Genomic DNA, 124092 nt, shown 5'->3' on the forward strand with positions numbered 1-124092 from the left:
GAGTTTCAGCTGATGGATGAGGGTGTGTGATGTGGGTGTTGGGGAAGGAACCAGGGTCCTATGAGAGATTACCAAACTCTCTCACCTGCTGAGCCATCTCTCAGGTTGTTTGGGGGAGAGCCAGTTATAGGGTAACATGGAATAAGCAGCTACTTAAAAATGGTTATTAGGTATTATTTTCCAAAGCCTCTCTTGTTACAAATAGTGTCTTGAACCCACGGCCATCTTCCTGTGTATGCATTCCGTCCCTTCACTCATCAAATTCTTAAAAGAGACTGAGAAAAAACAGGATGTGCTAAAGGGGAAGAGAACGCTACTTCCTGATATTTGCTCTTAAGGGATTCTTCTGAAGGCTAGAGTAATAGACCAGGGAGGCCAGCAAGACAAAGTGTTTATTTGCCTCTAAGACAGCAGTCTTGTTCATCTCTACTTTCTCCCAAGACCAGGCTCCCCTCAAAATGTTTATATTATATATTTATTTATTATATATTGTAATATATAATATTTATATATTATAAAGGGAAATTAAAATATTTGTTACATTATTAATCAGAATAATTTATTCCTGTTCCAAACCTTTTCATTCCAGTGAAGTCTCAAAGAACTTACTTTCATAAACGTCCAAGTTCATATAGTATTTTCCTAAGACAGGTCCATCAGATTTGATATTCTCTTAGTCGTTTTTAAATTTTTATTTGATTTTATTGAGACAGGGCCTCCCTATATAGCCCTGGGTGGCCTGAATTCACTCTGTAGTCCAGGTTGGCCTTGACCTCACAAAGTTCTGCTTGCCTCTGCCTCCTGAGTGCTAGGATTAGAGGCATTGCAATATGTTGGCCTTAAGATTTAGTTTTAATTTTTAACTATGTGTATGTGTGTCTATATGTGGGTCTGCACATAACAGATCAGGTGCCCTTGGAGTCCAGGAAAAGGGCATCCAATTTTCTGGCGCTGGAGTCATTCACGGGTGGCTTTGCTCCACCTGACTCCTCTTGTACGAGGATCTCACTTAACCATGCTCACCCGTTGAAAAAGCCTTTGACAGCTTCTCATTTCCTTCCATTTGGCTGCACAGTATGGAGACGAGGCACATATACCATGAGGTCAGATCACCTGGGCTGAGATCCAAAATTTGAATTCTGTTTGTGTGGCTTTGGCAGGTTGCTTAACTTCTTGCCTTGGTATTTCATGTATGCAGTAGGAATGATAATGGTGCTAACTACCTGTTTCCTGGGATTGATGCAAAGCTTCTCAGGGCTGAAACCTGCAACGCATTTAGAACAACTCTCAGCACAAAACAAGTGGTAGACAATCAACACCTATTGCTAAATATGTCTGGCTTTTGGCCTTATCAGTCCATGATAGGGTTTATTTCCTGATCTGTTTGTAGTCAGACATAGTCAATGGGCCAAGCAGAAATATGTCGCTTTATGTCTGAAGCCTTAATTTGCTGTTTTGACTGGAACACACTATCCACAAAGGACAGACAGTCAAGACAGACTGAAGCACCGACTGTAGAGAACATGCCCTTGCTCCTGGTCCCTGCAAGGGCAGCCCTAGAAGTTCCAGGTTAGGCTTTGTAACCAAAGCCTGAATTTAGCAAGAGCTCGCCACTAATCAGAAAAAGATCAGAAGTAATGAGTAACAACAACAACAACAACAACAACAAAAGGTCTTGCTTTAAGTTATTAAGTTGTTTTCTCACCAAATTGTAACTTAGCTGATCCTACATAAAAAGGATTCATCAAAGCCAGATATGGTGGCACATAGGTGACCCCAGCACTTGGTAGATGGAGGCAGGTAGCACAGGAGTTTAAGGCTAGCCTCAGCTACATAGTGGACATTAGGCTATCCTAGGTTACAGGAGATCCTGTTTTAAAGCAAGCAAGCAAACAAACAAAAGAGCAATAAAGAAAAAATTCATAATACTCGAGGCATATGTACTTATCTGTTCCCTTTCTTGTTTATTTTTGTAGCAGAGTACCTTGCACCACCTGGCTCAGAAATGAATTTTTTCCTGAGCTGCCATGCTAGAGTGAGCTCTGCAGCAAAATGCCCAGACCGTGACTCTAGTAGTGCTGTGGGGAACATGTTTGGACTGCTGCCACGTGGAGCTTTTCATCCCAGCATCTTCTAGCTAGGAGATAAAATCTCTTGAGTCATACATTGAACTAAAATAGTTTCCAACCCACTGGTTAGTCAGGGTACCAATTTAGGGTAATACCAATTAAATGGCTTTGTCATTAAGCGAGCTGGACTAATTTTCTATTTTCCTGTCATCTCTTCGTTAGCTGTCACAGTAAATGAACTGTGGGTCTCCAGTGAATCTCAGAAATTCACTGTGGATCTCAGAGCCTATTGGGCTAACTCCAGCTAACTCTCGCTTTTTTTTTTTAAGATGTGACAATGTGCTGTGACTTCACTGTCAGCCTTGAGAACTTGGCTGTACCGAAGCAACCAGCTGTGAGCCAGCCTTGCTTGCCTGTCCCTTCTCTCCTGCTGGAATTCCCACATGCCCACTTCCACAGCCTGACTCTCAAAAGTGCCTCTGCTTGCCACTGCTGAAAGTGCCCACGAGGACAGAGTCGGTGCTTTACTTGGTGGCGCTAGGTCCTGATGTCCACACTACTTGGGATTCCAGAAGATCAGCAATCACCCTTTCCTTCCAGACAGAGAATGGCTTCTCCTCATCTGTTTACACATTGTACTCTGGACCCCAAACCATCCCTGTTTGTGGGCAGTCTCATGAAGTCTTCCCTGTGAGCCTGTTGGCTGGCCTTTGATCCTTTCCCCGTCGATGTGGAAACCCAGTTCCAATACCAGGATTTCATGCTATGCAAGTCTGCCATTTTCCTTAGGACAACGTGTGGCCCCAGCTCTATCAAGCCTCTTTGTCTTCCTTTCTCTGCCCTATAACTATTCAGTGATATGGATCCTGGGAGAGGAGGCTGGACCAGCTGTGTATTGACTATAGCTCAGCAACTCACTGCTACCACCATGGCAGGGTGATTGTGCTAGCATGATCTCCAGCCACATGCAAGAACAGACAGCATCCGTCCGAGAGCTGTATCAATAGCTCCTGCATTTTCAGGGTCTTGTAAGGGATTGGGTAAACACACCTGACCAAGGCTTCCTGGGAGAGACACTGAAGTGTAATGAAAGGAAATCACCTCACACCACAGCATATAAACTGTAAAAAGCAAAACATCGGAGGGTTGGGGAGGAGACCAGAAGTTTCCAGAAAGGAAAAACCAGTCACATGTAGAAGGAATGGGAAGGAGAATGACACAGAGTTCTCAAAAACAGCAGGGGAAGCCAGGAGACCATGAAATGGTGCCTTCAAGATTCTGAGAGAAAGAGTTGCCAACCTAGAATTCCAAGCTAGCCACCCTGCTGTTCTAGAAGCACTGTGGAACAACAAGGGAGTTTCTTTCCTTCTTTCCTTTTCTTTTCTTTTTTTTCCTTTCCCTTCCCTTCCCTTCCCTTCCCTTCCCTTCCCCTCCCCTCCCCTCCCTTCCCTTCCCTTCCCTTCTTTTCTTTTTTCTTTTCTTTTCTTTTCTTTTCTTTTCTTTTCTTTCCTTTCCTTTCCTTTTTTCCTTTCCTTTCCTTCCCTTCCCTTCCCTTCTTTTCTTTTCTTTTCTTTTCTTTTCTTTTCTTTCCTTTTCTTTTCTTTTCTTTTCTTTTCTCTCTGTTCTTGCTTTCAAAATTGTAGCTCCCCCTGTTGCTATGTTCTAATGCCCCCCACACTCTATCTGCCCTTCATCCCTCCCTGGGCCCCAGAGTCACTCCAGTGGAGAGCATCAGACAGATCCCTGGAAGGCAAGGTTCTGGTTGTGCTCAGCCATTAGTCAACAATGGGCACAGGCAGGAAAACAAAGCAATGCTGAGTTACTTGGTTTCTCTGCTTGTTTTTCCTGCTGCCAGAGGCATTTCCTTCCTGTGCTGACAACAGCATTCCTTCAAGGACCTTTTCACACCACTACAGGAGATCTTCCAGAACCCTCCCTGTTGCCCCAGAGTTTGAGGGTCACAGCTTTCTGCTGATGCTGGCCTCAAGATAACAGCACAGCAGGGCTCTTCTTAGAACTCTCTTCAGCTGCCTCTTTCACATTGGCCATGGGCTTGATTGGCTCCTGCCCAAACCACCTCCTGGGCCTACACTATCCAAAAAAAAAAAAAAAAAAAAAAACCAAACAAACAAACAAAAAAAAAAACAGTCAATGCAGAGAGATACACCAACTATGGAAAACGGAGATAACGTCTCTTCCCAGTTACATAATGGTCGAGCCCAAGGTGAAGGTCATGAAGAATGGACCAGAGATAAACAAAGATGGGGGGCAAATCAGGGTAATTTAACATGCTGTTCAGTCAAACCCCTCAATTACAAAAGCAAGCTCCTTAAGAGTTGAAAATAGTTACTTCAAAGGAGGGGGGTGGAGTGGAGGGGGTCAAGTACATAGAGGTGGGGGTGGGTGGACAGTGCTGGCTGGCTGACGTTATAAACCCTGTACATTGAGTCTTGAGGTTTAAGGTTTTTTCTTTAAAAAATTTATGTGTGGGAGTGCTTTGCCTGCCTGTATGTGTGTGTGTCATTTGTATACCTGATGCCCTTAGAAGCCAGAAAAGAACATTGGGTCCCTTGGAACTGGAGTTATAGGTGGTTGTGAGCCACCATGTGTGTGCTGGGAATTGTAGCACAGTCCTCGCCAGTGCTCTTAAGTGCTCAGGCATCTCTCCAGTCCCCTTGAATTGTTTTTAAAATGATTTTTAAATGAGGTCAAAGGACAATTTGAGAGTCAGCTCTTTCCTTCCCCCATTAGGTTGGGTCCCAGGGATTGAACTCAAGTGGCCAGGCTTAGAAGGCAGGCGCTTCTACTCACTGAGGCTTCTCACCGGTCCTCTTGAGTGATTTATTTCATTTTGGGCTTGGGTTTTATTTGTTGTTTGCTTTGAAACACAGGGTCGCAAGTAGCCCAGGCTGGCCTTGAATTTACTAGCTTCCCAAGTATGACCTCCAACTCCTGCTCCTTGTCTCCCGAATACTAGGACTACAAATGTGAGCCACCAAAGCTGGCTTATTACGCAGTGCTGGACACCAAACCCAGTGCGTTGTCCATACCAGGAAAAACTATACCAGTTGAGCTACATTCCCAGCTCCAAGTTCAGAAACCTGTTAAATGGAAGTGATAATCAATCCAACTGGGCTTAAACAAATAATAGTTTATTCTCACTGAACAGGAAATTCAGAAGCAGGGCAGTGGTTCACACTGACACAGCTCCCTGACAAGGCCATCAGCATCAGGGTGGTGTCATCCTACTCTGCCTTGCTCAAGTTCAGAGATCCTTAGCCACCAGATGAGCAGCATCAGCATCACCTGGGAACGTGTCAGCAGTGGGAGTTCTCTCTCCAGATCCAGAGAGAGACAGAGACAGAGACCATAAACAAACGAAAGCTCAACTGGGCCAGCCCCATGGCTCAACAGGTAGGGCACTTGCTGCCAAATGTGATGAGCCAAGTTTGATCCTCAGGAACCACGTGGTGGAAGGGGAGGATTGACTCCTGAAAGTTGTCGTCTGACCTCCACGTGCACATTGTGGCACCCATGTGTCCCCTACGCACACTGCAAACATACACACAGATAGATAGATAGATAGATAGATAGATAGATAGATAGATAGATAGAGAGATAGAGAGATAGAGAGATAGAGAGATCGATAGATGGGTAATGTTTAAGAAAAGGGAAGTTTCTTCACCTGACTCTGTTCACCAGTGACGATGATTGGCTGTTACACACCCAACCTCGAGCCCTTTCTTTAGCTGCCATATTCCTGAAATACTCAGCTGAGTGGGGCCCAATAGACCTGCAAAGAATGTCTTTAGGCCAGAAGTCAAGTTGGCAACTTCCCTTGACTCCCTGGTTGGGCAACTTGCCCAAACAAATTTCACAACTGGTTTCAGAACAGGAAGTGGCCCAGATTTGCAAATCACCATGCACACCTACTGCACAGTCCTGTTGTGGCTTTGTTTCTTCCTAGGAAACAGATGTGTCATCCATTGGCAGCAGCACTGTTCTTTGGTTCTTGAAGTTTGAGAGAATGCAGCTTCCCAGGCCTCTTCTGACCTGGCTGTAGGCTCACGCTGTTCTGGAGTAGGGCCCGCAGGTTAACACACTGACCTCTGTTAAAGGAGGTTAGCCTTATTCATCTCCAAAAAGCTACGGTGTGTCCAATTGATTTCTGTGATTCAAGTGTTGACTCATAGGCTGGCGATCCTGGTAACCCCTCCTGAAGGCCTTCACTAGAAAACATGTGGCTTCCTGTTTGTTTGTTTGTTTTTGACAAAGTGTCTAACCCAGGACGGTCTCAAATACTCATATAGCAGGGGGTGACCTTGAACTTCAGATCCTCCAGTCTCTACCATCTCCTGAGTGCTGAGATTACAGGTGTGTAGCACCAACCACATCTTGGTCAAGTAATGTACTTGAAAGTTCACATTCGGAGCAGTGATAGCTCAGCAGGTAAAGGTGCTGGACACCAGGCCTGACAAACTAAATTCAGTCCCTTAGAACTCACATGATGGAGTTCCTATGACCTTCACACACACACACACACACACACACACACACACACACACACTATATTAAGGATGTAAAATATCTTGCATCTGCTTTATGATACACAGTAGTAATTCTGCTTTACCAAAGCTGAGCATGGTAGTGCAAGCTTGTAGTCCCAGGTATGTTGGAGGCTGAGGCAGGAAGATTGCCTGAGCCCAGGAGCTGGAGACCAGCCTGGGCAACATAGCAAGACCACAGCTCAAAAAGCAAACCAACAAGCCTAGGAGCTGATGGCTGGGACTGAATTTAAATGAAGGCCTGGCCATCAGGAGAATGCCTTAGAGAGAAAGCTGAGGCGACAGGCCAGGGATCTGTTGTTAGTACGATCAAAAGGTCAGAACATTCTCTGAGAGAAAACGCTTTTGAAATTGATCATGTGGCACACCTATCCCTTCAATTCCCTCAATGGAAGCCAAAAATAAAAATGGGTTGTCCACTCTTGAGCCCTGTGTTGGCTTGAGCCTATTTTCAGTCTGTAACAGGTACCCAAATGTTTTTACTCTCACAATTATTTAATTGTATTTTACATGCATTGGTGTGAGAGTGTCAGATCCCCTGAAACTGGAGTTATGGATGTGAGCTGACATGTGGGTGCCGGGCATTGAACCCAGACCCAGTGCTCTTAACCATTGAACCATTTCTCCAGCCCTAAAAACAAAATTTTAAAAGATCTTCCTGTAGAAGAGTGTCAGAGAGATGTAAGGTGAAGAAGGGCACCTTGAATGAAGGAATGTAGGAATCTTCTAGAAACTTAGAAAGGGTGAGAAATGGATTTATCCCTAACATCTTGAGAAAGAATCATAAGCTGCAGACAGATAAAATGGACACCGAGAGTCTAAGGAGCAGGTTGCACTGCTGTGGCTCGGTTAATACACTGCTATCCTAGCATGCACGAAGCCCTGGGTTTGTGTGGTGATTCCATAGGAACAGGAGGAAGCAGGAGGACCAGCTGACCAAACGTCCCACAGAGTGACCAACCTGAGATTCTATTCCAGGGGGAGGGGAAACATGCAATAATATAAGCTAAAGAGGATGATATAGTAGGGATGGAGAGGAGAGGGTGGCTCAGAAGATATGTGTATGTATTTGCCTGAACCAATAGGGCAAAGGGTGGAGCCACCAGCTGTGTAGGTCACACAGGAGGAAGAGTGGGTTTGTGGGCAAGAAGATAATTTCATTCTGCACATGGGGAGTTGGTGATGTGTGTGGAACATTCCAAAGACAGTTGCATAAGTAGGTCTGGGGCTCTGCGGAAAACAACCAGTAATTAAAGTCAATGGGGTGGATAAGATGGCCCAGGGAGAGGGGCTGAGGGTATAGCTCAGTGGGTAGGGTACTTATCTAGCATGCTCAGAGCCCTGGGTAATCCCTGGGTTCTGTAGCCAGCACTTTATAAAACAGGCTTGTGGTGCATGTCTGTAATCCCAAAACCCAGGAGGCAAAAGCAGGAGGATCAGAAGTTCAAGGTCACCCTCAACTACATAGTCAGTTTGAGACCAGCCTAGGATACATGAGACCTGTCACAAACAAAACAAACAAGCAAACAGCCAATATATAAGGCCACTGGGGTAAAAGTACCTGCTATGCAAGTCTGGTGACCTGAGTTTCTACATAAAAGTGGAAGGAAAGAACTGACTCTATATTCTCTCTCTCTCTCTCTCTCTCTCTCTCTCTCTCTCTCTCTCTCTCTCTCATACACACACACACACACACACACACACACACACACACACACACACACACACACACAAAATGATTTAAAAAAAATGACCAAAACAAAACAACCAATACATACATGGTTCTGGAAGAACATGGCAAGTGAGAAGAGGAAGGCAGGGCAGGCCTTTGAGCAAGAGCCAAGCCAGCGTGCGCAAAGGAGAAACTCCAAGGAGAAACAACTAGAGAGACAGGAAACCAGAGAACAGAGGGAGGACAACCGCCCTGCAGGTGGTCGGCACTGGCTCAGGACCAGGGAAGAATTCCGTGGAGCCTGTAGTCGGACAGACAGGACCAGAGCCAGGTGTGACTGTTCAGAGAAGTCTGGAGAAACCGGATGAAGTGGTGCATACCTTTAATCTCCGCACTAGGAAGGCAGAGGCAGATGGAGGCTAGCCTGGTCTACAGAGTGACGTCCAAGACAGTCTGAGCTACATAGTGAGACCTTGAAAAAGGAGAGGTGGGAGCTGGTAGTTGGTGTTTGGGGTGTTCCCTGAGCACAAGAGCATAGCCACACTCTGGGGGAGCAAACCACACTCTTGGGGGGCAGATCTGCTGAGGACTAGGCCTAGCTGAGCACGGAGCTGCTCCCAGGGCGGTTCCGGCTCCTTTGTTTGTTTGTTTGTTTGTTTTGTTTTTAAAGGTTTGCTTTATGTATATGAGTAGACTGTAGCTGTCTTCAGACACACCAGAAGAGGGCATCAGATCCTATTACAGATGGTTATGAGCCACCATGTGGTTGCTGGGAATTGAACTCAGGACCTCTGGAAGAGCAATCAGTGCTCTTAACCACTGGGCTATCTCTCCAGCCCTCGGGATCCTTTTATGAGCTATTTTTTTCTTTCTTAGAGTTTGGTGTGGCTTTCATGCCTGTAATCTCAGCACTCAGGAGGCTGAAGTAGGAGGACTGTTAATTCTAGGCCAGCCTAGGCAACAAAGTAAGCCCCTATTTCAAAAAAAATAAATAAAAGCAAATGGCTGGAGAGATGGCTCAGTAGTTAAGAGCACTTGCTGGTTTTGCAAAGGACCAGAATTTGAGACCCAGCGTGTGCGTAGGTGGGCACCTTACAACCTCCTATAACTACAGGCTGCTGCCCTTTTCTAGCCTCTGAGGGCACCTGCACTTATATATACATCACACACACACACACACACACACACACACACACACACACACACACACACACGTTTTATGCCTTTAAGATAAACAAACACTCCCAAAGAGACTCACCCCCTGTTCCACTGCATCCCCTGCCTTTGCATGGGACTAACCAGCTGAGACTCCTCTCCATCAGGGAAGCAGGATTGGCTGTCACTTACTGTCGTCTGAATAGTCTGAATACATGTTTTTCTTCCTACCTTTGCTTACAAAGTGCCTTCTGCCTAAAGTAAACACCTAAAGCTTTCTGGGCACCATGTTAAACATGCCTTGGCTGTAAAGAGGGCCTGGCATACGCATGCTCTCCACGTTACAAATGAGGACAATGAAGATCAAAGAGATGAAGTGACTTACTCGCCCTGGTCACTCAGCCAATACATAGGCAAATGAAACTCTAAGTGTATTTGAATCCAAATTCTAAATGTTTTAAATTATCTTTAATCTTGTGTATATAAAATTTTATGCATTTATGAGGAAGGGGTGTGTTGTGCAGATGTGTGACTGTGGAGGCCAAAAGTGGCTTCAGATCTCCCGGAGCTGCAGTTACAGGAAGTTGTCAGCTGCCCAGTGTGGGTGCTAGAAACCAAACTTGGGTCTTCAGTAAAAGCAGCAAGCTCTTAGCTGGGTAGTAGTGACAATCCCAGCACTTGGGAGGCAGAGGCAGACAGATTTATAAGTTCAAGGCCAGAATGTCTACCAGAGTGAGTTCCAGAACAGTCATTGCTACACAAATCCTGGAGGGCTGCCTAGTTCTGATTCTTGAAAGCCATGATCTGTCCCCCAACTGAGTTATTTTGTTGTTGAGGTTTTTTTTCTTTGTTTGTTTGTTTTGTCTGGTTTTGCTTGTTTCTTTTTTTGTTTGTTTGTTTGTTTGTTTGAGACAGGGTTTCTCTGTGTAGACCAGGTAGGCTGAGAACTCAGAGAGATCTGCTTGCGGCTACCTTCTAAGGGCTGAGATTAGACTAAAGATATCCATCGCTGTCATCACTGCCCAGCCCGAGTTCTTTTTCAAAGACAGGCTATTTGTGTGCCAGTTCACACACTCGTGGGAATTGCTTCTTTCTTTCCACCATGTGGATGGAACACAGGTCCCAGAACATCAGGCACTTTGCGTCTTATCCGCTGAGCCATCTCACTAGCTGTGCCCAAACTGTGTTCTCACGTGTTTGTCTTCTTCCCATAGAGCTCCAGAGAAATGGGCTATTTTATTAGTCACCAGCATGAGGTGCTGTGAATAATGACCACGAGGTGGCGCCACCGCACCAGCCAGCCTGATTTCGGTTTTTGGAGGTGTCCGGGCTGTCTTACCGCCAATTAGAGCTTAGGGAACTGAAACATTCCTAGAGTTTCCCGGGCCTCACATCAAACTTATGATTTCAAGGAGTCTTCTCTGAAAGTTCAGAACCAGCTAAATGAAAACTTGTAACAATCTTCTGCCCTCTGTCATTTCTTTCTGTACATACCCATATCCCCATGCTGTGGTCTCAGTGGAGAAGGGAGCAAGTCTGGTCACTGGGAACCATGTTGAACAGGAAACAATGGTAATCACGCAGATGTGTGGTCTTGGGAAAGTCCCTTCCGCCAAGCCTGTCTTATTTGGCATTAAACAAACAGATGTAAGTCAGGGCTGACATTACTGAGACAATACTCAGTGGTTAGAGCGCTTGCTGCTCTTGCAGGGGACCCTGATTCAGTTTCAAGCAATCACACCATGGCTCACAACCATCCATAACTTCAGTTCCAGGGGATTGAACATCCCTTCCGACCTCCGTGTGCACCAAGAGCTGCATACGGTGCATATACATACGTTTAAGCAAAACACTCATACATACAAAATAAAACAAAAATAAGTCTCACCAGGTGATAACTGCAGCACTTGGGAGACAGAGGCCAGCAGATCTCTGTGAGTTCTAGGCCAACTTGGTCTATAGAGTGATTTCCAGGATAGCCAAGGCTACACAGAGAAACCCTGTCTTAAAAAACAACGATGTGAGCCAGGCGTGGGTTCCAGGACAGCCAGGGCGATACAGAGAAACCCTGTCTCGAAAACAAACAAACAAACAAACAAACAAACAAAACCAGCGATGTGGCTGGAGAGATGGCTCAGTGGTTAAGAGCACTCACTGGCTGCTCTTCCATAGGACCTGAGTTCAATTCCTAACAACTTCATGGCTCATGAACCATCTCTAATAAGATCTGGTGCCCTCTTCTGGCATGCAGGCATACATGCAAGTAGAACACTGTATACATAATAAAAATAAATAAATATTAAAAATAACAAAAACAACAATAATAAATTAAATGAACAAATAAACCAAAAAAGAAAAAAGAAAAAAAAAACAGACATGATCAGAGGACATACCCTCACTGAGTTAAGGTGAGGACTGAGTATTTGGGAAGTGTGGCATTGAGAGAGAATATTCATTATGGCTAAGGCAGGGACTCTGTGCCTGATAATTCCCCCAGGCAGACTGAAGAGTGGGACAAGAGATGTTAAGTCTCAGATCTGTGTGTTCTTTACAATATAAATTCAGTCCTAAAGAGGGGCTGGACATCCAGCACAGATGCCAACTGCTTAGTCAACATGAGGGAAGCCCAGGGTCTGATCTCCCCAGCACCTCTTAAACCATGTAATCCCTGCATTTGGGAAGTAGAGACCAGAGGGTACGGAATTCATGGTCATCCTTAGCTACATAGAAATAGAGAGGAAGGAAGGAAGGAAGGAAGGAAGGAAGGGAGGGAGGGAGGGAGGGAGGGAGGGAGGGAGGAAGGAAGGAAGGAAGGAAGGAAGGAAGGAAGGAAGGAAGGAAGGCAGGCCTGTGCAACACACATGCATACACATGTACACATAAAGGAAATAATCATAGCAGAAAATGTTTAGAAGAAACAGAATAGAATTCCAGATGAAATGTGTTAGGTTTCACTGGGAAGTCATGGGGGGGGGTTAATGTGAATCCACAGCACTAATAACCTAAGCATCGCCACTGGAGTACAAGCAAGCATTTCCAGAAGGAAGGATGGGGAGGGGTGGGGGGGGGGGAGAGGACTTTACGTGAATAAAGGGCTACTGAGAGCGAGGCTACAAAGACGGTCTCCAGCAAAGTGTCTCTAGGGTGTCGATATCTAGGTCTTCACAGTCCCCTTTATGTTCCAATTTCTGTCTTGTTGGATCTGCAACCACCCATGACCTCAGGGAAGGACATCTCCTTTGCCCAATGCAACTCGCACCTGTTATACAAGGGGAGGCTTGGTAACAGCTAGTATATTGCTGAATTAGCAGGTTTCCATTTTAGTCTTGGTTGGGTGAGCTGCATAATGCCAACCACTCACTAATAACAATTATAAACTCTGGTTAAAATGTACAGTTGGCAACAGTGCCTAATGAAGTGGGGCTAGAGAGATGCAGTTAAGGACACTTCTTGTTCTTGCAGAAGACCAGGGTTCAGATCAATGGCTAATAACCATTGGTAACTCCAGTTTTAGGGGATCCTGTGTCATTTTCTGGCCCCTGCAGTCCTACATGCATATGGTACACATACATACACACCCAGGCACACACACAAGATTGATTGATGGATGGATGGATTGATACGCAAATGAAATGAATTAAGGCTCAGGAAGGTGGCCCAAAGTAGCTATCAACTAGAAAGTGACTCATCATTTAAAATAAGAGATCTGGGGCTGATGACATGGCTCAGCAGGTAAAGGCATCTGCCATCAGCCTGCCAACCCGAGTTCAAACTCAGGAACACATATGATGGAAGGGAGAGCAAGAGAGCATCAATCAAATCAACTCCCACAAGTTGTCCTCTGACCTCCGTATGCTTGCTGTAGAGTGAAGCTCCGTCCCCCAATAAATAAAATGGAAAGATGAAAAAAAAAGTTTCTGTGAGCTCGTGAGGTGGCTCAGAGGTTAGGAGCACTGGCTGCTCTTCCAGAGGTCCTGAGTCCAATTCCCAGCAACTACATGGTAACTTATGAGCATCTATAAAGGGATCTGTTGCCCTCTTCTGGCATACAGGTGTAATGAAGACAGAGCACGCCTACATTTAAAAAAATACTTAAATTTCAAAAAATGTTTTAGTAAGGGCTCTCAGGAGGAACAGAACCAAGGGGGATGAACACACACACACACACACACACACACAGAGTTTTAGTTAGGGTTTTATTGTTGTGAAGAGACTCCATGGCAACTGTTATAAAAGAAACCATTTAATTTGGGCTGGCTTACAGTTTCAGAGGGTCATCCATTATTACTGTGGTGGGAAGCATGGCAGTGTCCGGGCAGACGTGGTGGTGGAGAAGGAGCTGACAGTTCTATGTCTTGATCAACAGGCATCTGAAGGGGACTGTGCTCCACAATGGGCATAGGAGACCTCAAAGCCTGATCCCAAAGTGACACACTTCTTCCAAATCTACATCTCCCAATAGTGTCACTCCCCATGGGCCAAGCGATCAGACTCATGACTGTACAGGAGCCATTCTTATTCAAACCACCACACACACACACATCGATATGTATAAGTATATAAATATATCAATATCACATATATATACATATACATATTCAGAATTTATTAAGTGAGCTTTAAGACAGAAACAACAGCCAAATTGTACCCGAGAACTCAGAAGTTACTTGGCCCTTGATTCTGGGAGCCCCAACAGTCAGAGGAGTTCTAGAACAGCTGTCTTTCATTGGTGTGTGACAACCATTAGCTTCTCAGACCATGAGGCAGGGTGCCTCAGTAGTTTCAGTATGGCACCAGGAACCTGAAGGTTCCTAAAGATAGGCTAGTCTACCGTAAAAGCTTGGAAGAATTGGTTCTACTGTTAGCAAAGGAATCAGCAGAAGTAGCAGCAGCAAGGGGGCAAAGCCACTCAGCAACAAGAGGGAGGCCAAGCAAGAAGAGAGCAGAGGAAAAGTTTTAAAATCTGGGCAGCTACCAAAAGATGCCACCCCTAAATGGCCTTCTCACATCAATCATGGACATCAGGACAACTCTTTAGGTGAGGCTCCCTATTGAGGTGAGTCTAATTTGTGACAAGTTGACATTAAAATCAACCATAAGAACAAGGGGTCCATCGGGGAGTTGTGCTGCATACGTGTAATGCCAGCCCTTGGGAGATGGAGGCAGATGGATCAGGGATTCAAGACCATCATATGTGTCTTAGTTACGTTTCTATGACTGTAACAAAACACGTGGCCAGGGCAACTTAGAGAAGAAAGCGTTCAACTGGGCTTACGGTTTCAGAGGGTTAGAGTCCATGATGGCAGACTGGAGGCATAGCTGCAGGAACAGCTGAGAGCTCACATCTCTAACCGACAGCAGGAGGCCGAGAGAGCACCCTGGGAATGGAGTGAGTCTCTTGAACCCTCAGAGTCTTCCCCCAAGTGATACATCTCCTCCAACAAGGCCAAATCCTTCTCAGACAGTTGTACCACTGGGGACCAGGTATTCAAACAGATGAACCTAAAGGGGTTATTCTCATTCAAACCACCACGCGAGGCAAATAGTGAGTTTGAAGCCATGCTTGGTTACTTGAGATCCTGTCTCAAAGCAAAACACCTTTAACTCCAGCCCCAGGGGATCCAGTGCCCTCTTCTGGCCTCACTAAGTAACTGTACTGGTTAGTTCTTCCACTGCCCACCCTCCTCCCCAACTTGACACAGGCTGAAGGAAATTCAGTTGAGAAAATACCTGTAGGCAAGCCTGTGGGGCATTGCCTTGATTAGTCTCTCTCTCTCTCTCTCTCTCTCTCTCTCTCTCTCTCTGTGTGTGTGTGTGTGTGTGTGTGTGTGTGTGTGTATTTCAGCTCCTGCCTGCAGCCCCTGTCCAGGCTTCCCTTGATGATGAACTGCAAGCTAGAAGCTGAAATAAACCTTTTCCTCCCTAAGTTGCTGTTGGTCAGTGTTTTATCACAGTAACACCAGCTAACCAAATACAATCATCTTGCTAACCTAGCGTTCAATTTCTAGTGGAACTGTATTTCCACTGTTGTGCCCTGAGTTCACGGGAAACCCAGACGAGCCCAAGAATTGCAAAGTCCATTGCAACTCGCAAAAGCTTCTTTTATTTTCTAGTTCGAACTCGGTTTGCCCACCTAGCACTCACTGCGTGAATGCTGGCAAGCGACCCTGAGTCCAGAAAACATTGGGTTTATATACAGTATAGGAATAGTGTGAATATTCACAGAAAAGGGGAGTAGAGGGTGGAACAGTACTGAAGTAGGAGGGGGTTAATGGGTGTCTGTTCAAGGACTAATTTCATGGCCAGTCGTCACTGTCTGTGACCTGACCTCTGTTTACCTTTTTCCCATGGTCTTCCTTGAGCATGTTATTTCTCTAAGGTCTCAAGGACAGGCACCTGGAGTTTCGCTGCTTATCAGCAGGGGTGTTGAGTGCCATTCTAATGCTGGGGAAGGGCAAGGGAGGATGGGGGTGGGGGCACAGAGGCAAACTGTCTGTACAACACTGAAGTCTCTCTAGGATCAGTAATTCCGGGTTACAACACAATTAAGATGTTTCTGATGAATTAAAGCTGCTCTTGCCACCAGAGGAATTAAGTGCTAGAGACAACAGGGCAAGCAAGCGCTCAGGCCTGGATGAGCAACTGCACCACAATTCTGGATGTATAGAAAGACAAGTCCCAGAGACAGGAAATAGGTTGAGAAGTGAGACAGATGTTATTCTTTACCTTTTGAGTTCTTTGAAAGTCACTGGGCTCTAGAGTGACATGGCTATAATGGTGACAAAGAACAGAGACTTCACTCCCCAGTGATGCCAATCAGCTCAAGAGCAAATAGTCTACAATTCCAGAGCTCAAAGATGGGGCTGTGGCTCAGATTGTAGGTTCTTGCTTAGCATGCACAAAGCCCTGGGTTCAATCCCCAGCACTGCATATACCAAGCATGGTGGTGCACACCTACAGTCTCAACACCAAGGATGGCAAGACAGAAGGATCAGAAGTTTCAGGTCATCTTTGGGTATATTGCAAAGTCTGAGGCCAGCATGGGACACGCGTGACCGTCTTTAAAAAACAAACAAACAAACAAACAAACAAACAAACAAACAAACTCCAGACTCCAGTTTAGAAGCCACAGGGCTGCAGACAGGCACAAAATGCTTGCATCTTACCTCTAGCTGCACTGACATGTGAATGGAAGCCAGAGCTCTGGGGCTGAGGGATGGCTCTGATGTGAAAAGTTGCCTTTGCAGAGGCACCCGATCAGGCAGCTCCAGCTCTGGGACATCCAATGCCCTCTTCTAGCCTACACACGTGTCCCTCTCCCCCATGGACCATTACAAAAAGAACAAATCATTTATTTTAAAAGACTAGACTTGCTGTATTATTGAATCCCAACTCTAAGAATAAAAAAATATTAGCCGGGCATGGTGGCACACTCCTTTAATCCTAGCACTTGGGAGGCAGAGGCAGGCAGATTTCTGAATTCGAGGCCAGCCTGGTCTACAGAGTGAGTTCCAGGACAGCCAGGACTACACAGAGAAACCCTGTCTCGAAAAACCAAATAAATAAATAAATAAATAAATAAAATAAAATAAAATTAAGGTTCCTCTGGAAATAAAGCATCTCATTTATATTTCTCAGGGGGAAATCAATGGGCTCTTTAAAGTAAAATATGAACAGCTTGTAACAAATTTACAATGAACCCAGGAATAAGATATGCTTAAAACAAAACAAAACAAAACAAAACAAAACAAAAAAAACAGTGTGATGAATGCAGAGTGTGGCTGCCAGACCTATAGGTCCAGCACGCTGGAGGTAGAAATGGGAGGCTCAGAGGTTGGAGATCATCCAAGTTGAAGGCTAGCCTGGGCTACATGAGTTCCTGTGGAAAAGAATAGGAAACAAAAAGAAAAGAAAAGCAAGGAGATTAGCTCACACCTTTAATCGCAGCACTCGGAAGGCAGAGGCAGGCAGATTTCTGAGTTCAAGGACAGCCTGGTCTACAAAGTGAGTTCCAGGACAGCCAGGGCTACACAGAGAAACCCTGTCTTGAAAAACCAAACCAAACCAAACAACAGCAACAAAAAAAAAAAAACCCTGTGGCTCGGAGCATAAGAGTTGTGTGCTAAGTAGTTTTATGCCAACTTGAGACTAGATAAAGTTATCTGAAAGGAGGGAACCTCAGTTGAGAAAAAGCCTCTCTAAGATCTGGCTATTTTCTTAATTAGTGATGGTTGGGGGAGGGCCCAGCCCACTGGTCTGGTGGTCCTGAGTTCTTTAAGAAAGCAGGCTGAGCAAGCCATGAGGAGCAAGCCAGTAAGCAGCATCCTCCACCACCTCTGCATCAGCTCCTGCCTCCAGGTTCCTGCCCTGCTTGAGTTTCTGTCCTGACTGCCTTCAATAAGTGGATTATGATGTAGAAGTGTAAGTTGAATAAACCCCTTTGTCCCCAAGATGCGTTTTGGTCTTGGTGTTTCAGCACAGCAATGGAAACCCTGACTAAGACAAACTGCAAACCAAATTCCATCTCTGTTCAAATAGGAAGCAACCCTGTAAGTACAACTTCAACTTGAAGTAATGAAAAGAAACCCTGCATTAAATCTGACAAAATGCAAAGGGGGCACCTGCCTTTCTTCTCTTTTCTCTCTGGACCTCATGGAAGACATTTCCATATCCTGTGGATTTGCTGTATCAAACCTGTCGCATCAGTCCTTTCTGGACTAGCCCCTGACTGACCCTGTGGCCTCTCATTGTCAGGCTTATATTTGAAGGGAAATTCCTGTGGTGGGCAGAGCATAAGAAGGAGTTCAAGGTCTGGGAATTTTCATCCTGGAGATGATATCAACTATCTTCCTCCTCCTCTTTTTCTTCTTCCTCCATTTTGAGATAAGGTCTCCTATGTAGCCCTGGCTGGCCTGAAACTCACTATATTCAGCCTAGGCTGGCCTGCAACTCACAGGGGTTCCTTGCTTCTGCCTGGAGAGTGCTGGGATTCAAAGTGTCAGCAACTATGCTTCAACTTTTTGCAGGGGGCGGGGGGGGGGGGTTAGGAGGGCAGTTAGGATCTCATGATTCCTAGATTGACCTTTAACATTGCTGCATATTCAAGACTGGCCTTGAACTATTGAGTCTTTTTTTTTTTAAGATAAACTACTTTATTGAAACTTTAACAGTTTTTAAAAATATTTTTAAAGATTCATGTATTTATTATATGTAAGTACACTGTAGCTGTCTTCAGACACTCCAGAAGAGGGAGCCAGATCTCGTTACGGATGGTTGTTTTTGTTTGTTTGGTTTTTGGTTTTTTGAGACAGGGTTTCTCTGTGTAGCCCTGGCTGTCCTGGAACTCACTTTGTAGACCAGGCTGGCCTTGAACTCAGAAATCCACTTGCCTCTGCTTCCCAAGTGCTGGGATTAAAGGCGTGCGCCACCACCGCCCGTTACGGATGGTTGTGAGCCACCATGTGGTTGCTGGGATTTGAACTCCGAACCTTTGGAAGAGCAGTCGGGTGCTCTTACCCACTGAGCCATCTCACCAGCCCAATTCTTTTTTATGTATATAACATTTTATTTATTTTGTGTGACATAATTTAAAATTATTATTTTATTTTATGTGTATGTACCATGCCTGCATGTATGTCTGTGTTTCACCTGGGTACCTGGTGCCCTAATAGATTAGAAGAGGGCATCCAACCCTGGAACTGGAGTTATGTGGGGAGCGGGTGTGGCGGCAGTCCCAAAGGCGCCAGGGACTGCAGCTAAGTCATATGACTTGCACCTGACTTCCTCATATAAGACACAAACATCTTGAGTGCTGCGAAGGTGTACCAGGATACAGGTGAATCCAATTTGGTGGAGATTTGCCCCTGCTGCCCTGATTAGCTGAAGCTGCGTGCCTGGTGAGGGGGCATGGCCTGCGGTGCGTGGATGAGAGAGAGTATAAAAAGGAGTGAGAGGCCCAGGGTTCGGGGGAGATATAAAAACAAGGGAGATATATAAACAAGGGAGATATAAAAACAAGGGAGATATAAAAACAAGGGAGATATAAACAAGGGAGATGTAAAAACAAGGGAGATATATAAACAAGGGAGATATAAAGAAAGAAGAAACAGGACTGAATAAACGTGTGCAGAAGGATCCTGCTGTGGCGTCGTTCTTGCTGGCGAGTTGGGGGCGCGCTCAACAGAGTTAGAAATGGTTATAGGCTGATATGTGGGTACTTGGTCCTCTGCAAGTGCAGCTGGTGCTCTTAACCACTGAGCCATCTCCCCGGCTTCATAACATACTTAAGAAAAGGAAATGTGGAGGGTGATTTTTACACGTGTTTATGTGTTTTGTGTATGTGCATGTGCTTATATGTTCACTGCATGTTTGCTGTTGCCCATGGAAGCCAGAAGAGAGCATTGGATTCTATGGAACAGGAGGTACAGGTAGTTGGGAGCCATCTGATGTGGGATGCAAATCCCCAAATTCTACAAAAGTAAGGAGTGCTTTTATCTGTGGAGCCATCTGTCCAGGCCTCCTCCTTGGCCAGGTCACTTGATTTGCTTGTGGTCAAGTTTCCATACTGGAGGCCAGTTGGATACCAAGAGCAAATGATACTGAGGGTCACAGCGCACTGCTGTCACATTAAGCAGCTGCCACCATCAGCTCCTTCAATCTTCAAGCAAATTCTTTAAGATAGGGACCATGTTGTTCCCAGTTACAGAGGAGGAAACTAAGACTTCATTTATGTCATGGAGGTGTCTGTGGTCATAACTGTGGTTAGTGGCTGCATGAGATCCACTGCCCTTAGCCAGTGAGTGGAAGAGAAGGAGAGGAGAAAGGGGCTCTGGACCGAGGTGACCAGACAGGTGGGTTTGGGGTGTTACTGAATAAAGTGGTGGCTGTTTCCATGAACTTGGGAGGTCAGTTGAAAGGGGGTGAGGGAGAAGTCTCTCCCAGTCCAGGAGACAGCAGCATGCAGGTGCCGCTGAGGAGAAAGACAATCGTGTCACTTGGCTGACAGTGGACCTCACACATGCAGGTGGTTCCACACGGTTAGATAGCCCAGGTCCATTTTAGTTTGTGTGACTATGCATTGTGGTGTTTGATAGTCTAAGGGACACTTTTCATAGAACATGTACTCCTCCTTAATATGTAATTGTAGGGATCTGGAGAGATGGCTCCCTGCTGAAGAGCTCGTGCTCTTCTTGCAAAAACCCAGGTTGTTGCCAGCACCCACGTAGGAGCTTACACCTTTCTACAACTCCAGTTCCAAGGATGTCTGGTCCCCCATGGGACAGGGTCATACCTGAGGGCAAAACACTCATTCGCATAGATAAAAACTTGTCTTCAAAGGATATAACTGTACAAGGTCACATGGGGTGGATGCCTGGTGGATGCTTGGGAGAGAAGACGTGAAGGACTGGCATTGCCAAGGGCAGATCCAAATGCTAACAGGATGCCTCAAGGATGGAAGATGTTCGGATCGCACTGGTCGATGGAAGCAGGGAGGCGAGAGGAAAGGGAAATTTAGAGGCCACAGACAACTCTAATGGAATTGATGGTGGAGGGGGAGAGAAGAGGCAGATGGGGAATTCCCGAGGTGGCAGATTCAAGAAAGATGTTGGTGTGTTTTAATATGGCAGGGACCTGATTGTTTGTGGAGAGGACTGAGCCAATTTAGAAAAGATGGAGTTGGTGGAGTCCTGGCCAGGTCTCCAGAACCTGAGATGGTTGAGGCTCTGGAGGATAAAGGACCCAGACAAGCTTGCCCGGGGAAAGGATGGGGCTGAGGGCCAGGAGGAAGGCTTTGATCTTGGAGGCAAGGAGGAAAGGGACTTCGAATGGACTTCTGCTCTTCACACAGAAAGTAGTCCCGTACCCCGAGATGCCCCCGGGACTTCCCAGCTGGGGCGTCTGGTCAAACTCAGAATGCAGACCCAGGGTGGGCACAGAAGATCCGCCCCTGACCGGGCGGAGCTGGACAGTTCCTCCCCACAGTGCTCTCAGGTGACAGGCCTGCAGGTCCCCGCCCCGGCCCGTCTAGCTGCGTTTTCGGGAGATCCAGTCCGAGGCTCCGAAAGCAGCCCCCGCCATCGGTGCTTGGACCCCCGCTCCAGAACCCGCTGTTCGCCATGACCGCCGTGCCCGCGCCCCGCAGCCTGTTCGTTCTCCTCCAGGTGCTGTGGCTCGCCCTGGCTCAGATCGTAAGTCCTGTCACTTCTCTGTCTCCGCCGTCCCTGGTGCAGAGCCTGGGTTTAGGATCCTGGAGTCTTTAGGACCTGTTCTAGTCTGTCCCTAGCCTGAGGGGCAGCTGAGGACAGAGCCGCTGGGGTGATGCATACCCGGCAAACCGCTCGCGGTGAAGGGAGATTGACTAGTCCGGGAACCAGAGGGACCTTGCCTCGGGATGCTTGGCCTTGCCTGGGACAGGCAGCGTCGAGCAGGAGATGGCGCGGGGGCCTGGCAGTGGAGAGAGCCCAGGTGGTGCGGAGACAATGGTGGCTATTCAGTCGACAGCGGAGCCTCCGCCCCCGGAGTCTCCTAAGGGACCCAGGCTCCAGCCAGACTTCCCTGTCGCCCCAATATGTCCGTTTCCTGACTGTGGGCTTCTGCCTCACTTCGCAGGGACAGCTGGGCCCTAGGAAAGAGATGCCCGGTTTAGGACCAAATGGGGATGCTGGGCCCGCTCACCAAGCAGTGCTAGTGTAGGGGTACAGTTCGCCTGTGAGGCGCCAGCCTGGCACATCTTAACCTGGGGAGGGCACCTGGCGCCAGCATCTGGCACGCGTGGACTTCCTGAGTCGGGGCTGGTTCGCTACCTTAGGGAGGATTGGGTGGGAAGAGTCCCAGCTTTCCTTCTTCTCTGAGGTCTCTTTACCTGCACCAGGGACGAGGGAGAGGTGCCAGTTCACCGCTATACCTGTTGTTGGTTAGAAAACAGCAATAGTTCGAACGGCCATCGTTGGCTAGGTGCCATCTTGCACATCATCTGTGATTTGAGCAAATGATGTCTTCATCTATTTCCTATCGTGACAGTGCAAAGACCGTGTGACCCAGGGGAAGAAGCCAGCCAACCTAGGGTGTAATCACGGTTTCAGCATTCACTTGCAGTGATCACGAGCCTTGAGTCTTTTTGTGTTTCCTCACCCTCTGCTTGTCACCCCTAATAGTACCCCCCCCCGAGTTCTGAGTAGTTCATAAAGTAACAGAGCATAATGGCACACAGTGCCTGACACACAGTAGCTGCTCAACAAACTCCCCATGAAGCACCATCTCCTTGGGGAGATGCTGCCCTAGTCACCTTTGCTCTCGGGGTCTCCAGCAGCCCCTGGGAGCCCAGTTCTGCGTACTGTCTGAGGGCTGCACTCTTGTGTATTTTCAGAGAGGTCCACCAGGGGAGCCGGGTCCTCCAGGGCCACCAGGGCCACCAGGAGTGCCTGGTTCAGATGGCATCGACGTGAGTATCTAACTTCAGACTTGAGAGGAAGCAGGGCTATCCACAAAGGAGAACTTTATGAGCGCAGGGGTGGGGATGCCTGGAAGTTTAGCGCCCCCTGTTGCCAGCAGGCGGTGCCTGCAGAGACCACAAGGAGTCTGTTTGTTCAGAGAAAACCCCAAACCAGCCTTGAAATGTGGGAGTCTGTCAAAACCACCCAGCAACAAGGGCCTGCTGTTCTGCTGTTGGCCTCGGCTCACAGCGTGTCCTTATCCCCCTCCCTCTCTTCCTCCTCTTCGTGCTGTCCCCTGACACACTACATGCCTCTTTAAGGTAGCTGGAGAACCTCGTGTAGACTGGCTGAGCAGCTTGGGACCACACTCCTGTCTCTCCCTTTTGCTTTTAGCTCCCCTGTTTAGAATCAGCTGGGCTTGTCTTCTGCTCTCCCAGTGTGCTGAGGGTTAACCACCTCATTCTGGAAGCTCCCCCAGGAGGTCGGCTGGATGTTTACGGTTTGGACAGACTTCTATTCAGTCTGGTGCCCCCACCCCCAAACGCAGGGCGCTGGGCCCCAGCCAGGCTCTTGCTGCAGGCTGCGGAATGCCTGGGGGCCTCTCTGGGGCTAAATCTGACTCCACGGCCCTGCCCGGCTCCTACCAAGGGTCCTTTGTCACACGGAAAAGAGACCTTTCTTAAGAACATTTTGAATCTACCCCCAAGTTGGCCCCCTTGATCCTTGCTCTGTCCTGAGTCTCTGGTTTTCCTGACTGAAAGCCACAGTCCCCTTTCAGATTTCTCTAAAAAGCTTTATTATTTATTTATTTATTTATTTATTTATTTTATTTTTGTCATTTGCTTTATTTCTCCCGGTTAACCAGAAACCCAGGGACTTCACAGCATACCTAGAATCTACTTGATTAAATGCCCCTCTCAGCTGGCTGGATTAGTGTTGATGCACTTTTATTTTGTTTTGTTTTAATTTAGTTTAATTTAATGTAGATAAGGTCTCTTTATGTAACCCTGGCTGTCCTGAAATTTGCTGTTAGACTAGGCTGGCCTTGAACTTACAGACTTATATATACCTCTAGAAGCCTCCTGAGTTCTGGAACTGAAGGCCTGCGTACAGCTGAATTTTGTTTTGAGCAAAGGGAGCTGTTTTTTAAAAAGTGCAAGTTTCAGCACAAAAGAGAGAGGAGAAAGCTCTTTGGGGCCACCCAGCCAGGCTTGTCCACACAATGTCTTAGGGAAGCATGTCTCACGGCTTGTGTCTTGCAGGGTGACAAGGGGCCTCCAGGTAAAGTTGGTCCTCCGGTGAGTACTTTTTTTTTTCTTTGACCTTTGATGGTTCCGCTACTTTCTCTCCTCTGACTAACATCTGTTCTGCTTCTAATTTCAAGGGATCCAAAGGAGAGCCTGGCAAACCTGGCCCAGATGGTCCAGATGGGAAACCTGGCATTGATGTGAGTACCCCAGGCTGGGAAGAGTCTGATTCTGCCTTTGTTCACACATGTTCTGGTCAGAAGGGTAGCAAGATGTCGGCTCTATAGCCAGTCAGGCCTCTTCATTTGATACAACCGTGACCTCACTCTTGTCTCATATCTACCCTGTTGGAAGCCTTGGATCTCCGGCAGCTAGGAGCCAGAGTGAGGCTTTGCTTTCTGCGAGGACCAGGATTGTCTGCAGGTGTGGGTGGAGACTTAGACTCACATTTCTGGCCTCTAGGAATTATACTGCCTTTCTGTGGCCTGTCCGCATCCCTCCCACCCCCCAGCTGTCACCCCAAACCCATTGCTTTGCTTTTCCATCTGCAGCTCTGGCACAGCTGGGGGGGGGGCACCATTACAGGGTCCCCAGGGACCTCAAAGCCACACATTCCTGAGGACAGTTTTAGGGAGGTGGGACTGGTTAATTAATGGGAGTACTCCTCACCCACACCCCACTGAGATTGTAAAGCTCACTGCCTCTTTCCCAGTGGCCCAGAGAGGTGGGTGTGTTCATTTATTTGCAAATGAGAAAATGATGAAGGCTTTCTGGAGTTACGAAGAGCAGACACGAGAGCACCTCACCAGTCCAGACTCTTGTCTGAGTACCTAGACTCCAACTATGAGGAGTGAGGCTGAGCCTGCAGGTGTTTGAGTCTTCATTTCTAGTCTCTCAAAGGAGGGCAATTGCCTTGAGACTGGAGCTCTGTGGCAGTGGGGCAGCATCACAATTAGGCACATCTGTAATTTCAGTACTCGAGGGTGGGGGTGGTGGGGTGGGTGGTGGGTGGGAAGGAGTCAGAAGTTCAAGGTCACCCTAGGGTACTCAGTGAACTGGGAGCTACTATCTCAACAACACAACAAAAGGATAATTGCAAGGCATGGTGGCACATGCTTTTAATCCCAGGACGGATCTCTTTGAGTTTGAGGCCAGCCTGGTCCATATAACAAGATCCAAGGCTAGCCTAGGCTGGACATAATGAGACTCTGTCTTAAAATAAATAAATAAATAAAAAGAATAATTGTTTTGCCTGCCTCCCTGGATTCCTAAGTAAACCAGAGAAAGAGAACGAGGAAGGTATGGTCCCCAGGCCTTCATCCGGTGTGGAAGCCTAAGGACTCCCCTAGACTCGCCTTGCCCTGTGCATTAAGGGCAGGCTGCACCTCAATGATCCTACCATCTCTCTCTTCCCCAGGGTTTAATGGGAGCCAAGGGAGAGCCTGGTCCCGTGGGGACCCCTGGAGTCAAGGTGCGTGCTCACTGACGACACACTAAGGCCAGAGCTTGGAGGAGCTACAGGAGAGGGAAGTATGGATTCTAGAAGGCTCTAGCCGCTGACTTCTCTCTCATTACTCCTGCAGGGCCAGCCTGGGCTCCCAGGGCCCCCTGGCCTGCCGGTGAGTGCCATGCACAAGGGGGTGGAGAGGCCCTCTAGGGGTTGGGAGGACTTGCAGAGGGGAGCCATTAATCTGATTTCCTCTTCCTCCGTCACAGGGCCCTGGTTTTGCTGGACCTCCCGTAAGTTCTGAGGGGCAGGGTACTCAGAGACTGGGGAAAGAGGGCAGTCCTCATCATGAGAAATGACCAGCATGTTGTGTTGGTGTCAAGAGTGGGCCAGTGTGAGTCTGGGATAGCCTGGTCCTTACAGCCTCATAAGCTCTGTCTGCTGGGAGTTGTTTAAGTAGTCACAGTGAAGAAACTTTTGTCCCTACCTTTCCATCTAAGGTGGCTGACCTTGTGAGGCATCTGGGACAGCCATCTCTTTGCCCCACAGGGACCCCCTGGACCTGTTGGCCTCCCTGGTGAGATTGGAACCCCAGGCCCCAAGGTGAGCCTCTGTCACCCTTTAACTCTGCCCCTTGCCGTGCACACCTAAGCTGGCAGTCTGGGTCAGGCTTTCTGGGAGTTTCCGGCCCACGAAGAACTCTTCCAGGCTTGGGGCAGAACCTCTCCTGCTGAACCCGGGATTGTGGCAAGTCTTCTTGGGAGGCTCAGGGCTGGTGCTGCCCGCTAGTTTCCTGGATCTCCTTACTGTGGCAGCTTTCTGGGGGTGCCCTAAAGAGTGGTGTGGATGGGACAGTGCTAGGAAGTGGGACGGGGGGGGGGGAGAGAAAGGACAAACGAGGTCCCAGCAGGATGAAATTTGGGCTCTTCTTGCCTCCAGGGGGATCCAGGACCAGAGGGACCATCAGGGCCCCCAGGGCCCCCTGGGAAACCAGTAAGTGTCTTCAACTCTCTTGAATTGGCTACATGTTCCTGAGGAAGTGGCTTGCCGTGGGGATGGATCAGGTCAGGTCTCATCCTTATCACATCTCCTCTCAGGGCCGACCAGGAACCATCCAGGGCTTGGAAGGGAGTGCGGATTTCTTGGTGAGAAATGGGGTCTGGAGAAATTGACAGGGGTTTTCCGTGAGAGACGGGAGGGGGTTTGGGGAAGCATTGCTCAGCTGGCCTTGACCAGCAAGAAACCTCAAGGCCTTATAGGATTTTCTTTCCAGTGTCCAACCAACTGTCCAGCTGGTGTGAAGGGTCCTCAGGGTTTGCAAGGAGTGAAGGTAAAAGGGTGGCTTTTCCCGGGAGGGAGGGTAGAGCAGGCACTTGGAGGGAGCCTGGGGCTGACGAATCCACTCTTCCTTTTAGGGTCATCCAGGCAAACGGGGGATTCTGGGTGATCCTGGTCGCCAGGGGAAGCCAGTGAGTATGAGAACTAAGGGCCAGGGATGAGGACAAGGATTAAAGGGAGACAATCCTACAGAGATCTGCCTCCTTCTTCATCCCTTCCTCTGTCCTATGGGTTCAAGGGGGCAGATCCCTGTGCTGAGGGGCAGGAGGCCACTGGGTCTCTTATTGAGTCCCTTTTTCATGTGGTGTGGGACTTCGTGGTTTCTAGTTGACCATTTCTGGTTGTCTGTGTTGGAAAGGTTGTTGATATCTGTTTGTCTTGTGTTCGCCTGTTAGTCTGACTGCTCTTCCTTGCTCTTAGGGTCCCAAGGGAGATGTGGGTGCCTCTGGAGAGCAAGGCATCCCTGGACCACCGGTAAGAAGCACCCCACTCTCATGCCCCCTATCATCTTGGGAGCCCTTTAATGCAACCATTCACCTGCTTTGGCCTCTAACTTCTAAAGATATCAGTGTCTGGCTGGGGTACTTGGATCCGTTGAAAGACAGGCTGGCTGTAGGAATAAGGAGGACAGGACCAAGGTTGCCCACCAGAAGGCCAGGCTAAGGTCCAGGCTTGCCACTGTTTCTTTAAATGCTCTGTTTCTTCTCTACATCTGAGCAGCTTTGTACTGTGCAGGAGATAGGGACACTCTGCCCATTTTAAAGGAGCATCGTGAGAGGTGGGATCAGAAAAGGCATAAGTGAGTTGGGCCTCGCAGCTGTCTCCACCGTCATTTGTTTGTTTGTTTGTTTGTTTTTGATAGGGCCCCCAAGGCATCAGGGGCTACCCGGGCATGGCAGGACCCAAGGGAGAGATGGTGAGTCTGTGGGGGCTGTGAAGGAGTTGCTGTGGCTTCTGGGATCTGAAGTCCATCTAGGACTGATCTGCAATCTTTCCTCTTCCCCAGGGTCCTCGTGGCTATAAAGGCATGGTGGGCTCCATCGGGGCTGCTGGGCCACCGGTAAGCCTGCTTCTGTCTCTAGGCCCTACAGTGGAGGTCTATGGCTTCAAACTGGGTGCTGGTCTTCATGGGCTCATGTGACTTAGGTTCTTGTCTTCACACCAGGGTGAAGAAGGCCCAAGAGGGCCACCAGGCCGAGCCGGTGAGAAGGGGGATGTGGTAAGTTCTCAGGCACCCCTTATCTGAACAGACCCCCTGAAGAGTACTGGAAAGGGATTGTCTCCATCCAAGGCTGGTGTGTGTGTGTGTGTGTGTGTGTGTGTGTGTGTGTACACATTGGCATTTATATATGTGCTTGTCAGTCTGGATGGGGGTGACTTCTGGGTATGGGGGTGTTCTCATGGTCTGTGGTGAAAACCCAGTCATTTTGCTTATGTTCAGACTTCACAAGAAGTCTTAGGATCCAATCTTGTAGCCACTGGGGTCAGACAATGAAAGTCTAGCAAACTAACTATGGAACTAATGGAATTTGGTCTGGATCCAAAGACATCTCTAACAGTTGCTTAACTCTCTCTCTCTCTCTCTCTCCCCTTCCTCCCCTCCTTTCTCTCTCTATCTCTTTCTTTCTCTCTCTTCTTTCTTTCTTTCTTTCTTTCTTTCTTTCTTTCTTTCTTTCTTTCTTTCTTTCTTTCTTTCTCTCTTTCTTTCTCTCTCTCTCTCCCCCTTTCTCCCCTCCTTTCTTCCTTTCTCTCCTTCCTTCCTTCCTTCCTTCCTTCCTTCCTTCCTTCCTTCCTTCCTTCTCTCTCTCTCTCTCTCTTTCTTTTTTTTCCCATAGCCCCTTTTTCTGAGCAGGGTCTTTGTTTATTTGTTTTGAGACAGGGTCTCTTTATGTAGTTCCAGTTGTCCTGAAACTCCCTCTGTAGACCAGGCTGTCCTTTAACTCAGAGAGATCTCTTTTCCTCTGCCTCTCACGTGCTGGAATTGAAGGCATGCGCCACCACTCCTGTCTTTCTGAGGAGTTTTAAAATCACCGAAAACGGAGCAAAGGGTTCTTGGCTTGGGATTCGGGAATAGATGCATGGGGACCAGAAGACATTTTCTTCAGTGTTGCAGGCACAGCAAGTTGCCCTATTCCAGTAAATAACCCCACCTCTGCGCATACAAAGCAACCCTAACTAAAATGAGTTTTATTAAACTCGGATCATCCCCATACACATAAAGGGGTGGTGGTATTAACCTGAGTTCAGTTCCTGGAATCCACCTAACTAAAGGTGGAAAGAAGGAGAGAACCAATTCCACAAAGCTGTCTTCTGATTTCCACGCAAGCACTTGCATGTTCCACAACACACACACACACCTACACACACACATACACCACCACCACCACCATCATCATCATTGTCACCACCACTACTACCATCATCATAACAACAACAACAACAACAACAACACATACCCAAACAAACAAAAAGACCCGGGATTAAGAGGGGAACTCATTGGGAAGATGAGGTTCAGTAGGAGTGGGAGAGGGATGAGAGTGAGTGACAGGAATTACAAATGACCCAAAATATGTTATATACATGAATGAAATTGCCAGAAAAAATCTTAATTAAAAATATATGAGCAGAGCATGGTAGTGCACATTTTAAATCCCAGAACTTGGAAAGCAGAGACAGGTGGATCTTTGTGAGTTCAAGGCCAACCTGGTCAACATAAAGAGTTCCAGGCCACTTCAGGCTACACATTAAGGCCATGTGGGATAGGGATGGAGAGATGGCTCAGCAGTTAAGAACACTTGTTGCTATTCCAGAGGACTCTCAGCACACACAAAGCAGCACACAACTCCAGTGCTAGGAGATCCAGTCTTCCTCTGGCCTCCTCGGGCATTTTGCTTACATGTGGTACAAAGTTACCTTTGTATTTAGAGAGATGGAGGTCATTTGTGTCCTTAGAAATTGTGATTTCTGTGGAAAGTCTGAGAAGAGTGGGTTTAACAGAACAGCATCCACATTCCTGTGGCACTGCAATGTTAATTGGTATGTCCCAGTTGAAGGACAATTTGACAATGTATATAAGATTCCAATGTGCATTGTTATCATATTTGTCAAATGTAATAAAATTCTATTTTAATTTTATTTTTAAAAACTATTGTACTTAGCCAGATGGTGATGGCAATCCTCACTTTTAATCCTAGGACGTAGAAATAAGTAGGCAGATCTCTGTGAGTTTGAGGCCAGCCTAGTCTACACAGTTAGTTCCAGGACAGCAAGGGCAACTCAGAGAAACCCTGTCTTGAAAACCGCAAACCAAACCAAACCAAACCAAAAATGTATACACCTGTAGTCTTGTCTGTCGTGCAACTTGATATGTAAACCTGGCAGGCCTCAAACCCACAGAGTCACTTGCCTCTGCCTCCTCCTGAGTGCTGGTATTAAAGGCATGTGCCACTACATGTAGCCCAGCATATTTAATTAAAATTTAAAATTTGTTATTATTACTGTGTGTGCTTAGTACGTACATGCCTCAGCATGCATACAGGAGCCAGAGGACAACATAGCAGGAATCAGTGCTCTCCTTCCACCTGTGGATTCTGGAAAACAAACTCAGGTTATCAGGCTTAAATGGCAAATATTTTTCCCCACTGAGCTATCTCACCAGCTCTTCTTACATTTGGGCAAAATGACATATGTAAAGGTAATTTTTGTGTCACTGGTTATAGCATTGATAGACTATATAAGTCACTATGTATCATAAGATATTTCCTAATATGGTAAACCATTGAAGGGCTCTTCAATGTCATGGGTAACCTCTAAGGTTGTTAAGTAGTGGGGTGGGGGGATAATTGATGTAGAGCAGATATTCATGCTATGTTAACAGAATGAAAAAAAAAAAGACTGCTGATTTACCTGTGTTAGAAAACCCCCCAAGCTGAAAGTTCAGTTAACTGTATTTCAGTGCAAGTTTAAAAACAGAAGAGTAGAGAGACTGCTACAGAGAATCCCATATGGCTGTCTCACAGGTTCCAGGTTAGACATTTGTCACGACTGACTCCTTTACTGGCCTGTCCCACAAACACACCTCTTTCTCCATCCCATAGTCCCACAGTTCTTCACTTCTACTGCTTGATTTCTTCTTTCCTTTCTTCCTTTCTCTCTCTCTCTCTTTCTTGCTTTCATTCTCTTTTCTTTGTTTTGGTTTTTGGATGCATGCAGGGTTTCTCTGTGTAGCTCGGCAGTCCTGGAACTCTTTCTGTAGATCAGGCTGGCCTGAAATGTAGAGATCCACCGGCCCCTGCTTCCCCGCTCTGACATTTTCAGAGATACTTGGCTCATCTCATTTGCCTCCACACACTTCCTCATAGATCATTATTATCGGAACTGGAGAAAGCGGGCTGGAGAGATGGCTCAAAGGGTAAAGGCACCCACCACCAGGATTGAGAGTCCGCATGGTGGAAAGAAAGAACTGATTCCAGTCAGCCTCTGAGTCTGGCCCATGCCACCAGGACTCTGGGACCATTGCCTCAGCTGTGCCTTCCTCTCTCCACAGCCAGTTAAGCTCAGCAATTCTAAAGGTGACCTCCTCTCTCTCTACTTTGCAGGGGAGCCAAGGTGCCAGAGGACCCCAGGGGATAACAGGCCCAAAGGGAACAACCGTAAGTGTTCAGAGTCCAGGCCTTGGCCCTGGTCACTTTATCTGCATCCCTACATGGAGAGGAAGCTGGGAATCTGCGGTGGGTTGCTGGCTCTGTAACCTGACAGTTTTACAGTCTGAGAGTATCTTCACCTGCAAGCAGTGTGGAATCATGTGGAGGGACAATGGGAAGCTTGAACAATCTTAGCGGTCATCCACACACCAAGGAAGGGTGTGGCTTGTCCTTCTTAACCCTGTCCCCTGTGGGCTGGTGCTTCCCGAGATGATCGGAGCCTCTCTGCTTGTACACTGTGGCTGCCACAGAGGCTCACGTCACAGGTCTTCCCATCGTAAGACTCCCTTGAACTTTACTCCTGAGCAGGGTCCACCAGGCATTGATGGCAAGGATGGGACCCCAGGCATTCCTGGCATGAAGGTAAGAGTAGGGAGCACTCACGGGGGTGGGGGTGGTCAGGCCTGTTCCTCCTCAGGCCTTTGAGCCCTGTCACACCAATCCTAGAGGCTTTAGAACCAGTGGCTCTCAGTCTGTTTCCAGCAGCTCTTCTTGCTCCTGGATCAGTTTCTCTGCTGTACTTAGGTGGGAGCCATGAGACCTCAGGCTGGGGTTCTAATCTGTGTTTCTGGTTGTTTGTCTCTCTAGGGCAGTGCAGGACAAGTGGGACGGCCAGGAAGCCCAGGCCACCAGGGCTTAGCGGTAAGTGTCAGTGGAAGCCACCGAGGCTGCCCACGGGCAAGTTGATCCACCAGCGCTTCAGTGAGCCAGCCACTTGTTGTCTCCCTCTCTGTGGGGGTGTGAGGGGCTGATGAGGTAAAAATTACACCCGAGCTCTGGCCCTGTCACTGCATCATATTGCCATCATCTGTGCAGCGCCTGGCTTGGGTAGGCAGCCTCAACACTGGACAGTTATTTTAGTCTTCTCTTTCGTTGTTACACATCCTCTACATTGGCTAGGTGGAATGTAACCATTTCTGTGTTAATCCCTTCAGGCTCCCCAGTGCCTCTATGAAATTCACTCAGTTTAGCCATCCAGTAGTTATTGATTACTTGAGGTTCATAATAACGAGAAAACAGTTTAAAAGGGGGAGCTGTAATCTTTGACCTCACTAGCTCATCTTGGCATTCAGTGTCCACCACAATTTGAGCTCAGCCTGTCACCCCTACCCCACATTTCTGGAGCGAGGCCTGTGAATGCCCACCCTTCTCCTCCCTGAGGGCATGGACCGGCCACAGCTTGCTTCTCTGTGCATGTGGAGACTTGTGTTTACTGTGTGTCACTCTTTCCCCATGAACATGGACATTGATAGACAGGTCATTGTCCCAAGCCCACTCTTCCAACAGCAAACTTGGAAAGTCAGCCAAGTTCGTGATACCATGGCTGGACCTTTGGCTGTTTAGTTCCCATGATGGGGAGAAAATCTGGACTGGGCACGGAGGCAACATGGCAAGTACATCCATCTCCTTGTGCCAGGGCAGAAATCAATACCAACTTTTCTTTTAGGGTGTGCCGGGTCAGCCTGGAACAAAAGGAGGTCCTGGAGACAAGGTGAGGAGACTCCCCTTCGCCAGGAGAATCTGTTCTGTCTCAATAAGGGGAGACCAGGGAGTGAGAAATGAGACATGGCTTAAAGATTGTGAGGCCCAGTGCTTTCTTGACACAAGCCTCTTAGGCCAAACTACCTTCTGCTACCACACTGCCCATGATCCTGGCTTAGTAGAAACAGGAGGTGGTCTGGAATCCAGAGAAGAAACAAACCTAGGAAAAGCAAAGGAACCCAGAGGATTTGATTAAAAACATCCCCTCCGCCACCCCCACCCCCAACCTGGCACTCTTCCCTGCTTATTTGGTTGTAGACTTTGTTGAGGTTCCTAGGTCTACATGAGGCTAAGGATGACCAGCAGCTACCAGATTGACAAGAGAACTGTGTTTTCCTGCAGGGTGAACCAGGCCAGCAGGGCTTGCCGGGAGTCTCTGGTCCCCCTGGGAAAGAAGTGAGTAGCCCCCTCTACTTTCCCAGGAGGGCTTTGGTCCGTCTAGGTCTGAGTCTATGACATTAGTGTGGGGCTGAGGGATGAAGCCCAAACCTGGGAAGTGTCTTGAGTCTGTCTCACTCTCTCTAGCAAGCTCTTTCTGTTTTCTAGGCCAGCCTCCTTAATTGAAGCCAATTAGCTGGTCCAAGGGTGGGGAAGACTGAGCCAGGGGTAGGAAGAAGGGTCCCACCAGGCCTGCTGCTTACCCTCCTCTCTCCTCCCAGGGGGAGCCAGGGCCTCGAGGAGAAATTGGTCCACAGGGCATCATGGGACAGAAGGTAAATGGTCTCTCCCTAGGGACCCTTGTCAGCAGCTGGGTCCTCTCTGACAAGCCCTCAAATGAATGTCTGTAACAAAGAGTAATAAGAAGAACCCCTGCTGGTGACAGCCAGAATGGACGGCACTTATCCTGCTAGAGTCCCGCCTCATGTAAAAGGCTGGCCCTGCTGAGAGCCCAGGGGTGACCTCCACTTTCCATTTCAGGGTGACCAGGGCGAGAGGGGGCCAGTGGGACAGCCAGGCCCTCAAGGACGACAGGTGAGCACAGCTGAGGGGAACAGTGGGCTCACAACTGGATTCCTTGTTTGTTTTACTCCATTTTTTTCCCTCCTCAGGGCCCCAAAGGAGAGCAGGGCCCTCCAGGAATTCCAGGACCCCAAGGCTTGCCAGGCATCAAAGGAGATAAGGTGCTGTAGGAGGCTGGAAAACACCCGGGAAAAGGGCCCAAGTCTGGGCTGCTGTAGGCCGTGGGATTGGGTTAGACCAGAAGAAACTGGGAGCTAGAGGAGCTCCCTTCTTGGAAAGGACATTTCACGACACCTCAATCTCCTTTTCCAGGGTTCCCCAGGGAAGACCGGGCCCCGAGGCGGAGTGGTGAGTACCAGCGCCCCTAGTCCTGCTCGCAGGCATTGAGTGCCTGGGGTCTCAGGGTCTGTCCACACTCGCAGACCCCGAGTCCCGCGTTGTTGCTATCACTGCTGGCTCTTGACACAAGGTTCTCTTTCTGCAGGGTGACCCGGGGGTGGCCGGCCTCCCGGGAGAGAAAGGAGAGAAGGTAAGCAGGGTACCTGAGCGGGACAGGAGTGTGGGGTATCTGCGAGGCCTAGGTTCCCCCTCCGCATCCTGACTCCTCCTCCTCTGATTTCAGGGCCAATCAGGCGAGCCAGGGCTTAAGGGACAGGTGAGCTCTTCCCCTCCCTCGCTCCGAAAAGGATGCTTTCCTCTTTCTGGCTCCTCCCTCTCCCCCTCCCCCACCCCTTTCCCTACTCACCCCTTCCTTCAGAAGCCTTCTCAGTCCACACCGTCCCCTGGCAGCAAGGAGTCCGTGGAGAGACCGGCTACCCCGGCCCCAGCGGAGATGCCGGTGCCCCAGGAGTGCAGGGCTACCCCGGGCTTCCCGGGCCCCGAGGACTGGTGGGAGATCGAGGCGTGCCAGGACAACCCGGGAGACAGGGTGTGGTGGTGAGTGGACCCCCAGGGACAGGGATTCTATAGGAAGGGCATCTTCTTGGGGTTACGGAATATTACATAAAGCGGGGAGTTCCCAGAGGTGTCTTGGCTTCTCAGAGATTGGCCTCAGATCGAGAATCTGAGGCATGCCCAAAAATGCTGGATGAAGATGAGAACCAGAGGGTTGCAGGAGTGGTTGGTCTTGGCAGCCAGAGCTTCTTCCTGAATTGTATCCTCTGCTCTCAGGGCCGAGCCGCCAGTGACCAGCACATCGTGGATGTGGTGCTGAAGATGATTCAAGGTGAGGAGAGGGCTGCAGTTCCTCTTCATAGCCCACTTCAGTACCCAGTTATCCTTCAGCAGCCTTTCCATGTGTCTTTGCTTGAGAGTCTGGAGTCCCTGGTGTGCATTCCAGCTCTGCCTCCTCAGACACGGTGGGACCTTGGGTAGACTTTCATAAAACAGGGCCTAGGGACGGGGAAGCTCAATGCGGGGCTTTTCTGTCTACATTCGTATGGCCAGGATGCACTGTCTTCTCCAGTCTCATCTTAGACCCTTCTTCGCCTCTTCCCTTCAGAGCAACTTGCTGAGGTAGCTGTGAGTGCCAAGCGAGAAGCCCTGGGTGCAGCAGGGATGGTGGGCCTTCCAGGACCTCCTGGGCCCCCTGGATATCCAGGCAAACAGGGGCCCAATGGGCATCCCGGCCCCCGAGGCATTCCTGGCATCGTGGGAGCAGTGGGTCAGATTGGCAACACTGGACCCAAGGGTGAGTGCTCCACTGGCACTGGAGCTAAATAAAGCTGGGCAAGGGGGATTGAGTCAAGGTCAGCTTGGTACATAGTAAATGCCAGTTATGTATTGGACAATTTCCTATAATAAACCTTATCGGATACAGAACCTCCCAAATCTTATCTGGATCTCCCTTTATCTAACCAGTCCTCCATGGTCATTCCCAACCTTCTCCAATAGTATACTTCCACAGTTGATGTGTATGGAACAAAATAAATAGCGGGAGAAAGACTTGTCAGTTTGGGAAAAGACACTCCTTTTTTGTCTGCAGGAAAGCGTGGAGAGAAGGGGGATCGAGGAGAAATGGGTCGTGGCCATCCCGGGATGCCTGGGCCCCCAGGGATCCCAGGTAACAAACACCTTGGTCCTGTCCAGCCACCTTTCCATCTCAGCTTGGGGATGGATGATCCATGGGCATCTGGGCTTTCTTTGTGGAAGCCTGGCATTCAGCCAAGCTGGAGGTGTCTCTGGGGAGGGTCTGGTTGGGAGCTGGCAGTTGGGACTCTTGAGTCTGGCAGTGTCTGAGTCTTTCTTCCATGACAGTCGTGTTCTAGTTTTCCTTGCCTACACAATTTTCTGGCAGTCCTTATCCTATTCTTACTCTCTCCTTACAGGTCTTCCTGGCCGGCCTGGCCAGGCAATCAATGGCAAGGATGGGGACCGAGGATCCCCAGGGGCTCCAGGAGAGGCTGGGAGACCTGGCCGGCCAGGCCCAGTGGGGCTACCAGGTTTCTGTGAGCCTGCCGCATGCCTGGGGGCTTCAGCCTATACCTCTGCTCGCCTCACAGAGCCTGGGTCCATCAAGGGGCCATGAGCAACCAGCCAGGACAGAGCCTATTAGTGTCTAGGGTCACTTCTGGGTGGACATGTACTCCAGACCCAGGAGGCTAGATTTCTCAGGATCTTCTGGAAACCCAAGATCCAGGGGTTCTGAAGACAAGTTCAGTGAGGGAGGGGTTGGGGGAGGGAGAGCACGGGAGTAAAGGTGAGGCCAACAGAGCCAAGTATTGGAGAGCCACCCCTCCCAAGGGAAGAGGGTAGCTTCTCTTCCTGGAGTACCAACTACCCCTCACCCATGCCTTTCAGCACTGGGCCATCCCACCCTCGGGGCAGGGGGGACTGAGGCTTCTGGTGGTCCTTACCCTATTCTTATTCTCTGGACTTATTTTTATTGGGTATCTTTTGGGGGAGAATACCTTGAGGTGGCAGTTCTTAGGCCAGCCCTGCTATTGCCTGTCTCCCATCCCAGTATTTAAACATCCATCTTCCCTGTTCCCCAGTCTCTTTTGCCCACACCACTCTGGCCTTTGTGTAAATAAAAGTTCCTCAGTTGGTTACAAAGTGACTTCTTGTGGATGAGGATGGGTCTCCACTGCTTGGGCAAAGTGGCTGAGGGCCAAAGGGGAGGGCAAGTCTGGGTCTTCCATCTGGGTACATCTCAAGTTGTGAGCACTGGGATCCTTAGCCTGCTCGAGAAACTTCTGTAGTAAGAACCTCGGAGTCGAAGCAGGGTTTTGATTCACTGTGTAACTTTGGGCAAACTACTTATGCCATCTGTCCAGTGGTGACAAGGGCTTAGCCATGTCATATGTATAGAAGTATCCATACCCACTGGGTTGCCTGCACTCTTTCCCATTCTCTCCCTCTCTCTACTTCCTTTATCCCTTTCATTCCTTTTCTGACTCATGTAGTCAGGGTCTCATGGTTTTAGACTGGCCCTGAACTTGCTATATAGCTGAGGATGGCCTTGAACTTCTGAATCTCTGCCTTTTGCAGCTATTACAGCTGTGTATCACCACACCCTTTTCGTGCCACTGGAGGCCAAACCCAGTGCTTCATGCATTGCATATTAGGCAAGTTCTTTACCAACTAAGCCACACCCCCAGCTCTACACACTCCAATCCCCGGACTGTCTCAGCAGCCTGTGGGTTATTTCTGCGACAGCAGCGTGCAGTGGAAGATTGGAAGCAGGGGCTGTTGCCTTCCAGGGGCTCCTCGGGGTGGGGGTGGGGCATGAAACCCTAAGGGACTCAGATCTGGTTTGTATAACCTGGCCCACTATTCTATTGGCCAGCCAGGAGCTTTTGAAATTAGATGATAATCCGAGTCAGGGTTAGTACTGCTGTGATGAAACAACCATGACCAAAGCATTCTGGGAAGCAAAGGTTTGTTTGGCTTAAGCTTCCACATTGGAGCTCATCATCAAGATAAATCAGGACAGGAATCAACGGAGTAGGAACCTGGGGACAGGAGCTGATGCAGAGGTCATGGAAGAGTGTTGCTCACCGGCTTGCAAGTTGCCCCATGCTAGCTCAGCCTGTTTCCTTAATGGGCTGGGCCTCCCTATATCAATCATGAATTAAGAAAATGCTTTACAAGGCTTGCTTACTATGGAAACATTTTCTCAATTGAGGCTCCCTCCTCTCTTACGACTCTAGCTTGTGTCAAGTTGATATAAAACTAGCCAGCATAATGGCTAATTTTGTTGTTACTTGGGTATAGATCTGGGCATGTGTTGCCCCCAAATAAAGTGCTCGGCATCCTGCCCCCTCCTGGAGGCACACAGCACTGCAGCCCAAAGCTCAGCATCCTCACCCTCCCTCTTCTCTCAACACACATTTACCATCAGGGATTTAACAAGCCAGGGTCAGCCAGACATATTAGGTATAGTACTTTAGTGCTTTGGCCAATCCTGTTATGACACCCCAGCGTCCACAGAGGGCCCCCAGTGTGTGGCTGTCAAAGAGTCCTTGGAATACAGAGGATTCAGGATTCAGGATTCAGGGCCTAGTGAAGGGATGGAAGAGAGCCTCCCTGGCCCCGAGCATGTGCTCGGGTATCCACAGGGCATGGTGGCAGCAGTGGCTCTCTCTTAGACACTGGACCCCATATTTGGTCTGGTGCCTGGAACCTTGGGCTGAGAGAGCCTGACTCCTACTTGATGTCTCTTCATGTGCTGGCTTAGGAGCCCTTTCCTGGTCCTCTCTATGGCTTAGAGTGACAGGACACACTGGATGGCTTCAACGACAAGAGAAGCTGATGGTTCACCAGTCACACCTTGTCACACCTCATCTCTGAGCAAGGCATTTGAAAGGGGGTTACTCCTAGGGTCCAGTGGTCTCTGCCTTTTCCAGTTTCCTGGTGGGTGGGTTTTACTCTAATCACGTCAATGTTATCTCTGAGTCTCCCATACACTTCTCTGAATGCAATCTGGTCGTCTGGCCCCAGTCCATCCTACCCCAGCTATGGTACTCCCTGGGCTGTCCCAGCATGCTGTGCTACACACATGCTGTGCCTGCTGCTTGTACTCTACCAACTGTGCTCACTCCAGCACCTTGCTTCCTTCCTGACATGTCAGACCCCCCTTTCTGTATCTCCTTTGTGTTTCTGTTTGACCCAATACATCAGAATATCAACTCCACAAAGGAAGGGACTTGGCCTCTCTCCTTCACTGCTGTTTCTCAGCACTGCCTGCTACACAGTAGGTACTCAGTATTTGTTAAACAAGTAAAAAAAAAAATATGTTCAGGACACAAAGAAACAAGACTGCTAATTATCAAACTAGGAAGGAAGAGACTTGATTTCAACCTCCGTATGACTGTGTGTTCTGATGGCTCAAGAGTCCTAGTGGTTCTCTGCACCATGAGCAGGACGCTGCCCCCTCCATGACTGAATCTTGAGCAGCCAAAATGACATGAGAATATTGCAATAGAGCACTTGCCTAGTTTGAGTAAGGCCCTGGATATGGTTCCCAGTAAAATACACCGTAAGAGAGAGGCAGGGGGGATGGAGAGGAGGAGAGAAGGAGGGGGAGGGGAGAGAGAGAGAGAGAGAGAGAGAGAGAGAGAGAGAGAGAGAGAGAGAGAGAGAGAGAGACATTTATAGAAAGGACATTTACAGCTAGGTAGTTCAGCTGCCCAGAGATTCAGCATGGATCCTCCAGGTCATACCTTGCAGTGCCTCTCCAATTATCACTCCAGGGAGCACCAAGATTTCTTGCCACAAGGGTGAGAAGATCCCACCACCCACCTACTTCTAACCCAGAAGTAAGGGCAATCCTGTAAAACTAAGCCACATCATGCCCTAAGCCTTAATGGCCCTACCACACCAAGTGAAAGTCTAAATCTCCCCATCCTCAAGGTATCGAGGGTCAAACCGTGGACCTTGTGCACCCTAGGCAAGTCCCTAGGCAAGTCCTCTAGTTGAGCCACGTCTCAGTCCCCAAGGCCTGAAATCTCATAGTGGCACATAAGGCCCAGTAAAGCCTGTCCTTTCTGCTTCATCTCCCAATCCCTCTAGCACTTACCATTCCCACCCTCTAGCAATCTGGTGCTGCTCACTTGTTTCAAAGCCTTTATTCCTATAGTTCCCTTCCCTAAGATGCCTTCTGATACCTACTGTACTGTCACTGGGATATATATATATATCAGAGGGCATCTTATAAGATATATATATCTTCTAAATTAGGAATAGTGGGAGAGTAACAGTAATTCACACAACAGTTCTGAAAATATATTGTATGTAGGGTTTTCACTGTGGCTCAGTTTATAAGAGTGCTTGTTTAGCATGAGCAAGGCTCTGGTTTCAGTGCCAAGCATCACATAAATGTGGTGGCACATGCTGGCCTGTAATTCCAGCACTCACGAGGTGGAGACAGGAAGATAAAGGTTATCCTCAACTACCCAGTAGGTTTGAGGCCAGCCTGGGATACACAAGATCATATCTTATGAGGAAGTTTCTCTCCAGCAACTTGACAAAGGTTATTAGTATTTCTGCCAACAGCCAGAGAGAAAAACTACTGGGAGTAGGGACTACTGTACCTTACTTACTGTTACTAGAAATTGAGGATCAGAGGTGAGCTCCGACTCCAACAGAGCAGTTATCTGCTCACTGGTATAGGCAATCCTGGTTTTGTGGGCTTCAGAATCCACAGGGGTATCTCCCAGTTGATGTGGATGACAGAGGAGCCAGAGGGCAGCCCGAACAATAAAAAGCAAGCCCCAGACAATTTGAGGTTGCAGCAATGGAGAAAGAATAATTCCAAATGTTGCTTCTGAGGGAACATCAGCAAGAACTGGTGATGCACATGTTGGAGAGGCAGGAGGCAGCCATGAGTGGTGCTGGTGCTGGTGCTGACCCCATCCAAACTCAGGGCCGTTCGTTCACAGGTCCATAGACGGCACTGTTTCTGTAGGTGATCAACACATCTGGGAAATGTATGACGCACAAATCACATCAAACCCAACACCAGGACGTAAATCTGCATTGGCAATTTTTAATGTCTCACTTGTGCAGAACTGAAATATGTTTTTAAAGGCACAGAAGGAAGGAAAGGCAGTTATCTGAGCATGAAGTCACAGGAAAGGGTGCTGGAGAGAAACCGTGGGCTGCTCTGCGTAGCTGTAGGAAATAAACAATGCAGTGCTGAGTGTGAGCTGACGCTACTATGGTCCATGTGAAGGCATCGCAGATGCCTTGTCACTTGTCAGCAGAGTGCAGATGCCATAGTGTAGAGTCGATTACACTGTGGACTGAATGCCCAGGAGGCACTCGCTACCAGTGACTGGGCGTGGCAGGCGCAGCAGGACTCTCACTTAGGACGTGGACAGACATTTGAAGCAGTCAAGCACATACCTTTTCCCACTGGAAATCTTTTATGGCGCTTTCTCTGCAAGTCAACATCTGCCTGCCTACCAAGAATTATAATTTTTAAAAAATGGAATCTGGTCTACTTATGATTTGTGAATAAAAAATTACAAAAATAAAAGTAGAGACTTCTGTCCTTGAAAAAAGATAGAAAACTATATTTTCCTGTAATAAGAGAATCATGAATATTTCACCTTTATGTCTTTTCAAATGTTATCCCCTCTTTTTTTTTATATTCTGCCATAATTAACATTGGGAGATGTATACAATATGGCAATTTCAGCTGAGTTAAAGGATATACTATTATTTACTGGGAAAAAATGAATGAGAAAAGGCTAGTTTACTTATAATAAGATCGATGGAAGGGAGGGTAAATAAAAACCGAGATGGACTTTTACTCTACCACCTTTAAGACCCCAGTTTGACTGGCCTGGAACTTGCTATGTCGACCAGGCTTGGCCTTAGCTCACAGGTCCATCTGCCTCTGCCTCAGTTGCTGAGATTAAATGTAAGTGCTACCAAGCCTGGTTTAAAATTAAGACCTTCTTAAAAGCAAACCCAAAGTCAATGATTTAAAAGGTTTCTAATTTCAAGCACTATTAACAATTCCTAAGCGATATGTGGCAGCTCACAACTGCAATCCCAACATTAGGAAGACTGAGGCAGGAGGCCTGATACAGGTTCTAGGCCACCTTGTGCTAAAGAATGAATTTGGGGCCAGCAAGGACTAGAGTGAGATCTTATGTTAGGGAAAAAAAAGGAAAGGAGAGAGGAAGGAGGGAGGGAATTCCTGATTGGTGTGGCAAGAAAGAGAACAGAATGCTTTGTAACTATGACAGTATAGCATGCCTAACAACTCATTTCAGTAGCATTAGCCTTACTAATTTTTACTTTTCTTCCTTATTTAAAACACTGATTGGCTGGGCTAAATTATAACAACACGTAGGTAAAAACAAATTCCATGTAGGTACAGCGCAGTGGTTTGGGACCACTCTGTTTCTGCTTTGCAAAAAGTGCTTGGAGGTGATGCTTCCACCTTTGAACTTATGACCTAAAACCCTCTATGCAGATTCCACATAGTGCAGAAATAAAACAAGTTGTGCATTTCCTTAAACCATTTTACAAATTGATGATAAATAAGATACTAGATAAAACTATGCTTTAAAAATATTAAGCCTCAAAATTTTATCCAGTGTTTTAAGAAATGGATTATTAAAATCATTTTTGAAATGAGATAGTAAATGTATTTAAATCTGGACTTTTATGTACGTAATCATTTTTCTTAAAAAAATTAAAAACATCAAGAGCCGGAACATGCTGCCAGGACAGAATAACCGGAAGAGCATCCAGTCATGGGGCCTGAGTGGCTCAGTCTTGTTTTGCATTTTTCAGAGCCTGAAGCCTCTCTAGAAGCGGAGGGTGTGAATAGTGCCATGTTGAAAACAACCAGTCAGAAACCGGGAATCCCAGGTTATCTTTGTTCAGCTTGATCAAAGCAGAATATAAGTCTTTAGCCTTCCCAAGTTTCTTGGCAAACGCATCAGCTTGAAATTCAAATCTGCGGCTCAGGACTGTTAGGCAGAAAGACAGAACCTGCAGAAGGAAATCAAAGGTTTTAGTTACCTGGTGCCTTTGTTATCATGTAAGTCTTCATGACCTCTCTATTCTGCCGTACAGGTCAGGAGGGAGGCGCTCAAAGGACTGGACAGTTTTCCAGAGGCCACAAGGCTGGAGGTTAGTGCTGAACAAGGGTGACTCTGAAGCCAGTGCACACCACCATCTCACAGTCAGACCTGTGCTCACGTTCGGTCTCTGATATGCTTTGTCTGTTTTTCTTTTTTTTTTTTTTAGTTTTTTTTTTTTTTTTAAAGATTTATTTATTATTTTATGTAAGTACACTGTAGCTGTCTTCAGACACACCAGAAGAGGGAGTCAGATCTTGTTACGGATGGTTGTGAGCCACCATGTGGTTGCTGGGATTTGAACTCTGGACCTTCGGAAGAGCAGTCGGGTGCTCTTACCCACTGAGCCATCTCACCAGCCCCCTTGTCTGTTTTTCTAAGACTGGGTTTCATACAACCCAGGCCGGCCTCAAACTCCCCATCCTTTGGCCCCCAATCCCAAGTGCTAGCTAGGATCATAGGAATCCACTACCTCATCTGGAGTTCTTTTTCAAATATTTATTTATTTTGTATTTGTATTTTGCCTGGTGTCCAAAGAGGTCAGAAGTGGGCTTTATGATCCCTTTGACTTGGAGTTATATTATAGATGGTTGAGTCATTATGTAGATGCTGGGAACTGAACCCAGGTCCTCTGCAAGGCCAGTGAGTGCTCTTTACCACTGAGCCATCTTTCCAGCCCACAGAATCACTCTTAATATTCTTGATCACCTATCTATCTTTAATAAGTCTTCTCTGAGCTATTCTAAAAACTATGACAAAGCCTCTGATAATAGTTTCAAGTTTGGTTTTGTTACGGCCATGGTCTTCCTACATAGCTGGCCTCACACCCGTGATCCTCCTACTTCAGCCTCCCACATCAGAACTGACTGTTCTCCAAGTGGCTCCTACAACATCTCAGAGTCAGTTCATAATTTCTAAAGACCATTATGAGAGGGAAACTTTTCCCGGGAAAAATATACATTCTGGGGGATTAAGAAGTTTTTGTATCAGCACTAGGGGGGCAGAGGCAAGTGGATTTCTGAGTTTGAGGCAGCCCCGTCTACAGAGCAAGTTCTAGGACAGCCCCAAGACTACATAGAGAAACCTTGTCCTAAAAAACTGAAAGAAAAAAAAAAACCTGTCAAAAATGTTCTTTTTTGCTTTTGCTTTTGGGGACTGGGGAGATGGCTGTGTGGGTAAAGTACTTACTGCGAGAGCCTGAGAACCCAAATTTGAATTGGTGGCTAAATGTGTGTCAGAAGCCCCAGTGCTAAGGAGTGGGGAGATGGGGTAGTTCTCAGGGGCATGCTGGGCAGCCAGGTTCAGTGACATAGGAAGATTCCTGGTGTGAATGTCTGCCCTTGGAGAGCAACAGAGGAAGGCATCCAATGTTAACTTCTGATCTCCACAGGCACACACATGGGTAAGCATTCTTATGCACAGAGCTCACTGTCTGTCTCTCTCTGCCACTAACAAATACTAGTTTCCTAATAAAGTTTGTGAGTCTCTGTTACCATCCAATTCTGCATGAAATTTCTTTCAAATCTTGAATGTACATTTTGATTTGGCTATCTGAGCCACATGAGGTGGACTGTACCTGTCACTCCAGCTACTGGGAGGGTGAGGCAGGAGTCGGAGGCCAGCCTTATTACAAGACAGTGAGACCCTATCTCACGGAAGGAAAGAAGGGAAGGGGAGAAAGGCAACCCCTACCCTAGCCTTCATTCACTGGCTCTAATAACCTTATCTCAATGTTCCCTCAGCACATGTGAGGACCTAGGTTCAGTTTTTAGAACTATAAAAAACAAGCCCCCCAAACAAACATACAATCCCTTATTCTTGTCCTTCACCTCCTGTAAGTACCCAGTCAACCAGCCTTTGATTTTTGCTCTAATACATAAATACACTAAATGACTAACCATCTGTTCTATTGTAAGTTTCCAATCATTTTTAAGAATTTATCCTAATTATGTGTATGCATGCAGCGTGGGCATGGGTTACTTGACTATAGGTGTCTGCAGATGGCAGATCCATTGGATCCAGAGCTGGAGTCACAGGCAGTGCCTGACATGAGTTCTAGGAAGAGCAGCACTGACTCTGAAACACTGAGCTAGCCCTCCAGTTGTTTTGAAAGGGCAATCCCAGGACAGCATCTCTCCTTTTAGGCCCCTTAAACTCTGACACTGCTTACAAGACATCCAGGCTAAAATAAGTAGCACCTCTGAAATAGATCTCCTAGGCAACTCAAAGCTTAAAAATCAGCTGTTAGTACATCTGTGGACTAATCACATTCCAAACCACTCTAATACTACGTTTATCTCAGCATTTGTGAAGTGAATTCAACTACTGAGTGAGGAGACAAAACAAAAAAAAAATCCTCTGAGTGGCCCAAGCAGACAGCAAGCCCTCAGCCCTCCTCCCTGCTTCTGCGGCATTGTCCTCCCAGCCCTCAGCCCTCCTCCCTGCTTCTGCGGCTCTCCTCTACTTCAGCTGGAGCTCCCCTGTACGCTGGGCGGCCAGTTAAAGAAAACTAAACATGGACTAATGGGGAAGCACAGTGATATTATTAGCCCAAAGGGGTAAGAAAATATTAGTTAAATAAATAAAACTATTAAAATGCAGGGTGCTCGAGGATTATTTATGACTATGTATGTGCAGTGACTTTACCGAAGCTGAGATATAACAAAAGCATTCTGTACCATTTTTTTTAATTGTTGCTGCTGCTGATATTTTTCGAGACAGGGTTTCTCTATGTGGCTCTGGCTGTCCTGGAACTCACTCTAAACCAGGCTGGCCTCAAACGCAGAGATCCACTTGCCTCTGCCTCCCAAGCACTGGGATTAAAGGGTACACCATCACCACCTGGCTCTGAACCATGTTTAAGCAGTAAACTACATAATGCATTTTATACATTCCTCAAAAATTAAAAAGTGTATTTTTAGGGGCTGGAGAGCTAGCTCAGCAGTTAACAGTACGTGCTGCTCTGCCAGGGGACGCAGGCTGGATTCCCAGCAGCCATGTCAGGTGGCTCACAGCTGCCTATACCTACAACTTTAGGAGAATTCACTAACTCTGGCCTCTGCTGGCACCTGCATTCACATGCACATACCATACACAAACATCATACACGTAGTTTAAAATAATAAAAATCTTAAAACCAAAAAACCAATAATTTAATGTCTATAATATAGACTAATAAATACTGTTACATTTAGTTCTGCGGTGTTGTGGACAGCCCTGGGGCTAATGATCTTTGCTGTTAACTCTGTCCTCCTGTGAGTGGCCGTGAATAAGGACTGGGTCAACACTCAGGTGATTTCCTGTAACCCTGCTTCCTATAAACCTTAATTTGTAAAATAAAGGAGAGCTGATGATTGGGCTGAAAAAAGGGAAGGTGGAGCAGAAAGTGAAAGAAGGAGAAAATGGAAGAGGGAGAAGACGCAGAGGAGGAGGAAGAAGAAAAGCAGAACAGAAGCACATAGCCTGGAGGAACCGCAAGTTCTAAGGGGTCTCATTGATGTGGAAGATGGTAGTGTATCTGCCCAATCTAGGCCCACAGCATGTAACCATATTAACTGAGTCCTGTTTTCATTGCTCGGGCATATTTGGGAGGAGATTTACTGCAACACTGTGGACATCACTTTACAGCTAGTTCCCTTATAACTTTTACTCTAGAGCAGCGGTTCTCAACCTGTGGATCTTTTGGGGGTCAAATCTTTTTGGGGTCAAACAACCATTTCACAGAAGTCTCATATCAGATATTCTGCATATCATGTATTTATAACTCATAACAGTAGCAAACTTACAGTCACAAAGTAGCAACAAGAACAATTTTATGGTTGGATGTCACAACATAAAGGAACTGTATTAAAGGGTCGCAGCGTTAGGAAGGTTGAGAGCCAAGTCTTTAGAACTTGTCTCAAGGATGAATGGAGGTTCCTCAAGATCACCAATATTATTTCTTGGTTTCATCTGGAAGCCTTAGCAAATGCCAAGAGATTCTGCTCTGAAATACAGTCTCATCAACATGTCTTATCACACGTGCACGATCTGCTCCTGATTAGCTTCTAAGCTCACTAGTGAAATACCCACTTTTGGCTTAGTGGGTCCTGGAAGGAACTTTAGAGTTGCTGTGAACAGTCAGAGGAACACTGTCACACAGCTCTTTCCAGGCTAGCTGTCACCTATTCAGTTATAATTTGTCTTGTCCTCTCACACACAGATTTCTCACACCTACACTGGTGATCACATGGCTGGACTCCAGCTCCTGCAGCTCTGAGGTACACAACAAGGTTTTGGTTGCTAGGCGCCACCTCTCTCATTTATCTCCTGACAGTGTTATGAGCACTCAGTTACTTCAGTTACTTCCTCTCAGGTTTCCCGGCTACTTTTATACTGTCCAATCTGTCAGTGAGGAACTAGAAGATTATAGAACTTTATTTATTTTTTTACACTACCCCAAAGAGTCTAGATTTGAAACAGGCAAAAACTATATTATATGGTAGTTTTAAAAAGCATACATTACCTCATTGTAAGGTGAGAAAATAAACTGAAAGATGATCAAGAGTCCGATCAGAGTGGGTTGGCTGTCATAAAAACCAAAGGCGGCAAAAAGTTCCCTTCGACCAATTAATACAGCAAACAAGAAAAAACACAGGAAAGAATTCATCTAGAAAAGAGGGCACAACACTGTATGTTACCAGGATGCTAAGCAAACCTGTAGTGCATTTTCTTGATTGATGTGGGAGGGCCCAGCTCACTATGGATGTTGCCACCCCTGGGCAGGTGGTCCTAGATTGTACAAGAAAGCAGGCTAAGCAAGCCATGAGGAGCAAGGCAATAAGCAATGTTCCTTTATGCATTAGAGGTTCTCAACTTAATATTGCAACCCTTTAATATATTTACTTCCTCATGTTGTGGTGATCCCCAACAGTAAAATTATTTTGTTGCTATTTCATAACTATAATTTTGCTACTGTTATAAGTTGTAATGTAAATATCTGATGTGCAAGATATCTGATATGGGACCCCCAAAGGTGTCAAGATCCACAGGCTGAGAACCATTGCAGGCAGATATATATATGAGAGAAACACAACTTCCCAAGTTGCTTTGGTCATGGCATTTTATCACTGCAATAGAAACCATAACTAAGGTTAAGTGGGTCTTGCTAGGTAGCCCATGCTGGCTTCACAATCACAATCCTTCTGCCTCTGGTAGGAGGCATTCAAAGCATATACTTTTAATCTTCTTTTTTTTTTTTTTTTTTTGAGACAGGGTTTCTCTGTGTAGCCCCGGTTGTCCTGGAACTCACTCTGTAGACCAGGCTGGCCTTGAACTCAGAAATCCACCTGCCTCTGCCTCCGGAGTGCTGGGATTACAGGCGTGTGCCACCACTGCCTGGCTTCACATTTTTAATCTTAAAATTTTATTTATAACACATATAATAACATGTTATGCTAGCACCAGCTGAAGTGCCGAAATGCCTGCCATGGAAGAAGATTTTAGTGCTGGGGAGAGAGCTCAGCAGGTAAAAGCACTGGCTGCTCTTGCAAAGAATTTGGGTTTGGTTTCCAGCACCAACATCATGTGGCTTAGAACCATCTTTAAGTCCAGCTCCAGGGGATCCTAAGCTTCTGGGCTTCTGTGGGCACCTGCCCTCAAGTACACATATCCATATACAGACATACATATCTACACTTGAAAAATAATCACAACAAAATGCTCTTAAAAATTTTATTTTAAGCCGGGCGTGGTGGCGCACGCCTTTAATTCCAGCACACCGGAGGCAGAGGCAGGCGGATTTCTGAGTTGGAGGCCAGCCTGGTCTACAAAGTGAGCTCCAAGACAGCCAGGACTATACAGAGAAACCCTGTCTTGAAAAAACAAAAAACAAACAAACAAACAAAAAAAAAAAACAACAAAAACAAAAAAAACAAAAAAAATTTATTTTACAAACGAGTCTTTTAAAACCTTTAAAAAGTAGATCAAAATATATAGAAACCATGCAGTGGTGGCACACATCTTTAATCCCAGCACTCAAGAGGCAAAGGCCAATAAGACCTCTGAGTTTGAGGCTAGTCTGGTCTACAAAGTGAGTTAAAATGTCTATTTTTTTACACTTATGATTTGCTTATTTTTGTTGCATGTGTACGTGTCTTTGCAGCAGTGTGTATGTCATGGCAAGCATGTGGAGGTCAGAAGGACAGCCTGCAGGAGTTAGTTCTTGCCTTCTAAAAGGTGGGCCCCAGGAATCAATCTAATATTGTCAGACTTGGTGGCAAGTGCCTTTGTATGCTGAACAATCTCACCAAGTTTAAAAAGCATTTTAATGTACAACTTGCCTAGTTCTTTCTGTTCCTTTGGTTTTCACACTCACATATCTGAGCAGCTATGGGAGTAAGAGCGACGATGGTAACAGCGGTGAACACTAACATGTACTCACCTTGCTCCCGGGACATCCCAAACTCTGGCAGGACTATCCACATCTGTCTTAACCAGCACTATGCTGTATTATTCAATGAAGAAATGGAGGCAGAGAGAAATTAAGGAATTGCCTCAGATCACTCAGGGAGCCACAAAGAGAAGCCAGGTAGCTTAGCCTCAAAGTTGTGATCCTCCTGCCTCAGCTTCCTGAATGGATTACAAGGCTGTAACACGCTCCTGGCCTGAGGTCTGTCTTAACCCATCATTATATAATCGCTTGGGCCTGGCATGCTTTATGTACTTACTTGGCTTTTCTCTTTATGTAGCTCAGTCTGGCCTGGGCATTGCTGTATAGTTCAAAACAGTCTTCAGCTTCTAACATTTTTTTTTTTTTGTGGCTAATATCCATTTTTTTTTTTCCATTTTTTATTAGGTATTTAATTTTTTTTTTCCATTTTTTATTAGGTATTTAAAGCGTCTAACATTTTTTAACTTATCTTGTTTATGCTTATGTGTGTGCACAAGAACTCATGCCACAGTGCAAGAGCAGAGGGTCAGAGGACAGATTAAGGGAGCTGGTTCTTCCTTCCATTATGTGAGTCCTGGGGTCGAACTTAGGCTTGGTAGCAAGTACCTTCAACTCTTAGGCCAGTTTGTCAGCCCCGTCAACCTGAGATCTTTCTGCCTGGGTCTCCTGAGCTCTTAAGATTACAGGTGGAGCAGGGCAGTGGTGACACATTTCTGAGTTTGACGCCAGCCTGGTCTACATAGTGAGTTCCAGGATAGCAGGAGCTATATGGAAAAACCATGTCTTAAAAAAACAAAAACAAAACAAAACAAAACAAAAAAAGATAACAGGTGGAAGGTAAAGGCAGAAGGATCAAGAGTTCAAGGTCATCCTTGGCTACATAGTGAACACCAGGCCAGTTTCAACTACATGAGACGCTGTTTCAAACAAAGCAAAACAAAATAAAACAAAACTGTCATGCCAAACTTACCTGACTAATAATGATATTTTTTACTGTGTGTCCCAACTTCCAGTGTCCCAGTTCATGGCCAAGCACAGCCAGTACCTCCTCATTTTTACAACCTTGTTTCTTATTCTGAATCAAAGAAAAAAGGAAAACTGATTAGAAACCTTTAATTCATTTATATCTTTAGCCTTGACCCATCTAATCAAACAACCAGACTTTAGTATAGAACTTTGCTTAACAGAGCATTCACTCCATGTGAGATATTTTGTTATGTCCCAACAACAGAAATATAAACAAGACAGGCTCCAGCTTCACTAAGTTTAATTCCCTAGACGAACTTAGATTGGGTAAAAGAAAAATTGGAAAAAGCATAAATCTTTATCAATAAGGTAAGGGTTAAACAAGTCATATGAAACGACTTGGCAGCCACATCCTAAACCCATTAGAAACCTCATCCTCCAAGTTTGTCTGGACATAGAAACCGATGGTGGCCATGATGAGGTCAAGTAACAGTTATGTATACATCCATTGGATGCGCTGACAGGAAGCACAGCACGGTATTAGGAGCAGTCGACTGTATCAAAGATAGATAACTGTGACTTGACTATGTATTCATTAGTTAGTTAGTTAATTAATCAAATTATTTATTTATCTCTGGCTGTCCTGGAACTCACTCTGAAGACTAGGTTGGCCTCGAACTCAGAGATCCACTTGCCTCTGCCTTTGAAGTGCTGAGATTAAAGGTGTGCACCACCATCACCTGACAGCTTGACTACTTTATACCTTTCTCAGGACTCAAAAACATACCAGTAATGGCAATTTAAAAATAGAGCCCCAGGAAGCTGGAGAGATGGCTCAGAGGTTAAGAGCACTGACTGCTCTTCCAGAGGTCTTGAGTTCAATTCTCAGCAACCACATGGTGGCTCACAACCATCTGTAATGGGATCAGATGCCCTCTTCTGGTGTGTCTGAAGACAGCTACAGTGTACTCATCATATATATCTTTAAAAAAAAAAAGAGCCTCAGGAGTAGGGACATAGAGAGCCTGATGGTTGAACACTTGCCTAATGTGTACAAGGGTATGGTTCTAATTCCCAGCATAACAACAACAAAAATAGGGCAGGACATCGGAGGGATAAATTTTAGGCGCTCGCCTTTAATCCCAGCACTTGGGAGGTGGAGGCAGGCAGATTTCTGAGTTTGAGGCCAGCCTGGTCTAAAAAGTGAGTTCCAGGACAGCCAGGGCTACACAGAGAAACCCTGTCTTGAAAAAACCAAAAACCAAAACACAACAAAACAAAAAGCTGGGTAGGATAGCTCATGCATATGATACACTCAGGAGCTTGAAGCAGAGGGCCCCAAATTTGAAGCCAAACTAGGCTGTATAGCAAGGCCCACGCCAATATGGGCCACATACATCATTCTACTGCATTGTGTGTGTGTGTGTGTGTGTGTGTGTGTACATATTCACATGCTTGTGGTGCATGTGAATGCAGGTGTGCATCTTAGCCCTGAGACAAGCTCTCACACAGAAGCTCAGTTTTGGCTGTCAGTAGGACCTGCCTGTCTCCATGCCTGGCTGTTTACAAGGGTGCCCGGGATTCAGATTCTGGGCCTCAAGTTTGTAGAACAACTCTTACCCACTGGGACATCTTCCCAGTCATTCAATATTGTCTTCAGCCAACCAATCCACCCACCCACCCACCCACCCACGGGCCGACCCATTTGTTGCTCTTAAAGAGGGCCCAGGTTGATTCCCAGCACACACATGGTGACTCAAAAATCCTACATAACCCCAGTTCCAGGATATCTGATTCCCTCTTCTGTCCTCTCCAGGTACCAGTCATGCACATGGTGCATTCATACATGTAGGCAAAACACACACACACACACACACACACACACACACACACACACACACACACGCATGAATAAGATAAAACAAAACCAACCAACCAACCAATCAAACTAAGAGGGCTTTCTGCTCTTCTAGAGAATTTGGGTTTGGTTCCCGATATCCCTGTCAAGTGGCTCACAATTGCCTCTAAGTCTGGCTGCAGAGGACCCAGACACTTTTCTCTGGACTATGCACTTACCCACACACAACTCTCATACACATAACAATAAATTAGTCCTTTAAAAATTCAAAGGCACTAGGCTGGTCTGGAGAGATGGCTCAGTGTTAAAGGCACTGGATATTCTTTCAATTCCCAGCACTCAGATGGCAGCTCACAACTGTCTGTAACTTCAGTTCCAGGATATCTGACACCCTTACACAGACATACATGCAGGCAAACCATCAATGTCCATAAAATAATAAATAAATAAATAATTTTAAAAAAAAATCAGAGGCACTAACCCCTTTACCATATTATTTAATCCTTGCACAGAAATTGTCTCATCTAGATATTCATAACAGGTACAGGCACCTTGCCAGATCATCCCTTTAAAATGAAAATAAATACTCAAATGACAATTATTATTTTCCAGAGCTTAAAAGAAAAAGCACAAGAGATTTCATGGGCATTTTAATTTCAGCTCAGAACTCTGAACAGCGAGCATCTTGGAATTACCATTTCCCAGACACAAGAGAACTTGCACTATTCTGATTCTGCCCCACTCCCATCCAAGGACATCTGGTACCAACTGGAGGTGTTTTGGTTGTAATATGTGAGTGCATAAAAGAAGTGTCACTGAATGGTCCATCCTTTCGTCTCAGCTCCAAACTTTTTCTCTGTAACTCCTTCCATGGGTATTTTGTTCCCTATTCTAAGAAGGAATGAAGTATCTACGTGTTGGTCTTCCTTCTTCTTGATTTTTTTGTGTTTTGCAAATTGTATCTTGGGTATTCTAAGTTTCTGGGCACTTATCAGTGAGTGCATATCAAGTGAGTTTTTTTGTGACTGGGTTACCTCACTCAGGATGATATCCTCCAGATATATCTATTTGCCTAAGAATTTCATAAATTCAGGGCTGGTGAGATGGCTCAGTGGGTAAGAGCACCCGACTGCTCTTCCGAAGGTTCAGAGTTCAAATCCCAGCAACCACATGGTGGCTCACAACCATCCATAACAAGATCTGACTCCCTCTTCTGGATTGTCTGAAGACAGCTACAGTGTACTTACATATAATAAATAAATGAACCTTTAAAAAAAAAAAGAATTAAAAAAAAAAAAAAGAATTTCATAAATTCATTGTTTTTAATAGCTGAGTAGTACTCCATTGAGTAAATGTACCACATTTTCTGTATCCATTCCTCCACTCGGGGATCCATCCCATAATCAGCCACCAAACGCAGACACTATTGCATATGCCAGCAAGATTTTGCTGACAGGACCCTGATATAGCTGTCTCATATAAGGCTATGCCAATGCCTGGCAAACACAGAAGTGGATGCTCACAGTCATCTATTGGATGGAACACAGGGCCCCCAATGGAGGAGCTGGAGAAAGTACCCAAGGAGCTGAAGGGGTCTGCAACCCTATAGGTGGAACAACAATATGAACTAAACAGTACCCCCAGAGCTCATGTCTCTAGCTGCATATGAAGCAAAAGATGGCCTAGTCGGCCATCATTGGTAAGAGAGGCCCTTGGTCTTGCAAACTTTATATGCCCCAGTACAGGGGAACGCCAGGGCCAAGAAATGGGAGTGGGTGGGTAGGGGAGCAGGGCGAGGGGAGGGTATAGGGGACTTTCAGGATAGCATTCTAATAAAAAATTGAAAAAAAAAAAGAAAATTAAAAAAAAAAGTAGTGTCACTGGTTTCAAGTGGAGATAAGCCATAGAAGCTGCCAAACATCACAACAAGGTACTATCCAGTCCAATAATGCCAAGGTTGAAAAACACTGCCAGCCTTACTTTTGCCTGAAGGAATCAGAAGTTCAGAAAGCTTAAATCACTTGTCCAGAGCTATGTAGCTGCTGAGTGAATAGGGATTTATAATTGTCTCACATGGGAACAGATGAAGGGCATATGCAATCCCACATATAAATAACTAGGGGTTATTTCTGAAGACTATTATTATTATTTCTTGCTATCCCCTCCTCATCCATTTATATTATATTTTAAATTTTATTAGTCAGCATTAGCTGACCTCATCCAGCAATGCTTTTAGATTCTCAGGTCCAATTTAAGAAAAGTTTTCTTGGGGCTGGATGTGGTGGCACAGGCCTTTAATACCAGCACTTAAAGGCAGAGACAGGTGGATCTCTGAATTTGAGGCCAGCCTCATCTATACAGTGAGTTTCTGGGCACCCAGGGCTATGTATAGAGAACCTGTCTTAAAAACAAACAAACAAATGAATAAACAGGAAAGTTTTCTTGGGCTGGTGAGACAACTCAATGGGTTACAAAGGTCTTTGCCCAAAAGCCTGGAGACTTGAGTTTAGTCCCTGGAACTCAAGAAAAGGTGGAAGTAGAGAATCAGTGCCACAAAATTGTTCTCTGATCTCTAGACATGTGCTATGGTATACACATATGCACTCATTCATAAAATAAATCTAAAAAAAAGTTAGACTTCTCTTCTAACCCCAGTGCTTTCCTGAGTGCTGGATTAGAGGTGTGATCCATCATAACTTGTGTCTTGTACATGCTAGGCAAGCACTTTACCAACAGAGCTACATTCCCATTCCCTACTTTTGTATACTTTTGACAGCCCTGGCATGTTCTCCGTAGACCAGGCTAGCCTCGAATCACTTGTTTCTGCCTCCTGGGTACTTCAATTAAATTAAAGGTATGCACCACCTTCCCCTGACTACTTTTATATTTTTAATGCCAAGCAAAAGAGTTCAGTAGAAAGCATATGTTTCTTAAGTGATAAAAGCAAATAAAACCGATTCAATTACATAATGTACCCAAGGATCCTCACTGACTAAATGACAGGACCAGGTCTTGACTCTGTCTACTGCCAAAGTAAAGCCAGGAAAACCTATTAACTGTATGCCTCAGTTACACAAAAGCTAAATGTTTATCCCTTACTTTGTCTGCAGAAATTCTTTGATCATAAACATAAAAGTAATATGGGCCAATGAGATGGGTCATTGGGTAAAGGTCAGGGATAACAGGCCCCCAGACCTGAACACAACTGACTCCATAAAACTTAGTACATAGACAGCACCACTTGCCAAAAAATGAAAACAAAAGGCCTGATCCATCAAAGTCCACAGTTGTGGGAATTCTCTAAATGTACTCACCTTGCTTTTTTGCTTCTGTAATTTCACTTCTCACTAACTGTTCTTGTTAACTGAAGCATGTCAACTCAGGTATGGTTTCTGTGCTTAAAAGTTCACCCTAAGAAAGGCTATATTGGGGCTATGGTGATTACACTGAGTAGTTGCCCGCTGCTACAAAGACTTTTATTGGCTTCAAGCTGTGTCTGAGCAGTCTTCCCTGGTGGATACTCCACAATTGTCACCTGTACTGGCTAGCTGAGTATAATCCCCAGGACTGACAATGTAGAGAAAAATCAACTACAAGTTGTCCTGATTTCCATTTTTACCATGGTGTACACACACACACACACACACACACTCTCTCTCTCTCTCTTTCTCTCTCTCTCGCACAGAAAAAGCTATTACATAATATTTTAAAAACTAAGGTCTTTCGGTTTTAATATGTACATCTTATGAAAGTTTGGTGGCTTAGCATGTGGGAATGGTAGACATTTCTCACAAACAGCAGCACCTTAAGAGTTGTAGTGTTTGTACTTGGTCTCTGTGAGGCCCACACACTGCATGGAAACTTGTATTATTATTATAAGTCAAAGGCTCCGAGGAAGAAAGAACTTACTTTCACTTTAGCTTTTACTTCTTCACTGTCCCCTTCACCTTCATTGCGGGCTTCCATGCCAGACTCCTCCTGGTTGTCTTTGTTTGGTACAGAGTACTCTTCTAGTAGAGTGTCAAACAAAACTATTCTCTTGTTCTTGAAGAAGCCATAAAAGTAAGCATTGCTGTGGGAGGAACGCTTAGATCCTATGGAAGACAGTCCAAAGCAGGGAACAGTTAAAACACCAGGGGTCCTTTGGAACTAGTGGGAAGGGCATTAACACTGAAAGGCTGTATTAATATAATTCAATAGCAGCAGTGGGGTGGCTGTCACCCTGCTCCACTTATGCTCCCTGGTGTGTAGCAATAGTAAAATAAGCCAAAGTACCCAACAGTGTGAAATGATTAAACTGCAGCAAAGCTATGGAATGGAATTTTAAGCAGCCAGAAAAAAAATATTTATATATAGTGGAATTTAGCAAGAGAAAATCTCACCAAAGTATAGTGAAGAATACAAAATGCCACACATATATAAGGTTACCATATTATTAAAAGATGTGCATGTCAACAGAATGGCATAAACCCAAGTCTATGAGAAAAAATACCAAAGTAAGGAAATGTAGTTCATGGGGACCCAGAAGTATGGATTTTGTCTCTGTTCTCAGTTTTCTTTTTAAAAAAGAAGACACCTGTTATCAGAGAATGCTCTGTTAAGACTGGAAGACAACATATCAAAACTTTCAAGAGAAGCTGAGAGTTCCTGAACTGTGGTACATATTACTTTCTACTTTATGTATTTCTACAATTTCCAAATGTTCTTCATTGTGGTATGAGAACGGGTCAATTACCAGCAGCCACATGGTGACTCAACCAACTATAACTTTAGTTCCAATGGATCCAGGGATCCAACAGCCTCTTCTGACCTCTGAGAGAGCATTAAGCACACATGTAGTACACAGACATCCATTTGAACATAACATTCATATACATAAAATGAAAAATAAATCTAAAAAATAAAACAACCCATAAAAATCTTTTAAAAGAAAAGGAACTCACAAGTTGTGACTCTTTCTTTCACCCAACAAGGCCACTTTGGTTCTTCCTAAACTTGGTCTGCTCGGACTTCTCCTGCCTGTACCTGAATTGTGAGCATTTGGACAAAGCTTCAAAATCCCCATCTAAGATCTTTGGAATCTCGCTTTAAACAATTTCCTTCAGGATCGCTTTTAGGTTATATGGATCTGCCTGCTTCTCAATGTAGTCAGTGCTATGAACATGAACAAGCCAAGTTCATACCCATTTGTAAGCTGCTACTCAGAATGTCGATTAAGGGCTTTCATATGTTTTGTTGGCCATCTTGTCCCTTCCCATAGACCTGAGAAATAGTCCTGTGTGTGATGCAAAACCAGTAACTGTATGAGGGGTTTCTAACAATATGCAGCTATAGGAGAAGCCCTGGGATAGACCTCAACTTCTTTGTATTCTATAAGGAATTTAAAATTTTAATTTGTGTGTGTGTGGGGTTGGGGGCAGGGATTGGAGACCAGACGATCCTTGGAGCTGCAGATACAGGTGTTTATGGGACTTCCTACCCATTAGGGAGTTGCTCAGATCCAAACTTACTCCTCATGGTTTCAAGGCAAGTACTCTTAACTGCTGATCCAACTCTCCAGGCTAGATTATTTATTTTTGTGTGTATGCATGTACCTTGGCTAATGTGGAGATCGGAGGACAACCTGCAGGAATTGGTTCTCTCTTCCTACCATGTGAGTTCTAGTGTTCAGCGCAGTCCTCAGACGTGGAGGCGAGTGCGTCTAATTACTGAACCACCCTCCACCCATTATTTGTTGTTTTAGAATTAAAAGTTTTTATGAACGTGTATGAGTGTGTGTATACACACATTTGTGAGTGCCTGTAGAGGCCAAAAGAGGGCAAAGAATCCTCAGGGGGCCAGAGAGGTTGTGAGCCAACCAGTATGGGTGCTGGGAACCAAACTCTGGGCCTCTGGAAGAGCAGCAAATGTCCTTAACTGCCGAGCCTTCTCTTCAAGCCCGAGATTCTCATATCTTTATGCCTCTTCTCCTGTCCACTACTGAATCTCCTTTCAGAGCTCAGGGAATTTCACCCAGTGAAGATCTCATGAGACTACTTCTCATTTGGGAAACATAAGAGCCAGGTATTTGCTTCCTCAGGAACTCCTGGCAACTAGCCCCGTGCACCAGCTTAGTGGGTGAGATGTAGCCCTGAGAATTCTGAATAATCAGAGTCACACAAAGAAGCAAAGCAGTCAAGAATTCATTCTGCAACTGCCAGTGACAGAGATGCTATGGTTTTACTTAACACAAACCAAATACCTCCCCCCAAAACAAACAAAATAAAATACTTATTTTAATTATTTTTAGATTTATTTATATGTATGGGTGTGTACCATGTGTGTGTCTGGTGCCTACAAGGCCAGAAGAGGGTGAGAGATCCCCCAGTACTAGAGTTCTAGTTGTTAGTCACCGCACTGATGCTGGGAATTGAATTTGGGTCCTCTGAAAGATCAACAAATGCTCTTAACCACTAAACCGTCTTTCCAGCCTCCACTACTTTTAAAAAATGTATTTATATGTTTGTATGTGTAGGTACACCTATGTGTGGACATGTATACCTCTACATGTGTGCTGGGGTGACAGGGACTGCCTGCAGTAGGCTGGAATGGAAACATCTCAGAAGCCCATGGCTGCTCCTTATAAAAAGATGGCATCTGGATCCCGAGAAGCAGGAGACACATCCCTGCAGGGGACCCACCATCTAAAATAAGCAATTGCCTGCAGTAGGCCGGGATGGAGACATCTCAGTAGCTTTCGGCAACTCTTTGTGAAAAAAACCAGTTGTTCCCATTTCTCCTAACCTTAGCCCCGACAATGGCTGTATAGATTTCATTTGTACATGACTGCTTTTCAGTTGGTCCTGATGTACATAATTATTCTATTATATCTGACTTTCCTACTTCTTTCTCCTACTGCTTTTGTGAATTCTGTGAAACTAGATGTTCCCTGATGCAATGATTCTTAAACAATTAAAAATCAAGGCATAAGGGCACAGCACAGTACAGTCCTCATGGCCCAGGTACATGCTGTGCACTCTCAGCTTGGAAACAATGCAATAATTGCACAATGGTAGTTTCAGATTAATGTTTGACTTGCTAAAAGGGTTTGAAGAAATTATTAAAAAATGAAATAGAGCCAACACTGGGACCCTGAGAAAGGAAAAAACTATTTTTTTGTTTGTTTTTGTTTTTTTGAGACAGGGTTTCTCTGTGTAGTCCTGGCTGTCCTGGAACTCACTCTGTAGACCAGGCTGGCCTCAAACTCAGAAATCCGCCTACCTCTGCCCCCCAAGTGCTGGGATTAAAGTCATGCACCACCACTGCCCGGCTAGGAAAAAACTATTAAAGTTATAAGTTTTGTACAACATTTGAGAGTGGCTCCTAGATAAAGTATAGAATGCATAAAATTATACATTAGTAAAGCTAAGTCAAAACACTGGGACTCAGGAGAGTCATTGTGTGCAATGAACAGAAGCAGAAAGCTAATGAGCAAAACTACTGAGTTAAGGGTTAACTTAATTATTTCTGGCCACTGCCTGGCAGCTTTGCCCATGTCATTTATCATTAGAACTTCACAGGAAAATGCAAGTAGCTGACCTCAGCGCTCTGAATTCGGAAGTATAGTAAGTCAAAAGTTAAAGTTTAAATAATGGTAAGTTCGGGCCTGGGAATAGGGAAAGTTTGAAGCTTTGGAGAACAATTGTAATTCTTGATTCTTTGTGGGATGAGGTTATTCTTTTGAATTTAATTTGGCAATAATTATATAATCTTTTTTTTTCTACCTGCTACTCCAAGAGTATCAATAAAAGACTGGGGCAAGGAAAAGGTGAGAGAGCATGTGAAGAGCACTGAAGAGTGTGTGAAGAACATGTGAAGAGCATGTGAAGAGCAAGTGGAGAGTGAGTGAGGTGAGAGTGAGGTGTGCATGAGGTGAATGTGAAAAGTGAGTGAAGGGAATGTGGAGAGTGTATGGAGATTGTGTGTGTGTGTGAAAGGAGAGTGCATGTGGTGTGTGTGTGTGTGTATGTATGTGAGATGTGTGTGAAGAGTGTGTGTGTGTGTGTGTGTGTGTGTGAGTGAAAGGGTGTGTAGGAGTGTGGGAGTTCAAGAAAAGAAAAACATACAGGACAAAAGCAGAGTGCGCAAGAGAATGCAGAGTGTGTGCAGCCTCAAGTTCTGAGAGAGAGAAGAGAGAGTAACTTTAAGCCTTGAAAAATTGCCTGTCAGTTTGTACCCAAAAAGTAGTCTGTGTCTGTTTATTATGTACCTTCCAGATATCCCTGCTTCCAGTTGAGAACTCTGACCCCGTGTTGAGGCTGGAAACACGTGAAGGCCACGGAACAATCTCAGGTGTTATCCTCAAAATGCCATCTACTTCCTTTGAGATTAGGCCTCTTATTGGCCTAGGCTACACTGGCTGGCCAGTGTGCTCCAAGGATCCTCTGGCCTCTACCTCCCCAGCACTGGGAATACCACTGAGTGCCACTACACAAGGCATTTTTATATGGATTCTGGAGATTAAACTCAGGTCCTCATGGAAGACAAGGTGCTTGTCAATGAGATTAAGTGATATAAGCCTTGAATAGAGGATTCTGCAGTGGTAACAATGTAACCTCCCCATCCATACTGGCTCCACTCTATGAGTCTGAGCCCATAACCACCCATCTAAAAGTCCATTTCTTAAGGTTGGCAAAGAGCTTTCTGGAGATGTTGTAGTTATCAATAAGAAATTCCTGCCGGGCAGTGGTGGTGCACGCCTTTAATCCCAGCACTTAGAAGGCAGAGGCAGGAGGATTTCTGAGTTCATTTCTGGGTTTGAGGCCAGCCTGGTCTACAGAGTGAGTTCCAGGACAGCCAGGGCTACACAAAGAAACCCTGTCTCGAAAAAAACCAACCCCCCCCCCCCCCAAAAACAAACCAAAAAAAAATTCCTCTGCTTAAATCGCTAGCTCTTGTAGAGCTATGACTAAGATGGTGTTTAAAGCTATTTCAATACTAGCACAGACATGAGAACTCTTAGTTCCTTATGAATCTACTCTTCTTCAAACTCTATTCCCTCTCAACAAGCTGCCATTTATGACTGTCCACATCAAATCCAGGCTGTTAGTTATCCTAATGTCTCTCCTCATTTCCCTGTATGTAAATCAGCAAATGGCAGCAACGTTCTTTGTTTTTCTTCATCAACTTTGAGCAAGTCTAAAACATAACAAAAGAAAACAACAACCACAACCACAACCCGACCTCATTTAGTCTAGACTGCCCAAATAGCCTTCTCACTGCTCTTAGTGCTTCTTTTCTGTTCTTGCCTTGCCCTATAATGCATCCCTATGCAGAAGCCCAGGACAGTCTCCTGGCTGTGTGTGGTGGCTCACACCTATAATCCCAACACGAGGGAATAAGGTCAAGAGTTCACGGTCAACCTCAATTGTAGAGTAATTCTGAGGTCAGGTTTGGCTACTCTTTACCCTGACTTACAGAGGCCTGTCAGACTGACGTACTTTTGCAGCTGCTCATTCTAGTGACAGCCATCTCTGTTCTTTCACTTTGCAATTGCTTCTCATTGGTAACAGTTTAGTTTGTAGTAGGCACCAGCAAACTATGGCTTCAAATCAAATGCAAGGTGCTGCTTGTTTGCATGTAGTCTTATTGGAACACAGCCAGGTTCCATGCTTATGCCCTGTCTGTGGCTGCTTCTGCCATATAGAACTGAATCTCTGAAGAATACTGTAGGCCACATAGCTCTCAACAGTGAATAGCTTGCTTTTTTACAGAGAACTACCATTCAGAGGACACACGGTTGAAAGGTAGAGGGAAGAAGTGATTCGTTTAAGATCCCATAGCTAGTAAGCTGCTGAGACAGAATCTTTTATATTTATTTTAAACTGAAATCCTGACACACACCCAACTGTTATCCTCTTAATTTGGCAGCCTCCGTGAAACTTAATCAGTCTTATGAAACTAACAGGTGGCTTAACTCCCCAAGGCAAACAGAAAAACAGTTTAATAATGTGAGGTGTCTGATGGTGCCACAGATTAGAGTCCCCCTGGGACACTGATGCTCTGCTAGGGGAAACAAAGCCAAGAACACTGGTTTTGTTTTGCAGCCTTTAAACTAGTGCTATATAGCTAATCATTCATTCAAGAGTCCAATTCAATTACCCAAAGGAGCCAGGCAGACAATAGGGTGAGTTTTGGTCTACTATACAGTACAGGATGAGATAGTAAAAAGGCTTTGAACAAAGATTAAGAACAATACTATATGGTTAATCAAACAGAGTTGCAGACAAAAACTGGATTTGGCATCAGGCTACCAGTTTCTATATGAAGAAATGCCATAAGTTCCTATAAATCTTTTTTTTCCCTGTATTTTTATTTCATTTCTAAAATTTTACATTACAGGCAATTGTGAGCCACTATGTAGATGTTATAAATCTAACTTGGCTCCTCTGGAAGAACACCCATGAGTCTTAACTGTTGAGTCATCTCTCCTGTGCAGATTCTATAAATCTTAAAAAGCCAACTGTAAAATCTGACCCTATTTTTTAAGTAACAAACATAAATAATAAAGACTGACTGACTTAAGAACAGAGTACTCAGACCACTCTCCTCACCTCCAGGTAGCCTTACCTTCAACAACATACACCTTAGTCAAAGGGAAGTCAATACTCTTTGCCATCACTTCAATTTCCTGCTTAAGCTTTCCCTCCGGTAGAGGTGTGAATTTGTCAAACAGAGGGGCAATATAGTCAGCATAAATGGTGACAAGAACCTGAAAAATAAGTAACAGGAAAGACTGTTCATTAATAACAACTTAATTATATAATATAATTATGTTCATCCAACAAACACCCAGGACATTATCTGTTTAGTAAATTAAATCAAAATAGCACTGTAATAACACTGTACACAAGTCAACTGGATTTTAGAAGATAATGCTACTAACAGTGACTAAGAACTCTGGGCCTAATCAGCAGCCTTTCTTGGGGATTTCTGGCACTGTAAGCCAATTATAACACACCCTTGTTCATGCTGGTGGAAATGGCACTTCTAGAGTATTTTCTCCGTCTCTGCCATATTACAGGTATTTAAAGACAAGTAGCTCATCTTCTGATCTCGATCCCACCAGTGAGAGATAAAGCAACAAACGCCACACAGTTCAGGTGGAAATAACCCTCATCACCAGTGGAGCTGAAGAATGGACAGATGGTATTTTCTAGGGTCTGTGAACGTTCCCCTTGCCTGTATGATTGTCTGTGATGAAGCAGATTAGAATATGAGAAACAGAGAAGGAAAAGGATGTAAGGAAGGAAAATGCAGGAGAGAGGAGAGAGGAGAGAGGAGAGATGGAGGACGGGAGGGAAGGGGAAGGGGAAGGGGAAAAGAAGCATGGTGGGGAATGCCTGTATCAGCACTCAGCAGGCTGAGGCAAGAGGATTGCCATGAATCTGAGGCCAGTCTAGGCTACATAGTAGCGTTGGGGCTAGCCTGAACTGAAGAGCAGGGTGCTTCTTTTTTTGAAAACAAACAATTAAAGGAGGAAAGGGATACAGAAAAGGGGAATAGGAAGGGAGGGTGGGAGAAAGCTGGGTAAGGAAAGCATATGCTTTTAAAAGACAGGGTCTCTAACCCTGACTGCCCTCCATTTCAGCTGAGGATGGTTTTGAACTTCTGATCCTCCTGTCTTCACACCTGTGTTATGAAGTACTGGGGACTGTAGCTAGGACCCTGTGCATGCTAGACAAGCACTCTACTAACTGAGCTACATCCTTACCCCTATGATTTAATTTCTTGTCTCTTGTAAATCCACTAATTCAAAACATTAAGGCCTTTTAGGCATTGGGAGGTGGAGAGGATACATCAATAAAAAAAGTCATCCATTCTGGCTAAACTTACAAGTGCTGTCTCAGTTGCCAGGCAGCCAGATCACAAGCTTCTGGCAAACATTAAGAGTTAGGATAAAGAGAAGAAAATCCGAGGTGGTCAGTCAGTTCTCCTTTATATCCCAAAGCAGGAACGGAGAGGAAAATGTATATGGGCAGCTGGTTACATGGAAACCTTCTCTAGGAACCACTTATACGGCGGTGAAACCTAAATCCCAGTAATGCCAAGGAACTTTTGCAAAAGAAAATGAAATAATTCAAGAATAAGAGGCCATGAGTTTGAGAGGGAGTGGGAGAACATGGGAAGAATTGGAGCAAAGAATGTACATGTAGCATTAATACATGAAAGTCTCAAATAAATGAATAAAATGAACAAGGAAGGAAGGATCTACTTACCAGAGAAACAACTAATGTGAACAGCCAGGCATATATAAAAAAGTAGTCACCTCCAATTTTAATAATGTAAAGCAGAAGGGCAGACACAGGCAATAAAATACATTGAGTCACAATAAATTTTTTGATTGCATCTTTCATAAAAAACTCCAAAGTCTGAAAAAGAAAATATTACTACTATTAACTGAGCAACACGTTTATTTTAAAAGCAGCTTTAAGTGTTTTTAAAACACTTAAAGAACATAAGGTAGGCAGCCTAGGACAATAAGCAAAAAGTCTTGCATTTCATAGTTCAGAACAGAATTACTATTAGCTGGCAAGCAGTAAGGGTTTCTAGCAGGACCTTAGCTAAGGTCTTTACCATATCCATGGCTTTTTTTTTTCCTCAGTGGATTCATGCTGTAAGATAGCAGACTATCTAAATTCCTGCCAGCATGGGACTGAAGCACAGAAAACCTTCATACTAGACACCCTGGTGTTCCCTGTCATACCTGGTGATTGAAGCCATGCTTTTCTTCTATTACAAAAGTATTGTACAGACTCCAGGGCAAGCCAGTCAGTGCACTGAAGAGTGTGGCCAACAGCAGGAACACCAATGACTGAATGATCTAAGCACAAACAAGAAAGGAAGGAAACCATCAAGTGAGCTGAAGCACAAACCAGCAAGTACACACTGAATGCCTGTTCTGCCCCAAGCAATGCACTCAATCCTGTGGGAAACAGGCTGAGGCAGCCTGCCCTTGGAAAATGTTTACTTAGAAGACGAGGCATGACTTGAAAGCTACCTGAAGTCATAGGGACAAATGGTTGGTAGGATTCGGACAACAGAGAAAGCAACACATGTTAGATGGATTCAAGGAAGACTTATTCTTGGGCTTCTTGTGTATTGTTGAGGCAGGGTCTCTATGAAGACCAGAGCTACATGGTGAGACCTTGCCTCTGCCTCCTCAGTGTTGGGAATAAAGGGATGTGCTGAATTCAAGAAACATTTAATGAGCTTCGCAACTCATTAAATGCAACTTTGAGGCCACTGAAATGGGGGAAGAGAAATGACATTTAAACATTTTTGTTTGTTTACTTTTTCAAGGTAGGGTTTCTATGTGAAGTCTTGGCTATCCTGGAAATCATTTTGTAGAACAGGCTGGCCTTGAACTCTTTTTTTTCCCCCCAGGGGAGAGTGTGAACACAGTTCACCACTACCACAAATTATGCAATCGAGTGTCCCGAGTTTGAGGAAATCGCAGGGCTCAGCACATCCTGAGTGCAATGGGTAAGCCTTGGCTTGGGAAAACCACCTTCATGATGATGGTATCTCCCCTGCCAGGTATGTAGCAGTGTTTTGAGCCGGTCTCACTATGTAGCCCTGGCTGCCTTGGAACTTGCTGTATAGACCAAATTCACAAACTGTTGTGGCCTCAAATTCACAGATCTGCCGGGCATGGATGCTTTGTCTGCATGCATGTATGCCTATGCATGCACCAACACACACATGTATGTGTACTATGTGTGTGTCAGTGTCCGAAGAGGCTAGGGAAGGGTGCTGGAAACCTGGGTCGCATTTTTTTTGCAGGGGTTGAGTGGGTGGAGGACAAGGTCTCTCTCTAAGGACCAGAGAGACTAGCCTAGAACTCGTAATTCTCCAGCCACAGTACCTGGCATTGTAAAAATAACTTAAATAATTAAAAAAGAATGTGGTTGTCTTGGTCTTTAAAAATTTTGGTCAATACCCAAGATTACTAATCAGCTTTTAATGTGTAGGGAAGTAAAAGAAAATAACAAAACTAATTTAACACCTTGTTATTTTAAAACATGGGACAGGGGTTGGAGAGATGACTCAGTGGTTAAGAGCACTGGCTGCTTGCTCTTCCAGAGGTTCTGGGCTCAATTCCCAGTATCCACATGGCAGCTCACAATTGTCTGCAATTCAAGTTTCAGGGGATATGATACTCTCACACAGACACAAACCTAATAAATTATTAAAAAGATAAAACACTGAGGAAAATTCAGGACTAATCTCTCTTTTTTTTATTCTCTTTTTGCAATGATTTGAAGGGAATTTAAACAATGCTCAGCTCCTCTCATGCATCTTATTGCACAGACAGCCCTCTCTGGAGAGATGTCATACAGCTGAAGTTAGATCAGCTTTTCATGTTTTATCCTTTGAACTTCAACGTGAAATATCCCCAAAGGTCCTTATGTGTGGGCTTTCTAGTATCACTAGTTCTGGGATAGCTCCATGTTTTCATCACATCCATGGCCTTCACTTGAGATGATCAAGTTGTGGTCATACAGTCCTGCTGTGTAGCTCTAGTGGCTGAAAGGAGCAGCACTGGCACTCCACAGCCAGCGTTGGGGCTGTGGTGTAGCTCATTAGGCTGGATCTGAGCCTCACTTTCTATCATCATTTTCACTTCTTTGCTATACTTTCACTCTTGTCAGCCAACTCTGCCTTCCAATCATCTTAGCTCCCTTCAGTCTAGATCTGTGTCTCTCTGTGTCTGTCTGTCTGTCTGTCTGTGTCCATCTCATCACTGTTGTCTAGTATTGTCTTGAATGCCTAGTTTCCAGCCTTAGTCGTCCATGTAACAGACCAGAAATGTGCACCACTGGACCCAGATCAACCACTTCTTTTTATAAATGCTGGAGGAGAATGAGGCATCACGCTTTGAATAACATATACAGTAACCAATTATGTAGGCTGATGAAAATACTGACATGACTATTCCTGATTACCACTTATATCATGATCTGTATACTGACCAGCTAACAAGGAAGTCTGCAGTTTATTTAACTATTCACATAACATACTCTGGTAACTGAAAATTGGGCCCGTATTGAGGGCTGGTGTTAAAACCACACTGTGGTAACTTACATATGTATATATCAGAACTACACAAAAATGAGGACTCTAATATCAGCAGCCATCAAAGAACAAAGTCCTAGCTAAATAAACCAACAGGAAAACAACCCTAAGTCACTATTAAATGCAAAATTCATACCTCAGAACATTACATAAAATATCCCAATAAGATAAAGACTCACTCCCAGCTCAGGAGCTAATGGCAGCTAATGGGTGCTGAGAGAGAGAAAGTCACTTTTTTTTTTGTTAGGGCTGGAAGGGAGAGCAGCCATTAGCTGCCCATGGCCTAGTGGATGTCCCTACACATATGTGCACATGGGCTGCACTGACTTACTCAGTGGGAGATGTGAGTGTTTCTTCCTGGCACATGTAGAAGTTGTATTTACTCATCCAACAAAGTATAACTGCTCTGAGCCTGCAAGATGACTTAGATGGTAAAGACGCTGCCCCAGGCTTAACTAGCTGATTTCAAGCCCTAGAGCCCATAGGGTAGAAGGAGGAACTCCTTCAAGTTGTCCTCTAACTTAGACACACACACACACACACACACACACACACACACACACACACACACACGTCTTGCTGCTTTAGAAAGGGGTACAGGATGAGCACAGTTAAAGCCAAGGGCAACCCACCCACACAGGAGGTCCATGATTTCCAATAAAGAAAGGAGGTAAAATGACTTGGCAGCTTCCAGGAGAACAGGTTACAGCACTCATTACAGATGGAGAATTCGTTTAACACCCAGAAGATAGACTTTCTGTCTTAATTTAAAGTGCCTGTTTAATGTGCATGCCGCAAAAGTATCTGCTAAGTTCCACAAAACAGGGGTTCCTACCATTGCATAGGGTTGTTCCTAACAAGCAGCTGTGTAATCAAGACTACACTTCCCAGCTCTCTTCCACGTGAATAAGATCAAATGACTGCTTCCCCATGTAATGTGAACACAAGCTATCATAGCCTTAGCATTACAGAAATTAAAAAGAGGGCATGATCTTCCCAGTGTCACTGGATGATGAACACTTTTAAAAAAGAAAAACAAACAAACAAAAAACAAACCACCTTACTCCCTGACTCAGCACACAGAACAAAGTCACCTGCTAACTAAAATACTCAAATTAGCTATTATGTGACTGGGAAATAAACTGTGAAGTCACTAGAATTCTGGAGTTATAGTAACTAACTGTAGTAGTTGAATGATACGCCCTCGTAGGCTCACATATTTAAATGTTGGTACTGTTTGTGGAACTGTTTGGTAAGATTCGGAGCTGTGAACTTGTTGGAGAAGGTGTGTCACTTCCTCTTGGTCATGAATCAGAGATGAGCTCTCAGCTACACTCTAGCATCATGCCTGCCTGCTGCTATGTTCCCTAACATGATGGCCATGGACTTTGAAATGGTGAGCTCCCAATTAAATGCTTTCTTTTACAAGCTGCTTTGGTCACAGTGTTTTGTCATGGCAATAGAAGAGTAACCAAAACATATTATGGTTTATGCTAATCCATGCACAGACAAGCAGTGCAGAGACCAAGAGGCAAGTCTACCAATGGTAGGAGCCCAAAAGGCAACTTCAGCGTAAAGCTTACCAAGCAAAATAAAGACTGAACAATCCAGGTGAAGGAATCACATACCTCGTATTCTGGTCCAAAGCCAGCAGAACTACAGAACTGCCCAGAAAGTCTCCAGAGGTAAGGGATTCCTCCAAAGAGAAGAATAAACTGTAAAACAAAGCAGATTGTGGTCACATTCAAACAATCTTAGCAACTATCATATGAAAGAATGCATTATAAAGAAAAATAAATAAATTACAGGAAAAAAGGGGGGTATGACTTCATTTAGAATAAAATATTCATTTAGAAGACTACAAATCACTGTGACACTAAGTTTAGACCACTAAGATATTTTTGCCTAAACAATGTATATGGGTAAATTGTATACTATGTAAATTACATTCCAAAAAATCTGTTTAAAAGGCAAACCCAGGAGTCTGACTTGTGAAAGTTGAAAAAAAAAATCAATATAGGGCCAGAGAGAGGGTTGAGTCAGTAAAGGCACTTGCTATATAAGCCTTTCCTGGGACCAGTGTAAAGATGAAAGAGAGACCTTACTTCCAAAAGTGGTTCTGACCTCCACACGCACACTGAGGCACACCATGTCCCTCCCATCACACACACACATACACACATCACCACCACTACCAACAACAAATTAATTAATCTTTAAAAAGATTTAAAAATCATTCTTTTAGGGGAAAATAAAATAGTAGTCACTAGAGACTGGAAGAGGATCAGAGAAATCAATCTAGAAATACGTTAAACAATGGATATCCAAGCAGTCCGTCAGTAGGGTTTAATTCAGGCATCTGTAATAAGTCAGCACTTTAGTCTACAATTTATGAAGTATTTCAAGAGAACCACAGGCCTAAAGATTTCTGGCATAAAAATGTTTAAGGAAATGGAAATTCTAATTACCCTGGTCCGATTGTCATACATGGTATTCATTTTCTAAATTACAATGTACTCCACAAATGTGCATACATATTATGTGCCAATTAAAACTTAAAGCTAGTAATGAGGAGAAATTATTAAGGAGTACAAAGTCAGAGAGAACAGACTCTGGTCTTTGTATAGTTGAATCTGAAAACAGGTAGAAGAGAGGGTTTTAATGTTTGTATCACACATACATATACCCCCCTCCCATTTTTATGATAATATGCTAATTATCCTGATATTATCACTATTATTACAATGCATCAAAAATGCCAGTGAACCCCAGAAATAAGAATCATATGTGTTAATCATAATCGCTTAAAAAAGTAGGTAAAAACATTTGCCAAGAGACTAAAATGAAAACTTATCAATCACTTAAGCCTACAAGGGTTAAATGGTTTGTTCCAAATCCCACAGGTAATGAGCAACAGATGGAATTGGAACCAGGCAATATGGCTTTATAACTATCTTTTCCATGAGAGGAAAAGTGTCCTTTTCAGTCAGGAAAAAGTATTAGCTTGCAGTTGCTTGTCTGAGATATCATCTCATTATGTTGCCCAGGCAGTAATTGAACTCATGGTTCTAAATGATCTTCCTGCCTTCTACACAGCTGGGAATATGGTATTTACAACATGCCTGGTTAAAATATTGTTACTATTGCTAAAGAAGTGGTGAGTCATGTCCACTTACCAGACTGTGGAACAGAATTGGAGACTCAGACCTCCTGTGGTCAGGAAAAGATGAATCCTAAGGCAGGAATCAGGGCTTCAGGAGTAGGCCCTTACCACTCTTTGTCTTGGGCAAATACGTAAACAGACATTCACTAAGTCACATTCTAAGAACATTAGAAACCATGAAGTATGTTTAGGAGCCTGTAATCCCATCTACCCAGGAAATTGAGGCAAGATCGCCTGTGCTACACAGTGAGTTCAAGTTAGCTCAAGAAACAATGAGACCTTTCTGTGGTATTGGAGAAACAGCAACTGGCTGCTAGACAGTTTAGTGGAGTGATTGCTTAGCACGCGTGAGGTCCTGAATTCAGTCCCTAGTTGTAAGGAAGAAAAGGAAGGAAGGAAGGAAGGAAGGGTCAGTCAATCAACTTTGGTGCTAGGGATGTGGCTTACTGGTGGAGTGCTCACATGTATGAAGTCTTGGCTTCATCACTGGCACCACTTTAAAAAGAAACTTTGATGACTGCAATAGGTACTAGTAATAATGAACCTGCAGAGATCACTTTGTCAAGAACCAATCTAGTTTTCTCCAAATAGGAAGTCAGGAACACAATATCAAGATCAACCATCCTGGGTGTGGTGGCGCACGCCTTTAATCCCAGCATTTGGGAGGCAGAGGCAGTCGGATTTCTGAGTTCCAGGCCAGCCTGGGCTATAGAGAGAAACCCTGTCTCAAAAAACCAAAAAGGATCAACCAGTTTGTTTATATATGTATATATATTTGCTAGGGATTGAATACAGGGCCTTGGACTTCTTAACTCTAAGCTGTATCTACAATCCAGTCTGAAGGGCTTGGGAACAATCATATTTTATGGATTTATATCCTTCCACTTTTATATATGTATTGATAAAATACAGAAATCTATTTTAAGTCTGTATATAAAGGACTGAAGATCACTCATTCACAACTTGCTTTTTTAACTACATTTTTTGTTTGTTATGAGACAGGGTCTCACTATGCAGATCCACTATCCTAGAACTTGCTTTGTAGAATAGGCTGGTCTCAAACTCACAGGGATCCACCTGCCTCTGCCTCTCAAGTTCTGGGATTAAAGGTGTGCACCACCACATCTGGCCTAAACTCTATCCGTAAAGATCTTTCCATGGTGACCTCTAACCTTACTTGGGATTGCCAGCTGCTTCCAGCCACATTATACCTTTATTATATTTTCATCCACAGTACACGTGCTCTTATCTTTCTACAACTTCACACACATTTTATACTATCTATCTTTTACATTTTTGTTTTGAAACAGAGTCTTATGCATCCAAAATTGGCCTAGAGCTCACTACGTAGCCTTGGCTGATCTTGAACTCAGAATGATCCCCTTCCATCAGTCTCCCCAGGGTTGTGATTCCAGGTGTGCATCCCCACACCTAGCTATCATTTGGAGTTTTACCAGCTGCACTGGTTTGCACAGGTCTCAAGTACGGCTTCTGAACAGAACCAGGAACAGCAGCACCTGAGGTTATGTCAGGAGTACACATTTTCTGGCCGCAGCACAAAGCCTGGGCTGGGACCCAACAGCCTGCAGGTGAATCTAGCACTCACAGGTGACTGCTTAAGTAAGCTATGAACTCTAGGTGCAAGCATTTCTACTCTGTGGCCGTAAGAAACTCTGTTCCTAAAAGACATGCTCTGGCACCGCCTGTCACATGCCACAGCTGCTGAGCTGACTGACTTGGGGTGGCATGGCCTTTATCTTCCTCCCAATACTAACAAATGCTGTAGAATTAAGGACTTATACGGTTTGATAGAAGGCTAAAAAAGCCACTACTAAAATTCCAGCTTTTAAATAAACATTGAAGGTATTTAAACATGCCTTTGAATAATTTATGAACACACTTGGAAACTGCTGTTCCAAACCTTGTTGAGTTTACTTTGGGGACTTAAAAACAAGTACATAAGCTATAAACTTTCCCCATGTTGTACTCCTCATTGAATACACTCCAGGGAGTCCTAAAAAAATAAGCACAACAGACACAACTCCAGTATTCTGACATATATTATCTCACTAGAGCCTTGAAAAGAAGACATGGCAGGGAGGTAATTGGAACACAGAGAGGTTGAATTAATGCCCAAAGAAACCTGGTGGCGAAGTGCTTGTTACATGTTGAGGCCTATGTTAAGTGCTTCATTGACTGCCTACTCAGTCCATGCCACTAGCCATACAAAGGTCTGGTGTCTATCCTCCTTTCTTTTTTTTTTAATAATGACTTCAAATATTTAGACACACACACACACACACACACACACACACACACACACAGAGAGAGAGAGAGAGAGAGAGAGAGAGAGAGAGAGAGAGAGAAGGGTATGTGCATGTGAGCACCAGTGTCTATGAGGCCAAAAGAGGTCATTGGATCTCTGCAGCTGGAGTTTTGGGCAGCTGCGATCCCTTCCAGTGTGGGAACTGGGAAGAAAACTTGGATATTCTGGAAGAGCATACACGTTCTTAATCACTGAGCCATATTCTACTTGTCATTTTTCAGGAGAAATGAAGCTCAGAAAGATGAAACTATGCCAGTGGTGAAGGTTTACACCTTTAACCCCAGCACTTTGGGAAGCAAAGGCAGGCAATCTCTGAGTTTGAGTCCAGCATGGTCTACAAATCAAGTTCCAGAACAGTCCAGGCTACACAGAGAAATCCTATCTTGAAAAACAAAACAAAAACAAATAACAACAAAGATGAAAATGGTTATGTAAAAACACGTACAACCCAGAGAGCAAAATTTTGAGTTTAGCTGAGTCTAATGGGTCACTCTTGTAATCCTAGCAATCAACACGCTAAGAGAATTCTGGCAAATTCATGGCCCATATGGTCTATATAGCAAGTTCTAGGATAGCTATGGCTACATAGTGAGACACACATCCCCCAAAACAAAAACAAAGAGCTGAGATGATGGCTTAGTGAGAAAGTGTTTATCTGCTGTACAAGTATGAGGTCCTTATTTTAGAATCTAAACATTTACATAAAAATCCAGGTGTGTGTGTGTGTGTGTGTGAGTGCGTGCGCGCCCATGCATAAGCATATACTCAAACCTATAACCCCACTGCGAGGAGGTAAGCAGGAGGATTCATGGAACTTGTTGGTCATCTCGTCTACCCAACTCGTTATCTATAGGTTTCAGTTATTAGATAGAGAAGAGACTGAGCAAGACAGCCAGTGTCAACCTCTGATCTCTAGACATGCTCATGCACACGTGCAACTGCACTGCAAACATTACACACACAACCTGAGCTTGTCTACTCCACTCTTCTCCATTCCCAGCCAGACCACTTCTTGCTAGGATTACCAAGCACAGTGCCATAGTGTTAGTCATTCCATTTCTTGGAAGAGCTTTTATGGACACCTGTGAGATATCAGGTAAAGTTGTTCTCAGAGAGTGTGGGCATTTTCCTCACTAGCTGCTTTTTCACTATGACAATTGGTTATACAGGGCCTGCTTAGTTTCTCTTAAATGCAAAGAAACAAGGCAAAATGGTGTGTCTGTGTGTGTGTGTGTGTGTAGTAAATTAATGTTCTCTGTATGTGTGTGGGAGAGCTAAGTTACTGTTTGCAGAAGTTTAGCCAAGTGGTGCTGAAAGATCATGACAAAATATAAAAGATCACAGAAGCCCTGAAATTGGCAAGATAGATTTCAAGATAGAACCAGCTTCACTGATTTAGAAAAACAGAGGTGCACAATGCTCTGGCCACTCCTTGAACTCGTGTGTCTGCCAATGTTTTGACCATTCCTTGAACCCATGTGTGTGCCCACTGATGAAGCCCATTGCCAGGTGTTTGTGATACTGGTTGCTGGGAAAGAGTTGGAAAATCTCCCCAGCAACCATAGCCGGGCCAATCCGGAGTTGCTACACCTGTACCAGACTCTTTCCTTGTACCCCTCCCATACCCATTTCTTGAGAATAGACATTGTTTAGATCTGGAAATCCCCTACTCCCCCCTTCTCCTTTCTCCCCTGAGGGCCTATAAAAACTGGGACCCCTTTCCCCTCATGGTCGACTCCTCTACCACTGCGTGGGATCTGAGTCGTCCCCAGAGCTCTGGCTTTCCCCTAATAAAGCTTCATGTGGTTTGCATCAAGCTTGGTCTCTCGTGAGTTCTTGGGTGTCCGCTATTGTCCCGAGGCCTGAGCGAGAGTCCAACTGCAATGCTGGTGCACGAACTGCTGATACTTCCTCCTCAAGCCAACCCAGAGTCTGCTGGCATGGCTAGAAACCACTGATGCTGGATCTGGCAATGGAGTGAGCCAATGAGAAAGAGGGCATGAAAGTCAAGGCCTCGAATCTGGAAACCTTCTAGACCGAGGCAGCAGTTCTAGCCCTATGGATCTCTCCTGAGAACACGTGGGAACCTGATTCATGAATGAGGGTTTTTTTTTCTGGCCTGGAAAAGGTGAATTCGGGAATAGCCCCACCCCCCTTTTGTTGCAATTCTTCTTGCCATTATTACTAGTTTGAAATCTTTTTCCCAAGAGGAAGTTATCGCCTCCTACAACAAATACTGTCAGGAACAGGCAGGCAAGTGTGAACGTATCCATAACTGCCCCTCCTCTGGCCCTCTCGGCCACATCAGAGGAGGAGCAGAGGGCCCTTGTTCTGGTGCTGGCAAAACTACCTCATCTTTCAAAGGCATCTGAATGCCTGGAGCTGACTGCAGCCCCTCCCCACCCCACCCCCCAATCCATGATGTGAACTTTGTGCCATGGATGTAACCACCCCAGGCCTCTCCCAACACTTACAGCCTTTTGTGGTTGGACTCCCACAACCTTCTGATGCACAGTTGCCTTACTTGGCCCATAGGGCCTGAACAGAGGCTTATCCTGTCAACCTTGGCCCTGATGCAGCCAACCGCCCTTGGGTCCCTACACCCCTGGCTGACCTAACTTTAGTCAGAAAAGTGGCCAATGAATTGGGGCGTGACTCTCCCTACTTTGAACAGTGGGCTATGCACTTACAAACCTATTATGGCTAGTATAATTGTCTTAAAGTGGTCCTGGAGCCTGCCACGTTCTTAAACTGGCAATCAGCCTATCAGGATCTGGCTGAGAGTCAGGCATGCTTAAATCTTGAATATAAGCTTAACATCACCCTAGACCAGCCACAGGGCATACATTAACCCAGTTAACCAAGCTACTATCTGCCAACATGCCTACTTCAACCAGGTGGCCAATCTGTCTTTCAAGGCCCTTAAGGCTTGCACTCCCAGAGGTCTCTTTGCCTACTTCTATAACTTTGTACAACAATCAGGTGAGTCCTTTACAGACTTTCTTACGAGGGTTATTGAGGCAGTAGAGAGAAGGGTCGATTTGGGACCCATCTGAGACATGCTTGTTTAAACAATTGGATTGGGAGGGTCTTAATGCCCTAACGTGAAATTTGGTTTGCCGAAGTCCATGATGACTTTCATAAATGGGTAGTAGCCATCAGAGACCTTGACAGGGCAGGCCCTAGAGCGGCCCTGACTGCCTCTATGATGTCTTGTTGGGTGAGAGGCAAAGATTCCTACATAGAATATCAGGATAGTTCCAAACACATCCTGATAAAATCCCTTCAAGGAGCCCTTGAGCATAGGGCACACCCATGGTTCATTTCTCACCTCAGATCCCACTCCCGGCTGCCAGGAATCTTGGCTAAGGGCAGGGATATGACTGACTTATAATGGTTATTGACCAGGGCTCTTGGAACAGATGAGAGCATTACACAAACAATTTCACCTGTCCCCACAAAACTTACACAAGCTCTTGCCAAATTATCCATGAAACAATAAAAATATCTTGCAAGACCTTGTGCCATCTGCGCCCCACTTGCACCATTGGGGCCCCTCAATAGGGGAGGTGTCAAGCCAAGAGGGTTATGCCCCAGTCAGTGCTATTTGGCAGATGGACTGGACTCACTATCCCTCTTTTTGTAATCTTAGATATGTACATGTTACTGTAGATACTTGCTGCTTCTCTGTATATGCTGTGGCCTCAATGGGAGAAAAAGCTTCCCACACCATCAAGGCTATGGAATCTGCTATGTTGGTTATGGGAGTGCCTTGGGTTTTGAAGACAGATAATGACCCTCCCTATGCCTCTCAACAATTCAATGAGTTTGATGCCTCATGGAAGATTAACCACTTTTAGGATTCCCTATAACCCTCAAGGTCAGAGGATAGTAGAAAGGTCCACTCAGACTCTAAAGGACTTGCTGACTCAGTTTACCTCCCCTGAATCCAAACATGACCTTCCCCTGGCCCTGGCAGAGGCCCATTTTCACCTAAACTTCCTCACCTTTGATGATCAGGGATTAAGCCCTGCCTATAAACATTGGGCTTACCTACCTAGGAATACCACTCTTGCATTGGTACAATGAAGGTCCCTGAGGTGGGGTCAACAAGGCCAGAGCAAAGAACTCTGACTCCCACCAGGTTATCAAAAATAAAAACAAAAGGGTGGAAAAGTAGAAGGAACTTAGCCAATCAGGTCCATCTGCAATGCTGGCGCATACACCATTGATGCTTCCTCCCTGAGCCAACCTAGACTCTGCCAGGATGGCTAGAGACCACTGACACTGGACTGCTAAAGGCTGGCACCTGAAGGCCAGACCAAGCATTATCAAGCTTTAAACAATCTGAGACTTGTGTCTCCAAGAAATCAATGACTCACAGTGCCTTCCACCTCTGAGTAGAGTCCTGACCAGAAGCTGAAGGTACTTTTATCCAGTTGATACAATCGAGATTTCTCAAACGTGTCCGAATCCATGATCTGTTCTAACTCTGCTGGTACGCGAGTCGTCGTTTTGTATATCCTTCTCTGAAATATTTTGAAGAAAAAACACTTTAATGAATATTTCTTATTACACAGTAGTAATTTGTGATCAAACACCGAATGGTCTGTAGCATTAATTTGTCATGTAAGCTTGTAGAATTTGTCACATACATGTATGTTTTGCATTTAGTCAAGAACACTGACCACTGAAACAACTGACACAGGAAATTTTAAGCAGACAAAAACAATTCCAGCAACAAGGCCAGCTGACTAGGTGGAATGGCCATCTGGGTTGTCAATACACTTTCAGTTTGCCTGTGTGAACCAAAGTTGTGACATCACGAGGAGACCATTCTTTCTGAGTATGAGGTATGTCTTACAATATAGAAAATAATGCATGAAAAAAGAGAAGTATGCTCACAACACACATTAACACATACATTTAATACTTTATTAATGAATCATCATTAAACTTGGTTCTAGAGGTCAACTTAGATAAGAATTAGGGAGTGACAGAAACATCAAATCTTTACAACAAATTTTCTCATTATGTCAAATTCTAAAGAGTAATTTCAGCCCCTGGGACATAACACAAGGAACAGATACCAAAGGTATAATAGACCTTCTATAATAGTTTTATAATAAATACTTTTCCTGTTGTATGTTAACAACAACAGCAACAAAAAGCTGAAGGCATTAAATTATAACCCTACAACAATGCAACAATGCCAAGTGGTCGTGGTGCATGGCTTTAATACTAGAACTCAGGAGGCAGAGGGAGATGGATCTCTGTGAGTTCAAGGCCAGCCTGGTCTACAGAGTGAGCTTCAGGACAGCCAGGGCTAAACAAAGAGAAACTCCGTCTTGGAAAAAAAAAAAGATGCAACTTGATCTATTAATAAACTATGTCAGATAAGTACTCAATATCTCACCCTGCTGTTTTGATACTACACGTTATGTGTTTGCTTCAAGCAAGGGTACTTATGCAATTCTGAACTAATGAAGCTTTGAGTACCTAGCTACAGTAATTTTTAACACGTTGAACATACTAAAGGAAGAGACTGAGGTAGACATAACCCGACACTGACAGATTTTTAAAATTCAAACTTGTGCCGGGCTTGGTGGCACACGCCTTTAATCCCAGCACCCTGGAGGCAGAGGCAGGCGGATTTCTGAGTTCAAGGCCAGCCTGGTCTACAGAGTGAGTTCCAGGACAGCCAGGGCTATACAGAGAAACCCTGTCTCAAAAAACAAAAAACAAAAAAACCAAAAAAAAAAAAAAAATTTCAAACTTGCAATCCGGAGAGTCACGAAGGGCTGGGAAATGTAGTTCAGTGGGAGAGCACTTGCCTGGCAAAGAAACTCACATACAGTGTAAGTTAGAAGAAAACTGCAGACGAAAAGGACTGCAGAGCTCAAGAAATAGGTCCAGCAGTTAAAGGGGAAGGTTCTCAAGGACGACACAGACGAGTGTTGTCCAAACTTAGACACTGCAGAGCAGGCATAGACCTGCATAAGTTTGACGGCAGGGCTGTCCTTTCCTTTTATTAGACACCAACAGGCTTGGGACCCATTATAATGTTGCAGATAACTTGTTTTGTTGTTTCAAAGTCCATCTCACTAAAACGTTCACATTTCGAATTAAACTGTTAATTATGGCTATCTCCATGGAAAACTGTTAGCTTTTCTACTGCACTATTTAACGTTTTAAACAAAAAACCCAAAGAGAAATTTTAATGAAACACACACACATTGTGGCCCCAAACAACATTTGCTCTAATGAGGATTTTCAAACGGCGTGCGAGTCTTTGGAACGGTTGCAAAGTGAGGTTGAGCATGGTAACATCAATATCATGGGAAGTTATTATTCTACAAATTTAGCACCTCCACTTAGAAAGCCTATACCAACGAGGCTTGGTCAAGTCCCGGTCCAAAGATTCTTAAGACGCTGTAAAGCAGGCATAGACATGCTCAAGTTTGGCGGTAGGGCAGTTCTTCCCTTTCATTAGCCGCTTACAGGCTTGGGTCCCATTACAACGTTGCAAACAACTTCTGCCTTTCCAAAAACTCCTCAAAGCGGCAGTCACCATTAGGAAAAGTTAGGAAGCTCACCGGGGGTTACGGTTTGCTACATCCGGGCAAACACTAAGGGGCTTGGGTAGAGGCTCGGGCTGGCCTAAGGCTGTCCAGGGGCTCAGCCGGGGGAGACACGTCAATGCTCACCTGCCGCTGTGCTAGGAAGGTCTCCCAAAGATACACCGTCCAGGAAAAGAGCAACACCGCCCCGAAGATTCGCTTCTCCGCAGGGAAGTCCCACATAGCGTCCACCGATGCCCACATCCCCATCGTCACCCTATCTCACCCGCTCCTTTAGCGTGCACCGGTGCCTCAGCGACACGCGTCCCTCGGAGAGTGCCAGCGGTGTCACAACAATACGGGTCCCTTCCGAGGGCTTCTTCAGACGCCCATTCCCTCAGCTTTGCCAGAAGTGTCACAAAGACACGATTCCCTCCAGCCTTACTCTTCAAGGACCTACTTATTTCTGCTAGAATAAGACGCCCCACCTTCCTCACTTCCGCCTGAAGAATGAGCAGCGGTGCACCTGAAATATCCCTCCGGATTCTGTGTGCAGGGATCCAATTCAAAGGTTCCGGCCTTCTTCCTGGGAACGTCAGTGTGGTCGCCGCCTCTCCTTTGCTTTGGCGGGTTACCAGAGAGGGCAATGGACCCCGGTGCTTAACCGGACCGGATAAGCCGGGTCATAGAAATATTCCCTCTAGAAGTAGCTGGGAAGGATGAGAGAGGCTCTAAAACTTTTCCTTCCTTCTATTTAGTGCCGTTCAAAGGTTAGATGTGCATCTCCAGGATAACTAACCAAACGAGGCATTTGGGGTTGTTTGGCTTGTCTTCGAAAGTTCTGGTTTTGGGAATATTAGAGATGAAAATGACTCTAGTGATTAGGATTTTCATTTACACATTTCATCTCATCCTCCCCAAGTGAAGTCAGAAGAGGCATTTACCTGTGAGTCCTGGGACTGCATTTCTAACCTCAAACAGGCAGGCTTGGTAGCCACTGCCTTTAAGCCTAGCAAGACCTTGTTTCAGACACACACTACCACCACCACCACTACCACCACCACCACACATCACCACACACCATCACAGCTCAGTACCTTTGCCTTGGAATTCAACAATGAAATAGGGTCACTATGGCCCCTGTTACTACTTTGACTTTACTTGAAACGTGAAGCCAGAATTTTTCTGACCACAAAGTAAATGTTATTTAATTAATAGTTTCTATGAACTAATAGCACTTTGTATAAACATTATTTATAGTGAATTGCGAAATCTTTAGCTCCAATTAAAATATGTAGCTCCAATTTAAAATATGGTGAGATTGTGATGCTAAAGATGTTGAGATTAAGGTTTCAAATTTCTCAACCATGACTAAATTTATCTGCATGAGCGTAATCAGTAGAAGTTACTTGACAAAGTGAATTACTTCAATATAGGATCACAGATTCTTTGGCAACCAAAAGTTCTTTTGGGGGATTTTTTGCTTTCAGCAAAATTACTGATTGAACTGTTAGCTGAACTTTGAGTTTTGTTCATGGGCCTGGGAAATATTTTGTACTTGATTGGGTGTAAGGCAAATGGCATGAAAACAGGGATCACAGGCAAGTAGAGACATAGCTCTAACAAGTGCCATTTCCTCAGGTAGAAGGTCTTCAGAGAGGAGGCTTCGTCCCTGTCCTCCTTTTCCATGGCTGGTTGGATGTTTTGTACTGGCACCCATCATGGTGTTGTAGAGTCCTGTGGAAAAACACAAGCATAGCCTAGCCCTTGTGTCAACAAAGGGTGGATGCCACTGTGATGTTAGGGACTCTCTCCATTGTACCAATGGAAGAGTGGTATTCCTAGGTAGGTAAGCCCAATGTTTATAGGTAGGGCTTAATCCCTGATCAAAGGTGAGGAAGTTTAGGTGAAAATGGGCCTCTGCCAGGGCCAGGGGAAGGTCATGTTTGGATTCAGGGGAGGTAAACTGAGTCAGCAAGTCCTTTAGAGTCTGAGTGGACCTTTCTACTATCCTCTGACCTTGAGGGTTATAAGGAATCCTAAAAGTGTGGTTAATCTTCCATGAGGCATCAAACTCATTGAATTGTTGAGATGCATAGGGAGGGTCATTATCTGTCTTCAAAACCCAAGGCACTCCCATAACCAACATAGCAGATTCCATAGCCTTGATGGTGTGGGAAGCTTTTTCTCCCATTGAGGCCACAGCATATACAGTGAAGCAGCAAGTATCTACAGTAACATGTACATATCTAAGATTACAAAAAGAGGGATAGTGAGTCCAGTCCATCTGCCAAATAGCACTGGGGCATAACCCTCTTGGCTTGACACCTCCCCTATTGAGGGGCCCCAATGGTGCAAGTGGGGTGCAGGTGGCACAAGATCTTGCAAGATATTTTTATTGTTTCATGGGTAATCTGGCAAGAGCTTGTGTAAGTTTTGTGGGGACAGGTGAAATTGTTTGTGTAATGCTCTCATCTGTTCCAAGAGCCCCTGGTCAACAATCATTATCTGCCACGCACTCTGGTTGAGTCAGCTTAAGCCGAGAGGCTTGAAAGTCACTCATGAGGCAAAGAGCTTCAAGGAAGCTCTCCTCCTGGAGTCTGGCATTCCCTTTAACCCATACATTAATTTTCCATTCCCAAGTTAGTCTAGTGTATGGATCCACGTGCTCTCTTTATTATAAGTGCCTTTTAAGATTGAATTCTGACATAGCTAAAGCCTTCTGCCAGTGTTCCAACAGTCCTAGAACGTCCTTGAGCTAGACAGTGACATTCAGAATAGCCTCTGGTATTACACTATCAATAAAAGCCAAGTCACTCCCATATACAGGAATTTACAATGGTTTAGGAAGTAGATCCCGCTGTGGTTTTAGAGTATTGCATTATTCATGAGGTGGTTAGCTAGAATGGAACTCCCTAGTTAGAACCATGACTTGGGTGTGAAAGCCCTTGCCCTAAGAGAGTAAAGACCTCACACTTGGCTTCTAAGACTATAGCTGAGTTACAACCATACACACGTATTTACAATGGCCTAAGGGGAAGGTAGACTATACAATAGACTAAAATAGGAACTTTGGCAAGGGCACGAAGCCCTTGACCCTGGCTTCTAAGATTAAGCGAATCTTAGGTGGAGCCCTTGTTGATCCTAGTTGTTATCAATTAATTCTATCCCAGGTGGTTCCCGTTAGACCTTTTGTGTTTGCATTTCTCTGTTTTATGTAAGATTCTGGTTACCTCATTTGTACCTTACGAATACATCACCCAACTTCCTTATTGTCTTCTGCATAAAAAGTCTGATGCTCGATTTGAAAAATACATTCAGATTCCACACGACCTCTCCTGTGTGCGTCTGTTTGTCACTCATCCGACGCTTTGCCCACCCTCGACGAGAGACCCGTTCCATGCAGACAAAGGGGCCCAGAGGGTCTGTGGCAATTATCCTTAAGTCAGTTATATCACTGCCAAGATTCCTGGCAGCCTGGAGTGGGATCTGAGGTAAGAAATGAACCATGGGTGCGCCCTATCCTCAAGGGTTCCTTGAAGGGATCCATAAGGACATGTTTGGAACTAGTCTGAGCTTTTATGTAGGAGAAAGATAGTGTTCAAACAGCCTGTATTACATATGGGCTATCCAAAAATACGTCAGGCTCAGCCTGACAGAGTTCAAAGATCCTCAGAAACCCCAACAACTCTCCTCATTAGACTGAGCCAGGGTTTCAAAGGATGTGAGTAACATCCTTCAAGCCTGGCCTCTGTAGTAAAATCAATATCTTTGTTTGTTGGCACCGGAGAAGGCCATAGTGGCCTTAGAGATTGGGCTAGAAATTGGGTAGGCTGCAAGGGCTCAATTTCAATAGGTAAATGGGGAAGGGCCAACAGGTGGTTAACAACAGTGCCTGTCATCATTTCTTGAAAACGAAGGGAATCTGCCCATAAAGACTGAGAGTGCTTAAGAGAAAAGGGCAGTAGTATCTTATCAGGTTCCTTATTATAAGTTCTTCTCACCAAGCCCCTTGTCTTTTTTTTTAAAAATATTTTTATTAGGTATTTTCCTCATTTACATTTCCAATGCTATCCCAAAAGTCCCCCATACTCTCCGCCCCCCACTCCCCTACCCACCCACTCCCACTTTTTGGCCCTGGAGTTCCCCAGTACTGGGGCATATAAACTTTGCAAGTCCAATGGGCCTCTCTTTGCAGTGATGGCTAACTAGGCCATCTTTTGATACATATGCAGCTAGAGTCAAGAGCTCCGGGGTACTGGTTAGTTTATATTGTTGTTCCACCTATAGGGTTGCAGATCCCTTTAGCTCCTTGGGTACTTTCTCTAGCTCCTCCATTGGGGGCCCTGTGATCCATCCAATAGCTGACTGTGAGCATCCACTTCTGTGTTTGCTAGGCCCCGGCATAGTCTCACAAGAGACAGCTACATCTGGGTCCTTTCAGCAAAATCTTGCTAGTGTGTGCAATGGTGTCAGCGTTTGGAAGCTGATTATGGGATGGATCCCCGGATATGGCAGTCTCTAGATGGTCCATCCTTTTGTCTCAGCACCAAACTTTGTCTCTGTAACTCCTTCCATGGGTGTTTTGTTCCCAATTCTAAGAAGGGGCAAAGTGTCCACACTTTGGTCTTCGTTCTTCTTGAGTTTCATGCGTTTAGCAAATTGCATCTTATATCTTGGGTATCCTAAGTTCCTGGGCTAATATCCACTTATCAGTGAGTACATATTGTGTGAGTTCCTTTGTGATTGGGTTACCTCACTCAGGATGATGCCCTCCAGGTCCATCCATTTGCCTAGGAATTTCATAAATTCATTCTTTTCAATAGCTGAGTAGTACTCCATTGTGTAAATATACCACATTTTCTGTATCCATTCCTCTGTTGAGGAGCATCTGGGTTCTTTCCAGCTTCTGGCTATTATAAATAAGGCTGCTATGAACATAGTGGAGCATGTGTCCTTCTTACCGGTTGGGACATCTTCTGGATATATGCCCAGGAGAGGTATTGCGGGATCCTCTGGTAGTACTATGTCCAATTTTCTGAGGAACCGCCAGACTGATTTCCAGAGTGGTTGTACAAGCTTGCAATCCATCAACAATGGAGGAGTGTGGCCCCTTGTCTTAAGAGCAAGTTTAAAGGTGATTTCATATTAGAAAGCTACCTTATGTAGATCTGAGCTTAGTGCAGCCAGATGAGGGGCCCATTTTGCCACAGGGTCCCTCTGTAGTCCACATAATTATTGCCAGCAAAGGCCTTAAAGGGTTATGTCTATTAAGGCTTGAGTCAGACAAGTAGGTCATTATCTTCTGCAGGTGTCTCTTAGTGTCCTGGGTGGGGACGTTCTTAGTAGAGGGGCTATCAGGGCTCTCCAATAAGGAGAAGAGACTTCTCATCTCTTGATTGGGGATCAGGAGAAATAACTTTACCCAATTAACAGGCCCACACAATGATTGAAGCTCCACAAGGGAGTAGGTCCGAGAAATAGAGAAAGCCAGCAGTCTAATCTGCTAATTCCAGAAAGGTATATGGGGGAGGGGGGAAGGGAGGGGACAACTGACTGCATTTTTTTTTTTCGGGCCAACCCACAGATTAAGCTCTTCTAAGTCTTTTAGGAGAGCTGTGAGGTAGCTCCTTGTGAAAGAGATGAATCAGGATGTGCCAGCATAATGTTGTCCATATAGTGGATGATCAAAATATCTTTAGGGGCTGCCCGTAGTGCCTCAGACACATAAGGCTGGCAGATGGTGGGACTATTTTTCATTCCCCGTGGGAGGACTGTCCACTGGTGTCTCTTAGCTGGGTTTTGCATATTAGGTTCCCACACTGTAAAGGCAAAGCGGCATCTGTCCTATGGTGCCAGGGGATTTGGAAAAGGCAATCCTTAATCTCCATCACCAGTCTGTGGGAGGGCACCAGGATGAGTCAGTCCCTCCTGAGTAGTCCCCATTTCTTCCATTTGTTCACTGATAGCGCTCATATCTTGTAAGAGTCTAGATTTTTCTGACTTCTTTTTTTATGACAAAGATGGGGGTGTTTTGTCTACTGGTTGAAGGTTCTAAGTGACCAAGTGTAAGTTGCTCCTCAACCAGTTCTTTGAGTGTGGACAATTTTGGTTCAATGTTTGGCCATTGATCAACCCAGATATTGGCAAGTGATACCCAGGCCAACGGTATGGGGTCAGGTTCTGTGATGGCAGGAGGCCCAGGGTGGGCAAGTCTCTCTTAGACTTGGGGGCGATTCCCCTTTTAGCTGGATCCATGATGTCATCAAAGAAGGCCCAACTGTCCGTTGTAAGAACGACACCTATATCCCCTAATACGTCCCTGTCCCAAAGTGTACGAGACACATCAGCAACAATGGAATTCCATCTAGGTGTATAGTCATTATGGGTGAATATAGAAACATGAGGCGAGCTTAATATACAGTAGGCTTGGAGAAGTACCCTCTTATTGACAAGGCTGACGGGCACTCATTTTAGAATTAAAACATATCAGAGTTCTGAGACCTGCAGTCTCGTGCCCAGCGAAATACTTTATTACAGCAAGGGCACTTTGTTCTTGGCCTAGCGTTAAGGGCAGTCCCTACAGACTTGTCTTTCTGCAGCTCCAGCTGCCTGCCCTAGGGTCAAGGTCTTTGGTGGCTGCTACCCATTTATGAAGGTCATCATTATGGACTGCTGCCACCACATTGCGGATTGGGGCATTAAGACCCTCCCAATCCAATTGTTTAAACAAACATGTTTCAGGTGGGTCCTAAATCGACCCTTCTCTCCACTGCCTCAGTAACCCTCATGAGAAAGTCTGTAAAGGACTTGCCTGATTGTTGTACAAGGTTATGGAAGTAGGCAGAGAGATCTCTGGGAGTGCAGGCCTTAAGGGCCTTGAAAGACAGATCGGCCACCTAGTTGAAGTGGGTATGTTGGCAGATAGTAACTCCTCACAACTGGAGGCTTTGTTAGGATTCTTCTGAACTATCATTAACATTATTTTTATTTTATGTATAGTTAAAATGACACGATTAAAAAATTAGAATTCTTCTGATTATCATTGCAATTCATAAGTAGCTGATCAAATTAAAAATAGAAAATTTGATAACATAAACATAAATTGTAAAATTCTATCATCAGTCTGTTAGTGAGCTGGATATAGTGGGGCAAATCATAGTTTATAAAATAAGAGCATATTTGGGGATGGAAAGATGGCTCAGCAGTTAAGAGCACTGTTGCTCTTGCAGAGGGCCCAAGTTTGATTTCTAGTGCCCACATGGGAACTTATAGCTGCCTGTTACTCTAGTTCTAGGGTATCAAATAACTTCTTTTGGCCTCTATAGACACCAGGAAAGCAAGTGGTTACAGACATGCAGACAGTAATGCTCCCAGCCCCACTCTCCACCCCAATACACACACACACACACACACACACACACACACACACACACACACACACACACAGGTTCCAGGCCATGCTGGGGCTACCTAGTGAAACCTTGCTTAAAAAACAAACAACCCCCCCACCACATTCTCCTTCATGTATATTCTCACCTTTACTCATCTCTGAGTAATTCAGGAGTCCCCAGTCAGACTGCATATACTTCTTACAACAAGGACCAGCTTGAGACAACCTATTTGCAAAACATGGCCCTCTGTGACTGGCTTCTCCAATGTCTTCAGCATGGACCTCAAAATCACAACCCTGACCACCCTCTCTCCTTTCTCCATCTGCTCCAGTCTGGCTATCTTGCATTACCATGAGGCCCCAAGCCTGCTGAGTCAGCACCCTACCTGTTTGTGCCAGGCAAATGTTTTACCACCAAGCCATAGAACCCATCCTTGGAGACATTTCCAGCTATCATTACCCCACATTATCCACTGCATACAAAGTAGATACTGGGCCCTGCTGAAGAGAGAACCAGATCTTTGCAGTGTGGTTTCAATATAGTTCTCTATTTTATTGATACACCACTGCACACATGAGGGAAGCAGTGCTTTTCTGGAAAAGATTGGAGTTCATCACATTTCAGATGTGGAAGTGAACCCTGATGTGGGCAAGGGACTCTGACAGTCAGAGCAGCTGCAGTAGGGTTCAGAGGAGCAGTCCCGCTTCGAAGCAGGTTTCCGGGCGACGATTATCCCCTCCAGGTCTCGCACTTTGTTCTCCACCATCTGAAGTTTTTTCAAAATTTTCTCTTGCAGACCCAACGACAGGAAGATATTATTATTGTCTTGAATCTGGCGACCGCTTCCTTCTGGGTTGGCTAGCAAAACCTGAAAAAAGTCTGAGCCCTTCTTGTAAAGTTGGTAGAGTGTGATCACAAACATCACTATTTTCTAAAACGAAACAAGACCAGTGTCACTCTGTCATGTGCATGAAATGTCACAGTTAGCCACAGAGCCAAAGCAGAATAAAGATCTCCTAGTAACAACCATCCATCCCCCATTTCTAAGCCAAGCTTTCCCTTCAACAGAACATCTTCACACCTACTTTTAATTGTTTTTAAAATCTTTTAAAGATATACCTTATTATTTTATGGGTATGCGTGTTTTGTTTTCATGTATGTAAATATACCAGTTATATGCCTGGCTGGTGCCCAAGGAGGCAAAAAGAGAGGTTTGGCTCTCCTGAAACTGGAGTTACAGATGGTTGTAAGCTGCTGTGTGGGTGCTTGGAACCAGACCTGGGTTCTGTGGGAGAGTAGCCAATGCTCTTGTCTTTGCCGAGCCATCTCTCCAGCCTCTCTACTTTTAATCTTTTGATCATCATCAACTTACAAACTGTAGTGTTAGATAGGTCAAAGACTTAATTTGTATTTACTTAATAAAAAGTATGATAAGGGACTGGAAAAATGGTTTAGTGCTTTAGAGAACTGGCTGCTCTCCCAGAGGTCCTAAGTTTCCAACAACTACATGGTAACTTACAACCATCCATAATGAACTCTGATTCCCTCTTCTGGCATGCAAGAATACATGCAGATAGAACACTCATATAATAAAATAAATTCATCTTTTTTTAAAGAAACAAAACAAATAAAAGGCATAATATTAGATACCATTTGCTCAAAGTCTGTTACCATGTGGTGGGCTCTGTGTTAGAAGTTAGCTTGCCAGCTTATGAGCTATTCATGCAGGAGAACCCAGGACTTGACACACCTGTGTAGAAAATTTCCAGTGTGGACCCTGTCAATGTTCAAGACCACAGATTGGAACTGATAAAGCCTTGACTGGGGTTCAGGAATTCTCCCCAGCATAGAGGTCTAAAAAAGTAGATTTACTGATTGTGCTGGATAGTTTTATGTCAACTTGGCACAAGTCATTGGAGAAGAGAGAATCTCCATTGAGAAAAAGGCACCCATAAGATGGGGCTGCAGTCAAGCTTGTAGGTCATTTTCTTACTTGATATTGGATGGGATAGGGCCCAATCCTGTTGTGGGTGGGGCCAACCCTGGGTTGGTAGTTCTGGGTTCTATAAGAAAGCAGGCTGAGCAAGCCATGGGGAGCAAGACAGTAAGTAGCATCCCTCCATGGCCTCTGCATCAGCTCCTGCCTGCAGGTTCCTTCCCTACTTGAGCTCCTGTCCTGACTTTCTTCCATGATGAACAGTGAGATGGAAATGTCAGGCAAATAAACTCTTTCCTCCTGGGTTGGTTTGGTCATGGTGTTTCACCAAAGCAGTAGTTAACCCTGACTAAGACATTGATCATGAAAAAATTGCTTTAATATGTTACAACAGATTCCTTGTAGGATTAGAGTAAAACCATAACTCTCCCTACCCCCCTTATAGCAATCAACACTAGGCTAAGTTACACATTCTATCACTTTTAAACCTCATAGTAATCCTATAAAGCAGCACTTTTAGCAAGTCCATTTTACAGATAAGAAAACTGGGGTAGGGGTTAAATGAGTGATCTCAGTTCAGAGCTGATAGTCCACCAAAATTGTATGTATAACAAGCAGTCTAATTCCTGAGTCCACAGTGTTACTTACTCTGATATATTACTCCTTTTTGTTTGTGTATCTTTCCCCCCATTTTTCTCTCGTCCATTAGAGATAGGTTTTCATGTATCCCAGGCTGACCCTCCAACTTGCTCTGTAGCCAAGGATGACCTTGAATTTCCAATCATCCTACCCCATATCTTCCAAACGATGGAATTATGGTGATGAATGTATCACCACACCTGATTTCTGTTTTTGTGGTTTTGCTTAAAGTGTTCAAGTGTCCAATCATCTCTCTGATTGCACTAAACTAGAAAGTTTGTGTTCTTACTTTACACTTTTATTAGATAACTGAAGTGTGTCTCTGTTTGTGCCCACACACATAATCTTGTATTGACAACTTATGTTTATTTGTTGGATTCTATTATATGAGACTTCGAATAAAAATTAAATTTGAAACTGAACTAGGATGTCTTAATGCACACACAACTCCCTATCAGTTAAATAGCAGAATCATTAACATCATTGGCAGTAATGTGCGAGTCCCCCCCACCCCCACCCCCCGCCGCACAGGAACCTGGTTGTCCTACACTGCTCATCCTATGAAAAGTGTAGGGCATGGAGGGCTCTGAGAGACAAGTGATCAATTAAACTTTGGCTCAGATAACTTTTTCAAGTGATGAACTTGTTCAATTTTTTTTTTTTTTGAGACAGGGTTTTTACTATGTAGCTCCGGCAATCCTGGAACTCATTCTGTAGACTAGGCTGTTCTCAAACTCATGGATCTCCTGCCTCTGTCTCCCAAGTGTTAGAATTAAAGACGTGTGCCACTACCACCCAGCCAACTCTATTTTATGTTAGAGACAAGCCAAACACCATTGTGAGAAAAAGTATTTTTGCTCACAACCTAATTGGTAGAGGTTTTCAAGAATAGTACAGTTTCAATCAACTTAAGAGACAGAGACAGTGGCTTACACCTGAACACTTACACGGACTTTTAAAATTGGGTAGCAGCAATATGAAAGACAGGTAACCAAAATTAAACTTTAAGTCAGGAATGGTAGTGTTTGTTGCTCTCTCAGCCCTTAGTGGGGGATGGGGGTTGGGTGGGGTGAGGGCTTAACAAAGCAGGAGGATCCTAAATTTGAAGTCAGCCTCCTTCTACAAGGCCAGCCTAAAGTACCACTCTGTCTTAGACCAATAAAACCCAACAAACACCCTGCAAAAGACTTAAATTTCTCTATAAATATACAACCTGAATTGACCGAATGCTTCGTTTCCATAAGGCAAATAGTCCAATTGCCAACAAAGTCAAAAAGGAAATCCCAAGGATGATTTGCACAGCTGGAGCGAGATTATCTAGTATTCCCAAGTTTGTTGGCTGAGGCGCACTAGTAGTCTCTCCTATAAACATTGCTTGTAACCAATTCCATATTGAGCTGCGAGCAAGAGCATTTAAGAGGTTGTCCCAAGAAGAAGTTGTAGTTGGAAATGTTGGCATTTTAAAACAGCAGCTCCAGGAACTACATGTGCAGAGACTTCAGGAATCTAGACACAAATTAGGGAAAGCGGCCAGGGAGTTCAGATGTTCTGGAGCCATTATGAGCCGTGCTTTGTGATGTCACTCACCAGTGTTCTCTCAAGAGCAAGGAGGTACAGGTCTGTGTTTTCAGCTCAGTCATGCTGTTTCTTCTGATCTCTGGCCAGTCTTGGTTCTGGCACAGCATTCTCCCATCCTACAATGACAGAAATGCTCAGTGTGTGCCTAGTCTGATACAGCAACCAATATCACTAGAAGTGGGGACAGCTTGGGCCAGGAATGACTCAGTTGGCAGTGTTCTTGCCTACTACACACAAAGGCTAAGGTTTGACCCTAATCACTACAAAACCAAGACAGTTAGTTTTCTATTGCTTGTCACATGACCAAAAGCAACTTGTCCTAGAAAGGGTTATTTCATGTAGTAGATTCTAGTCCATGATCGAGGGAAATCACGACAGGAACTTGGAAGGAACTGAAGCAGAGGCCATGAAGATATATTGTTTGCTAGCTTCCTCCTCATGACTTGCTCAGTCTGCTTTTTCTTTTTCTTTTTAAATATGTATGGGTATTTTGCCTGCACATATGTCTGTGTACCATGTACCTGCATAGGCCAGAAAAGGGCATTGGATCCCAGGAGACTGGAGTTATAGACATATAAACCACCACATAGATGCTGGGAATCCAACCTGAGTCCTTCAAACAAAGTAGCTAGTGTTGTTAATGGCTGAACTATCTCTCCACCCCTCAGCCTGCTTTTTTTTTTTTTTGGTTTTTTTCGAGGCAGGGTTTCTCTGTATAGCCCTGGCTGTCCTGGAGCTCACTTTGTAGACCAGGCTGGCCTCGAACTCAGAAATCCGCCTGCCTCTGCCTCCCGAGTGCTGGGATTAAAGGCGTGCGCTACCACGCCCGGCTAAAAAATTTTGCGGGTTTTTTTTTTTTTTTTTTTTGGTTTTGGTTTTTCAAGATAGGGTTTCTCTGTATATCCCTGGCTGTCCTGGAACTCACTCTGTAGACCAGGCTGGCCTTGAACTCAGAAATCCGCCTGCCTCTGCCTCCCAAGTGCTGAACTCAGAAATCCACCTGCCTCTGCCTCCCAAGTGCTGGGATTAAAGGCATGCGCCACCACTGCCCAGCTCAGCCTGGTTTTTTTTATACAATCCAGGACCATTTGTTGAAGAATGGTATTTCTCAATGTGAGCTGACCCCTCCCTTACCACTCATCAATCAAAAAATGTCCTCAGATTTTCCTACAGGTCAACCTGATAAAAACATTTTCTTGGTTGACGTTTCTTCTACCCAGATGACCCACCCTAGCTTGATACAAGTTGAAAAACAAAACAAAACAAAACAAAACAAAACAAACAAACCAAAAAACTAGCGGACATATAATCTCAGTGCTATTGAAGGTGAAGTAGGAGGCCATCTGAAATTCAAAGCCATCCTAGGATACATAAAAATTACAAGACCGCCGGGTGGTGGTGGCGCACGCCTTTAATCCCAGCACTCGGGAGGCAGAGGCAGGCGGATTTCTGAGTTCGAGGCCAGCCTGGTCTACAAAGTGAGTTCCAGGACAGCCAAGACTACACAGAGAAACCCTGTCTCGAAAAACCAAAAAAAAAAAAAAAAAAAAAAGTTACAAGACCAGACAGGGCTACAGGAGACCCAACCTCAGAACAACAAAAAGGTGGATATTGTTGCAGAAGAACTTTTTACTTTTCAGCTTCATTTCAATTTAAGTACCCACATAAGTCCTCTTAGATAGTGTCCATACAGAACCTTTTCAGTACTTCTCTACAGGGGAGCAGTTATTTTCTTCTGAATGAGAAAGCCCAAGTTCATTAAGGTTGAGAGGAATTTGTAGGTAAGATTTAGAAAGGGCTTTTGTTGGGGTGGGCACAGATGCTCTTGTAGTCGCAGAGAAGCAGTACTCATTTGTTTGTTTGCTTGATTATTATTTAAAGAGTTTTTTGTTTGTTTGTTTTTCTCTAGTAGCAGGAATAACCCAATTCAATGGTCCCTTTGTGGAGAGAAAAAAAAATCGAAACAAGCCCAACTTCTAGTACAGAAATAATCATAATCTGGCATAAAGCATTCAGCTGATGCTGCCTCAGTTTCTTTCCAGAGGTTATTCATTCATTACATGACTATTCATTATATGGAGAATGTCCTCTTCCCCAGATCATCTAATTAATGCTTAAATAAATGCTTAATTTATTTAGACTAATTAAATAGAATTAAATAGACTAAAAGAGGAAATTTCAGAATTTTGAAAGCTTTTTTTTTTTTTTTTTTGAGACAAGGTTTATTTTGTGTGGCCCTGACTGTGCAGGAAATAGATGAGGCTGACCGTGAACCCACAGGGATCCTCCTGCCTCTGCCTCCCAAGTGCTGGGATTAAAAGCATATGCTACCATGCCTGGCCCTTGGGTGTGCTTTTATCTGTTTAACACTACTGAGGATTTGGATCTTCTCTTGAAGTTGCTTTCTGGAAACTCTTGGTTAAATTCTATGAAAATATGATGCCCAAAAGAGAGCAGGTTATTAGCTTATAAAGTAATGTGGCTACTAAGACAGTAGCTCTTAGAAATAATCACTCACTAATAAAAAGCCTACAAAAATTATTTTTCTACTAAATAAAAATCAGATAAATTATTTGCTCCACATTGCTAATAATTGGCAGGGCATGTTAACATGTTACTTGAGAGCTATAAAAAAAAAATCCTCTTTTAAGATTATAAAACTACTCCATGGGTATTGCCTAAACCTATATCTCAAAAGCCTATAGCTTTTATTTTATTTTATTTTATTTTATTTATTTATTTATTTTTTTCGAGACAGAGTTTCTCTGTGTAGCCCTGGCTGTCCTGGAACTCACTCTGTAGTCCAGGCTGTCCTTGAACTCAGAAATTCACCTGCCTCTGTCTCCCAAGTGCTGGGATTAAAGGCGTGCACCACCACGTCCGTCTGGTGCTTTTAATATTTTTAAAGATGCCTCTTGAAAAGGACAAAGAACATGTTTACATACAAATTCCACATGCTTCACAAAAAAAAAAAAGATTTGACCCACTCTCAGTTATATAGCTCAAATGTTTAAACTCCTTGTAATCAGTCAGTTTTTATTAGATATTTCTCAGCCATTTAATATTTTAACTGACTGCTGATTATTTAAGTTTGAATAATAATTTATTGGATGGACTAAGAAGAATCAGAATCTAATAGTCACAATGGATAGTTTTTGAATCCCTAGTTTTTACATTCTCACCCAAAATGAGTATCCTTAAGGAAGACTGAGGCTCAACATTAATTGATCTCATACATAAATTAGCTTCTGAAGGATGAGACTGCACCAAAGAATGGAAAGTGACCTAACTTGAGAAGAATAGAATGTTGCAGAGGATTGTAAATGTTGGAAGGATATAGAGGAAGGAAACACTAGGAATGGAGACTAGTTAACAGGAACTTGATATGAGTAGTTTAGAGATAAAATGTGGAGGAGACAAAAGTGAAAAAAAAAACTGTTAGGGTCCACGAATAACCAAAGGAAGACTCCAGACTCAAATAGTATGCAAAAGTAAAGAGTGCTTATTCTGCAGAAATTATCAGCATGCAGGGGTCAATCATTCATCAAAATATTGACCTCAGTCAAAGGCATGCAAGTCTTTAATAGGAAACTAGGGGAATTTTAGCAAAGGTTAGATAATCTAAAACTTCATTACTGCGTGCTGGGAAAGTTACATGGGTCGGTTTCTGATTGGCTGCTATGTTAGTTTCATTAAATTTGGTAAGGCCCTAAGGAAATTCTAGGAACCAACTCAGCTCTGAGCTTATCCTCCCTTTGTCAGAGCCATCCATGATTAACAGCCCATTGTTAGTAGCACCCTCTGAGTAGCCCAGTCTGCTTCCCTGGGGAACCAAAACTTTTCCATTCCTGGGGTTTTTATTTCTTAGGGCATGTCTCAAGACTTAATGCACTCCTGCAGCCCAGTTTCCTTGCTTTAAAAATAATAGATGGATAGATAGATAGATAGATAGATAGATAGATAGATCTAATCTTATTGAAACATGACAGCAATAATGTATGCTGGCATCTCCATCTCTAGAAAACACTTGCAGGAAAAATCTTCATAGGAGGAAAGCCAGGAACAGCTGTGGATATTATTGATAAAAGGCAGCACTTATAAAACTTTTTTTAAAATTCTATTTATTGATTGATTTACTTATTATATGTAGGTACACTGTAGCTGACTTCAGATGCACCAGAAGAGGGCATCAGATCTCATTACAGGTGGTTGTGAGCCACCATGTGGTTGCTGGGATTTGAACTTCGGACCTTCAGAAGAGCAGACAGGTGCTCTTACCCACTGAGCCATCTCACCAACACCCCTATAAAACGTCTTAATCATAATGAACCTGTTAACCCCACTGTGCAAGAACACAGCCCCTACCACAATTAGAGCCAAATTTGAAGCAAGCTTGATTTTATTCGGGTGGACCTAAGAGCCGGCCAGCAACTGCCTCCTAAGGCAGATTAAAGAGAGCAGCTAGGAATCCATTTCTTGGGCCCCTTTTAAGGAGAAAAATCACAAATAGTTGCAAAGCAGGTTTCAGAAGAGAGACAATGGAGCAATAAGGCAATTCAGGGAAAACAAACAAACACTGTGGTCAACATGTGATTAGGGAGGGTAAGATAGGGTCAGGGAGGGTCAGAGAGGGTCAAGGACAGGAAGAGTGTCCTCAAAAATAAGTCAAGGTCATGTGTTGAGGCAGGTCCAGCTCCAGGAAACAAACTCAAAACAGCAACTCAGCTCTTACAGTAAATGGAAACTTATTCTTTTTTTTTTTTTTTTTGTTTTTTTTTTCTTAAGAGCATGCACTGTTCTTTTTTTTTTTTTTTTTTTTTAAGATTTATTTATTATATGTAAGTACACTGTAGCTGTCTTCAGACACTCCAGAAGAGGGCATCAGATCTTGTTACAGATGGCTGTGAGCCACCATGTGGTTGCTGGGATTTGAACTCTGGACCTTCGGAAGAACAGTCGGGTGCTCTACCCACTGAGCCATCTCACCAGCCCTGGAAACTTATTCTTAACAATACAGCATAATGGCCCCTGCTTCAAAACAGAGTCAGGCAGGTTCCTCAAACCCCCTGTTTATTATTATATCCTCTTTCTAGATTAAGGAGGCAACAATGTGTCTCCAAGATATTTTTGAATTAGTATGAATTTTATTATAATGATAAATCCCTAAGGTTATGAAGGTATACTATGTTAACAAAAATGAAAGGTATATGTCTAAAACTATAAAAGCCTAATCATAAAAATTATTAACCTGTGAACTGTTAAAAATAATTAAGACATGCAAATTAATGTTCTATTACCTTATAAATGATCAAATTCTTTAATGTGCTCAGAACTAACTTTGTAGTCATACTAAGTACAAAAAACAAAGCTTTGGCCTTCTATATATGTTTTCAAGGGTAAGTCTAAAGCAAGTAACTAAAAACAAAGTTTGTTTAAAACCAGGTATGCTTTTCTTTTCTTTTCTTTTCTTTTTTTATTTATGAGTTCCTTCTTTTTATTAGCTCATACACAACTACTTGTCTTCTGGTTTGTTGAAGCAGTAAGTCAGACAACACTTGCTACAGTAATGCCTGTCCAAGTGGCTACTCATGGAAACTCCAGCACCACACTCATCAGAAAGACACTCTCGACAAAGTCGGCTAATCTTGCCATTTTCGCCCACCTTATAGTATTTTAGCACAGCCAACTTAACCTTCTTCCTCTTATGCTTATTCTTCTTGGGAGTGGTGTAAGAATAGCACCACCACGAAGTGAGATCTCAACACAAGATGAAGGGTAGACTCCTTTTGAATGTTGTGGTCAGACAATGTACGGCCATCTTTCAGCTGCTTACCAGCAAAGATCAGCCTCTGCTGATCAGGAGCAAGTCCTTCCTTATCCTGGATCTTGACCTTTACATTTTCTATAGTGTCCGAGGGCTCAACCTCGAGCGTGATGGGTCCTGCCCCCCACCACACACACACACACACACACACACACACACACACACACACACACCCGCCACTAAGGGTATACACAAAAATCTGCATCCTGGCGGAGGCTCCACCCACAATGGTGGATCGGAAAAGAAGAGCAGAGCATGGCTGGCGGTGTCTCCCGGCCGAAGGACCCCCAGGTATGCTTTATAAATGCTGCCTGGTCACATTATGCATCCATCCAATATGCTAGCAACATTAGCAAAATATCTTGTATTACTTCATTTTTAAATTTATATTTTTGTAAAACATAATGTGAACAGACTTGGGATGGATTTAAAAGAATGGAAGTAAATTGGAATCAAGGAAGTTTTTTTTTTTTTTTTTTTTTTTGGTTTTTTGAGACAGGGTTTCTCTGTGTAGCCCTGGCTGTCCTGGAACTCACTTTGTAGACCAGGCTGGCCTCGAACTCAGAAATCCACCTGCCTCTGCCTCCCAAGTGCTGGGATTAAAGGCGTGCGCCACCACACCCGGCTCAAGGAAGTTTTTAAGAAATATTTTTTTGGATTTTATGAAGACAAAAAAAAAATCCTAACATAATTTTATGTTTCTTAAATTTCTTAGCAGTCAAAAGGAATTAAACAAAAAAGACAATCAATATGGATTAGATTTATTTTAAAGCTTTAGCTAAAATTATTTTTGGTACAACTTGAGAATCTGCTACATCAAACTGCCTACAAAATGTAGTAAAAACCAAAACCTTCTAAGAAGTTCTTCTTTGGTATTGCTCACAACTGTATTTCCTTTACAGTATCAGCTGAAGCGGTACATTCATGCTTGCATGAAAAATTAATCCAACTATTTTGTACTTCAGGATTTTTTATGATTATTTCTTAGGCACTTCTAAATAGCCTGTTACCTAGTTTTGTTTTTGTTTGTCTTTTTCTTTCTTTCTTTCTTTCTTTCTTTCTTTCTTTCTTTCTTTCTTTCTTTTTTTTTTTTTTTGTCTTCTTGTCTTAGTTAGGGTTTTACTGATGTGAACAGACACCACGACCAAAGCAACTCTTACAAGGACAACGTTTAATTGGGGCTGGCTTACAGGTTCAGAGATACATTATCATCAAGGTGGGAGCATGGCAGTGTCTAGGCGATATGGGACTGGAGGAGCTGAGAGTTCCACCTCTTATTCTGAAGGCTGCTAGAAGACTGGCTTCCAAGCAGCTAGAATGAGGTTCTTAAAGCCCATGCCCACAGTGACACACTTCCTTCAACAAGGCCACACCTATTCCAACAAGGCCACACCTCCTAATAGTGCCACTCCCTGGGCCAAGCATATTCAAACCACCACACTTCTTAAGCTCACAATTAAAATTGTTCTAAATTTTAAAGATACCAAATCTTAAAAACCTTAAGTTTAAATCTTTAAAAGTTAATGATCATTGTTAGTTAAATGGATGTTGTTTGATTTTTCATTTTATGCTCTTCCTTGGTCTGATAAAAGGTCAGATTGTGGCAAGGGAGAAAGTAAAAGTTTGCTCCCAAGAGCTTACCCTTTATTAAAGACATTGTTTTATATAGCATAAAGACAAATTTTAAACAGTATTCCAAATTTCTAATGCATAGTTAGTAGTGAATGGATGTTGGCTTAACATCTGAAAATATGAAGATGTCTCAGACTCTCTCTAGTTATCAGGTACATAGAGATCTGAGCTCAAAGTACACCACAGGCATACACAATGCCTCTCCCTAGTCAGCCACACAACATAGCTCCAGGCATAGCACAGGGCCAGGAAACTCCAGTGAAACACCATTGTATCATATCTGAAACCTAACTTTGCCAGATAGTTCTTTATACATTTCCTTTCTAGGACCCATTACAACTAAAAAATATTATTGGTCCTACTTATTCTAGTAAATGATTTGAGAAATTTTAGTATTAAAGTTACTAAAACCCCTTACTATACACAGGATTAAGTTATTGTGGAATGACAATCAGACTTAATTGGCAAATTAAAAAAAATAAATAAGAGCCGGGCGATGGTGGCGCATGCCTTTAATCCCAGCACTTGGGAGGCAGAAGCAGAGGCAGGCAGATTTCTGAGTTCGAGGCCAGCCTGGTCTACAAAGTGAGTTCCAGGACAATACAGAGAAACCCTGTCTCGAAAAAAACCAAAATAAATAAATAAATAAATAAATAAATAAGTGACTGAATAAATAAATGGGGGTATTTTCACTACCTATATCCTCACATTCTATTTAGCTATGCTAACTTTAATGTTTTCATTTTAAAGGATAATGATTTCTCTGCTGCCCAGAAACATTTTCCCTGACGGAAACACAATCTAAAGTAAATGCTAGATAAAAAGAAAGAGACCAATGGATGTTCTAACATCTAGGTGAAGTCTATTGTAATGCTAAGTGTGGGCTCCCAAGACATGGAGTGTGTACACAAACTCAAGTGATTCTATCCCCAAGTTATTTTTGATAGGTAAATAAAGATTCCAACAGCCAATATCTGGGCAGAAGAGACATAGATGGGGTTTAGGTTTCCTGAGCTTGGGGTTGGAGGAGGAGAACCATGAGGAAGAAGAAGGTGGAGGAAGAAGGAGAAGCTGCCATGGGTTAGGTAAGCCATAAAAATATGGCCCTGGGGACTGGCTGATTGGAGTTAAGAGCAGCCCAGATGAAACATAATAGTAGTAAGTAATAATTCAGGGTTATCATAGAAAAGTAGATTCTAATCGCACAAAGAGGGTAGATATCTGCCTAGCTCTAGCGCTAATTATGGCTTATTCTAAATATAAAGATTGTGTGAAGTAAAAACTTCTAGTTCTTTGGAAAGTTAGTTATGTCAAATGATGTTTTGCTGGGGTGCACAGTTGAAAGGATGTCTTGCTAATGCAAACACATGGAAGACTGTTTTCCTGAAGCAGACACAGGTGAAAGGATGTTTGGATATAGCAAACGCCTGAAATGATGCTTGATGAAAGAATACAAATATAACCCCACAGACAGTGGGAGAGGAGCACTGAGCATTGGTTTGGTTTGCTGGGCCTCACTATTCTTCCCCAACAATATACATGATTTGGTTTGCCTTACATAGCGTTATTGAGCTTGTGGTAATGAAGCCATTGAGAGAAATTCAACCAAGAACTGCTTGTGAGGTTCCCGAGGTAGCTTGCCACCTCCAGAGCCTTGCCTCAGGCTTGTTGGAGAGCCTGGTGCAAGTTTTCTTTAAACTATATAGTTTAAACTATTGAACTATAGTTTGCCTGGTGTCTGCTTGCTTAAAGGTCTGGATTGTAGCTGCTGGTTCGTGCCTGGTATCTGTAGCTGCTAGGTTGTATTTGGTGTTTGCTACAGAACTGAACTGCTGCCAAAGAAAAGCAAGCTTGCCCCCAAAGAACTATTACTGAACAGGTCCATTTCCCCCAAATCCTAATAACTTTTCTCTTCCACTACCTCTGCTTAGTGGTGGGCTAGAGGAGAGGTTGAACCCTTATTAAAAGAAGTTGCAAAAACTTTATGCCTACAATTGTGTGTGTGTTTTATCTTCGAATTAAATGGTCAAAGGCTGGATAGAAACTCTGGGTAGGGATTAAATAATTTCTACAACATTATGCTTGTGTTTTTCCAAAAATAAACAAAAGTGCCAGATGGTGCCTGATCTGATGCATTCGACCAGGACATCCAGAGAGCCCTGTACAAATGACAGGTATAAATCATCTGACCAGGACATCCAGAGAACGCCCAAAGAACTATTTGTCATGCTAAGGACTCTTATAAAGGTTTATGTGGAATAGGCTGTATTACATCTGTTTTGCTCACAACAAAATAGATGAATTAAACATCTGAAGGCAGATGACAAATCCATCAAGAGATGATGTCCCAAGAGATTATCAGCTGATAGCATCAGGACTCATTAAGCAAAGACTTTGAGGAAACAACAAGGACTAACCTAAAAATGATACTGCTATGCTTATGTTATGTTATGTTATGAATGTGTAGCATGATAATTGTTATAAATGCAGAATCCAAATGCCTTTTGACAGGGGGATTAAAAAAAAAGATACATCTATGATAGTATGACACACCTGTGATAGAAGACACATGATAGATCTATGATAGGATGTCCCGTCCAGCAGGACCCAGTTATTCATGGGTACGAGGGGGACCGCAAACCTGAAAGAGAAAGGGCGGGGAAAAAGAAGCGAGACCAAGCAAAGAGTTGTCTGATTATAAGCACACAGTGAGAGAAAATAGGGAGGGGCTGAGGGGGAATTAACAAAGAGCAAAGAAGTAGGCATCTGGGGACATGAAGGCTGAATTCTGACTGCAGGCAAGAGGCATCCTGAGTCTTATCTCCGGAATGTAGATTCCTCCTTAACAGCCCTGGGTGTCAAGCTGGGCTCAGCACATAGCTCAGGTCCTTGGAAGTCTTGGTAGTCAGGAAGAGATAAGGAACAGGGGACTATAATTCAAACTTTTAGGGTCTTAGGTGCCAGGAAGGGATAGGGAGGAGGAGGGGACCAGCTCCTTAACACAAGGCCATTTGGCTTATTATGGTGGGAAACTGTGAAAGGCTTACTTTCTCATGGTATGGTCTCCAACAATAGGAGACATATGATAGACCTGTGATAGAAGACATATGATACACCTCTGGTAGGAGACAGTATGATTTTGTTTTGTCATGTTAAGGACAATTGTAAAGGTTTATGTGGAATAGACTGGATTACATCTATTTTGTTCACAACAAAATATTAGCAGAAATTATAGAGATGGAAGAATTATAGAGATAGAGAATGGCTTTTGCCTGTCTTCAGTCCTCTGTTGGTTATTCTTACAATTCTCTTATGCTTGCCTGTAGTAATTAGACAAGCTAGAGAGGCAAAGCATTCAACCTTGGCCTCTATTATGGCAACTATTTTTTCTTTGTGTGTGTGTGTGTGTGTGTGTGTGTGTGTGTTTGAGACAGGGTTTCTCTGTGTAGTCCTGGCTGTCCTGGAACTCACTTTGTAGACCAGGCTGGCCTCGAACTCAGAAATCCGCCTGCCTCTGCCTCCCGAGTGCTGGGATTAAAGGCGTGTGCCACCACGCCTGGCTTTTTCTTTAAAAATAAAATTAGAAGGGAGGAGATGTTGGGCACACAGAGGTCCTTGTACAAAGCATTAAGGAAAACCAGGAATGTTGAACACACAGGAGCCTCTTCTCAATGAAGGAGATAAAATACCTTTTTTTTTTTTTTCATGCACAGAAGGCCGGGAGTGGATTTTGCTCATGACCTGGTGATTTTTTTGCTGTCTGTGGAGGCAGACCTCACCTAAACTTCCCAGAATGGTTATTCCAGATTCTTCCCTCCCTAGACCATTATCCACCCTTAGGGTGGATGTCACAAGTACATTATGGCCTGCTGACTTCTATGCTATTGGTCAAAGACCACATACATGTACTCGATTCTAGGCCCTTTAGCTATAGAACCCACCCTCATGGTCACATGTACCTTATAAAGGAGTTTCTTTTTTGTTATGGAAAGAGAGTTTATTTTGAAATTATTTTAATTTAGAAATAGAAAACCTCATAGGAAGGAGGAAAGAAACAAAACCACAGAGCATCCAGGCAACGTTTCACTCCATGTGCTTGTCATCCCCTCACTGGTTCACTCGTCCCATGAGGAGAAAGGACTCAGCCACCCACAATAACGTTATTAATAGGGATATGGATCAGTTTCACAAAGAAGCCAACAAATTCCATGATAGCAAATCCTATTGCTGTGGCCATGGCAGTCTTCTGGAATTCTTTTCTATTGGGTTTGGTGTATCTTTTAACCAGTCGAATTGAGTCATTTACAAACTGCTGACTTGGTGGCTGGAGAGATGGCTCAGAGGTTAAGAGCACTTTCTGCTCTTCCAGAGGACCTGAGTTCAATTCTGAGCAACCACATGGTGACTCACAACCATCTGTAATGAGATCTGATTCCCTCTTCTGGTGTGTCTGAAGACAGTGACAGTGTACTCACATATATAAAATAGCAAAATAAATCTTTAAAAAACAAAACAAAAAGCTCCAAAACTGCTGACTTGGCTCAACAAACTGCATTACCTGATCTATGTTTGTGGGATGGTGGTTTGAGAGGGCAGAGACACGTAGCTTAGGAGAGCTGTAAAGGAGTTTCTATGTAGTCACATCTTAAGGTTATTGTGTACCTGTGATTGGACTCATTGTTTCCTGGAAACCTTTCCCCAAATTGTACTGTTTTTTTTTTAAATTAGGAATTTTCTTCATTTACATTTCCAGTGCTATCCCAAAAGTCCCATACCCTACCCCCCACTCCCTTACCCCCCCCCACTCCCACTTCTTGGCCCTGTACTGAGGCATATAAAGTTTGCACAACCAATGGGCCTTTCTTTCCACTGATGGCCCACTAGGCCATCTTTTGATACATATGCAGCTAGAGACATGAGCTCCGGGGGTGGGGTGGGGGTGTACTGGTTAGTTCATATTATTGTTCCTTTAGCTCCTTGGGTACTTTCTCCAGCTTCTCCATTGGGGGCCCTGTGATCCATCCAATAGCTGACTGTGAGCATCCAATTCTGTGTTTGCTAGGCCCTGCATAGTCTTACAAGAGACAGCTATATCAGGGTCCTTTCAGCAAAATCTTGGTAGTGTATGCAATGGTGTCAGTGTTTGGAGGCTGATTATGGGATGGATCCCTGGATATGGCAGTTTCTAGATGGTCCATCCTTTTGTCTCAGCTCCAAACTTTGTCTCTGTAACTCCTTCCATGGCTGTTTTGTTCCCAATTCTAAGAAGGGGCAAAGTGTCCACACTTTGGTCTTCGTTCTTCTTGAGTATCATGTGTTTCAAAATTGTATCTTATATCTTGGGTATTCTAAGTTTCTGGGCTAATATCAACTTATCAGTGAGTGCCTATCAAGTGACTTCTTTTGTGATTGGGTTACCTCACTCAGGATGATGCCCTCTAGGTCCATCCATTTGCCTAGGAATTTCATAAATTCATTCTTTTCAATAGCTGAGTAGTACTCCATTGTGTAAATGTACCACATTTTCTGTATCCATTACTCTGTCAAGGGGCATCTGGGTTCTTTCCAGCTTTTGGCTATTATAAATAAGGCTGAGATGAACATAGTGGAGCATGTGTCCTTCTTACCAGTTGGAACATCTTCTGGATATATGCCCAGGAGAGGTATTGCTGGATCCTCTGGTAGTACTATGTCCAATTTTCTGAGAAATCGCCACTGATTTCCAGAGTGGTTGTACAAGCTTGCAATCCGACCAGCAAAGGAGGAGTGTTCCTCTTTCTCCACATCCTCACCAGCATTTGCTGTCACCTGAATTTTTGATCTTAGCCATTCTGACTGTTGTGAGGTGGAATCTCAGGGTTATTTTAATTTGCATTTCCCTGATGATTAAGGATGCTGAACATTTTTTTCAAGTGCTTCTCAGCCATTCGGTATTCCCCAGGTGAGAATTCTTTGTTCAGCTCTGAGCCCCATTTTTTAATGTGGTTATTTGATTTTCTGGAGTCCACCTTCTTGAGTTCTTTATATATATTGGATATTAGTCCCCTATCTGATTTAGATAGATAAAGATCCTTTCCCAATCTGTTGGTGGTCTTCTTGTCTTATTGACAGTGTCTTTTGCCTTGTCTTTTGCTTTGCAGTTTCATGAGATCCCATTTGTCAATTCTCGATCTTACAGCACAAGCCATTGCTGTTCTATTCAGGAATTTTTCCCCTGTGCCCTTATCTTCAAGGCTTTTCCCCACTTTTTCCTCTATAAGTTTCAGTGTCTCTGGTTTTATATGAAGTTCCTTGATCCACTTAGATTTGACCTTAGTACAAGGGGATAGGAATGGATCAATTCTCATTCTTCTACATGTTAACCACCAGTTGTGCCAGCACCATTTGTTGAAAATGCTGTCTTTCTTCCAATGGATGGTTTTAGCTTTCTTGTCGAAGATCAAGTGACCATAGGTGTGTGGGTTCATTTCTGGGTCTTCAATTCTATTCCATTGGTCTACTTGTCTGTCACTGTACCAGTACCATGCAGTTTTTATCACAATTGCTCTGTACTAAAGCTTTAGGTCAGGCATGGTGATTCCACCAGAGGTTCTTTTATCCTTGAGAAGAGTTTTTGCTATCCTAGGTTTTTTGTCATTCCAGATGAATTTGCAGATTGCTCTTTCTAATTCGTTGAAGAATTGAGTTGGAATATTGATGGGGATTGCATTGAATCTGTAGATTGCTTTTGGCAAAATAGCCATTTTTACAATGTTGATCTTGCCAATCCATGAGCATGGGAGATCTTTCCATCTTCTGAGATCTTCTTTAATTTCTTTCTTCAGAGACTTGAAGTTCTTATCATACAGATCTTTCACTTCCTTAGTTAGAGTCACACCATGGTATTTTATATTATTTGTGACTATTGAGAAGGGTGTTGTTTCCCTAATTTCTTCCTCAGCCTGTTAATTCTTTGTGTAGAGAAAGGCCATTGACTTGTTTGAGTTAATTTTATATCCAGCTACTTCACTGAAGCTTTTTATCAGGTTTAGGAGTTCTCTGGTGGATTTTTAGGGTCACTTATATATACTATCATATCATCTGCAAATAGTGATATTTTGACTTCTTCCTTTCCAATTTTTATCCCCTTGATCTCCTTTTGTTGTCGAATTGTTCTGGCTAGGTCTTCAAGTACTATGTTGAATAGGTAGGGAGAAAGTGGGCAGCTTTGTCTAGTCCCTGATTTTAGTGAGAATGCTTCCAGCTTCTTACCATTTACTTTGATATTGGCTACTGGTTTGCTGTAGATTGCTTTTATCATGTTTAGGTATGGGCCTTGAATTCCTGATCTTTCCAAGACCTTTATCATGAATGGGTGTTGGATTTTGTCAAATATTTTCTCTGCATCTAATGAGATGATCATGTGGTTTTTGTCTTTGAGTTTGTTTATATAGTGGATTATGTTGATGGATTTCCGTATATTAAACCATCCCTGCATCCCTGGAATGAAACCTACTTGGTCAGGATGAATGATTGTTTTGATGTGTTCTTGGATTCGATTAGTGAGAATTTTATTGAGGATTTTTGCATCGATATTCATAAGGGAAATTGGTCTGAAGTTCTCTATCTCTTTTGGATCTTTCTGTGGTTTAGGTATCAGAGTCATTGTGGCTTCATAGAATGAATTGGGTAGAGTACCTTCTGTTTCTATTTTGTGGAATAGTTTGTGAAGAACTGTAACTAGATCTTTGAAGGTCAGATAGAACTCTGCACTAAACCCATCTGGTCCTGGGCTTTTTTTTTGATTGGGAGACTATTAATGACTGCTTCTATTTCTTTAGGGGATATAGGTCTGTTTAGATCATTAACCTGATCCTGATTTAACTTTGTTACCTAGTATCTGTCTAGAAATTTGTCCATTTCATCGAGGTTTTCCAGTTTTGTTGAGTATAGCCTTTTGTAGAAGGATCTGATGGTGTTTTGGATTTCTTCAGGATCTGTTGTTATGTCTCCCTGTTCATTTCTGATTTTGTTAATTAGGATACTGTCCCTGTGTCCTCTAGTGAGTCTGGATAAGGGTTTATCTATCTTGTTGATTTTCTCAAAGAACCAGCTCCTCATTTGGTTGATTCTTTGGATAGTTCTTGTTTCCACTTGGTTGATTTCGCCCCTGAGTTTGATTATTTCCTCCCGTCTACTCCTCTTGGGTGAATTTGCTTCCTTTTGTTCTAGAGCTTTTAGGTGTGTTGTCAAATTGCTAGTGTGTGCTCTCTCTATTTTCTTTTTGGAGGTACTCAGAGCTATGAGAATTCTCTTAGAAATACTTTCATTGTGTCCCATAAGTTTGGGTATGTTGTGACTTCATTTTCATTAAACTCTAAAAAGTCTTTAATTTCTTTCTTTATTCCTTCCTTGACCAAGGTATCATTTAGAAGAGTGTGTTCAGTTTCCACGTGAATGTTGGCTTTCTATTATTTATGTTGTTATTGAAGATCAGCCTTAGTCCATGGTGATCTGATAGGATGCATGGGACAATTTTATTATTTTTGTATCTGTTGAGGCCTGTTTCGTGACCAATTATATGGTCAATTTTGGAGAAGGTACCATGAGGGGCTGAGAAGAAGGTATATCCTTTTGTTTTAGGATAACATGTTCTGTAGGCATCTGTTAAATCCATTTGTTTCATAACTTCTGTTAGTTTCACTGTGTCCCTGTTTAGTTTCTGTTCCCATAATCTGTCCATTGATGAATGTGGTGTGTTGAAGTCTCCCACTATTATTGTGTGAGTTGCAATGTGTGCTTTGAGATTTACTAAAGTTTCCTTAATGAATGTGGCTGCCCTTTCATTTGGAGCATAGATATATCAGAATTGAGAGTTCCTCTTGGAGGATTTTACCTTTGATGAGTATGAGGGACCTCCTTGTCTTTTTTGATAACTTTGGGTTGGAAGTTGATTTTATTCGATATTAGAATGGCTACTCCAGCTTGTTTCTTTAGACCATTTGCTTGGAAATGACCATTTGCTTAGACCAGCCTTTCATTCTGAGGTAGTGTCTGTCTTTTTCCCTGAGTTGGGTTTCCTGTAAGCAGCAAAATGTTGGGTATCCTGTCCCCCAGGACTCAGTTATTTGTGGGTGTGAGGGGGACCGCAAACTTGGGAGAAAATGGGATGGGAGAGAAAAGAGGAGCAAAGACCAAATAGAAAATTCCTATCAAGGTCTCAGTTTATTAGGCTGAAACGCTGTGTTTTAAAGCATACATCAAGGGGAATAGGGAGGGGTTGAGGGGGAATTAACAAAGAACAAAGAAGTGGGAATCAGGAGACATGAGGGCCGAAGTCAGGCTCCAGGTGGTGGACACTCTGTGTCTTATCTCTGGAATTCAGATCCTCCTTAACAGCCTTGAGGGTCAGGCCAGGCTCAGCACGGAACTCATGTCCTTGGATGTTATGGGAGTCAGGAAGTGATAAGGAAGAGGGGACTATAATTCAGCTTTTACAGCCTCAGGTGCCAGGAAGGGAAAAGGGAGAAGGGAGTGATGACCAGTTCCTAGCATAAGACTATTTGGCTTGTCAGGGTGGGAGACTGTGAAAGGCTTTTTCTCACGATATGTTCTCCAACAGTTAGGTCTTGTTTGTGTAGCCAGTCTTTTATTGGAGAAATGAGTCCATCGATATTAAGAGATATTAAGGAAAAGTAATTGTTGCTTCCTAGTATTTTTGTTGTTAGATTTGGCATTCAGTTCTTGTGGCTGTCTTCTTTTAGGGTTGTTGAAGGATTACTTTCTTGCTTTTTCTAGGGCGTGGTTTCCTTGTGTTGGTTTTTTTCTGTTATTATCCTTTGAAGGGCTGGATTCGTGGAAAGATTATGTGTGAATTTGGTTTTTGTCATGGAATACTTTGGTTTCTCCATCTATGGTAACTGAAAGTTTGGCTGGGTATAGTTGCCTGGGCTGGCATTTGTCTTCTCTTAGTGTCTGTATAACATCTGTCCAGGATCTTCTGGCTTTCATAGTCTCTGGTGAAAAGTCTGGTGTAATTCTGATAGGCCTGCCTTTATATGTTACTTGACCTTTCTCCCTTACTGCTTTTAATATTCTCTCTTTATTTAGTGCATTTGTTGTTCTGATGATTATGTGTCTGGAGGAATTTCTTTTCTGATCCAGTCTATTTGGGGTTCTGTAGGCTTCTTGTATGTCCATGGGCATCTCTTTCTTTAGGTTTGGGAATTTTTCTTCTATAATTTTGTTGAAGGTATTTGCTGGCCCTTTAAGTTGAAAATATTCATTCTCATCTACTCCTATTATCCGTAGGTTTGGTCTTCACTTTGTGTCCTGGATTTCCTGGATGTCTTGAGTTAGGATCTTTTTGCATTTTGCATTTTCTTTGATTGTTGTACTGATATTCTCTATGGAATCTTCTCCACCTGAGATTCTCTCTTCCATCGCTTGTATTCTGTTGCTGATGTTCGCATCCATGGTTCCAGATTTCTTTACTAGGGTTTCTATCTCCAGCGTTGCCTCACTTTGGGTTTTCTTTATTGTGTCTACTTCCCTTTTTAGGTCTAGTATGGTTTTGTTCATTTCCATCGTCTCTTTGGATGTGCTTTCCTGTTTTTCTTTAAGGACTTCAACCTGTTTGGTTGTGTTTTCCTGTTTTTCTTTAAGGACTTGTAACTCTTTAGCAGTGTTTTCATGTATTTCTTTAAGTGAGTTATTAAAGTCCTTCTTGATGTCCTCTACCATCATCATGAGATATGCTTTTAAATCCGGGTCTAGGTTCTCGGGTGTGTTGGGGTGCCCAGGACTGGGTAAGGTGGGAGTGCTGTGTTCTGATGATGGTGATTGGTCTTGGTTTCTGTTAGTAAGATTCTTATGTTTGCCTTTCGCCATCTGGTAATCTCTAGAGTTAGTTGTTATAGTTGTCTCTGGTTAGAGCTTGTTCCTCTCGTGATTCTGTTAGCCTCTATCAGCAGACCTGGGAGACTAGCTCTCTCCTGAGTTTCAGTGGTCTGAGCACTCTCTGCAGGCAAGCTCTCCTCTTGCAGGGAAGGTGCACAGATATCTAGCGTTTGGACCTGCCTCCTGGCAGAATATGAAGGCCTGAAACAGGGCCTGTCCCAGAATCTGTTAGCTTCTGTAGTCCACACTCTCACCTGAGCACACTAGTCTCAGAGGGATCTGGGAACCAAGATTGGTTCCCCAGGTGCTCCGGCAAAGCCCTCCTGGGCAGGGAGGACACCTGTCCTCTGGCAGGGAAGGTGCTCGGATGTCTGGAGCCCAAAACGGGGTCTGGCTCAGAAGCTGCCCTCTAGGGACCTTGGGGGGTGTCCTCTGACTCCTCGCCCAGGTGACCCGGTGCTGGCGCTGACCGGAAGGGACAGAAGGTACTTGTGACCCTGGTCAGGTCGGGTTTTCTGCTTCCCTAATGCTGTCTCAGGTCCCAAGCGATTGGAATGGAACAGAAGTCGTGTTCCACTCACTGGTGGTCCTAAGATCTTGTGGAGAGTCCTCTAGGGTCCTCCATGCCAAGGTGCTTCCCTAATGCTGTCTCAGGTCCCAAGCGATTGGAATGGAACAGAAGTTGTGTTCTACTCACCGGTGGTCCTAAGATTGCATGGAGAGTCCTCTCGGGACCTTGAGGGTGTCCGCTGACTCTGCACCCAAGATGACTTGTACTGTGTTTTAAATCTGAGGGACTTGATAAATGTAGAAAATAGTTATTTCTAAGTTATTTTATTGAATTCCTTTGTTTTTGGGGGTCACCTTTAAAACATTTTTATTAGCATATATTAGTTATTCATGATAATGGCCTTCACTTCCTGTTCCTTGTTCATAAGCCTCTTCACATATTTCTGCCTCATTTGCTTATGTGTTTACAGAAAGGGACTCTATCTCCTTCATGAGAATTGTATTAAGAGCAAATAACACAGTTTTCTACAGTGTTCTGTGAGAGTAGCATGCTGCACAGTAACCTACATACCATTATTAGATCAGTTATTTCCTGCCTAGTACCTATCTAAACAGCAAGGTCCCAGAAGGGTTTTATGAATTAAGGTAGTTCACATACAAATAGAATAAAGTGTGAGGCCAGATTAGAAAGATAGCAAGAGTGCTTGCTTGGGCAGCACTGAGGTGATCAGTACAGGACATACCCCATCCAAGGATGACACGCAAACTTGCAAAGTGTTCCACATTAAAAAAAACAAAAACAAAAACAAAAAAACCAAGACAAGCAAGAGTCCAAGAGTTTGCAACAGGAGGAAGAAGGGTACAATAAAGAAGGGTCAGCTGGGAGCTGGAGAGATGGTTCAGAGTGTAAGAGCTCTGGCTGCTCTTTAGAGCCCCTGCTTTCCACTCCGTGTGTATATGCAGGCCTTCAACCATTTGTAACTCCCATTGTTCCAAAGGATAGGACTCCCTGTTCTGGCCCCCACGGGCACTGTATACACATGGTGCACAAATAGGCACAGAACACATTCTATATATAAAATTAAAAAAAATTAAATGTTTACTCATATTTTCACTCAAGTAAGGATAACATATTACCAAAGAAGGGTCAGTTATGATAACTATCATTGGTAAATTATTGTCTAAGATACAAGGGTAGAGCCACAGACATGGTAGATTCCGATTTCTCCATTCCAGTTGACAGAGACAAATAGCAGGAACAGAGAGAAGGGAATAAAGGAAGTCCTTGTCCTCACAGCAGGGTGAGAGGGGATGGTAAGTGTCTTGAGTTCCAAGGGCACCTGAGGGTATCGGGTCTATGCTGCTACAGCAGATGGAGTGTCTATTTTAGAGCAAAATGACTGAAGGGTTTGTGACAGACCCACAGACCTCAGCACAATTAACTGCATGGTGGAAGTACCATTCAGGCCATATAACTCAGCACATAGACAGCACCACCTACCAAAATCAAAACAAAGACCTAATCCACAGTTCTGGGAAAGACTCTAAATGTACTAACCTTTTTTTTCTTCTTCTTCTTCTGTAGTTCTGCTTCTGGCTACCTGTGCTGTTAACTGAAGCATGTCAACTCAGGTGTGTTTTGTACTTAAAAGCTCACCCTGAGAAAGACTTGGGACTACACCAGGATTCTGAATACCCAGTATAATTACCTCTGGCCAAGAAAGACATTCTATTGGTTTAAACCCATGCCTGAGCAGTTTTCTTTGGTAGATATTCCATAACAGGATTTAGGAGAGACTAGTAAGTTAACTTACAGTATACAAGTGACTGACCACAGCCAGGGTCCACTCTAGCCAGGGTCCAGGAATAACCTGGATAAGACCTGAGATATGACTAACAGGTCTACCCCTGGCCTAACATGATTAAAGAATGGTAGCCCAGGGGCTGGAGAGACAACTCAGAAGGTCAAGGCACTTGCTGTAAAGATCTGGTGACCTGAACAGGATCTTAAAGACTATTTTTGGTACTTGAGAAGTTCTTATGGTACAAGTCAAGAAAGATCTTCAAACCAACCCATCGTAGGGCTTTGACATTGTTCCTCTTATGGACTGTGAAGCCCAAGTAGAAGTAATGTTATAGTGATGTGTGACTGCTGCTCATGGTGTGGGTTTAAACTTCTGAATTCTAAGCAAAGCCCAAATGACCCTTTGAAAGGCACACATGTATTTGTTGGGAGTTGTATAGGGGAGACCACTGCACAGAGAAATGGTGGATGTCTTCATTCCTGAACAATCCAGGGCTTTTGTTACACTTGCAGGTGATAAGGCCATGCAGATAAATAAAGGAATCAGCAAGCCTATATGCAACTGTACTGGCTAGTTTTGTGTCAACTTGACACCGCTGGAGTTATCACAGAAAAAGGAGCTTCAGTTGAGGAAATGCCTCCATGAGATCCAACTGTAAGGCATTTTCTCAATTAGTGATCAAGAGGGAAAGGCCCCTTGTGGCTGGTAATCTTGGTTCTATAAGAGAGCAGGCTGAGCAAGCCAGGGGAAGCAAGCCAGCAAGGAACATCCCTCCATGGCCTCTGCATCAGCTCCTGCTTTCTGACCTGCTTGAGTTCCAGTCTTGACTTCCTTTAGTGATGAACAGCAATGTGGAAATGTAAGCTGAATAAACCCTTTCCTCCCCAACTTGCTTCTTGGTCATGATGTTTGTGCAGGAATAGAAACCCTGACTAAGACAGCAACCTAAACTGAAACACAACAGCAACAATCAGAAGGAAGTGGATGATCTGATGGTAACCCAGGTGGCTTTGGGAATCAAGGTGGGCTTGGTAGAAGTAGATGGGGGTGGAGCTGGCTTGGGAAATAGCCGGGGTAGTGATACAGTTGGGGAGATGAAGTTTGGAGGCCAGTGATGGGATATATTGGGTGTGTGATGGGCATGTTGGCCAGATGAGAAGCAGTCAGGCCCATCCAGTAATAACCAAAGCCAGGCCAGCATGCAAAAGGAACCATATCAGCCTGTGGTTCTGGAAATAGCTCCTACTGTGATTCTAATTCTGGTGCCTGTCTTGGCTGGGCATTGGTGTCAAATGCAGGATCAGGCAGTGTCTTTGACTCTGAGGAAGATTTACTTCAAGTGTAGATTCTAAATCGTCTGGCTGGAGAATGTAGACAGTGGGTTATGGTTGGTTGTTATCAATGGTAGGAATTCAAAAGTTTCTAAATTCACAGAAAGTTCTTTGTAAATACCTACGTAGTAATTTTTTTTTAATTGGTTTGCTTAGTGTGGAGTATATGCAGCAGGTTTTCTGACATTTTCTTTGGACAAAGAGGAAGAGATATGTAATCTTGTGCTGTTACATCGGGGTTAGAATACAGAGTGGCTGAAAGTGAGCTGCTGTGTGCCAGGTTGGTAAACTAACACACTACACTCCATCTTGAGCTTTGCAGAAATATTTTACCCTTGGACTTAAGGGAATCCTTTGCAGGTCCAGCATAAAAACTATTGGTTAGAACTGTATTGTTTTCTTATTTAATTTGAATCCCACCCTATGATTTTTTTCTTTTAGTAAAATTTCCTTTGGGATCATTGTGTTTTGTTCCTCCAGTTTTGTTTTGAACACTTGTCAAATTGTACATAAAAGTACATCTGAAGCCGTCCTTTAGTCTCTGCAGTTCATCCTGTTTCCAATGTCACTCTTCACCGACAGCTGGGCTGTGGATACCCTTTCCGAGGAGCACACTCCCGTATCTGTGTTTTATCATCCAATAATGCACCACTATGGCCGCTCCATTGTCACCCACTGCTCTGTATTTCACAGAGTTCTATCAACACCATGACTACAAGGCTGTAGCACAAAACCTGAAGACAGTTTATTGAAACCCTGTGTAGAATTGATGGCGGTGTAGAGGCATGAAAGGCTTATAAGGTAAGAAAAGGAGAGAGTGCGGCCAAAACTTGGTGTCCCTAGCTTTGGTGAGATGGTTTGCAGAGAGCAATGGTAGGAAATAACTTGAAGTCAAAGGCCAGATCACATCTGATGGAACTTGGAATTTTGTTCTTGGAAAACCTACTTCAGTTGAATGTGTTAAGTGAAATGATACATGTGCTGCCGCAGGCTGTGTCTATGTATGTGTGTGCTTTGTATGACTTGTCAGTGTTAGAATTTTTTTTGAACACTCAACAAATAAAAGTTTCATTCAGTTTTATGATACTCAGTGTTCCAAGGATCCAGTCAGTCTCATAGATCACTAGAATTCAAAGTATAGGCTCAATGCAAGAGAGATTCACTTCCCATCCTTTAAAGGTTGAGAGCAGAATTGTGTGTGTGTATGTGTGTGTGTGTGTGTGTGTGTGTATGGCCAAAGGTACCAGGCTCTTCTAGGCTGAAGTACCATATTGTCCACAGTTTCCTGTCATTTAGCCCTGCTATTCATAACATGACTTCCTCAAGGTCAAGACAAGAATCTTTCTTATATCAGGGTGTGGTGGTGCACTCCTTTAATTACAATACTTGAGAGGCAGGGGCAGGGGCAGAGTCAGGCAGACCTCTGTGAGTTAGAGACCAGCCTCACATGTTCCAGGCCAGCCAGGCCTATGTAGTTGAAACCTGTCTAAATACAAAAACAACAACTGAAGATTCTCAAGAAATTCTTAAATAAAAGGCAAAAGGCAAAGAACCCATCGCACACATGTCGGTGAAGGGAGTTACTAACAGTGACATTTATGCAGATACATGGTCTTATAAGTCCAGAAGCATTCAGTACTTTAATCAACCCTTTTGGCGCTTTGACAAGTTGGACTTTTAAGCGGTGAAGATGTGGTTATTACTGTGAGGCATTTCAGCCTGGGTGTACAGTACCAGGCTCACAGCTACCAACCTGACTGCTCAGTCATCTTTCCTATCCCACTGTAGGACTGGTGTAAGCAACACGTGCTTTTCAGTAGCTCCTTCAAGCAACATTCTCACCCAGACACGGAATACAGGCTATGGAGCACCACAGTGTTTGACCCTAATACCTACCCAACCTTCTCCTCTTCCTCTCTTCCCACCCTGACTTATTTTTCCAAATTCTTGTCCACATCACAGATAGAGCCTCTGCACCACAAAGTGTTGGCATGTGGTAGGATTGCCCTTTCTTTGTCTGGCTAACCTCTGATTCACGTTTCAGATTCAACATCCCCTTTACATTGTAACACTTTGGTTTCCATATAAATTTTGTACAACTTTTCTTTCAATCTGTGTTCTGTCTCATATCAGTCTCCCTACCAAGATCCATTAGCAGGATGCCAGACATCTCATTTAACACATGCCACCCAGAGACTGACCAATCACATATGCATAGTAAAGATATGGCATATTTATTTATTTATTTATTTATTTATTTATTTATTTATTTACTTACTTACAAGGCAGGCTTCTCTGAGAAGCCCTGGCTGTCTGCAGAGAAAGCTGGTCTCAGACTTTGAGCTCTACCGTTGCCTCCTGAGTGCTGGCACCACCTCCTGGCATGGAGGGATGTCTCAGCCTTTAAAAGCTAGGCTCACAACCCCAAATACTTGGCATTTTAATTTTTAGATAACTTTCTCAGAGCTATAATTTTTTTCTAGATTAAATCAGCTTTGGATTTATTTGAAAAAAGGTCATTATATAGCCAGGACCTGGCCTGAAAGTTGGTATGTAGACTAGCCTAGCCTTGAACATACAGAGATCTGCTTGCTTCTGTTTCCCAGATTGATGGAAAGTGCTTCCATGACTGGCTCAGACTAAATCAATCCTCTCTCTCTCTCTCTGTCTCTTTCTGTCTCTCTCCCTGTCTCTCTCTCTTTCACACACACACACACACACACACACACACACACACACACACACAAACACCCCACATATATAATTACATATTTTTTTTGCCGATGATTGAGCCCAAGGTCTTGAACTTGCGTGGCAAGAACTCTACCACTGAGCTATATCCTCAGCTATTTATCCTGCTTAGCTAATATGAAAGGGCTCAGACCTCCAAAGGAGAATAATCTATCAAGCCTGGGGTTTACAACAGGCAGGCTCAGTAGAGTAGGGCTATACTTTGAACAGCTATACATAGAGGGTATGACAAGAAGCACCATAGATCACTTAGAGATGTGAACTGGAGAGGAACAACTTTTCTAACTTTAGCGTACAAGCAAGCTTGACTTTTTCATAAATTATGTTACTCTCAAAACAACAAATAATACTTCCCAGTCTCTATTCTCACAGGAGAAAAATGTCAGCAGTAGATTGACAGCTGGAGTTGGAGCTGCAGGACTTATCTGACCATTCCCACACCCTCAGCTTTTTTCTGCTATTCACTTTCACAACACGACTCTCAGCTAACTTGTAGAGAAGTAGTATCTCATGTACTTCAAATATTGCCTACCATCGTCCATTTGTCATTCCTACTGTTAAATGCACTCTGTTGGCTTTCTAGTCAGACCAGAAACTGAGCTCACTTTTGTCAGGCAACACATTTTATCTTTTAAAAAATATTTATATGGGATGTGAGGGCTATCTGGCTGCGACATCTGTCACCCCATTGATTGCCAGTGTTGATTTGGCTGATCTGGCTGGCTAGGTGAGTGTCCCCTTCCTCCTTCGCTGCTTCATGTGTGTCCCTCCCGAAGCTGCACGCTTGGTCGAAGAGGACGAGCTTCCCGGAATAGAGGAGGATTGGGCTTCGGCCAGGTGGATACAAGTAGCTGTGCTCCCTTGCTAGAACCCCCCAAAATATTTATATGTATGTTTGCCTGCATGAGTTATGTGCACCATGTGCATACAGGAGCCCACAGAGGCCAGAAGAGGGCATGGGATCCCCTGGAACTGGAGTTACAAGCAACTACAAGCCACCATGTGGGTCCTAGGAACAGAACTCTGGTCCTTTGCAATATAATTCATGGTTCTTAACTGTTGAGTCATCTCTCCCTGTCTCAGGTTCTCTGTCAAATAAGGGTGAGAATAGGAGAACTGGAAGTCAGGTCTGCTGTGGTATGTAAAATATGCACCTCAGCCCCTTGTCCTGGGTCTGAAACCCAACAAATACATGCATCCACTAGTATAATCTTATAAGTACCATAACTTCTCACAGCACTTTGATTTTTTAAAAATTTTTAATATTTTTTATTACATATTTTCCTGAATTACATTTCCAATGCTATCCCAAAAGTCCCCCATACCCTCCCCCCCACTTCCCTACCCACCCATTCCCATTTTTTTGGCCCTGGCATTCCCCTGTACTGGGGCATATAAAGTTTGTGTGTCCAATGGGCCTCTCTTTCCAGTGATGGCCGACTAGGCCATCTTTTGATACATATGCAGCTAGAGTCAAGAGCTCCAGGGTACTAGTTAGTTCATAATGTTGTTCCACCTATAGGGTTGCAGATCCCTTTAGCTCCTTGGGTACTTTCTCTAGCTCCTCCATTGGGAGCCCTGTGATCCATCCACTAGCTGACTGTGAGCATCCATTTCTGTGTTTGTAAGGCCCTGCATAGTCTCACAAGACAGCTATATCTGGGTCCTTTCAGCAAAATCTTGCTAGTGTATGCAATGGTGTCAGCTGATTATGGGGTGGATCCCTGGATATGGCAGTCTCTAGATGGTCCATCCTTTTGTCACAGCTCCAAACTTTGTCTCTGTAACTCCTTCCATGGGTGTTTTGTTCCCAATTCTAAGAAGGGGCAAAGTGTCCACACTTTGGTCTTCGTTCTTCTTGAGTATCATGTGTTTCAAAATTGTATCTTATATCTTGGGTATTCTAAGTTTCTGGGCTAATATCAACTTATCAGTGAGTGCCTATCAAGTGACTTCTTTTGTGATTGGGTTACCTCACTCAGGATGATGCCCTCCAGGTCCATCCATTTGCCTAGGAATTTCATAAATTCATTCTTTTCAATAGCTGAGTAGTACTCCATTGTGTAAATGTACCACATTTTCTGTATCCATTACTCTGTCGAGGGGCATCTGGGTTGTTTCCAGCTTTTGGCTATTATAAATAAGGCTGAGATGAACATAGTGGAGCATGTGTCCTTCTTACCAGTTGGAACATCTTCTGGATATATGCCCAGGAGAGGTATTGCTGGATCCTCCGGTAGTACTATGTCCAATTTTCTGAGAAATCGCCACTGATTTCCAGAGTGGTTATACAAGCTTGCAATCCGACCAGCAAAGGAGGAGTGTTCCTCTTTCTCCACATCCTCACCAGCATCTGCTGTCACCTGAATTTTTGATCCTAGGCATTCTGACTGTTGTGAGGTGGAATCTCAGGGTTATTTTGATTTGCATTTCCCTGATGATTAAGGATGTTGAACATTTTTTCAAGTGATTCTCAGCCATTCCGTATTCCTTGGTTGAGAATTCTTTGTTCAGCTCTGAGCCCCATTTTTAAATGGGGTTATTTGATTTTCTGAAGTCCACTTTCTTGAGTTCTTTATATATATTGGATATTAGTCCCCTATCTGATTTAGGATTGGTAAAGATCCTTTCCCAATCTGTTGGTGTCCTTTTTGTCTTATTGACAGTATCTTTTGCCCTACAGAAGTTTTGCAATTTTATGAGGTCCCATTTGTCAATTCTTGACCTTACAGCACAGGCCACTGATGTTCTGTTTAGGATTTTTTCCCCCTGTGCCCATATCTTCGAGGGTTTTCCCCACTCTCTCCTCTATAATTTCACTGTCTCTGGTTTTAAGTGGAGTTCTTTGATCCACTTAGACTTGAGCTTTGTACAAGGAGATAAGAATGAATCAATTCACATTATTCTACATGATAACCGTCAGTTGTGCCAGCATCATTTGTTGAAAATGCTGTCTTTTTTCCAATGGATGGTTTTTAGCTCCCTTATCAAAGATCAGGTGACCATAGTTGTGTGGGTTCATTTCTGGGTCTTCAATTCTATTACATTGATCTACCTGTCTGTCACTGTACCATGCAGTTTTTATCACAATTGCTCTATAGTACAGCTTGAGGTCAGGCATGGTGATTCCCGCAGAGGTTCTTTTATTGTTGAGAATAGTGTTTGCTATGCTAGGTTTTTTGTTATTCCAGATGAATTTGCAAATTGCCCTTTCTAACTCAGTGAAGAATTGAGTTGGAATTTTGATGGGGATTGCATTGAATCTGTAGATTTGGCAAGATAGCCATTTTTACTATATTGATCCTGCCAATCCATGAGCATGGGAGATCTTTCCATCTTCTGAGATCTTCACTTTCTTTCTTCAGAGACTTGAAGTTCTTGTCATACAGATCTTTCACTTCCTTAGAGTCATACCAAGGTATTTTATATTTTTTGTGACTATTGTGAAGGGTGTTGTTTCCCTAATTTCTTTCTTATCCTGTTCATCTTTTGTGTATCAAAAGGCCACTGATTTGTTTGAGTTAATTTTATATCCAGCTACTGCGCTGAAGCTGTTTATCAGGTTTAGTAGTTCTCTTGTGGAATTTTTAGGGTCACTTATATATACTATCATATCATGTGTAAATAGTGAATTTTTGACTTCTTCCTTTCCAATTTGTACCCTCTTGATCTCCTTTTGTTGTCCAATTGCTCTGGCTAGGACTTCAAGAACTATGTTGAATAGTTAGGGAGAAAGTGGGCAGCCTTGTCTAGTCCCTGATTTTAGTGAAATTGTTTCCAGCTTCTCTCTATTTACTTTGATGTTTGCTACTGGTTTGTTGTAGATTGGTTTTATTATGTTTAGGTATGGGCCTTGAATTCCTGATCTTTCCATGACTTTTATCATGAAGGGGTGTTGGATTTTGACAAATGCTTTCTCAGCATCTAATGAGATGATCATGTGATTATTGTCTTTGAGTTTGTTTATATAGTGGATTACGTTGATGGATTTCTGTATATTAAATCATCCCCGCATCCCTGGGATAAAGCCTACTTGGTCATGATGGATGAACGTTTTTATGTGTTCTTGGATTCGGTTTGCGAGGATTTTATTGTTTACATCGATATTCATAAGGGAAATTGGTCTGAAGTTCTCTTTCTTTGTTGGATCTTTTTGTGGTTTATGTATCAGAATAATTGTGGCTTCATAGAATGAACTGGGCAGAGTACCTTCTGTTTCTATTTTGTGGAATAGTTTGAGGAGAGTTGGAATTAGGTCTTCTTTGAAGGTCTGATTGAACTCTGCACTAAACCCATTTGGTCCTGGGCTTTTTTTTTTGTTTGTTTGTTTGTTTGGGAGACTATTGATGACTGCTTCTATTTCTTTAGGGGAAATGGGACTGTTTAGATCGTTAATCTGATCCTGATTTAACTTTGGTACCTGGTATCTGTCTAGGAAGTTGTCCATTTCATCCAGGTTTTGTAGCTTTGTTGAGTATAGCCTTTTGTAGTTCGATCTGATGATGTTTTGGATTTCCTCAGGATCTGTTGTTATCTCTCCTTTTTAATTTCTGATTTTGTTAATTAGGATACTGTCCCTGTGCCCTCTAGTTAGTCTGGCTAAGGGTTTATCTATGTTGTTGATTTTCTCAAAGAACCAGCTCCTCATTTGGTTGATTCTTTGTATAGTTCTTTTTGTTTCCACTTGGTTGATTTCTGCCCTAAGTTTGATTATTTCCTGCCATCTACTCCTCTTGGGTGAATTAGCTTCCTTTCGTTCTAGAGCTTCTAGGTGTGCTGTAAGACTGTTAGTTTATGCTCTCTCTAGTTTCTTTTTGGAAGCACTCAGGACTATGAGTTTTCCTCTTAGGACTGCTTTCATTGTGTCCCATAAGTTTGGGTATGTTGTGACTTCGTTTTCATTAAACTCTGAAAAGTCAATAATTTATTTCTTCCTTGACCAAGGTTTCATTGAGTGTTGTTCAGTTTCCACGTGAATGCTGGCTATTATTTATGCTGTTATTGAAGATCAGCCTTAGTCCATGGTGATCTGATAGGATGCATGGGATAATTTCAATATTTTTGTATCTGTTGAGGCCTGTTTTGTGACCGATTATATGGTCAGTTTTGGAGAAGGTACCACGAGGTGCTGAGAAGAAGGTATATTCTTTTGTTTTAGGATAAAATGTTCTGTAGATATCTGTTAAATCCATTTGTTTCATAACTTCTGTTAGTGTCTATGTGTCTCTGTTTTTTTTTCTCTTTCCAGGATCTGTCCATTGGTGAGAGTGGGGTGTTGAAGTCTCCCACTATTATTGTGTGAGTTGCAACGTGTGCTTTGAGCTTTACTAAAGTTTCTTTAATGAATGTGGCTGCCCTTGCATTTAGAGCATAGATATTTAGAATTGAGAGTTCATCTTGGTAGATTTTACCTTTGATGAGTATGAAGTTCCCCTCCTTGTCTTTTTTTGATAACTTTGGGTTGGAAGTCGATTTTATTCTTTATTAGAATGGCTACTCCAGCTTGTTTCTTCAGACCATTTGCTTGGAAAATTGTTTTCCAGACTTTTAGTCTGAGGGAGTGTCTGTCTTTATCCCTGAGGTGGGTTTCCTGTAAGCAGCAAAATGTTGGGTCCTGTTCGTGTAGCCAGTTTGTTAGTCTATGTGTTTTTATTGGGAAATTGATTCCATTGATGTTAAGAGAAATCAAAGAAAAGTAATTGTTGCTTCCTGTCATTTTGTTGTTAAAGTTGGGAATCTGTTTTTGTGGCTGTCTTCTTTTAGTTTTGTTAAATGATTACTTTCTTGCAGAGTTCTATCAGACCTTCAAAGAAGACCTAATTCCAACTCTCCTCAAACTATTCCACAAAACAGAAACAGAAGGTACTCTGCCCCATTCATTCTATGAAGCCACAATTATTATGATACATAAACCACACAAAGATCCAACAAAGAAAGAGAACTTCAGACCAATTTCCCTTACGAATATGAGTACACTGTCACTGTCTTCAGACACACCAGAACTGGGCATCAGATCACCTTACAGATGGTTGTGAGCCACCATGTTTGCTGGGAATTGAACTCAGGACTTCTGGAAGAGCAGTCAGTGCTCTTAACTGCTGAGCCATCTCTCCAACCCCATAAATTATCTCTTAAAATGATAACATGTCTACAATTCATAAAATAACCAGAACCATGCAACCCAACACAAGGGACTGGAATGACAATCTTCTTTTGCTTGCTTCTAGTTGAATTGGGGTGAAGAATTCCCTTCTGGGAATCCAAAGTTAAATAGGAAAACTGATTGTCAAAGGAGGGCTAGCTGACATATTTGCCTTCTAGTCTCTATGTGCTGAGAAAGTTCATGGCTCAATTGACATTCTGACTATAACAATCGGAAAGGCTGGATGGGCAAGCTAGCTGTTCTGAAAATGTCCTGGAAGCAAGTCTTTAGAGGAAACAGCTTTGTTGTGATTGAGGTAGAATCAAACAAGGAGCTGGAATAGAGAAGGTCAGCGTCCCACAGTGTGAATCTTGTCAGGGTGTCTTTCTCCTCTTCCATTCTGCAATATACAAACCTTACAAGCAACACATAGCTCTTTAAAGACATTCATATGGAATATGCAGGATGCATAGATCAGTTAATGAAGATCAATAAAGAAATATAATTGCCTTTCTTTAGAGGTTAGTATGATCACATAATCAAACTACAATATAAATTTCCATTCATGCCATTTAAAGGATGGTATGTATCTCTTTTAGCATTTGATTATATCTCTTCACAATCACTTGTCATGTAGGGATTTGTAATATGTCTGTAACATGTTTTATACCATATGTAAAAAAAACCCCTGCTTCATCTTAGTAGAGACATACATCAGACTGTTGTTCATCTTAATTTATATGGGTATTTTCATAATGGCCATAATTTTTTTTTTTTTTGCTTTCTCGAGACAGTTTCTCTGTATAGCCCTGGCAGTCCTGGATCTCACTTTGTAGACCAGGCTGGCCTCGAACTCAGAAATCCGCCTGCCTCTGCCTCCCGAGTGCTGGGATTAAAGGCGTGCACCACCACACCCGGTTCATAATTTCTAACAAATGTGTAATTACAGGATCCGTCTTTTCTGAAGCTAAGACAGTTGCTCACTGAAATCCTAAATATGTGTCTATAGTATGATTCACATATTTCAGTTACCAAATACTGTAAAATGGAAGCCATTCATTTGCCAAATATAATCTCTTTAGGTACTTTTAGGGTTATTTCTTGTAGGTAATGGAGTTTGGCTATATAACGAGCAAGTAGGTCACTGTCTCATAATTTCCTTGGCTTGTTACCAAGAGATAGAGAATTCTTTCTTTAAACCTTTGCTGTTAACGTGGTGTTTTAAATTGGATTTTGAAACCTCTAGTACACTTCCTATCAATAGTTGGTTAATTTTATTTCCATTTTGTGCCAGAGGGCCTGGCAGACCTTTATGTGATCTTATGTGTGTTATATACAGTAGATGACTTTTATTTCTGATCATTTGTTGTAGCTGAGTAAATAGTGAAGTCAGTTCATAATCATCCTGAATAAGTCCAGCAGTCTCTATGTGTAAAACAACCCATTACATATACTGTGAGTCAGTTATATTAAAACTCTTGAAAATCTTACGAGTATTAGATATAATTTAGATTTTTGAAATGACTTAGAGAGATTCTTAGCCATCTTATTTATATCTTCTGATTTATATCCTGCCTTTCCTGATTTATTAATATCTGTAAAATGTAGGGGCTCCAGAAATTGGAATTTATTATACGAGGGAGAATCCAAGTAAGGTTTTTTTTTTTTTTTTTAATGAACTGAAGCTGCTTTCCCATGCAATTACTGTATGCTGTATGTTTTTTGTCAATGTTCATCTTGTGCCCATAACAAGGCCATCTCTGCATTAGTAAAAGGTACCACAATTTCAGCTGGATCCATTCCAGCTAGCTGTTGAAGTCTCATTTTTTTCTTTTAGTATTAATGTCCTAAAAATATCCATTTTAAGGTAAGATAACTAAGATGTAGGCCATCTTTGGATCAATATGATGTAGATGTGTATCCTGTAATTTCCTTTCTACCAGAGCTAACTCCTCAGCCTTGGCTGATAATTTTCTTGGGCTATTTAAATCCTTATCACTTTGTAAAGTTTGAAATAAATTGTTTAGCTCTTGAGTTGGTGCCAATTGCAGACCATAGCCAGTTGATATCTCCCAGTAAC

At 43.9% G+C, this 124092-nt stretch overlaps 3 protein-coding genes, 1 non-coding gene and 2 pseudogenes across 5 annotated transcripts; 1 reads left to right on the plus strand and 5 right to left on the minus strand.

Moving 5' to 3' along the window:
• Positions 1-21428: 21428 nt before the first annotated feature.
• Col9a2 (collagen, type IX, alpha 2) lies at positions 21429-37188 on the plus strand. Its single transcript, NM_007741.2, has 32 exons — positions 21429-21649; positions 22828-22902; positions 24157-24192; positions 24279-24341; positions 25559-25612; positions 25725-25760; positions 25858-25881; positions 26138-26191; positions 26528-26581; positions 26686-26733; positions 26862-26918; positions 27004-27057; positions 27347-27400; positions 27789-27842; positions 27933-27986; positions 28092-28145; positions 31525-31578; positions 31939-31992; positions 32218-32271; positions 33077-33121; positions 33514-33567; positions 33831-33884; positions 34090-34143; positions 34221-34292; positions 34444-34479; positions 34616-34660; positions 34754-34786; positions 34921-35067; positions 35302-35356; positions 35633-35821; positions 36116-36193; positions 36459-37188. The coding sequence occupies exons 1-32, from the start codon at positions 21578-21580 to the stop codon at positions 36656-36658; spliced, it is 2067 nt and encodes a 688-aa protein (NP_031767.2). The 5' UTR covers positions 21429-21577; the 3' UTR covers positions 36659-37188.
• Positions 37189-41099: 3911 nt separating this feature from the next.
• Zmpste24 (zinc metallopeptidase, STE24) lies at positions 41100-80112 on the minus strand. Of its 2 annotated transcripts, XM_006503019.1 has the most exons (11): positions 79740-80112; positions 77415-77561; positions 70720-70776; positions 69172-69258; positions 65172-65288; positions 64684-64836; positions 63035-63176; positions 56336-56520; positions 50573-50677; positions 47677-47820; positions 41100-43083 (listed from the first exon to the last, which is right to left on the minus strand). In XM_006503019.1, the coding sequence occupies exons 1-11, from the start codon at positions 79860-79862 to the stop codon at positions 42859-42861; spliced, it is 1485 nt and encodes a 494-aa protein (XP_006503082.1). In that variant the 5' UTR covers positions 79863-80112; the 3' UTR covers positions 41100-42858. The 2 variants fall into 2 exon arrangements, with proteins under 2 accessions (XP_006503082.1, NP_766288.1); NM_172700.3 differs by lacking the exon at positions 70720-70776 and having other exon boundaries at positions 79740-80073.
• Positions 65849-66012, minus strand: Gm23540. The gene has a single exon (XR_003955477.1). It is a non-coding gene; the product is annotated as a U1 spliceosomal RNA (small nuclear RNA).
• A 7401-nt stretch (positions 80113-87513) lies between the features above and the next one.
• Tmco2 (transmembrane and coiled-coil domains 2) lies at positions 87514-91080 on the minus strand. Its single transcript, NM_001081312.2, has 2 exons — positions 90775-91080; positions 87514-87917 (listed from the first exon to the last, which is right to left on the minus strand). Exons 1-2 carry the CDS (start codon positions 91018-91020, stop codon positions 87600-87602), a joined length of 564 nt encoding a protein of 187 aa, NP_001074781.1. The 5' UTR covers positions 91021-91080; the 3' UTR covers positions 87514-87599.
• Positions 91081-96632: 5552 nt separating this feature from the next.
• Gm12882 lies at positions 96633-97168 on the minus strand (annotated as a pseudogene).
• A 5568-nt stretch (positions 97169-102736) lies between these two features.
• Positions 102737-112076, minus strand: Gm12881 (annotated as a pseudogene).
• Positions 112077-124092: the final 12016 nt, after the last annotated feature.

This window comes from Mus musculus, chromosome 4 (assembly GCF_000001635.26).
Source record: "Mus musculus strain C57BL/6J chromosome 4, GRCm38.p6 C57BL/6J".
NCBI classification, from domain to species: Eukaryota; Metazoa; Chordata; class Mammalia; order Rodentia; family Muridae; genus Mus; species Mus musculus.

Excerpts from the sequence above, each read along its gene's own strand:
- Col9a2 (NM_007741.2), top strand. The coding sequence starts at position 21,578 with ATGACCGCCGTGCCCGCGCCCCGCAGCCTGTTCGTTCTCCTCCAGGTG. Across the intron at positions 31,993-32,217 it reads CAGGCATTCCTGGCATGAAG|GGCAGTGCAGGACAAGTGGG; the intron begins GTAAGAGTAGGG and ends TTGTCTCTCTAG. Across the intron at positions 34,144-34,220 it reads CAGGCCCTCAAGGACGACAG|GGCCCCAAAGGAGAGCAGGG; the intron begins GTGAGCACAGCT and ends TTCCCTCCTCAG.
- Zmpste24 (XM_006503019.1), bottom strand. The coding sequence starts at position 79,862 with ATGGGGATGTGGGCATCGGTGGACGCTATGTGGGACTTCCCTGCGGAG. Across the intron at positions 65,289-69,171 it reads GCTTTGGACCAGAATACGAG|ATCATTCAGTCATTGGTGTT; the intron begins GTATGTGATTCC and ends GTTTGTGCTTAG. Across the intron at positions 63,177-64,683 it reads TCACATTAGTTGTTTCTCTG|GTTCTTGTCACCATTTATGC; the intron begins GTAAGTAGATCC and ends CTTATTTTTCAG.
- Tmco2 (NM_001081312.2), bottom strand. The coding sequence starts at position 91,020 with ATGCCAACATTTCCAACTACAACTTCTTCTTGGGACAACCTCTTAAAT. Across the intron at positions 87,918-90,774 it reads GAAGCATTCGGTCAATTCAG|AAAATAGTGATGTTTGTGAT; the intron begins GTTGTATATTTA and ends GTTTCGTTTTAG.